At 43.2% G+C, this 144,179-nt stretch overlaps 4 protein-coding genes across 5 annotated transcripts; 3 read left to right on the top strand and 1 right to left on the bottom strand.

Annotated features, from left to right (window-relative positions):
• The first annotated feature begins 64,385 nt into the window (after window positions 1-64,385).
• dmxl2 (Dmx-like 2) lies at window positions 64,386-102,232 on the top strand. 2 transcript variants are annotated; one of them, XM_084540829.1, is made up of 54 exons: window positions 64,386-64,799; window positions 72,638-72,763; window positions 73,003-73,074; window positions 73,202-73,277; window positions 73,480-73,624; window positions 74,230-74,296; window positions 74,389-74,561; window positions 74,852-75,032; window positions 75,136-75,316; window positions 75,460-75,678; window positions 75,769-76,040; window positions 76,999-77,259; window positions 77,365-77,594; window positions 78,194-78,396; window positions 78,997-79,118; window positions 79,528-79,617; window positions 79,728-79,836; window positions 79,934-80,053; window positions 80,174-80,401; window positions 80,558-80,844; window positions 81,263-81,435; window positions 81,510-82,161; window positions 82,304-82,633; window positions 82,728-82,847; window positions 82,994-83,129; window positions 84,519-84,629; window positions 84,779-84,948; window positions 85,447-85,544; window positions 85,664-85,829; window positions 86,284-86,548; window positions 86,688-86,890; window positions 87,068-87,463; window positions 87,562-87,744; window positions 87,836-88,132; window positions 88,227-88,418; window positions 88,539-88,615; window positions 88,766-88,896; window positions 89,351-89,596; window positions 91,580-91,770; window positions 91,863-91,996; window positions 92,106-92,191; window positions 92,329-92,530; window positions 93,483-93,600; window positions 94,552-94,617; window positions 95,401-95,487; window positions 96,306-96,427; window positions 96,554-96,692; window positions 98,509-98,569; window positions 98,686-98,813; window positions 98,890-98,967; window positions 99,078-99,169; window positions 99,257-99,309; window positions 99,448-99,665; window positions 100,243-102,232. In XM_084540829.1, the coding sequence occupies exons 1-54, from the start codon at window positions 64,713-64,715 to the stop codon at window positions 100,450-100,452; spliced, it is 9,180 nt and encodes a 3,059-aa protein (XP_084396955.1). In that variant the 5' UTR covers window positions 64,386-64,712; the 3' UTR covers window positions 100,453-102,232. The 2 variants fall into 2 exon arrangements, with proteins under 2 accessions (XP_084396955.1, XP_084396954.1); XM_084540828.1 differs by having other exon boundaries at window positions 73,199-73,277.
• A 150-nt stretch (window positions 102,233-102,382) lies between these two features.
• Window positions 102,383-106,847, bottom strand: gldn (gliomedin). The gene is made up of 10 exons (XM_084540831.1): window positions 106,157-106,847; window positions 105,560-105,611; window positions 105,455-105,472; window positions 105,231-105,329; window positions 104,644-104,781; window positions 104,396-104,512; window positions 104,182-104,265; window positions 103,966-104,091; window positions 103,725-103,875; window positions 102,383-103,650 (listed from the first exon to the last, which is right to left on the bottom strand). The coding sequence occupies exons 1-10, from the start codon at window positions 106,679-106,681 to the stop codon at window positions 103,185-103,187; spliced, it is 1,776 nt and encodes a 591-aa protein (XP_084396957.1). The 5' UTR covers window positions 106,682-106,847; the 3' UTR covers window positions 102,383-103,184.
• Window positions 106,848-110,517: 3,670 nt separating this feature from the next.
• On the top strand, window positions 110,518-113,567 carry cyp19a1a (cytochrome P450, family 19, subfamily A, polypeptide 1a). Its single transcript, XM_084541733.1, has 9 exons — window positions 110,518-110,799; window positions 110,867-111,017; window positions 111,094-111,248; window positions 111,348-111,512; window positions 111,643-111,757; window positions 111,873-111,984; window positions 112,092-112,254; window positions 112,575-112,816; window positions 113,256-113,567. Exons 1-9 carry the CDS (start codon window positions 110,604-110,606, stop codon window positions 113,526-113,528), a joined length of 1,572 nt encoding a protein of 523 aa, XP_084397859.1. The 5' UTR covers window positions 110,518-110,603; the 3' UTR covers window positions 113,529-113,567.
• Window positions 113,568-120,231: 6,664 nt separating this feature from the next.
• Window positions 120,232-138,930, top strand: tnfaip8l3 (tumor necrosis factor, alpha-induced protein 8-like 3). The gene is made up of 2 exons (XM_084541852.1): window positions 120,232-120,639; window positions 137,506-138,930. Exons 1-2 carry the CDS (start codon window positions 120,594-120,596, stop codon window positions 138,066-138,068), a joined length of 609 nt encoding a protein of 202 aa, XP_084397978.1. The 5' UTR covers window positions 120,232-120,593; the 3' UTR covers window positions 138,069-138,930.
• Window positions 138,931-144,179: the final 5,249 nt, after the last annotated feature.

Below are 144,179 nucleotides of genomic sequence, written 5' to 3'. Positions count from 1 at the left end.
ACTGCGCAGATTCTGGCTCCAAACTGGCAAGATGGCACTGCCCGTATCCCCGGGAAACTAGAGTTAGTTTGGCCTATGCAAGGAAGTGGGGATGCATTGTCCATATTTATATACACTCTATGGTCTGTCCCCATAGTTGACCATGTCATATGTTTTCAGCAGAAATAAACATGTTTACAGCCTGGTGCAAAAAAAAAAAGATTTTCCCATTCATGACCACTGCATGGAGTGGGGTGGATGTTTAAATAACTCATATAAACTATATCAAGGCTTAAAATTATGCATAATAAGGGAAATGGTCACTTTAAGTCACAGACCTGTGAATCATGTCACAGAGGGTTCATCCATCCTATGCAGTCCACGGTCAAGTACCACCCACCCTTTACCTAAACCCAGTGGCTGCAGGCAAATCAAGTGATAACACATATATGCAAATACAGTGATTACTGTTTTTATGTTCCTCCTGATTTTATTGTAGATTTGTTTGGCTTACCACAATAATCGTCACAATTATTTGGTAAATAATAATAGAATCAACTATTGAATAATGACTAGCTGTTCCCTTGTGGTTTTAAAGAGTTTTTAACAGTGCAAAGATTATATAAATCAATCAAATTCGACAGTTTTCTTCTTCCCCATTTTGCAAACTGTAACAAATGTTTAGTTGCTTTAATTGAATTCTTAATGATAGTTAATGTTTTTCCATCATAGTTTAGACCAAAGAAAACATGCTGTCAGATGTGATGGCAACAAAAGACAGTTTTTATCATTTCGGTTCAACTTACTCGGTCTCAAAGATTTTTCCAATTGCTACTTGTTCCTTGAGCTGTGTGCAAGTAAACAAATAAAACAATGCTGCAGCTGATTATGGGAGCATTTATTGTAGGATGAATCCCTGTAAATCTGCTCCGTGTGTGCGTGAATAAATGCTTATGTGTGACTAGAAGTGACTCAGACCCTGTACAGCCAAGTGGAGGTACTCACCCGTTAATGGGAAACTTATCTCTCTCGAAACACACACTGACCTTCACTGACCTTCACCACCAGCTAATTGGCATGAGCAGGCTTTGGCTTTTAAGACTATCGTCAAGTTTCAAGTAGTGTGTCTGTGCTTTCAAGTTAAAAAGTAGAAAAAAAAACACCTGCACCTGCATCCTATGCCAATTATCTCACTTAACCCTTTCAAGACCTCTTTCCCCACCTCCTCTGTTCTGGAGCACCACTTACTGTGAAGCCTCCTTTGTCTTTTAGCCTCAGTCTGTCGCCACTGCTGGTTCTAGGCCATCCTAACTCCAGTCTGCCTTCATTCATTCTCCTTTTATTTTTTTTCTGGAGCGTGTTAAGGATGCTTCTGAGCTTGAGTGGATTTTATTTATTTTTTTTGCATGAGTGTGTGAGTGTTTTTGTGGACATTAGCACACAACATACATTTCCTATAAAGTCATAAAACGGAATTAAACAATATTCAAACATAGCCCTTTTGCATTACATTTTCACTGTTTTCATTCATGCGTTTACTTCTGACACACCTCAGGGGCCACCATTTACAGGGGGGGCATCGTCTGGGAATCGTTCCCAGTGTTCTCGATGAGGAAAACTAAGCTGTTTTGAAGGAGACCAAACAATAGAGTACCCTGCCTGAAGCAGTAGAAAATATTGGCTTCATGCAGCCACCAGTACAAGAAAATGCTGACCCCATGCAAACACAAAGTGTTTTCATCAAAAAACAGAACCACCAGAATTGTAAAAAAATAAAAATAATAATAAAAAAACTTACTTTGAGTGGAGGAAGATGGACTGCATAGCAACACCGAGTGAGGAAAGCAGTGTCATCCTCTTTTCTGAGGCCTATTTCCAGTAGTGGGAGAGAAATGTGGGACGAGTGGATTGCAATAAATTTCAGTGAGGCAACAACAAATCTGGTCCCGCACATGTAAAAATAACTAAATAAAGAAATGCATTTCTCACCGTCAAGGATGTGTACATACTGTATGTGAGAGCTAAGTTACAGTTGATGCTTTGTACGCTTCAGCAAAAAAAAGGCCAAGTTTGTCCGTGTCATCTTACCGCTTACCACGTGGTTGTATAAAACCCACCATGTTTAAAATCTCCAGCCGAAAGAACATGACTCACTCCAGCGGGATGACTCCATGCTAATTAATTGCTTTAACTGTTTTCCCTTCAGAACCAGCGAATGATCAAAGTCAACGCAGCAAAGCTCGCCCCACTGTGTGTCTCTCTAATGGGAGAAAGAAAACATTACACGTCGCTTCCTCGCGCTCTGAATTATTCACTCCCACCTCGGGCCATTGTCTATTGATGTTCCTACAGACTTCCCCAATCACCGACTGACAATCGTGACACTAGCCACAGCCAACCCCCCCCCAAATCATCACTATTTTATAATGTGGATGTGTCTGTTTTAATATTCATTCCTGGGAAAGCTCTCCCCCCGCCCCTCCCCCCTCCTCCTCCTCCAAACTAGGGTGTGCACTGATACGATTTGATATTCTCCCCCCAGATGTTGTAAAGCGTTGCAGGGTGATTAACATACTCTGGATGGAACTAAATGTAATAATCCTTTTATGAAGCCACATCAGCTAATACATCAGCACTTCAGTAATACTGCACATTAAAAGATACAGCTACAGGCGTAACATATGTTCCATTTACATATGCAAAAGGTAATTGAGAGACTGAGAAAATCTTAAACATTTTAATGATGTAAGTTACTCAGCCCGCTCTAATTGCCCGAAAGCACCACAAGCCCACTCTTGTGCTATTCAAGTATCCTTTTATTTGACTTCCACAAGCATCGCTAGATCATTCACTGATGTTCGAATAGTCAGGCCTAGTTATTAGTATTCTTTCCAGACCACCAACGGTGATTAGTTTCTTTTACGCCGCCTGTTCAAAGCATTTGCTTAATGTTCACCAAAAGGCCAATGTGTCTTTGCTATTTAGTACAAACGTAACATTTGGTCTGGCACCTCTTTCTCGTCCTCCTTCCCAGCCGGCCGAGCTGAACGGCCTACTAGTAGTAAATCTGAGCACACGCTGAAACAGCCTGGTTTTTGCAGCTCAGATGAAAAGCACAGATTGTAACTAAACGTGTGTGTGTGCGTGTGTGTTCTTGTAGCTGTCTTTCTGAGGACCAGCTCTAGTTTTTCACCATCGTAGTGAGGACATTTGTGCAAAGTGAGGATATTTTGGCCGGTCCTCACTTCTTTACAAGATCGTTTGAGGGTTAAGACTCGGTTTTAGGTTATGGTTAGGATGAGGGTATGGGTTAGGGTTAGGTACTAAGTTGAGATGGTTAGATTTGGGGTAAGGGCCTAGGAGTGCATTATGTCAGTGACCGTCCTCACAAAGATAGCCATACATATGTGTGTTTGTGTGTGTGTGTGTTTGTGAGTGTGTTAGTCACATGGTTAGCATCTTTATTACCTAGCTGCCTTGTGCTTTGCTGAGAGTGAGCAGCTGTGTTTCAGGATGTCTCTCCACAGGTGCAAAGCCCACACGCACTACGGACAGGAAATTACAGCTTCACCTGGGCCAGCACTCACCTGTGCTCCACGCTGACTCAGCCCCAACAGCCCCGTGGGAAAGAAAACCTCCAAACCTGTTCTCTCGCACACATCTTTCTGGTCGTCCTGCTCATTTTCCAGTTGTTGGCAACTTTTTCTATCTTTTATTCTCTTGAAGTTTTTTTCTGAGCGTTCCAATTTTCTCACTTTTCACAGAGTCAGCACATGCTGGTACAAACACAGGTGGTTTTGTGGAGGTAACCTTGGAGGTCGGTGACCAGCGTGGTGTCAGTGCCTCTCTGTGTGAGAGCAGAAGGATGCCAGCACCTTTTTTCTACCTTGGATTTTAGATTCACATTTGGTGGTCTCTCTTGTTCTCCCTTCATATTCTAAAACGGACAAGAACGAACAAGATGATGTTCCAGAGCCAAATAAAATAACACTGTTGCTTCGTTTGGATAGCACACCATTCCCATGTTTTTCCATAATAATATTCATCATTGTCACCGCTTAAGGCTTCCATAAGAAAGTGTCAGGCAACAGAATGTTGTCAGTGGGGGGCTTTGGATCCTATGGGTTGAGGGGAGGGGCCTCTGTGGATCATCCCACAGATACTTGATCAGTTTGGGATCTAGTGAATTTGGAGGCCAGGTCAACACCTTGTGCTGTTCTTCATGTTTTTTGAGTTGTTCCTAAACCGTTTTTGTGTGTGTGCCTGTGTCAGGCTACATCCTGTTAGGAATGGCTGCTAACATCAAGGAGTGTCATTGCTATGGCCTACAACCCAACGACCTACTCATATTCATTAAGCTGTCAACTAAACTGCATGGACTGTAACAGCTATGAACCTGTCTGAGAAGTATAGACCAATCACTTTTTTGCAGGTAAACAGACCATGTGATGTAGAACAAAGGTGGAACTCCTTGTTATACCCTGTTGGCAAACAAGCTAACACGTCCCGTTCCTCAAGCACATACCTTAAACAAAAACTTGTCAACTCAACTGGCTTTTTGTGAAACAATCCAGTTGTAGACATTGTTTCTCAAATCCAAATCTATTTGTGGGTCTCACGTTGCCTGCTATCTGACGGCTCTACCCGAAGCCTTGAAACACTGGCTGTTGTCCCCAGGCAAAGCTGTCTGACGATGAGTTACTAGGTTAGGTGGGTTGTAATTGCAGGTTTAAGGACTCTACTATATTAGTGTTTGTCTCAATTTCAAAATGGGCCTGTCTTCATAATTTCCATGAATGTTCCCATTGAATTATTCAACATTTGAATTTAAAGGTCCTGCAGTTGTAGAACTGTACTTTAACCCCTCTGTTTGTCCATGGATCGCTCTTTCCCCATCGCTCTCTGCTGAACCCTGCTGAGCTGCTGCTACAGTAAATACAGTCATGTCAGTCTTGGGATCTCTTGGGATTCGTAGCACTTTTGTTCAATTACTTTGAAGATTTTCCCTGTTCAGTCATCTACTTCAATTAGTATAATGCTGTTTGTTAGTTTGATCTACTCTGAGGTCAACATGCTCCTATTAAATATTTGTTAGTGCTAAATACTTGGAGAGTTGTAATTATAGTTGCTAGTGGTTCCGTGGAGCTGGCAAGAGGGGACTCTCATTTTTATGTTGCACTTTATAGCCAGTTTACAACAAGCTACTAAAACACAAGTAGGAAAACACCAGTGTTTACACATTCGAATACAAATTGTAGTGTCGATGATGAAGAGTATAATTTGTGAGCGTAGGGTTTTTGCAACCTAACTGACTGTATTACCCAATCCTTTTGCTTTCCATTAGACCTAGTTTGAACCTCATTCCATCATATTCTTCTTCTTATTGACGCAGGACAAAAGCTATAACAGACAGTATATAATTACCCAAAATATGTATGTGTAGTGCAGGTTACAGCACAGAAGTTGTTTTCTTTAAAACACGCAGTCTCTACTGTGTATTTTTAATGGATTGAGTTACAGTTCACGTCTTAGGACTGCCAAGGATGAGCTCTAACAGTCTGTCAGCGACCTTTCTTGGCTTTCCGTCTGATCAAAGCCTCTACTCAGCAGCACCCGCTGCTGCGGGTCCCAACCCTCTGTCCCTTTCACTTGATGCAGAGGAGAACAAAGGCGGGCTGGAGAAGGACAGACAGAGGAGAGGAGGAGAGAGAAGAAAGTGAGACAAGAGAGGGAGAGAACAGGGAGAGGCCATGCTGAGAGGTCGTGTTTGATGAGAACTCTGGATCTCCTACAGATAGACAATGAGAAAGGTCGGCGCAACTGAGCCAAAATAGAAACATGGAGGAGGAGGAGGTGCTCAGAGGACGAAACGACGAGGCAGAAATGTTTGGGAGGCCGAGGACGAGGAGGGGGAGGGATGACACGAAAGGGGGACCTCATTGCAGGAGTAGCAGCTCCAATTAAGATCGGTCACCAGATAAAGAGATGTGTGTGTGTGTGTGTGAGAGATGAGTCGATGAAAGTTTCCTGTATGTGAATATGTGCACTTGAACATGAGTATTTGTGTATTCATGCAACTGTTGCTGTCTGCTGCTGAGTTTACAGGCATCCATACATGCAAATTCCGAGCATTCATATGCATCATGTGTCTTTGTAAGTTTACATGCGTAGCGTTCTGTGTCAGTGCACATGTATGTTTTTTTGCTAAACCTCCATGTACATACACGATTTGTCTCTGTAAACAGATACAGCACATGTTCATGCACGTTTTCCCATGTGCTGATTAGCCTTGCACTAATTAAATTCACTGCCATCCAGCCTGTCCACACTGACCTTGGCTGTCATGGCGGTCACTGTGGGGTTAGTCCCGTCTCTGCCAGCCAGCGCAAGCGTGCTCCACGGCAGCAGACCAAGTGTGCATCGAGCTGCTGTGCATTTCACGTGCGTGTGGGAGGGTGAAGTATGATGTCTGCATGTGAGTGAGTGCAGATGGTGGGATGAAGAATGTCGGTGCTTTTCATCTGTTGCTAGTGGATACGGATGATCTTTCAGCCTCGTACAAGGGCGGCGGGGCAGAATGTCAGCACCCACACTGTGGCTCAATCTTTCCTTCTCCAGTGTCTCTGTCTATTGTTGTCATTGTCCTTGTCTGTCTTTGTCTGTGGCTCTTTTTCCCTTTCATGTTGTAAGATAAGTAAAATAAATTATTTACCCTCTGTTATAGATATCTGACCAGTTAATAACCTGTTGCGTTGAAGAATATGATGACTGAATGATCCGAGAGTGAGAGTAACATCTTTCATATTATATGTTGTGTACATGCATCACGTTCACTCTCTCCTCGGTAGAGTTAATGTGTGAATAGTTAAGCTTGACTGGGTGTCTGACCCTTATCCCGGTAAAATCTCACAATATCATAATGAGGCAAAAATATTCTCACAGCAGCAAATCTGCAAAAAGAAAATAATAATAATAAAAATGGTCCACCTGTTGAAACACTAGTTTGTGTTTGACAAGATTAAAGGAAAGTGGTGCAAAAATTACGAGGCTGCTCACTGGCTGCACTATGTTGTCCCATGATACAAAGTGCGCCTACATTTTATTTTCAAAAGCAAATTGTCAAAATCACAATATTTTGTGTGGATGCTGTATCAATCCCACAATCGATTAATACAGCATCCTCACACAGTAGTGTTTACAGTCGGAGCAGTGTAAACACTAAGGACCACGCCCAGGGATCACTTTGGGGGTTAGATGCCTGGGACCCGGGACCCCTCTGTCCCAAGCTGCACCTCTAACCACTACTCCACAGCTAACGTAAGGTACGGGCTCGTTCGGGATTTGAACCCGGGACCTCTCGCACCCAAAGCGAGAATCATACCCCTAGACCAACGAGCCACATTTGAAGCTAGTTATTTGAAGTTGCGAAGCGTACTTCTTCCTTCGTCTTGGCTGTCCCAGCTGTTGCTCGACCATTTCAGAAGACTTGCCGACTTGGTTTTGACCTTAAGGAGTACAGGTACAGGTATGTTGACCTTATCGCTTACGGAAAGAACTCAAAACAGGTCCAGCTAAAACCGATCTACAGTTCATGTTATAGACAAAAGGTTCAAAGCATGCAATGGATCTGGTCAACCCAGCGCATTTAGGCTCTTTGAATTATTTAAGGACTTATTGAAATATCTTTTTCCCATCCTGTCCAGCCATCATCGGCGTGACATGTCTCATTAGTGGCTCAGTGTGTCTCATGTCACCTCCCCTCTGCGGCGGCTTTCTCCGTCGACTTCAATTCCCCTTCTCCATTCCTCTCCCCGTCCTCCATGTACGTCTCGGCTGCTCTCAGAGGTCATATTCTCTATTTTTCAAGGCTCGTTGCTCACAGAGAGGGATCTGCTCTCACTGCCCACCAGTCTGGGACCTTGAAGACCTGTAAGGACAGTATAACTTTATTCCATCTTTGACTGAATGAATGAAAACTGTAGACAAGCGTCTGCCCTTCCAGGTCAGTGTTGTAGAGTGAAGCTGCTCTCAGTGATTTACTCAGGCTAAATAAAGGAGATCAATGAACAACTAACATTTTTCACTGCCCTTTTGTAAACCACAACTAAACATACTATATGTTCTAATATTTATCCAACCTCCCCCTCTGTGTGGTTTATCAAATATTAATGAATATTAAATATACATGCCACAACCATAGACACATACATTAATAACAAGGGAATGCAACAGCTTGCAAATATAATAATTTTCGCTTTACATACACTGTATGTTAGGTGAGTAACTTGATTTGCGTACAGTTGTGTCATGCAGAGCCCAAACAAAGAGCCCGGTTAATTTAATTAGCGCGGCAGCCTTGGTGGAAAAGAGCCGTGCGAGCCATAAGGTTGTGACTGCCGGCGAGCGGGGCAGCAGTCACAGTAAACACAGTCACCCCACAGGGAGACATATATCGTTATGTTCCTCCTGTGGACGTTTGGGAGCACAGAGCTGTCAGAAACGGGGCCGGGCTGTTACTTCCCTCCGTTTCATGTCCCATTGCCATTCTCGCTCTTTACAAGTACCTTTCCAGCAGATATACTCCTAGTCTTCTGACACCCTTTTGCTCACCCCTCCGTCTCTATTCTCTCGGGTGGTTACTCTTTTTGCGGAGAGCTGCTCAGCCGTTGTTGCTGTGCTTAAATGGGTAGGTAGGTTTGCAGGCTGCTGCAGTGAAACAATTAGATAGAAACAAATTGTTAGAAACAATAAATATGTTTGCATTTTGCTGCTTACTCACCAATTATATATATATATATATATATATATATATATTGTAAAAATCAGCCTATTTTGGCTTTTGTTTTGCTTTGGATGAGTTCTCAAAATTGTGTGGAGCCACTGAACACTAAGAACTCCAGCCCCTCACCAAGATAACCTAAATCTTTAATAGTATCCTAAATCAATAAAGACAGAAATATTAAAGGATTTGAGGAAGAAACAGCAACAACGTGATTTTTTGCAGTTTAAATGGTAATTTCACCTTACAATTACATATTTGGAGGCAGGGATGTCAGCCCAGACAACCATAGCAAGGTTAATGGGGACTGTTCATTAAAAGGATTTTTGGTTTAATGCCCATGGTTTAAAAAAATAAAAATAAAAAATCCAGTATCCCACTCTGCCTTGCAGCTCCACAGCGCCTCACGTGACTCATGCCTTAACCACAAGACTAATTTGAGGATATAGTCAATCGCTCATTATAACCCACAGATGTCCCTGATCAATCTACCGTTCACACTTGTACCAGACAGCGTTACAGATGACGTGGCCTGTGACGTCACTGTGTTGGCTCGTGTAACAAGTTGTGCAGAATTAGCAGAAGCAACAGGAAAGGATTTGAGGTTCTTAAAGTTTTGAGCGAGTGGAAAGCTCAGCGTGGACGAAAGGTCAAAATATGCGGGGGAAGAAAATGATTAGCCGCTGATCACCCATCAAACCTCTGCCTTTTCATCCAAACAGAACATCCCTCTATCTCTCTCTCTCTCTCACCTCGGGGTCTGCTCTCACCTCCCTCACTCAGCCGTGTTAGCCATTCACACTTGGCCTGTGAAATCACACTCCCTTCACAGGGGCTCTTCAACACGCCACGCTCTCTGTCTCTCTCTCTCTCTTACTTCCCTGCCCTCCCTCCCTCTCACTACCTCCCCCTCTGTCTCTCTGAATTCTAATTGACTGAACAATGAATCCATCACTATTTCGCTCGCCCGTAGCAAACAGATGGGGCGCTGCCACTCTCTCTACATTTTCATTGTCCCTATACATCTAACCCTGTCACTACTGTTGTATCTATCTATCTATCTATCTATCTATCTATCTATCTATGGCCCACCCTGTAACACTTTCACCTGTTCCGACGACTCACAAATCAACATGCTTTTCTTGATCTATCCCATCATTTTCACTGTCCGTAGCAGCCGTCTCTTTACTTCTTTACTCAAAAGCTGACCCCCGCCCATAGCTATAAAGGGGAACAAACAGTTGAACTAAATAATACATCTTCAACTAATTCTTAGTTTAAGTTGGCATCTACTGACAGCATGAGGCAGCTTATCCCTGGTTAATATAGTCTGGGTAACATATTTAGCATTTTAACGTTCACCAAGGGGAACAATTACTGCCTCTGAGGCAGCTATAAACAGTTTAATCACTTTTATTGTTTACTAGAATCTAGTTTGTTATATAAAAAGCACAGTTATGCTCTCAGTGTGCATTAGGTGACGGTGCTGTCATTTTTTTTTTTAACACTCCAGCTTTGCTCAAAGGCCCCCAAAAGAAATGAAATTCATCAAAACCACATTAAAATTACAATAGCCGTCAGTGAAAAGCCGTATTTTTGACTCGGATCCCGTTAAGTGTCAGGTCGGTGCGAGGAGTGAGAGGCAGCCTGGTTGTATATTCTTAAGTAAGAGGCAGCGAAGAGACAGAAACTAACATACACAGCGCGTATTTTATTCAAAAGCTGCTGCAGTGTAAAAAATGTGTACATCTGCTCATTTCTAGTTTTTCTAGCGAGCGGCAACCTTAGGGAGCTGAAAAATGACAAAAATGACGCAGACGTGCAGTTCACTGAATGACCGCCCGGCTCCAAAATCCCCAGAGGCCTCCAAGTTAAAGTGTCCAACTTTACAGCAGAAATAAAAATGTTTTCAGACTGGTACAGGGGTTTTGGTCTCTGTACCTAATATAGACATTCATGAAAACTGTAAAAGGGGTGAAGTTAATGTAACTTGCCAACTCAAATTATATCAAAGCTTAAAGTTATGCATAATTTACATTTTAAGGCTACTAATATTAAGGAGGGATTCTGGAAAAAGATCTTATCAACCTACCACTCACTTCACACTGCAGTCGAACCAGTGTAAGTCCGGGTCGGAATACATTTTTTTATATTATTGATGCAAATGAATTCTTTATTTCATAAGATCATTTAATAATTTCATAATGAATCATGCATATGGTATATTCCCGGTGAAATTAGGGGAATTAAAACACCAGTGATGATTAGCAATCATTAACAACTCCTAAAGTCATGAAGCTTTTAACGTGACACTTTTTGATTGACCTTTGACCTTTGGTACGTACACATATGTTCCTGTGCAACAAGAGATATTTGCCAATAATTCAGGTATGTTTCGCTCAAAACAGTTGGCATTGAGAATCTTTTGAAAACCTATATAATTAAAAAATCAAACAACAACAACAACAACAAAAATCTGTTAAACCCCTCAAACATTTTAAGGCTGATACTAAGGAAGCAGTCCGGAAAAAGGTCTAATCAACCTCCTACACACCTCATGCTGCAGTCAGACCAGTGCATAATAATTTTTTAAATATTACTAATGCGGTCGGTCTGCAAATTAATTGTGTATTTCGTCAAAATATTTGATCATTTCAAAGTGAATCATGCACACATATAGTATATTCCTGTGCAATGAGAGATGTTTATTTATTGCCCGTTCTACCTCGGCTATAACTTGTAAATATATAATCCCTGTAACTACTGTTTGGACATACAGTCTGTTTACATTCTCCACGGACATTTTGGATAGTTATAACATTTATGGCATGGTAACTTGTATATACTTTGTATTTTGTATCTTGTTCTATTTCTGTTTTTTTGCTCCTTAAAATGTCTGTACTTGCACGTTAAGCTGCTCACTTGTGCCTTAAATTGACCCCCGGGGACAAATAATGTTTTGTGAATCTGAATCTGAATCTGAATTTGCCAATAATTCAGGTGTGTTCACCTCTAAACAATTGGCAAACAAGCAAAAACACATTTCCAACGCCGGCGATGAGCAGCGAACGTCAGCAACTCCAGAAGTCATGAAGCTTTTGTCAACAAACTTGCGCTTCTGTATTGAGATGTTTTCTTAGTATGTTTGTGCTTTTCTATTTGAATTTGTTTCCTTGCGCTATCTCGGCCACCTTGGTGAATTATAAATAAAAATTATATGGGAAAAAAAAGTTTGTTATAAACATCGTCACAGTTAAACCACACAGACTAACTTTTTGATTGAACTTTGACCTCATGTGTACATATTTGCCAGCAATTCAGGTGCGTCCCCCCCCCTTGAAATAATTAATTGGCTTTAAAAAAAAGCTGTTTACATCCCAGCATTTGTTGAAAACCTATATAATAAAAAATCCGAAAACAAAAAGAACTTCTAACTGTTAAACCCCGACGAACATTTTAGGCTGATACTGAGGAAGCATTCTGGAAAAAGATCTAATCAACCTCCTACACACCTCACACTGCAGTCAGACCAGCGTAGTGTTGGGGGCTGAGGGGGTTGCCATGCAGCATAGTGCTGTGCCGCGCTGCGTTGTGCTGTGTTGTGTTGTGCTGTGCTATGCTGTGAGGGATAATGATCCGTGGCTGTGTAAGCCATTAGTGAGTAAGTGGTTATGTTGGAGCCCCTGTATCCCTGACGCCTGCTGTCACCTTGATAAATATGCAGCACACAGATGCCCTCACATAAAACAGCCCTCCGCTGCAGATAGAGGTGCCATTTAGTTTATTCTGTTCCTCAGAATTTATTAATTGTCGTGAATATTTTTAATTGAGAATATAGCTGAAAAGTGTGACACTGTTTGTTGGTATTCGGTTTGTGTGTGTGTGTGTGTGTGTGTGCCTGGCAATCAGTCTGACAGACTTTAGTATGTTGTGGTTACAGTTGGCAGCCCAGGGATTAGCATAGTCCTGCAAGCGCACGGCCCAGAAGGCAGAGAACCACGTGATGAAAGCACTGCAATGAGAAAAATGACAGCGCTGGCTCTGACATGCATATCCGCTGACAGCAAGAGGAGCCTGTGTGTGTGTTAGTTTCCCAGTGCGCCGAATTCACCCTTGACTCCCTTCAAAAGCTGATTTGTTTGGGTCACCTCAGCAAACCTCCGCAGACATTCGGGGAAGACTTCCTGCAAAGCCGTCTCTTTTAAGTCTGCTTATTTTCACCTCATTTCACACCAGTATGAGATGGGCTCCTATGAAAAGGCTCAATTCACGGTCCACTGAGTAGGAGCTTTTAAAAAGAATACATTAATAGATGCGCTCCCTGAATTCCCTCTAATGTCGGAAGAGTAGCCGGTCCTTGCAGCCGTATGCTGGCCTGCCCCCTTTCACAATGTTCCTATGAAAGGGCACTCAGTATAAAGCAAACGTATATATTTATTCATGGTGAGTGTTTGTTTTTACCCAGGGTGCCTCTGTCCCGAAAGGAGATTCAAAGCTGTGATTCTCACATGGAGCAGAGATGCTGCAGCTTTTTGTCCGCGTGAAAGGTTGGAGGAAAAGAGGCTTTTTCATGGTCTGAGTCCACTGTGAATCAAGCTTTACAGCGTGCTCAACTCTTTTGCAAGTGAATTAGATCCAGTGGCATTATACTGGGAGTTCCCTGGGGTCAAACAGACACAGATAATGGTGTTTTCTATTTTCTCGGCTTGTCTTCTCACTTTGCTTTCGTATATAATGTATAACTATTAGCATTTCTTGATTAATTCAAGATCTGATTTGTTTCATGTGTCAGGTATAGGCACAAATCTAAATGTCTAATGAATCTTTTGTCAGTTTTCTCAGTGAAGCGTGGTATAGGAGCTCTTGTTAAGTTTCAGTTCTTTCTTTTTCCCAATATTCCGTAAATTAGGCCTCGAGTGTCTGCTTGTGCACTGGTTTCGAGGCATACTTGTAAGAGGAACTGTAGAGAAAGCAGAGACTGCAACACAATAAAGTGTCTGAAAGAAAGGGCTTGGAACTTTTTCAATTGTGCTAGTAGGTTAATCTTCAACCCAGCACTGGTCTACACACTTGCTGGTTCCTAGGCACTGCTCACACTGGAAGCACTGGTCTGGCAGTGAGCCTCGCTGGCTTGCTGCGCCTCTCCCAGTTAGGACTGTCACTACTGTGGCCAAGGCACTGCCAAGGGACTGTTCTGAGAGAGTGGAGATACTGTTTTCAGGACTGAGCCAAAACTACCGTTTTGTCTCTGTGTGAGAGTGAGCAGGAAGACAGACCTCTTATTTATTACTAATCTTGGGATTAGGTAAAGCAGCTTTGGGCCTTCAACTCATCCTCTCTAATCAGCTTCAGTGCATTCAACAAATATGATCTATAACTGCTCTTTCGCTTTGCATCTGTGCAGGCAAACCGGCACTACTACAAAGCAAGAGTGGAGATGGGACAGGAATGTTGGACTGGTGGTGGGTTTACGTTCTGATTCCCTCTATCTCCAGAAGCAGCATGCCAATAGATTAACACTTAGAACCCAAGTGGAAATGGTTCTGATTGACCGTCCTGCTTTGGCATCTTCTTCATCACCTAAATTTGTATGATCACCAGTCTCTTTGTTCAGTTAAGCTCATAATCACTATCAATAGACCTGCAGTATTAAGAGCTAATCTGAACTTCCAAACAATAGCATTGGCAACGACGTATCCTCGCTCTGAGCCATGCCAAATCACTAAAACGTTCGTAATGAACTTTTACGTCCCCTTGGCAACACCAGCTGTTCTTACTTACATCCCAGTCATTTATATTTCATGTTTTATATATTCCTTCCAGATCACAGGAGTCATGGAGGTCGTGAATAATGCAACATCTTAGATCTGTGCTGGCCAATATAACTGATTGCCTACAGTGATATCACATTCCTTAATATCCCAGGACAAATTTGTGTGCGAGAGAGAAAGCGAGAAAAAGAGAGAGAGGGAGAGCTTGAGAGAGAGCTTTTCCTGGAGGCTTTGCTCAGCGCTGCCTGCATTCTTGGAAATAGGATTTTGATCTTTTGCTTTGAGAGTGATTATAGTTCACTTTGTTCACATAGGCTGGCACCCAAACTTTAACAAGCCACAGCTGCGAGGGTGCAGAGTGTGTAGGAGAAAGAGCACATGTATTTGCATGTGTGTGCCTCCCTGTGTTTTTCTCTGCATGTGTGTGTGCCTATGCGGCCACCTTAGCCAAAAATCCCTGGGGCTTGCAGATGGCAACCAAACTTGCCAGCTACATACACACATACATGCTAACGCACACACACACACGCATACACACATGCACCTCCGGAGCCAACCTGGAGTCAGGGCCTTGTATCCTGGAGGTGCTCGTGCCAGGTTAGAGCTCTCTTGGACATGTGTGGTATTCCGAGATGCCCAACTGTCTCTCTGATCCCCCGCAGAACCTTATCGAGCTGGAATGAGTCTCTTTCTGCTTCTTTATAGTGAAGGCCAAGAAGAGACAAAGACAAAGCAATCACAAGTTATGTCCAGAATGTAGCGTAGAGTTGGTTAGATATAGCGTATGAGGAATAACGTCATCTATCTATCTATCTATCTATCTATCTATCTATCTCTCTATCTATCTATCTATTCATTCATCATCCATCATCCATCCATCCACATATCTGCATATCCATCTAGCATCCATCCATCATCCACATATCCATCTATTCGTTCATCCATCATCCATCCACATATCTGCATATCCATCCATCCATCCATCCATCCATCCACATATCTGCATATCATCCATCATCCATCCATCCATCCATCCATACATCCGTCCATCGTCCATCCATCCATCCATCCATCCACATATCTGCATATCAATCCATCATCCATCCATCCATCCATCATCCATCCATCCATCCATCCACATATCTGCATATCCATCCACCCATTCATCCATCGTCCATCCATCCATCCATCCATCCATCCACATATCTGCATATCCATCCATCCATCCATCCATCCATCCATCCATCCATCCATCCACATATCTGCATATCCATCCATCCATCCATCCATCCATCCACATACCTGCATATCCATCCATCCATCCATCCACATATCTGCATATCCAGCCATCCATCCATCCATCCATCCATCCATCCATCCATCCACATATCTGCATATCCATCCATCCATCCATCCATCCCTTCCATCCTTCCATCCATCTATCCACATATCTGCATATCCATCCATTCATCCATCCATCCATCCATCCATCCACATATCTGCATATCCATCCATCCATTCATCCATCCATCAATCAATCCACCCATCTATCCACATATCTGCATATCCATCCATCCATCCATCCATCCATCAATCAATCCATCCATCCATCCACATATCTGCATATCCATCCATCCATCCATCCATCCATCTATTCATTCATCCACACATCCATCATCCATCCATCCACATATCTGTCTTTCATCCATCCATCCATCCATCCATCCATCTAATGTAGTTAATGTATAAATATTTAAAGTGAACTCTCCCACGCATGCAAGCAGGCCGCTGTTAATTTGAGTCAGTGAGTACTCTTTAAGATACAGCAAGGGTCAAGATTAAATATTTATCCTCAGAGGTGAGTTGGAGGGAAGACTAGCACAGAAGAAAAAGCACAACGGAAGGGGTGACAACTTGAATCTTGAATCTTAAAGGCGTGTGTGACAGAACCGACTCTTACCTGACCTCAGAACAACGAATCGGAAGAAAGAAAGGCAGAAAAAAAAAAGATGACTCTATTGTTTTGCAATGTACCTGCCTCTGTGTATGGAGGATGTGGCAGAGTGCATAAGATGACAGACGGGGATGTTGACTTATCTGGGTTGGTCTGTTATGCACATGTAAACAAGTGAACACAAAGAAAAACTATTGTAATTACCCAGTAGAACTCTAATGCACACAAATATATGCAACAAGAACAACCCAACCCCGATGATGTTACCCAGCTGCTATCATCAGCAGCATACAGTGATGCAAGTGTTTTTGGTCTCAGTCCAGTACGTTTTTAGCTCTGTTTTTAGAATATCAGTGCTCGGGTTCAACAGTATGCCATCGCTATGCTGGAGGACTGATTTGACCCTGGCTTCACACACTCTCCCTGCTATGACTATTCACAGAGGACAGATGGGAGCAAGGTTGGAAAAAATATGAGACACTGCCATCATTTCTGGTCAACGGTGCGATCTCGTCCCATTGTGGAAATTGTAGGCGGGTGTCTTTGATGCCTTCTCCATGTTGATTTTACATTATTACATTTACCAATCTTGCTTTGTCCCCACAACACTTCCCGTGTCCGCTTCTGCATGTTTGTAACAAAAAGCAAACAGATGAACTAGAAAGGAAGTACTGCATTTAAAGCTACCCCCCTGCCTAGCCAGTCATCCTTTATTCCTTTGGCTTTTAAAGCTGGCTGTATATAAAATATGCATGGTTTGGCATGGAGGGGAGCTAAGGTGGACCATTTTATGTGCCTATAGTCTGCGTTGCTGTCATGTGTATGTATGTGTGTGTAATATGGCGTGTACATAATGGAGTTCCCTTTACAGTCTCCCTCCTGCCCTCGTGGACAGTGCTTGGCTGTGTCTCCATTTACATGCACTGAAGATTATAGCAGATGAAAATGGGAAGTGTGGTTCCCATAGGAGGAGGACCTGCAGTAATCTGAGGTCAACCAAGATGCATAATACATGTAGGGATGTGCTGTGCATCCTATGGCTGCCATCTGTTTGTGGTAAAAGTGCAGTCACACAATAACTTACAAATAACTTAACCGACTTTTACATCCATTAAATTGCAGCTCTCAGATTTGATTGTACAAGACAGCTTCCTTCCATAGTTATTTTTGACTCAGTATTACAAACCAAGCTGGCTGATTTATGATGCATTACGTTCCGCCACTGAGCTATGACAAACCAATACCGTTAAATCCAGCTTAAGTCAACTTCATGCTCATAGTTATTCATTCTACTGATTTTTTTAACATGGTCTATGACTCATCTCTTTAAAATTAAACTCCCCCTAACCCCACACACAGAAATCCTCCCACTAAGTGTTTGCGATTAAAAGACAGGCTATTTGCAATGTCTGGAAAGTGGCTGACATTAATGGCACAGAAGAAGTAAATCACACAAAGGTGATGGAAATTACTTGCAACTGTCATATCAGATGAAGTTTGTTTTAGATAATTTACCATAAACGCTGAATAACTTAAAGTTTGGGAACAAGGCTTGCTTGCTTTCTCCCTAAGCACAGTTTGGTCTGGTAACGCGCCATTTGGATTTCATTAGGAGGTGTTCTTCAAGAGAAAATAACACCTTAGCACACCTACAACCATAACCTGTACAAAGATGGAACAGCTCCTCCAAAGTGAAGTGAAGCCAAAGGAAGTAGAGCTCCCCCTGGTGACTGGCTGCAGTATAGGTCATAAGCTCCACCTCCTCCATGTTAGTGGATGGGACTTGGGCCAAACTAAAACACTAAAATACACGTCAAATAATTATTTTATCAAGGATGGTTTCAGTCATTTTTTGTAGTTAATATAAGTGTCCATTTTTCAAATAAGTTTAATTTTAGTTTAGTTATTTAACGCTATAGAAACAGGATGTGACATCATGATGACTGCCAGTTGCCATGCCAACCGCTCCGTAGAACCATGAGAGTTGGAAAATAAATAAATAATAAGTACAGTGTATAATCAACATTTCTTTGTAATTTGTGAAGGTAGAGCAAAGCGCAGTTTTATTTAAATGAAAACAGAAGTGTGGGCGGGTCATCGGTAACGTAGCTCCACGTGACTCCACTCTGGCTCCAAACTCGCAAGATGGCACCGCCCATATCCCTGGGAAAATAGCGTCAGTCTGGTCAGTGCAAGGAAGTGGGGGACGCATTGTCCATATTTATATACAGTCTATGCCTACAACCGACGAGATGCATTTTGTTGTAAACAAAATGAACTCCACAGCGCTCAGATGACATGTATGACTATGATGCTGTCCATCACCACATAAAGCCCACCTTTGCCGGAGCACATTTAGGTCCCAACAACACGACTGCAGAGCAACTTTCCGGCGCAAAACCTTTGTGGACGGAAGAAGTCGTCATATTTGCAGCATATTAACAAATTTCCCAAAATGCAGAAATCTTCCTTTAAATTAGTTGGAAATGTGACTTGAATACAATGTGCCATTTAGATACTCTTCCTTTATGATGGTTCAAATTATTATCACTTTGAGCAAGACAAAGTTAAAACCATGCAAATAAAGAATGAGTCTAGAGAAGTGCTAATTTCCAGTGGTCAGTTGCTGAGATAATTATATGTGGGATGAACAAATTTCGAGTGTCCTTGTTCACTAATGATACCTGCTGATGCTAATTATTCTTTGTTCAGAAGAGACACCGTAGGAGGAGAGGGAGTGAGGGAACGCACGGGCTGACCCTCTTTATTATGCTACGCCATATACGCGTCCTCTTTTCAGACATAACTGAGAGAAGGTAGGCCTGCATCAGCGCATTCACCGACATAACCCTTCAACACGCATACGTGCAAGTGTGCTCACTGGAAGGTTTTAAGTAGTTTAGTTCTTGTTTCTGCATGTTATCTCTCTGAGATGCAAGCTGGAGTACGGTGCACGATATGAGCATCAGGGTAGGCAGCTTTAAAGAGTAATCTGTTAATCTGGAAAAGATGCTCAGATGTTCCGTTTACATGTGTCTGTACTGTTTGAGTTGTGCAATGTGTTTTTTTTTTTTTGGAATACATGTGAGACATGCTAAGCGCGGACGAATTCCTCCTCTGCATTATTTCAGTCGCACAGCTTGCAGCTTTGCACAGAGATGTTATCGCAAGCACACTTGTCATTTTATTGTTCCTTTACGTAATTACAATTATCCAAGCTTTTGTTTGTCAGTAATAGGCATATAGATAAATTGTACCCCCCCCCCCCCCCCCCCCCCCCGATTTAAAAGTCAGTTGGAGATACCCCCAGCTGTGATCAGCATCTGTAATTTTCTTCTGGCATTTTGCAAATAACACATCTCCCAGCACCGCTAATAATGCCATGCCTTTCTGATGGCAATTTGAGCTACTTTTCATCGAATCCTGACCTTTAAATCCTTGAACAAAGTAACATTAAAGATAGATACACTGAAAAAGAATGAGTTGAGTTTTAGAGCCTGATACGCGGCGTTTGGCATTCGGAGTTCAGCCTAGTGAAACATGTCTGACAGGCTTCCTGGCAGCTGGCTAATGGCGTCATCAGTGTCAATGTAAATGATCAGGCCATCTCAGGCAAAACCAGCTCTCTCTCTCTCTCTCTCTCTCTCTCTCTCTGCTCTGCACTGAATGATAACATCCCTCAGTAAGAGGCCCAGAGGACACACGTAACCCTGATTACATTTCTGCAACAGATACTTTATGGAACAACAGGGAACAAACAGAATCAGTCTCTTAACTCTGCCCTCGGACTTGCAGGTTTGTTTTCATGACCCGGCACTGGAGATGCTTTAAATCTTCAGTAACAGTGCGGTTAGCCACATATTTCTGCCAGACCCAAATACAAATATACAGGCACAAACACAACAAAAACACATGCACACACATACACAAAATCTCCCACACACCTACTTGCCAGCAGCTGTGTGTTCTGGCAGCGTAATCAAGCCAGTGGCAACGATTGAATCATGCCTCTTTAAGCTGGAACCCTGAGATATGGCTCTATCTGCTGGTCTTCGCAGCCACACTTAGCTCACAACCCCCATTTTAATGAACCATAAAGCCCCACAAACACGGCTTTACCACCACCACCTCCTCCTCCTCACCCCATCCTCATCCCCAGTCATCCAGAGAACTTGCTCGCTCTCTTTACATCATCCAAACCACTGCTGTCTTGCCTTCCTCCTCCATCTTTCTATTTCTATTACATTAAAGAGGGGACACACCAGTTTGGCCCCAAGGGCTCTCTTTGCAGAAGAAATAGTCCCTGGCTTCAAAATAAACAAAAAAATATCCAATTTCTGATCAAGAGACTGGAAGAGACAGCTCCTCGGTCAGTCCACTGCCCTATCCATGTCTGTATGTGTGCGAAAATAACCCCCGTAGAAGATGAGCCTAAAAATAAATAATAAATACACACAGACACACTTCTATTAGCAGATGACATTCCTCTATTTCTGTGTGATACGCTGCTTTGTAACCCAGCAGATTGCTTAGCTCAGAACTATCTTCTCACTCGCCTTCCGTCTAATCCCTTCACCTCACTTCTTTATCTTGATAAAGGTACCGTGGGTGTGTGTGAAGGAGGTGACGATCAAGCTCAAGTCTGCGGCTCTTTGTGGCGCTTTTGTGATCCGAGAGCAAGCTGGGACTGTTACGGGCACTTTCCTTGAAGTAGAGTGAGTTAACTAATGTATCTGCAGAGACAGCCGTGACACGGAGGGGCTTGTGGGCCCAGTGTCGGCGTGCAGAAAAGTGCCCGAGAGGTAACGGTAGGGGAGGTGACTCACGTCGAAGGGACAGGTAAACATTCCCTAGTGACTGCCTGTAGGGTTACAAACCGAAGAAAGAAGCACATATGCAGAGAGGAAGACGACAAAAACACATATGGAGAGGAGGACCTGAGGTTATTCTAAAGCGGGGACACAAACAAAGAGAAAGACAAGGAACGGCAACATTATTGCTTCGCCCACCCACACAAAGCAAATTCTCCGGTGACGAGATGCAAAACTCACAAGAATAATAGGGAATTTGATTGGCGGCTGCAATAATTCAACCAAGGGAATTCATCAGTGTATTCTGACGGCCGCGCGCGTGTGTGTGTGTTTCGGCGTGTATCTGAGAGACAGCTGTTTGTCTGGGAATGAAAAGGACGGTAGAAAAACCGTTGTTGCCTTCTTGGCAGCGTTAAACTGGAATAAAAATCTACTACTGGGAGAGTGACAGAAGAGCTCAAATCAAGACTGAAGCGCTGTCTCTCCGAGCGTGAGCGTGTGTTTTGTGTGTAGGTATGACAGACTGTCAGTGTTTGTGCGTGTCACTGAAAAGAACAGCAAGTCTGCGGAGACTGCGGTCTGAGGGAGGATGACTGTGTGCCTCCGTCTCTGTGTGTGTGTGTGTGTCTTGTACGCTTCTCACCATTATCACTTTCATTCCCCACTACTGCTCCTAGACATCACATTGATCCACCGGTGTTCCTCTCTCCCCTATCCATTTAGTTGTAAAGCAGACGATTGGGCCCCAAGAAAAAGGGCAAGCTTCTTTTTGTCTCAAAATTCAAGACAGTGGACAACCCATGTACATCCATTCTTTTTTTTTTTTGGCTTGATTTTGAATCTAACACTTCTTTTTCCACAGTTTTGTCCTAATCGTCCCCTCTTTATATGCCAGAGAAGAATGTAAAGCCGACAGGCGATAAATTGCGGTGATGTACTGCAAGACATTTCATGCAGAGGTGTTTGATTTATGCTTGAAAAAAAAAATCTCACAGGTCAAGAGGAATAAAATAAGAGAGAGGACGAGGGCGTAAAGGCCTTCTTCAGTGTTTCCATATGGATATTACACAGCAGCGCATGAAAAATGGATCCAGTAACGTAACAGCATACATGAAATCTGTTTCTCATGTCACCTTTTTGTCCCCTTGCACTGTGTCAAGCTTTTAGATTTGTCTAAGTGCACAAACCTGCACTGTACCTGCACTTGTTAATGTTTTAACATCCACAATGACATTGAGCTGCTGCTGCTTGTAATGATTAATTATCACCAACTCTGCAGATCCCTTCATTTTTGCTGTGGTATTTTTAGTATGCTCCCGGGTTTCCGGCAAGTAAACAGATTTAACAATAATTTAGTCCAGCTAAATTTGTATTTTTTTCTTTTCTTTTTCTATAACTTCGATAGAAATTAAAGTACATAGCGATGGCTGAATTCCACATAGCAGCTTTGGTTTTTAAGGGGGCCCTAGTGTTCTGCGTGCTATCTTGCACTGTCAAGGCTTACCGAGACGCTTGAATAGAACAGAAACGTCGTTAATGCTATTAGTGCCACTCATGTTTTCCCATTATTACGTCAAAATATCTGCTGTGAAAACACCCTTGTGTTTACAGCTTGTCCCACTCTCCCAGTGGTCCTCGACTGCTGCATGACCAAATAAAGTACAACTAAGTCACATCCAGTGTAGCGTTTTTTGTTTTTTTTTTCGGACTGGATCGCCGAGCACGTGGTGGAAGTGAGGACGCGAAGCTGCAGGAGTTATATTTGGCATTGCCATGGATAATCAATACTGAACATCTCATCTCATGTATCCTACACGCAGAGCATAACAAAGCATTATGCAAATATATCCTTTAAGCACGGTGAGCCTAAAGTGCACTATAAAAAGACTGACTGACTCACCTACATACTGTACAGCTTGTACTGAAAGCAGTGTGCTAGTAATTGCAGACCTGCAGGGCGACGCCGCTGACATTATCCTCAACGTGTTTGCGGCAATCATTCCTGCTTATTATTTGTTTTTATAATTAACATGAGTGGATCGCTCTTTAATGATAATCCCGTCGGCTGTCTGCGTGACATCCTGACAGAGGGTTGTAGATATATGTTGTAATTGTTTGTTTTGCCTGTATGTGTGTGATCACTGTTTGCAAAAAAAAAATTGCCAAGCGAGACATTTAATCACTGAAATTGAATCAAACGTTTGATAAAACACGTAAACGAGCAACGCGCTTTTAATGAAACAGGCTGTGATATTTAAAATCATAGTGCCAGCTCTCCTTTTTACAGATGGTTTGAAGTGTAGGTTCCCGGCACGTCTCCCGAAAAGCTGTAGGCAAACAGAGCCGGCAGCAGAAAAGTTAAATGGAAAAAAAAAAGATTAGTTTCCTCCTCTCATTTGGAATTTATCAAATCTGATTTCCTCCTCCGCTCGGTATTACTTTGAATACGCCTTTTCTCTCATCTCATCTCCAGCACTTCTTTACTTTTTTTATATATATCTCTCCTCACACTCACTCCCCTGCCTTAAACTATGTCAAAGAACGAGAGAAAAAGAGGGAAAGGTGAGGAAGTGCTGAAAGAAGCTGGGAAACATAAGAGGATAATTAGAGTGCCCATATGGCTCCCCCTAACTAATAGTCCAAATTATCCGTAATGGGGAAGGTTTGGGATCAGAGCGGAAAGAGGTGAAGTCTCACCGTGACAGCCAAGCCCGTCGCTGGAAAGGAGGCTAACAGCTTCTGATTGGAGGGGAATTGGTTGTAACGAACCAGGAGACGGCCATCTTTAACCAATCATGTGTCAGAGGTTAATTGGCCACATGTCACTGTATCCCAGACAGAAGTCATGCCAGTGGTGTCAGCTGCATAAGTCGCTCCTCTCTCGCTCACCTTCTTTTGCAGACACAAAGACTGACCATAGAAGATTTTCAAAAGTCCTCCCAGCATCTGAAAATAATAATAATAACGCAAAAATACAACAACTCTTTTTAACTGAATGTGGTAATTCACTTGGTCTCTTCCAGAATTCCTTAGTATGATGGTGCTATCTTTTATTTTTAAACGTAATATCAGATTTCTTTTCATGGTAGCACTAAACGGTTACAATAGGATGCAGTATGTTTGGCACAGTGTTGTGCATGAATGCATCCATAACAACGTTCACCCCCGTTCAGGAAAAAAAACAAGTTTTACGACAGCTGTCAGTCGACGTGCGATTTACGGCACACAGCATTGTTGGTGAACCTGAGAGAGAAGTCGCCTCCTGCACCGCAGAAGCAGCTAATCCACACAAACAGTTTCCTTGTATATACAGTCAATGGCTATTCAAAAAAAGCAGCACAGATCCTGCCAGAAAAAAATATTACAGGCTGGGGATAGATGGGCAGGTCAGTCAGAGATTCTATTGAGCAAGAATAGCTTGAGGGTGTTCATTAAAAAAACGAAAAATAAAAATGAACGCAAACTTTTCATTTTGGAGTCAGTGAACTTGAACTAGTTCACATCTATCTGTGTGAACTGAACTTTGAGCAAGTTCTTGTTTTTTTTTTTTTTTATCAATCTGTTTATTGAAACACTTCACATCATGTTACATGACCTTTACAAATAGATGCGTGATTTTTTCAAATAAACAATCGTACAAACAAATGAACAAGTAGAAAACATACAAAACATTATCCCACCCCCCCACCCCAGTTGGTCTTCTTTTTCAAACAGAGTATCTCATCAACCACCTTACATTTGTACAGTCATATTGATCTAAGAGCACAGCTGGACAGAAAAACAGAATGTGTTATTCACTCCTACACCGTAGATGTTGTAGCTACATTATCGAAATATGTGATAAGAGGCTGCCATGTAGTATAGAATTTCCCCATTGACCCTCGGAGTGAAAATTTTATTTTTTCTAATTTAAGGAATGACATTAGGTCAGTCTGCCAAGATTGTTCTGCTGGGGGTTTAGGCAACTTCCAGTGTAGAAGGATACGCCTGCGGACAATCAGAGAGGCAAATGCTAAAACATTTAACGTCTGCTTACTGAATTCTGAATAATTTGAGGGAACACCAAAAATAGCAATGAGCGGACAGGGAGTGATAGCTACACCTAGAACCTCTGACATGATCTTGAAAAAGCTCTTCCAGAGCCCTGTTAGCTTCGAGCATGACCAGAAAGTATGGGCTAAGTCAGCTTGGACAAAGGCACATCTATTGCAAGCTTCACTACTGCCAGGGAAAATCTTTGCTAGTTTTGCTTTGCTGAAATGCATTCTATGCAGTATTTTGAATTGTATTAAGTTAAGACGGGCACAGGATGAGGAGCTATTCACTTGTAATTTGGCTCTCTCCCACCAAGGATCCTGGAGTTGGATTCCTAGCTCTTTTTCCCACCCCTGTTTTGCCGTGATCTGTGGAGAGGGGTTAGCCTGGAGAATACCTGTGTACAGCTTTGATGTCATTTTTATCCAAGTTTCTGGTTTGTCAAAAATTTTAGGTAAATCTGCTGGTAAACGTGGAAATGTACTGCAATGTTCTTTAATAAAACTGCGAACCTGGAGGGAGCAAGTTCTTGTTTTGCGAGGACTTGCACAACACTGGTCTGACACCCTATTTCAGAGGCAGTGATAGCTGTGCTCCATTTATCAGGGAGCGTCCAGGCTCATATCACCCAGATGACAAACACAACATCTCTATTTACACCTCGTCGCAGCCACACACTTAAACCGAGTTTTATTTGCCCTGCAAGTTTTTCGTTACCTGATCTTGCAGCGGCTATCTCATTACAGTGACGTGTTTATGGGAAGGGTTGTTCCTCCCTGTCACTTGTACGGATCTCACAACCTTTCTTTTCTTTTTGTTTTTTATCTGAATGTTGCACAACGCTGTGCACAGGTTCAATTTAAATCACCATTATCGCATTAAATAAAAAGTATTTAATATCCCATCCAATTCTAAACCATAAAGTAAGAAAAAGAAGTTAAGGCGGTATAGAGTTTGAGAGCAGCAGCAGATTTTCTTTTCTTTTTTTTTCACTCAGCAAAGCCTTAAGCTAAAACTTGTTTGTCTCTCCCACAATGTAGTTCTAAAAGCTGAATTACATCATTTCTGCTGGCTCCAACCTCACCACGTTGCACCTGGAAGGTCAATAGGGATTGATTTTGACTGTATAATCCATGCATTATTGAAATGGCGATACCCACGTGGGGACTCGCAGCATTCATAGGATTTCACTGTGTGGGCTGCTTCACCTGGCGGAGGGCCAGCGTTCAACCACCGCAGACGGAGCCCACACATATGCAGGTCAACACAGATATTTGACTCTGCTCTCCTCTGGCTTCTCTTCTGAAACACACCTCAGCAAAGCACAGTGAACTCGCTACTGGGGTCGTGCTTACGCGTATGATATCTGGTCATGTATTACACACACACACACACACACACACACACACACACACAGTGGGGCTCACAATCATGTTTCATCCTGAAGCAGTAAAGAATAATCCAAGATTTAAATGCAACAGTTGTGTAATCTTAAAATCTGCATTTTTTTGTCTTTTAAGTTGAATAGTGCATGTGACTATTTTATTTGAAATGTTCACCAGTCTGGCTGTATGTAGGTTATGTGAAGATGGGTATAGAAATCCACAAAGTTTTGTTATGTACACCGATTAGGAATAACATTATGACCACTTTTGTGTCCTATGGGTTGAGGGGAGGGGCCTCTGTGGATCATCCCACAGATACTTGATCAGTTTGGGATCTAGTGAATTTGGAGGCCAGGTCAAAACCTTGTGGTGTTTTTCATGTTTTTTTTTGTTTTGTTTTTTAGTTGTTCCTAAAGCTTTTTTTGTGTGTGTGTGCCTGTGTCAGGCTGCATCCTGCTGGAGATGGCTGCTGCAATCAAGGAGTGTCATTGCTATAGGGTGGGGGTGCCTGGTCTGGTCTAGGTGGGTGCCACATGTCTAAGTAACATCCACACGAATGAATGCCAGGTCCAAAAGTTTCCCAGCAGAACATTGAATCATCACAAGATGGTCAATGTTACTTACTTCTCCTGTCCGTAGTCATAATGTTATGCCTGATCGGTGTAACTAAGTATTATTCCACTCATGAATTAATTACCTGCACAAAACACAACAAATCATCATGCATTTTGCAGATGGAATCTGAAAAAGACAACACGAACACAGCTTTAAGCGAGCAGCTACCATTTCAGAAGGCAATTCACTGTCAAGCCAAACAAGAAAAGGCTTTATTATTTTTGCAATACATTTAATTCTCCGAAGACACTGCCGTTGAGTATGCGCTCTAATTAGCCAACTCTCTTCTCTCCTCTGTAATTTGGTTGTTTGTGTCAAATACAGGCCTCTGTAACTCTGGGGACAAGAGGGATTGGGGCCTGTGGAAAGAGAGCTGTATCAAAGCAGAACAGTGGTGTTGATGCTGCAATGATTGCCAAACTAAGCCAGTCAGAGTCACAAGCATTAAACACCCCGTTTAATGTTTGTTTCAAATGTTTGGGATGGCTATTTCTCATGTAATTGTTGAAACAACTGAACAATTCCACACTTCACACTTTGCATGCAGTGTCAGTGTAATGTGTCAACGCAGGATGTCAGTTGCCCTTTACCCTAAATCAAGGAGGACAGTCAGGGTTCAGAGGTCATGACCCTTGATGGGTGTGAGATGCTTCTAACTTTAATGACTTTGGGTCCCATTGCAGAATTGCATTTAACGTTTACCATTTTAGAACCTATTTCGGAAAGGAAAAGGCAAGAATGAAAGGAAAGGCTTACAGGACAGTGGTGAGACCAGCGATGTTTAGAGGCTTTGAGGAAAAGACAAGAGAAAGAGTTGGAGGTAGCAGAACTGAAGATGGATGGATAGGATCGGGAATGAGTACATTAGAGGGACAGCTCTTGTGAGATGTTTCGGAGATGAAGTTGGAGAGACCAGGTTTAGATGGTTTGGACATGTTCAGAGGAGGAATTGTGAATATATTGGTCAGATGAAGCTGAGATTAGAACTGCTGGGCAGGAAGTTTAGAGGAAGACCAAAGAGGAGGTTTATGGATGTAGTGAAGGGGGACATGAAGGTAGCTGGTGTGAGAGAAGAGGATGCAGAGGATAGGGCGAGATGAAAGCAGGTGATTCGCTGTGGCGACGCCTGAAGTGAACAGCCGAAAGGAAAACAAGATTCTTCAAGTTGTTTTTAATTCTAACCACAACTATATTTCAAGGCCCCGGACACACCAAACCGACATAAGCTACTAGCAACAAAGGCTGACTGGCCTCACCTCACATCGCCCTGAGTCAGAATCAACAAGCTGCATTTGAACACACCGCAAAAACAGCCAACGGCCAACAAGAAAATGTAAAGGGTTTGTGTGAGAGGAACCCCCTAACACCAGAAGTAGTCTGTGTTCTTTCACACAAAAGGGGAATCGTTGTACGGAGCTGATCGTGCTGATCGTGCTTGATTCATCTAGATGATTGTGCTGTGGTGTATTTGAATGTTTGAATTAGATAATGTCTTTTTGGGCAGTGGTTCTCTCAGCTATCAGCCAATCAAAGTGATGTCTCTCATCAGCTCGCTCTGAGCCAACTCAACAAGCTTGATCAGCTGAAAAGCTGCCAAAACTCCCATACCCACAATCGGCCGACCTTTATCTTGACATCACGTAGCCCTCACTCGACAAACCTACAATCTTTACCCAAGCCTTCACCATATCATAACTTCTATGTGCAGATATTGTAGAAAGTGAGAAATAACTTGTTTAACCTCTCTATTCTTGTAGAAACTCGACCAACCTGGAGACACTGATACAGCATAGATTGGCACCCGAGGAATACCCTAAATCAAAAGTATTTTCCTCCCAAGTGCGCAAACATGCAGCAGTTAACTGTGCAAAAACATATTGAGCAACTGTTTGTGAAAGCAGATTTGAAAGTATCCAAAAACATTAAAGAAAGGCAACTGGACTTATAGAGTTTCTTGAAGACGTTTCGCCACTCATCCAAGTAGCTTCTTCACTTAACCCTATCCCTAACCGTAACCCTAGGGACTGGTGAGGAGTTGAGTTTTAAATAGGAACATATATATCCACATACATACGTATTTAAACCTCAACTCCCCACCAGGTTTGGATATACCATGACCTGGATGACTGAGAACCCTAACAGAAAGACTTGAGCCCTAGCCCTAGCCATTCCCCAGCATTCCACACCCCTTTTACCAATGGACACCAAGCTTTGACCTAAAGTTTCAAGTTTTACCTCAATGTCTTGTCTTATCTGTCATCAACATTATACAACATTATACTGCATCTGGGATGTATCTCTGTTATCCATATTTATTTCTCTTTTTTTGTGTGTTGCACAAAATGCAAATGCATGTTGCCTGCATGACATCTTTCCCTTGTGGGTAATGCAACTCACTTCCCATATGTTTATCAAGATGTTATAATACAAGGGAAATGGAGTGCATTCAGTTTTTTTTGCTAGTATTCTGCAGGGAACATCTGGTCCTGATACTAAGTGCTGTACATATGAGTCACCTTGCAGTCCTTGTGTGTGCGTGTGCTGCTGAATCTTTCTATTCAAATGACAACAAATACAAAATGGCAGCCTTTTTTTTATTTTTTTTTGATAGTATCATATACCAGACTGAGCCTCAACACCTTTTATTTCTTGATTACTTTCTATTACTGTCCACTTTTCTTTCCAGTAACAGTTTAGACTGATAATCAGGTTTATCTCCACAGAGCACAGCGCTCCTCACAGGACAAACATTCATGCACAGCTGTACCAGTGCGTGCCCAAACACACACCCATGCGCCACGTTTGGCAGTTTGCCATGTAGGCTAATTGTGTGGCATCTGACAAGGTCTCAAACCATTGAGTTTTAATCACGACGAAATTATGTTTTGCTCCAGCAAGTCGAGGTAAAGCCGCATTCCTCCACAGATGCAGTCATAGTGCTGATTTAGCAGATCTAGACGGATGGTTAATTAGGGGATGGACTGTGGCTGATTAAAATAAAGAGTTATTTGAATTTGAGGTATATTGCCACTGACACGGCAGTCTGTCCCTTAACCGTGCAATTAATGGTCCACCTTCACATAAATTGTAATAAATTTTAACATGTGGCTGAATAGGGCAATTTACTAAAATGGAAAAAAAAAATATGAAATACCGCAAAGTCAACAGGTTTTCCACTCAAGCACCTGCACGAACAAAGGCCTGTTATTTTTCTTGAACTTTACAAAATGCCACACAGGACTGCTTTTTTTTTTTCTTTTTTTTTTTACATATACCGAAGTTTATTAATTTCTGAACAATTTCAAGACAGTAAAGTTTCAACAGTAAAACAAGAAGCACAATTTGACAGTGCTAACATGTTGATGTCTATGATTGAAAAAACATACAACAGATTTAGACATAAAGATGATACCTAATGCAGATTACACTGACATTAATAACAGTACAAGGTGTTGACCTGGCCTCCAAATTCACTAGATCCCAAACTGATCAAGTATCTGTGGGATGATCCACAGAGGCCCCTCCCCTCAACCTATAGGACCCAAAGGCCCCCCACTAACAACATTCTGTTGCCAGACACCACAGGACACACTCAGAAGACCCATGTCCATTCTCTGATGAATCACAACTGTTTTGGAGGCACAAGGGAGAACTACACAATATTAGGAAGGTGGTCATAATGTTATACCTGATCGGTGTAACTCTCTCAGCATGTCCAAGGCTTATATTTTTAAGACATGTTCATGTAGTATCATTCTGTTTTGCAACTAAGAAGGTGCACACTCTCACACACTGGATGACTGACAGATGTATGGCTTCCATTTAAATTTCAACTCAGGTTTACTAGATGCTAGGGGTTGAACTGACTCGACTAGTCGATTTCACTGCTGACCCTTTTTGCAGGAAGTCAACTAGTTGCCGTGCATGTGACAATAACAACATGGACGCCTCGGAGAAGACAGGTGAGGGGCCCGGTGGGTCATTGCAGCAAACTAGCAGCGGTTCATCAGGTGAGTGGAAATACTTCACTAAAGATGAAGCCCATTCTACCGTGACATGCAGAATATGTGAGTCAGTCCTGAAATACAACAAACATACTACTGCATTACACACTCATCTGAAAAGGCATCAGCTAATGCTAGCAGAGGAACGGTCCAAATCCTCTCGACAGCAGTCAGTTAACAACTTCATCAAACGTCCTGCGGTAACAGAGAGGAGGAGACTGCACATCAACAGTTTATTGGTGAATATCATTGTCTAAAGTTATTAGACCTTTTGCTACATTATCCTAGCTTACAACATGCTGTGAAGTACTAGTATTAAACGCTATTGACGGTGCCAGTTTATATAGGCTTCATACAGTATATCTGCAGCGCACATTATTGATAAGCTTGTGTGTTTATGTTCAGTTCTATTGTGTTCTATTGTTTTAGTGGTCATGGTGCTGACATGGACTACGGCCGACAGTAGCCCGTGTTCAATCAGGCCCGTGTTTTTACAATATCTATTCAGGTCAAGAATATAGATTTCATTGTTGCAAATCATTACTTTCTGAAGTTGTTCAAACACTAGTACATGCACACTTCAGATTCAGAGTTGCTCCGGTTCTTGTTGTTTATACTAATGTTGTTTGCACCAACAGGTATAAAATTTTACAGTAAAGCTGAAACTACAGCTGACGGCTTATGTTGTTTGCTGGTTTTTTACCATACCTAAAGACGTGTTAACATTTTGCCAATGGTACCAGATTGAAAAAAGTCACAGGATCAAAATTCATCCTGAGGGTGACGTGGCACCTGATCCAGTAATAGCTGAGACATTTCACTCAAAACCCACAAATGTGAACGTTATTGTGGTGCTCGAGGAAAAGTCATGAAATCCCTTACGTCATGTGAATACAAGATGTTGTAGCAACACATCTCACAGATATGGGACACTTCTTAAAAGGTCAAAACAGAAACCCCACCTGGCGTTACTAGAGGTAATGTCTGGGGATAAACAAAGTCTTTATGATTAATAGGGGCCGTGAATGTCTTGTAATAAGAAACCCATCAAATGGATGAGATGTATCAGTTTTCATATTACCCGCATGTTAAAATAAATGGGGTTTAAACCTTCACAGCAATTATTTAGTCCAGCTCTTTTCCAGAACATCATTCATTCCACTGATTACACAACAGCCACATTTTCCAGATTAACAGCTGCATGTGATATCGGACACTCTCCACTTGATTAGTTCTTGTTAGGAGAGGTCACGGGTCAGTTTAGGGAAACCAATCCATCACAAATGACCCCAGTACATTTAATAAAGTAAGACCTTCTTCAGGATTTCTTAGTATCGTTGGCAGAGGTAATCCTCAACACACAATCAGTGCGTATTAACAGATATTGTTTTGAGGAATTGATTCCTCCGGGAATTTATTTCATCTTGCTCATTGATTGATCGCACAGTATATTGTAAAAAGCTGTTTCTAGCCCTGATGGAAACAGAGTGAACCCAGACGACGGGCGACATTCCTGCTGCAGAGAGAGAGAAAGGGGGGGGGGGGGGGGGGGGGACTGGTGGCCTTTCCTGGGCTCCAGTTGTCTAGACTGAACACATGAAAACCAGGTAAATGTCAGGAGTTTTTGAGGAACGTCAGAAGCTACATCTCACTCCTCTTTATTTCACTTTTTCCCCCCCTCCTCGCTCTCCTTTCATCGCCGTCCCCTCTCCCTGATGCATGTCTCTCCTAGATAATGTCAGTGCCTCTGGGGTGAGTAGCGCGGTGTGATCCTCCCCCCTTCTTCTGTGCCTCCACCCCTTCTTCCTCCTCTTCATTTCTCTCCTCATCCTCTCCTCTACACCTTGATCTGCTACCTCCTATTTTTTTTTTGTTAAGCCCAACGTACCCTTTTCTCCCTCCCTCTCTCTTTCCCTCTCTCTCTGTCTCTGTCAGAATTTAGAGGGGGATAAAAATCACTAAGCTCTGAATTATCTGGCTCTGCTAAAGGTCACAGTCCTAATCATCCCGGATGATTGTGAAAGGAACCAGCAGCAGTCATTAGCAGCACTCTGTCTGGAACCGAACCAAAAAAAGGATGACAAGAACATCGTTTTTTTTTTTTTCTTCAGATCAAACGGAGAGACGGCCAGGCAGTCTGGCGAAGAGACAAGATTTAAAACAACAACGTATAGTAGTTTTTTAATGGCCATCCATAGCAACAAATTCTAAACATGTAATGTACTTTAGGCTTACGGTGCAGCATGCTTTTTAAGAGGCGCTGGTGTAAAAATGTAATTAAACACATCTTCTTGAATGGTTTATTGTATTTGCAGGCAGAAAATGACAAGATCGCATAAACAGTGCTAAATCATGGTGACAAAACCCAGTGAGGGGAGAGATGTAATCAATAGCGAGTGTGTGCGGTAGACAAAAACCCAAAGGGCGTCTAAAAACATCTCAGCGCAAACAACAGACAGACAAAACAATATCAAGGCGAGGCGGCAAGCTAAGGCACGTCTGTGTGGACAACAGAGTCTAAATTATAACCAGCGTGATGAAAAATAGTGTAACAACAATGAAATATATATAACTATCAGGGGAAATAAAATAAAATAGTCACTAATGCTGGAAGGAAAAGGAATTGGAGATATGAGCGTTGTGATGCATTTAAGGACAAGCGCATGGGGGAGAAAGATTTAGGGAAAAATAAGTAGAAAGAGAGAGCTGTGTCACACCGACACAAGCTATTCAGGATAATCTGGAAAGACAATGCAGATTAGCTCTTTCAAAAGGACAAAGGGTTTTAAAATGTATTTATATTTCACATAATCTTGTTTTGGCTTCCCTGCTTAAGAGATCCTGCCAGTCAGAACTCGCATATCAAACACTGAATGGGTTGATGGAAATGTGATTTCCACAGAAGCTCGGATTTAGGTTCACGAGATGCACACTTAGATTCAGAATTGTTTTGGCTCAGATTTCCACAACCGTTGTTTTAGCCATATACTGGACTTTATGCCTCATCACTGGCCTCAATACTTATGAGTATTAACCACAATGTGAGCTAACCATACAGTGGCCGAGAGAGCTAAATGCACTGCAACTAACTTAACAAAACATGTGCAAATAGAGAAAACACAAATTAAGAAAATGAACACGTGCCGCAGATACAACAGAAACACAGCTCAAGAAATGCAAAGTGATGAACCTGGCTGGGGTGCACTTGTTGTTCAAAGCTTTTTGACTTTGGAAGTAGTTGACGTTTGCAGCTGCTTGGTTGTGTTGTGGTAGAGTTGGATATGAGCTGAAATGCACACCGATCAGCCACAACATTAACACCACTGACAGGAGAAGTGAACAACATTGATCATCTTGTGACGATTCAGTGTTCTGCTGGGAAACTTTTGGACTTGGCATTCATTCGTGTGGATGTTACTTAGACATGTAGCACCCACCTAGACCAGACCAGGCACCCCCCACCCCATAGCAATGACACTCCTTGGTGGCAGCAGCCATCCCCAGCAGGATGCAGCCTGACACAGGAACACACACAAAAACGGTTTAGGAACAACTCAAAAAATATGAAGAACAGCACAAGATGTTGACCTGGCCTCCAAATTCACTAGATCCCAAACCGATCAAGTATCTGCAGGAGGACCCACAGAGGCCCCTCCCCTCAAACCATAGGACCCAAAGCCCCCACTAACAACATTCTGTTGCCAGACAACAGGACACCATCAGAAGGGTCCATTTTCTGATGAGCCACAACTGTTTTGGAGGCACAAGGGAGACCTACACAATATTAGGAAGGTGGTCATAATGTTATGCCTGATCGTTGTATGTGTGTTGTTGTTGATGACAACTATCATTTTTGTCAGTTCCAATAATCTGCAAATTCAAACTCCTTTAAACAGTATATTATTTGTATTTTTTAAATGCTATGTGCAGTTGTGTCAGTTTATGTCAGCTGTTTTAGCTATTAACCAACACATAATCCAGTTATACTTATATAATGAAAATGGACTTAAAGTGCAGATTATCAGCTTTAATTCAAGGCTTTGAATGAAAGCAAGTGCACTCTTGCCGAGGCTGTGTGCAGCTTTCGTGGAGTCAGCTCTGTTTACACGGAGCTTCTTTTCCTTCTGCAGGGGAGCCAGCAGATACCCGTACACATTCGTACACATGTGCATGAGAACGCGTGTGCCAAAGTTGACACTCATTCCCACAGCGAATGTTTTGTGCATAGATGCCTTCTAGCCGGCAAGTCTGATCGAAAACATGTTGTGTTTGTGGTAGTTTGTGGCAGTGACATGCCATAAAACATCACCTATACCAGATGAATGACCAGTGAAGGAGACGGGTAATCAATGTGAGCACAATATTGATTTTAAAACGTAAAAAACGTTTGCAAAATTCCCATCTGACACCAAAAGACTGTCTTTTAAGGAATACAACACCTGATGCTCACTTGATCTACTGAGGAAGATATGTGAAATGACAGCTACACCCTATAAGCAGATCTTTAGTCAGTATTTTAAGCTAATATTGATGAAATTTTACAAATGCATTAAATTCTTGTCCAAAGGATGCACATGGCTCCCTTTGCCGGGACACACTGCCTATACAGTATACACACAACTGAGTTTGTTTACAAGGAAACTCCACAGGGCACCTCGACGTTTCAGCTCTTATTCACTGTAACCTACGCGGCAGCTCAGAGATTTCGGTGCCTGACGTGCCCACACACAGTGCAGCCCAAAGATAGAAGGTATCACAGAAAACATTTCAGAGAACCCAGCAGCTCTAAGCAAACCCGCAAAGTGTGGGTTCAGAGCTGACAGCGTTCCTGACAGCCCGGTGGCAGGGCATCCCACTTTCACCAGTCTATCAGCCAGTCAGCTTTCCAGCACCTCTTCCCCCTACTTCCTTTGTGATAGCTCTCTATCAACTGTCTGATGCTATCTACTGCTGCAGCTAGGTATCATTCCATCTGCCCCGCAGCGTTTCTTCTCCCTCCTCCACGAGCTCCTCCCCCTTCCCCCAACATCTCTCATGGTCTCTATCGCTCGTGTTGTATGTGGATCGATGAGTTACTGCTGTGCTGAATGTCAGGCTGTCTGACAGAGGACACACCGGCTGCTGGAGGGATGCCAGGGGACAAGGGCTGACTTCATGTCCCCTCGGCATCAGGATGATGATCGCGGCATTGTGTGTGTGTAGGTTTCCATATGTGTGCGTGCCCGATGAGAGGACACGATTGATTCTCACTAGTCACTCTTACTCTACAACAGCAGAGCAGGGCAGGTAAAGGTCAGAGCAGAGTCAGCTCCAGCACTGTGCAGCATCACAGATATTGTGTCTGTGGCAGCAAAGGCCACTCATGGCATAAATACAACAGAGACTCTGCAAATCATCTCACAAGCAGACGCTGGATCTCTCAAGGTGTCTGTGAAAAGTATTTACTAGTGCTCACATTTCCAACACAGAAATCGCCCAGAAAAAGCTTTCCCATTTATTTTCTTCATGCTTTAGTTCTGTTCCATCTACCCCTGCAACCGAAAAGTAACGACTGCGCTGTTTCCGCCCCAGACACACACACACACATACAGATTCCTTGATTATGTGAGTGCCATTTCCGGCCGAGACACACAGTGCTCAAAAGTGCTTGCTCTCTGATGGAGGAGAAATGTCATTCCGACAGTGTGTGATCCAAGCTGAAACTCCATTAACTGTTCCCAGAATAGACTCACTTCCTCTAACCCCGACTGTGTTTATGGAGCAGAATGCAAAAGGGTAAGTAAATCAATTTTTAAACTTAACTTTTCAAAATGGGTAGTATAATAGTATCAGAGTGCAAGTGGTGTAACGTATAAACACAACCCATATAGGGTTAAGAAGTGGCTAACATTAACATATGAAATGTATTTCTGCACAAACTACTGTACCTACAGTTTTGCTAATCTGTCTGCACTGTTTTAGTCTCTTTAAAGGGGAACTACTGTTTTTTACAACCTGGACCTTATTTCTGGCATAAAATACGATCATTTACTCACCCATATAACTTTTGTGTAATTTGCAGTCGTTCGGGAGATAATTAGATCCGTATATATCCATATAGAGGGAGTGACTGGGGCACCGAAATGCAGCCTCTAAATAACGTTCATTTCACCAATATTTTGTTATCGTACGCTAGTGCTATTCCGACGTTAAGTGTGGAGTTACCTGTTATCATCATTCGGGGTCTGTATATTGACCTACTAACCTCTGACCTGGATGATGTCATCTCTTTGCTACTGCTAGTTTTTTGCATCATGGCTGAATATTTTTCCGATTCTGAGGTTGTGGACGAATCATAGCAGTAGCAAATTACAGGTAAACAAGCCAACTCAACGGGGAATAGCACTAGCGTACGATGACAAAATATTGGTGAAAAGAACAAGTTTCGCGGCAGATAATGCATTACTTAGAGGCTGCGTTTCGGTGCCCCAGTCACTCCCACTATATGGATATATAGTATATAGTATATATTGCTACTGCTAGGACTCGTCCACAACCTCAGAATCGAAAAAATATTCAGCCATGATGCAAAAAACTAGCAGTAGCAAAGAGATGACATCATCCAGGTCAGAGGTTAGTAGGTCAATATACAGACCCCGAATGATGATAACAGGTAACTCCAGACTTAACGTCGGAATAGCACTAGCGTACGATAACAAAATATTGGTGAAATGAACGTTATTTAGAGGCTGCATTTCGGTGCCCAAGTCACTCCCCCTATATGGATATATACGGATCTAATTATCTCCCGACTGACTGCAAATTACACAAAAGTTATATGGGTGAGTAAATGATCGTATTTTATGCCAGAAATAAGGTCCAGGTTGTAAAAAACAGTAGTTCCCCTTTAAGCCTATTGTTTTGATTTTCCTTTTTCCTCAGTTTCGTTTGCAGCTGCGTCGTGCAGCTGTGTACAGTGAAGAAGCTCCAATAAATGCATCGTATTCATACAGATGACGAACGGCAACCCAGCTGCTCAACATAAAGCGGCAGGAGTTGACAGAGATCATTACAGAGATTCAAAATGGACGAGGTTAATTCTGTTTGAATGCAGTAGATGTTTGGCTTGGTTTCAGTTGCCTTCGTTTGATTTTTGTCTTGCTTTTTAATCTCAACCGCAGAACAAATGCAACATTACGTTCGAATTCCCAGTGTTTTCCACGTGTGCCAAAAGAGCAGCTTGTATTGCACCTGCTGAAAAAACAAAGCAGTGTTACCAGGGATAAATCGCAGTGACATTCCCGTGTCGCTCTTCTATTCTTCCTCTTTCTTTCCTCGTCCACTTCACCATCAACTGCGACATAACCACCTCACCCACTCTCTCTCTCTCTCTCTCTCTCTCTCTCTCTTTTTCTCTCTCTTTCTCACACTCCCCTTCTCCTCTCTAAGTCACCAAAGGTCAATCTCTTTAATCTCAACTGACACAATCGTTATTGGATTCTCTTCCACACTTCTAATGAATATGGATACACATACACACATAAGTGAGCTTGTATACATGTGCACACAAACACACACACAAATTGTCTCACCCTCCATTTCCGTCTCTTGACATCCCCTCCAGTACATGCAGCTGCATCTTGTTGCCATTACAGTACCCTTGTGACTCGCAGGCCATCAAACAGGAAAATGTGTCCTCACTGATTCTTCTGCAGCCAAAGTGTTTTATCAAGAGAAATAGCATTCTCAGTCAGATGTAAGGTCGTGATAGCTTTAATTTCACACATGTGTGGGCACAATGGATGTGAGCGTGCTGGTGTGCACCACTGGGAATATGAAATGTATTTGTTTCTTTCCTTTTGAGCAGAGCAGAGCAGAGCGTCGAGAGCTGCAGATCCCTCGTAGTCTTCAGTGAGTGATCATGGTCATAAAATCAGTCTCATGAGAAACTCCGAGGCCCATTTTTAATTGTTATTGCTTTGTGATTAAACAACATGATACGGACGTCTAATTCTGTGAGGAAAGACCGGAGCCTCGGTGATGTGCTCAAAACTTTAATATCATTTCTGTGACATATTCTTCAAAGTGAGGTCTGCTTGTGGAAATAATGATGGTTCTTCTTAAACAGTAGATGTAAAAGAGTTGTGATGTAATACCACCATTCTAGATGGTGACGTGATGAATGACTGGGTCTACAACCAAGAGTCTAGACTTTGCATCCCATCTCCAACCAACAGTGGTTGATGTGAACCATTTAGGACGACTCTGTGCTAACCTCACATCAGGAGCTTGTTGCCCAAAATAAACCGAAGAGGTCGCAAGTAAATAAGAGCAGCGAACACACTGTCTACAGTTCTTCTTAAAACAAGAATAGTGTTTACTGTATCTGTTTAGCATGTTAGGAAGTTCAGCGGTTGACACTGTCGCCTTGCGAAAGGAAAATTCTCTATTTGTTTGTTCTCTGTGGGTTTTCTCCTGCTTCCTCCCACAGTCCAAGTCCAACTTGCATCTTAGATTAACTGGTGCTTCCAAACTGATCGTAGGTTTGTGTGTTAGCTGTGTGATCAACATGTGTCCAAGATGTACACCGATCATCAACAACATTATGACCACCTTCCTGATATTGTGTAGGTCTCCCTTGTGCCTCCAAAACAGTTGTGACTCATCAGAGAATGGACATGGGCCTTCTGAGGGTGTCTGTGTCAGGCTGCATCCTGCTGGGGATGGCTGCTGCAATCAAGGAGTGTCATTGCTATGGGGATGGGGGTGTCTGGTCTAGGTGGGTGGTACATGTCTAAGTAACATCCACATGAATGCCAGGTCCAAAAGTTTCAAAGCAGAACATTGTATTGCCACAATATGGTCAATGTTATTTACTTCTCCTGTCAGTGGTTTTAATGTTGTGCCTTCGCCCAATGCCAGCAAGGATAGGTTCCCAAGACCCTCTGCAGGAAAAGCGGTTATACTGAAGATGAAGTCAGAATTCCACAAAACTCCTTCTTCTGTGTAGCTGTTTAGATCTAGACCCTAGAGCAACGCCACCTGGATCAATCACAGTGACTGGTTGCTTGTTGACTGCGTTAGAAGTCAATGTGACTGAACCAGTTCTGTCATTTAGGCACGAAGACTTGCTGGCATTCTTCTTACAATTTCTCATTTTTCCAGCTCTAAAGAAAACGCATTCTTGTCGTGAAGAGAAAACTTGTCTTTTGAGTATATGCACCAACACTACATGCACAAACTCGACGCAAATCTTGACGCAACACAAAACACGCGAGCTGGCAGTATTCCTCTCTGTCCAAGCCACGGTGGCGTGATGAAGCACAGGCCAATGACAACAGCGAGGCAGTTCGTTCATAATTTAACATCCTCTAGGAAGCAACCATCTGTCCGTAGTTAGCTGCTATCCAAATAATGGATGGAATATGAGATTCGGAATAAGGTGCTCCAAAATGGTTCCCCATTCGTACCAATTGATATTGCTGTCTGGGCACATAATGCATTCACATTAGCATCCTTTTCTGGATGAACCTGGCTGGGTCCCAGCAGGCGTGAATGATGCAAAAACAATGTCTTTATACGGCGCTTGCTGCAACCTGACAGTTGTAATAATAATATGATACTCTGGAAATCTTCCTCTTTTTTCTCACGTTGTTCAGTTTTTAATTTATTTTCGTTTCCACCTGCATTATACGATGTTCGGGTTATTTATTATTAGGTGAGAGTGGATGCGTTTTAAGTCCCTGCACACCATGCCACAGATGCTCAATATTCATGGGCGTAAATGGGGAACATCTTTTGTTAATGCATTCATTATGACACCTCTGCTGCAGAGCGCAGTTCATATTCTGTCATTGCTGCTAGCTATACATGAACATTTCTTTTAGCTTTGTCACTCACTGCTGGAGTTAATGGAACAAACAGTTTTGTTAGATACAATAATTACTCACTACTGTATTATTATTGATAGTATACTCACCGCTACTAAACCCTAGCCCTTCACAGGAACACACTGTTAATTGACTCTCACACCAGTGCACATGTAGCAGCAGGTACACCAGTAAAATTACAGGATAGCACCTCTTAATTTTTCCCTCCCTCTCTCTCTCTTTGTCAGTGGCTCTCTCTTTCTTCGGTGAGTCATGATGGTGCTTCCTAATGAGGTTTGCCTGTTTAGAAACCCCCCATTTACAACGCAAATTATACAGAGCTAAAATTAAACCTCTGCCTCTTCACCCTATTTTAAAGACATTCAGGCTGATTAATAATTATGTTCGGTGCTTGTGCCATGGAATCTGTTATGACGTAAAATGAGAGGCCCTGGTTAGTGTTTTACCGACAGTACAGTCGCCCTGTATCCGAGCTTTGGTTTGCACGTTTTACAAAGTAAACACGTTTACCTGCATTTTGACGGGAATGAACCCACATGTGACCACGTCTGTGTGCTCAAAAGGGGCTGGCCCCGGGAGTTCGTAAGGGTTTTACAGTATATTTCAAAAGGACGACCCCTGTTTTCCTCTTGAGCCTAAAGGAGCAAAGTTTGTGTTCAGGAGAGGCCAGTTCTTTTACGACGGTTTGTAGCTCTTCCTAACCTCCTAGCCTTCCTGCTAATAGCCCTTCCAGTTTCTCAGAGGAGTTATTTATTTTTACACAGATGCAGTATATTTGTGTTCATGTGCAACTTTTTGGTCAATTAATTTGAAATTGTAGTTTTTTGTACCTTATTTTCCACAGTATTTTCTACACTACAGTGCTCCTGTAGTTCACAGTGGTTTCAGTGGGTTCTGCCCTCTCCCCCATATTTACTTCCCAAAGACACAAACAAAATGTTCCCAATCAAGCCACAGCCTCGTCATTAGTTTGGAACTGGGTTGGTTTTGCGGCGTCCTTGAACAAATCACGATTCGTTGCAAAATTAGTTTTCAGCAGCAGCACAACATCTCAAACGGAGACGTGCAGTCGAATGGGAGAAATGTTGTCTACAAGGTGATACCCATGTTAAAGAAGGGCCAACATTAGCTGAACCATTTTAGAATTATATCCCATGTGACAAAAAAAGGGGCTTGACGGAAAGCTATTATCAATGTATTTGTTATGCATATCGCTAAAGATATGGTGCTCGTCTATATGTCATCTATAATGCCTAGGTTCATTGGTATGATAACAACCTTTAATCCCAGATATGGGTGATCAAGCCGCATGTATTTTTCAGAAGTTGCCTTGCCTCAGCTGTACAAATGAACATATGAGAAGATTGCTCGAGTGAAAATACTTTTTGAGCATTTAGACTGTGCACTTGGCCTGTCACCTGAGAGGGAGTGCACCTCAGCAGAACTGAGGATGATCTAAGCAAAAGAGAGAAGAGCCAGATAACTATTACAGTCGATGATAACAGAGAATAAAGGTGTCTGACACAACAGGAAAGCCTACAGTTGCGATACCGCTGTCTCAGAACAAGTCTCTTTACTTGCACCTTGAGAGATTTACCCAAAACAACTGAAACTCTGTCAGTGGAAAAACTGTTCAGAAGTTTTATCAGGTCTAGTTGTAATGAAACTTTTTTTTTTTTTCAAAATTGTCCAAAACTTTAAATGTCATGTAGTTATTTTACATTTAAATATTTTGAAATAAGTTTGATATGTGTGAATGCTAGATGCAATAACTTGCCAAGCTTATCTTTTGAGAAATGTTCATCTCATCGTGAGAAATGAAATGAGTTTGCGCAGATGTTTCACTCTGCATTCCCACGGCTTAATTCTAGCTGATTGAACGATTCTCGCTGCTCTCTCTCTCTGAGACTCCTCTCTGTGTTTAGCTTTAAATTCTGGTTACATCAGATCTTCAATTTCTGCTTGGGTCAAGTTGTTTTCATTATAGAAGAGGGAAGAGAGGTCAAGGAGCAATAGAAAACGTGTTGAAGAAACTAATTGGAGTGTGAGTGCGTTCTGCTCATTTACATGTGGAAGAGCATACTAAAAGGATTTTGAGCGTCAGTTCGGTTCATTTCTAACAGCACGGAGTGAACACAGAGCACCTGGACCACACACAGTGAGTGTTATTTGTCACATAACCATGGCTACAGTTACTTAACAAACCTCAAGACCTCATGTGGACAAAAATACAAACTGGGCTGATGATCATTTTCAGCATCTTCCCTCAAACGTCGTCTGCCTCATGAAATGGAAGAAATACTCTGTTTCTTTTTCAGTGTCTGGGAATAATGGGAGTGGGAGGATGCTGGTCTAGAACATAGACTGTATATAAATATGGACAAATATGGTCCCCACTTCCTCGCATTGGTCAAACTGCCGCTATTTTCCTGGGGATACGGGAGGTGCCATCTTGTGAGTTTGGAGCAAGAGTCTGCACAGTACGGTCCAAGAGTGGAGCCATGCGGAGCCACGTTATCGATGACCACCCCAACACTTCCAACAGACACACTGGCGTTTTCGTTAAATTAATACTGCACTCTGCTCTACCTCCACCAGTCACAAAGAAATGTTGGATTGTACACTGTACTTATTTTTAGGGGTACAGTCTATAGGGGGCACTACTGGTGACGTGTAAATATTTAAGTCCTATCTCCTACTCAGTTGGCAGACCCAGCTTTCCCCTAGTCACACATGACCTCCTGTCAGGTCTTTTGTCACCTGCTTTAGCCTGTAACTCCCTCTAGTGGTACAATGGAGCTCACCAAATTCAGTTGCTTCCAACCCGCCTGACTCTCATTCACTTGTCAGCCAAAGGATTCCTCCGCTGACACTTTGCCTCCTTTCAGGCCGTGTCCGACCTGCTTATACCTCAGCGGGATGACTTCGCCATGGCATGGACCCCTTTATGATCGCTTGTGGTCACCTAGTTTGTTTGTTTTTTTCCAATTCTCTTCGTGTAGTGGTTGGTATGGCAACTGGATGTCATCAAGATGTCACATCCTGTTTCTATAGCGTCAAATAACTAAAACTAAAATTAAACTTGGCAGAAAAATGGACACTTGACTGTGCATCAGTATTATATTAACTACCTAAAATGACAGAAACCATCTTTGAAAAAAATATATTTGACGATATTTTAGTGTTTTATTTAGCCCCAAGTCCCATCCACTAACATGGAGGAGACCAGCCACCAGGGGGAGCTCTACTTGCTTTTGTTTCGCTTTTGAGGAGCCGTTCAGTCGTCCATCTTTATACAGTGGTCTAGACCTAGAGACGGTCTCCACCTTAAGCTTGGTTTATACTCGTGAAGGACTTACGTGGAACCAATGCATCATTCTGCCATTCTGCAGCTGCGCCAACTCTGTTGAGTTTCACCGTGTACTTCAAACAAAGTTGTTTGGTATTGAGAGGAAATGGCTCTGTTTACATGTACATCTAGAAATTCTAATTCTAGGAATTTGGCTAAATGTTTGGATCAGGGTCCCATGACCTGGACCCGCTCTGTTTCTGGTATGTGGCATTAACTGACGCAAAAGTGGGTGTTTCCCAACTCATCAAACAATAGCTTGTAGTCATCTTTTAACCAGCAGGCTGAAACTCACATCTAACCCGCGGTGTATTTAACCATGTCTAATGCACATTATAGTAAATTATCTACAAGCCTCTGGTACTAGCAGCAGTTTTTACAATTACCAGATGGTTTAGCTTACGTAGAAAAACACAATAAAACTCCTTTGGCTACATTTGGCTGAGAACACAGTGTCTCTGTGTGTTTGAGAGTGTTTGACTATACTAAAACACTCAGGTATGTGAATGTGGTAGTGTTTGCATAGAAGTGGAGTACAGATAGAGAGTAGAAAAGAACAAATGGGAGATATTTTATGACTTATGTGGCCACTGTAATTACGTACGCGTTCATAAAACATTTAAACCAAAAGATCAGTAGGAGGCAAAAGAAAGATATGATATGATTTAGAAAATATAAAGTTAACTCTGGAATGCTGGACTTTTACATATAAATGAGCACCTGTTACCATCAAGCCATTAAAATGGGTCTGTGCAGTGCTGGTTAAAGTAAGGTGAAATTTATCTTTATTTGGCAGTATACCCAAGTTTGAAATGTAGAGTCTGTCATTCTCAGGCTGCTGCACCAGTAGCAATGCATTTTACATCACCCAGCGATGTTTGGTTTGCCAGAGGAGAAGAGAGGAGAAACCATGATGAGTGAAATGCTAAGACTATGGCAGAGACATGGAAGCATCCGAGAAAAGTTTCAAGTGCTCCACATGAAAACGAATGAGGAAGGAGGACAGTCTAAAGAAAAGCAATGAAAGGGGAAGACACGCACAGATTATCATGTGTGGCTTGACTGCAGACTATATACATACAATATGCACATATACACCGATCAGCCACAACATTAAAACTATTGACCAACTTGTGACAATTCAGTGTTCTGCTGGGAAACTTTTGGACCTGGCATTCATTTGTGTGGACATCACTTAGACATGTACCACCTAGACCAGACCAGACACCCCCAGCCCATAGCAATGACACTCCTTGATGGCTGCAGCCACCCCCAGCAGGATGCAGCCTGACACAGGAACACACACAAAAACGGTTTAGGAACAACTAAAAAAAAACAAAAAAAACATGAAGAACAGCACAAGGTGTTGACCTGGCCTTCAAATTAACTGGATCCCAAACTGATCAAGTATCTGTGGGATGATCCACAGAGGCCCCTCCCCTCAACCCATTGGACCCAAACGCCCCCACTAACAACATTCTGTTACCAGACAGCACAGGACACCCTCAGAAGGCCCATGTCTATTCCCTGATGAGTCTGAACTGTTTTGGAGGCACAAGGGAAGCCGGCATATTATTAGGATGGTGGTTTTATATATTATATTGTGGCTGATCAGTGTACAGTGTTTGTGTAGTTACCCTAACTGCCAGAAGGGGGTAATGAAGAGACAGGGGTTTCTCTCTGGAGCTGCCGGATAAAGGGTGCTAGGCCTGGGGGGCCTAATATGCAAAAACTGAATTTAAACACAAAATGCCATCTGTAATTCATATTTTGTGTGTGGGTGTATGTTAATGGAAAACATTTGAAATGGAGCACTGCAGCAAACAAAGTTGATTACATTTGCCAAAACTAAATATGAATGAAATAAGTCAAACGATGCAAATGATTCAAAAATTGCTCAGATTGTTTGCCCAAAGGCTACTTCCAAATATATATATATATTATCCACTCCTCTTTGCCATGTGTACTACACTCTGTTTTAGTCATTTACAGCAATTTGCATGTCGTAGTAAAAAGAATATGAGCTCCAAAATATAGTGAGGTCATGACGAGCCCTTTAAATTGGCTTTCTTTTTTTTTTTTTTACACAATCACAAATAGCCAGGGACTTCTCAAATCAAACAAGTTGTTCTTGTCTAACATCACAGAGTTACCGCACTGTGGGTTTGTTGTACTCACAGGTTTAGCAATGAGTTCTTTTTCCTTCCTTCTCCCCAAGACACCACATCAAAGACAATGGCACTGCAGAAACAATACATACCCTAATACGAGGGAAGGGGTCGTGAAGGGAGCTCCGTGCTGAAAATCCTCATTAGAAGCCTGAGTTGCTCTGGAGGCTGCTGCAGATGCCGCAGGGACACCTCTATGGCCCTTCTTTCCACTTTAGACTGTGCTCAACACACACACACACACAGTACTGAAGTACTGCAATTTGCCCATCTCACCTAGAGCTGTCAGTTTGATGTGCCAAACACAGATTCACTCCCCTTTATTTGGAAGAAAGCTACAGTCAGTGCTTTACGATGCAAATTCCACCTTGTCCTTTTATCTGGAACCTTGCTAACATGCCTGTCATGTCATGCTTTCCAGAAGGGCTGCTTTAAATGCTGCACTCTCACAGCCATGGTCAGGATCAATGGCTCTGCTGCTCTTAACCTGGAGTTAATATTTCATACGTGGAGGAACTCTAAGTCAAGTTGGGAGCTCCCAAAGCAGCCCATCCTCGGGCAGGTGGAGTCATGATAGAGAATTATTTAGATGTGAGTAGAAAGCAATGCCAATGTGAGGGGGGGAAGAACTGAAATAGTACCTCAGCTCTTTTGTGCAGTTTTATTGCCAAGCTATGGTCAGATGTTGCATCATGCGTCATAATTCTGCATTAAGTTCAGCCAGTGTCAGAGGAAGAACATTTAGCTTTTGGCCTGCTTGGCACACATATTCCGTGTGGGATGTTCAATCCCAAAGAAAGACGGGTTTATCAACAATCATTTCGCCTTTTTATTATTTATGATGAGAGAAAGAGCTTGCGCCGGCAGATGGTGGGAATTTTGTTACTTCGCCGTTCACTTAGAATAAAACATTGTGTTTTGATAAGGCCTGCAAGAACACAGAGATGTCCTCCGATGTCCTCCAGGTTCTCCCGTCTCACCGGGAACACAGGCGCATCTCCTTATCGTACACAATTAGTGCACAGTCCCGGTGTAAGCGCAGGTATATAAGCTCTCACACACTCACAGGCACAAACACACACAGCAAACACTGCTCCAACATCACATCAATAAGCACATCCAATAATGATTAACAACACCAAACAAAGCAAATTTCTCTGACTGCTATGATATTTTTTTGTGTTACTGTCTGTCTAATCCAAACAGATGTCACAGATTTTCATGCCCAATACTGTAGATGACAGATGTATCACAGTGTGGATGTCACCTCAGGAGAAATGTGAGCTACTATCCACAACTGAAATGAGAATTTGTCTCAGACATCAGGTCTCATCTGTTTTTTGTTTGTTTTTGTTTTTTCGGTTTGCATTTGAATACGACTCAACGCAATTTGCATTTTAGATGTCTTTCCATGTTGACAGGGATGAGATCAAAATCTTTTGTTTTTTTTCGATGGAACGTCTCCTTATCCTTGAGGCTGCAGCATCATCATCATGCTGTGTTTTTTTCACACAGAAGACGCAGCAGTCAGGCACAGAATATAGAGGATGTGTAGTGAATGACGTGACTGATGTAAGCATAACATCCTTGTTTTGTCTCATGATGCTCTGTTGGTGCTTTGATTTGCCGTGTCAGTGGGCATTAGTCTACACCAAGAAACAGCCATCACACTGTTCCCTGCCACTGTGATAAGTTCAAGATATCCTGCACTCACTTCATCCAAAGCAATGCAACGAAATGGGATGTGAAATAAATCTTTAATCCGCCATCACTTTTAGCTTCGTGGTTTGTCATGTCGCGCCACCGCGAGACGGATCGCGGACAGACTGATCAGATATTCATACTTTTTGTGTCCTTGAGTCTTTTTTGCAAATAGGAACTACTGCACAAACTCTGCTTACAGTGCGTGCAGGTGATTCCTCGTGAGGGCTGACAGGTGTCTGGCTCCGGCTTCGGCCTCATCTGTAATGTATTTGGCCTGTGGGGAGCTGAACTTTTTCTCAGACACAAACAATTTTAGTGGCTGGTGTTCAAATAACTAGTTGCAGCACCGATAGATCATTCTGATGGCAAGAACCTGAGTTTGTTCAAAAAAAATGTTTTTCATTTATTCAATCAATGGCTGTGCAGTCTGCAATGGTTTATAGAACTTCTTAAAAAAAAAACAAAAAAAAAAAAACAATTTGCAGTGTTTGGCCACTAATGGAAATTATTGTAGTATATTTGACTAAAGTACTGTTCCTTTAAAGAAATACTAATGAAGATTATTTAAAAGTACAATTACTAGTGCAAAATACTGTGTATGGTGTATAAGTTAAATAAACATAATTATGTTCTTAAAGTGTATGATGATAATATAATTTGTATGCTAGAACCAGAACACCTGTCAGTCTGCCAGGAGAAGTAAATAACATCGACCAGCTTGTGACAATATAATGTTCTGCTGGGAACTTTTGGACCTGGCATTCGTGTGGATGTTACTTAGACATGTAGCACCCACCTAGACCAGACCAGGCACCCCCACCCCATAGCAATGACACTCCTTAATGGCAGCAGCCATCCCTAGCAGGATGCAGCCTGACACAAAAATGGTTTAGTAAAAAAGCATAAGGTGTTGACCTGGTCTCCAAATTCACTAGATCCCAAACTGATCAAGTATCTGTGGGATGATCCACAGAGGCCCCTCCTCTCAACCCACAGGACCCAAAGGCTATTCTGTTGCCAGACACCACAGGACATGGGGGAAGAACTGAAATAGTCCATTGTCCGATGAGTCACAACTGTTTTGGAGGCACAAGGGAGACCTGCACAATATTATGTCATTTTAAAATCACAATAAGCTAACACAAAGGTGCATACACAACAGAAACTGAATGGTAGCAAAGAAAGCTGCCTGCGGTCGCTGACGTTTTCATCTGGAGAGACGGCTCCCCAATTTATTTTGTTGCTGTAATTGTCATTCTGCGAGTGTTTTAAATGAAGTCCACCTCAATCAGACTCTAGGTTCAAGCTCTTTGCTTGATCACGCTGAATGCAAAATACAAGTCCATGTTTTCTAAACCTTCTTAGCTGTATGAGTGCTCTGCATTCGAAAGAGTGGCCTTGCACACTGAGTGGGGCTGAAAGAGCCAGGTCATTAGTACCCAACTTGCTCTGTTTCGTCTGGTTTGCAAATTAAATGAAATAAAATAAAAAAATAAATCTGATTCAGAAACCAAAGAGTAAGTTTTAGATTTGATTGAGTGAAGTTTTTCAGTACTGAAAATAAATACAGCCGGCTCCTCCTCCCTCCAATTATTTGTTTAGAACCTGAGCTAAAGATGCTTTTGGTAAAGTTTTCCCTCAAAGTATAATTTAAATCCGTGAGTGCTCATTTAGTTCGAACCCAGTTATTTCACTCAGAAAGATATAGAAATCCTCTGCAAAAGTTTTTCAATAAAATTTTTACGATGAAAGATGAGTCCAATATGAAGCAATAACACTGGCACGTCCTCATTAAAAAGTACTTTGTCATATTTCAACTTCAAAGGCAACCTAGGACCAGGAGACTTTTATTAACCCATTAGCATGCTAATTACTCCAGACGAATAACAACGGAGTGAGGATGGGTGTTCAACCCCACCAGGTCATTTTAGTTGCAGGAAGCGTGCTTTGAATAGTTGAGCCGTGTTTCCGCGGCCCGTTTCTCATTTAGGAAAATTGCGGCAAACATTTTTCAACCCGCTGCTGAAAAATGACATCGCGTGCATAAATGAGGAAGCCGTATTCAGCAATCCTGGCTTAACTGTTTGCAAACAAGCATCACTCATGATCAATATCCTCAGCTATGAAAGGTGATCCCCCTGGGCTTTTTTCTCAGAAGTGCAATTGATTTTTATTTTGTAGTTTGTCTGGGTTTTATGAGCATAGTTGAGCGTTATGCGCTGTAAAAAGCCTCTCACAAATTCTTTGTGTTTGGCTCAGCGTATGTAATACATCGCTGGCAGTTCTGTTTGATTTGACCCGCAATAATTTAAAATAGCTAAAGGCTGTTTCTTCTCGTGTTGCGTATTAGAGAGGTTTTAAAAGCCTGGACTTGCTGCTTGAGAAGTGCTTATGAGCGGGCATGTGGGGTTTAAGGAAAGGGCGACAAGGATGGAGGGGGAGGAAGGAAACTGATGCTGCTAAGACCCTTGCTCTAGAGCTGGGTCAAGACGAGATGAAAAAAAACATGCTCTTGGTCATGTACAGTAACACACCTGAGGCCCATATGGAACCGTATGTGTGTGTGTTCGTATTAGCCGGGGACAGAAAGACAAAGAGGGGGAGTTTAATGGAGTGTCCCAGGGCGAGGCTCCGTTGTTACCCCCTCATCAAGCACGCTGGCAGTGCTTTAGCCCCGTAATGGCTACCCGCGTGCCCTGAGCCAGTGCACGCTCCACAGTTTCCCCTCACTCATTGCTCATTCTTATAGGCCAGGTGCAGCCACAGCCATGCTGGAGGGAGGGGTGGTGGTGGTGGTGGTGGTGGTGGTGGCGTGTGTGGGGTTGAGAGGATGCACTACATTAAGAGACGAGATGCAAGTGGGGCGTCGTGATTAGGGAGGGAAAGAGAGAGTGAGGGAGAACAGCCAGAGGAAGGGGTGACTTGTCAGGAGGGGAGGGGTTTATGGGGTGATTATGGAAGGAATCACATAACAGCACAATCTAATCACGGAAAGAAAAGGCTGCCAGTCTCTGAGAGGGCAATGCTTGTTCTCGTTAAGATGCCCGTCTGGATCAAGTCACGCACATCATGAGACGCACACGAGGAGGATACCGACACTCTTTCGTGTGTGCACTCATACTTTCGCTCAAGAACGTCTCTGACAGCTTCCATTTAGAGGAGAGGAGTGATATTTGACCAAGCGGAGAATAGTCTGGGGCGGCCGAATCCCTCTCTCATATATCACTCGCAGAAACCATTACAGACAATCATAACAGTGTCATTCAATGCACACAAGGAGGACGTAAAAACAAAGTTGAATGTGCTGAGAAACCTGCTCTTTCACACGCTGTCTTTAAGTGTCTTGCCAGTGGTTTCCATTTGTGGTTTTTATTCTCTCCGTCTCCGGCTGAGTTACAAAACTGAGCGAAGAGGACAGTGCACAAAGCTAAGACGTCTTTCAGCAACTGAAAGCTGTTATTATATCTATCTATGACATGGGTGGTTTTTAAAAATGATTTCACGTACAAGAATCTTTGGTCAACCCTAAAATGACATGGGCATTGCAGCTGAGCTTTTAGCTTGGTCTCTACTGCCCCCTAATGACAGTAAAGAAAATGTGAACAGCACATGTAAAGCTTTTTAAAGCAAGAACATACAGCCACTGATAATGAGTACTGCGGTCTGAAATGCAAAGCTGGTTAAGATGTGTTGCGGGCGTAGTACTACAATCTGTAAAGAAGTGAGAAGCAGTGTTTTAACGCTTAAATGTGATATTTCTGAATCAGCGAAATGGCAGAATCTGCAACAGTGTGCTTTGCAGAGTGACCTCATTTCATCAGCCACCGTCGGGGGAAATTATCTGACTAAGCCTGGTGTTTTCAACTTATCGCTCCCACCAATCAACGAGTGTCATGCAGGATGAGCAAGGTGATAAGGAAAGGATGTGTGACGCAGAGCTGATTTTAAGCTGGAGCACACAGCGACATGCAACACTGCTATCCTTTCACCTGCTTTCCTACTTATACCTTTTCTTACATTTTCTTACGTCACGGTGGTCAGACCTGACCAAAAATGTGAATATCTGCATTGCCTAATTAGGTCATTAAGCTTTGTTTGCCACAGCGTACTCCATGAACATCTCTTCTATGTAAATGAAGACATGCCTTCTCAAGAATATGCATTACAATGCTGGAAAAGATGTCTGCTGATTAGAATTTTGCTGCTGCAGCCCGCCAGAAGACTTCAGCAGTTAATTAACTGCATTTAACATTCATCCGTTTTCTGTAACCGCTTATCTTCTGGAGGGTCGTGGGGGGGCTGAAGCCTATCCCAGTTGTCATTGGGCTAGAGGCGGGGTCCACCCTGGACAGGTCACCAGTCTATCTCAGGGCTAACACAGAGAGACAGACAACCATTCACACTCACGTGCACACCTACGGCCAATTTAGAATCACCAGTGAACCCAGGACCTTCTTGCTGTGAGGCATCAGTGCTAACCACCACACCACTGTGCATTTAACAGTTGCAGCAATTTGAATTAATTAGAGAATGAAAAACTTTGTTGAAAAATAATGCACAAGATAAAAAAAAAGAAATGATCACAGTAATTTCAGCGATTCCTAGCTGTGCACTCTCATTTTCTCTCTGGTGCTCATTTTGAGTAGATACTGAATAGTCCAACCCCCCCGCCCCCTCCCCTCCCGTCCACCTTGCACGCCGTTTCCCCATATTTCGTTCTCTCTCTTGATGGGCTTCATTGTCTTCCGCGGCAGATAAGAAGTCTATTATGAGCTTCCTGTAAAATTTACAAGGGCTGCAGTGTGACCGCCATCGAACCGGCGGTTCTTTACACGCTCTTCTTTTCTCTCTGCACCCACCTATCAGTCTGAGGGTGATCTTTTGGCTGCTTCTCTCTTTAGAAACATCTTATCTTATCCTGATAGGTCGGATTAATGATCAGCCAGGGGACAAAGATACACACAGACAGACAGAACCATTCACCACTTTTAAGTCAGGGGCTATTCAAAAGCGTCATTTACTATTGCAGGCCTTTTTTCTCTCATATCTGATCTCCATTTGAAAAAAAAAAAAAAAAAAGCACACTTCCTGAGCCTAAAGTAGTTTATGTTAACTGCTGTCTTTCACACAGTGTGGGCTTTGGCGTAACATTGAAACAAGTAATTAAATGCATGCCTTTCCCCCTCCTAATTAAGCTGGATGTAAGGATTAGGAGCTACTTATTACTTAGTCATTTCTAAAATACGATCTTCTTCTTTATAGTAAAACAATGTGGTGACGCATTTTTTTTCTGCATTTATTGATTCTGAATTCTAAGTCTCACTTTTATTGTGGGGCTTTCCTAATCTCGTCTCCTGTCTGTTGTTTTACATTATCAGCCACCATATTAGTCTGTGTCATGATATAATCCCGATAATCTCGCTGTAGGTTGTTCAGCCAACGTAATAAGCTGAAGGGAGAGAGAGGGAGGAAGTGGCTGAGCTGGCAGAGGCAGTGGCAGCAGCAGTGGCACCGTGTGGCATAATCATTTCCTCCCGCTCAATAGGCTGCTACGTTCCTGGGGCTCGCCCGTCTGCCTACGCCAGACACATATGTAAATGCATATGTGCATGCAGGGAAATGCAGAGAAAGTGCAGATGTCTGTGCACTTTATGCACAAATTTAGCAGCAGGAATATATTCCACCGGCATCGATATGCACACAGATACAGTATCTTTTTACTATTAGCACAACTTATTTTGCTGGTATGTGCCAAACGCACCAACTGAGATGTGGAAACAACTGAGATCCTTTGTGTGATTTAGTCCTAGCCCTAACTCCCAACCAGCTGCTTCTGCATCATATTTATGTGCCCACATCAGTGCTGAAGCTCCCCTTGGTGGATTGTCACCAATCAACAGTGCACTCTTGTGGCTAATATGTTTTATTACACTGTGACCAAAGGCCTTTTCATTACACTTTGCAGCTACAAGCTATACTGTCTTCTATGACACAGCATACTCCACGGTATATATTAGGCTACTTTATGTAAGGTGGAAAACTGTGAAATCTTAATTACAGACATTTCTGTTTTGAATGTAGCGTCTGTTGTGTCTCAAAACAGGCTGCATGACATATTGCCGCCAGTAACAAAATGATTGCTGATGGAGCGTCCCAATAAATTCAGGCAACAACAAAAAGGTACATGACAAATTTAGGCCTAGAATATATTTACCCCCGGTCTGGTTTGACTGAAGGAGGGAGCACGTTTGCAGCAGTAGGGATGATGTAAGGCTTGTCACAACCCTGCCAATGGGGTTGTTTGTTCCTGGGTTTTGAAATACAGGGAGCGATCAGTCATCTGCACCTTAAATGGAAAACGGTCCCGGTGTGAAAAGAACCGTCAAATCGCCAGCAGATGTCCGGCAGTGACATGAGAAAATCAATTCGGTTCCAGTGTTCTCACCGCCGCACCTAAATCTGTCACTAACAGAAAGTCTAAACCTGTTGAAATTGTTAGAAACAAGCAAACAAAGACATGGGTCAGATATTAAAAGCCATTTTGGATTTTATTTGAATGACTGATACTAACACAATCAGCTTGATGTCTGGTCCCAGTTGGTTTTACATGACTTTTACTGGATTCACTCAGCATGTTCAGTGTAGAAAACCTTAGAAAATGCAGTATTTGGGAAAGACATGCAGGGGTCAATCATGACTAAAGTTCACTGCAGGGGGACTCAAGGGGATGTCAAGCCCGTAATATTGCAGATTCTATTAGTTAGTTCTGTAACATGCATTATGCCTATTAGGTTGATTCACATAATAGGCTCCGCAGCTACGACGACAGCCCAGACCCTACACAGGCCCTAGCGCCATAGCTGACGTGCAGCTCCCCAGAAATACACCTACGTGCCGCGACAATGCAGACCACAAGAGCTGTGATTGGTCCGCTTGATAGTAGCGTGTTTCCGCTTTAGTATTTCCGTCTGCTTCTCCATCTCCGCAATGTTCGAATTGATTGTTTTGGATCAATCAAGATGGAACACATCGAAGAAAGGTTAACTGAGGAGGTTCGGAGATACAAACACTTGTGGGACTCGTCTTCGGCAAAATTGCGGCAAAAGTTTCAGTTTCGTTGTTGAAAGTGAAGCAGGAAGTAGAAATAAAAATTAACCCGACTGGCAAAAAAGACAAACTCTGACTGACGTTTGGGTGGAGTTGATACAGAGCAAGCCAGACTGACGAGCGCACAAGTATAAATGGCTCACACCGGCATAGGCTACGTGCGTAGGTTATGATGTCTGTGTTGTGCAGCACCCTAAATGAGCCTGGGTCTGAAAAAAGTCTGAAATTTAAAGAGAAAGAACAGGGAAAGATTTTGGACAAAGGTCTCTAGTCCAGACTCAGGCCGGTATATTGCAGTTACTTGTCATGAACTTTAGACCTCTGAGTTAAGATAAAGTTCCTCATGTGAGGCACTTTTACAGACCTCCACAAAAAAAACAAAAAAAAAACAGTGGTGTTATTTATAAAGGAGAAGGCATGCTGCACTAACCATTCTTTTGAAGCCAGAATGAAAGCCTACAGGGAGATGTTTCCTCCATTCACCTCTGGTGTTTGGCTGCAAGTACTCCCTTGAGCTGTAGATATTCAGCTGAACCAATGTCCACCATCTGTGCAGGAACAGAGTGGCCAACATTTGTTTTTGTTTTTTTCTCCACAAGAGGTGATAGTCACAGTAGCAATACTTGCATAAAATTTGTTAGTTCAAAACAACTACATTAGAGGACATTTTATGGACTTCCGTTCACACAGAGTATCATGTGTGCACCTGCTCTAGCCTTTGACCCGGCTTTGCAAACGCAGTATCAATCATTCTCAACGTGACTTTGCATTGACAACAGTCTATAGCTCCCTGCCAAACACTGTAACTCATCTCATCAGGCTTTTATGCGAGCTACAATAGTGATGCAGAAATATGTCTAGAAAATATGGGCTAAAATAACACGCTAAGAACCAGTGATATATTACAGATTTGTCTTCATGTGATAGTAAAGTCATCTACAGTCCATGCATGTATAAAAAGACATGCATAATTTAAAACAAAACGATCATACGTGGCCTTTCCTCACTGTGCTCATTACTGTCTATCACACGCTTCCAGTAACCTGTTGCAACTCAGCCCAGATTATAAGATTTGGTTTGGTCGGTTTGTGTGTGTGTGTGTGTGTGTGTGTGTGTGTGTGTGTGCATGAGTGCTGGCGTGCCAAGCCCTTGATCTTCTCTTCACACTTCACAGTGACCTCACAAATCTGCTCCCGCCCATCCATCTGGTCTTCTGTCATACACACTTTCATGAATATGGGTTCTTCAGAACAGAAGAACTCATATTTATGTTCTCAAATTATACACTACAGCATTACACCGATCAGGCATAACATTATGACCACCTTCCTAATATTGTGTAGGTCTCCCTTGTGCCTCCAAAACAGTTGTGACTCATCATAGAATAGACATGGGCCTGCTGAGGGTGTCCTGTGGTGTCTGGGAACAGAATGTTGTTAGTGGGGTGGGGCTTTAGGTCCTGTGGATTGAGGGGAGGGGCCTCTGTGGATCATCCCACAGATACTTGATCTGTTTGGGATCTAGTGAATTTGGAGGCCAGGTCAACACCTTGTGCTGTTCTTCACGTTTTTTTTTGAGTGTGCCTGTGATGGTGATGGCTGCTGTCATCAAGCTGTGTCATAGCTATGGGGTGGGGGTGTTTGGTCTGGTCTGGGTGGGTGCTACATGTCTAAGTAACATCCACATGAATGCCAGGTCCAAAAACATTGAATTGTCACAAGATGGTCAATGTTATTCACTTCTCCTGTCAGTGGTTTTATTTTTGTGCCTATTCGGTGTATATCTCTCATATGCACAGGTACTTGGAAAATAGATACACGTCAGACACACAGTGAGCAAACACGTGCTAAAAATAGAACGGGTTTGCAGACAGTCTAAACACGAATGAAGCAGAGAAACCCAATAAAGCTCATTAATGTCGAGATGAAATAACAGGTAATCCTGTTACAGCACAAAGGGGCAGATGAAATGTGTGAGCACACACATACACGTGCGAGTTTGCGCAGCTGTCCTTGTTAGGATATTGCTTTGATTTTCCATTAATTGGGAACAGTCTAACCCAAACACTACCCCTAACATTAACCTGGACGTCAGCAATGACATTTTGTCTCATTAGGACTGGCCTTTGGTTTGGTTTTGACAAGATCTGTGCTTACACCAGAAAATGCACCAAAGAGGTAATAGAAAGACATAAATACACACAATGAAATTGCCTAAGTGAGCACAGGCGCGGACCTGAATAGGATTCGGAACCTCTGAACAGGAAAGGAAATAATTCATATACACATATATCTGCAGTTGCTGTGAATCATCCCTGAAGCAACTGCAGCTGTATGAGATCCATCATTTAGCCCAAGGCTGGCTGGACAGGGAAGTAGGAGAGACAGATGGACTAGTTTAACCACAGTAAGAGAGGCTGACCTTCTTCAGAGTGGAAGGAGGAGTGGAAAGTGACGCGATGCAGAGAGAGAGAAGGGAAAGAAGGGACGGCGTCAAAGACAGAAACTATGCTCTGGAATAGCCGTCATCAATCTTCAGTATCTCTACGGACGCAGAAATTTCTGAGAGCAACTGCGGCGTGTGCGAGACGCAGATAGAGGGGGAACAGAAAATGGAAGGCAAGAAATTAGACTTACAATATATTACAAATGCAGGTGTGTAAGGTTAAAAAAAAACATTCACACTAAAATTAAATAACGTGGAGAGCAGAATTACCGAGGCTGAGAGGGTGAGAAGTAATAACACTCAGTCACTGGAAGAAAGCACCTGCTGATAAGAGAACAAATAAACCCGTTATGGGAATCACAAATTGTGAGTGCTTGTAATTTTTCCCCCAGGAAAGAAAAAATATTAGCATCCATCCATCAAGACTCTCTGGCTGCCTTTAGTCAGAGCCGTTTTTGTCCTATTAGGTGGTGCTGTTACAGAACAAGACACTAAAGAGGGTGCACGCAGGGTTTTCAGCCTTTCTGCTATTTCTATATTAAATAATAAGGATATTTCTTGTCAGCCCTATCTGCAACACATGCAGTTCAGTTAGTGCTATAAGCAGAACAACAATTTGTTAAGTGATGTGAGGTATCCAAAAGCCAAAATGTAAGATACAGTATAGATAATAGACCTTGTTAAACAACTTCTGTGTGCATGGAGAACTTAATATCTACCCAGGAAACACGGGGGAAAGAAAGAGGTACTGTATGACTTGCAACAAAACTGGGACTCGATTGTGAACATGGTGGTCATGTGGAATGCTAAAAGCAGCTATCAGCATGCCCCTGACCCCTGTGTTATCTTCGTTTTCTAATGAGACGTGATGCCTTTTCAAACACCAATAACAAACATCATAAAAAAGGAGTCACATTGTGCAGCGGCTGCTCAGGAAAAGGTGGCATCAAAGAGTTATCAACTTGTAGATGACTAGGACAGTCAGCGGCGGAAAACAAAACCGTTTTCTATTAAAGCAACCCAATTTGAGATTTATTTTTTTAAATCTCAAAAAGTTAAATGTGTCTCCTTTTAACCATGTGACTCAAAATGTACACACGCAGAGACAGTGTTGCTTTTGTGTGCTTCCACGCACACAAAGCTAACAAGGTTAAAAAATGGCCAGAAAGGCATCCACCTCATGAGGAGTAGACCTTGACCTGACCACAGCTTTCTGGCTACTTTACACAAACTGCTGCACAAAGTAGTGAAGTGTCATTACAGGCTTTGAAAAGGGGACATTACTTCAAAGTTTAAGGGCAGTTTCTGCACCAAGTTTTATTGCTGCTGATTGGTACTTAGTCTAATTCAAGCAAGTGGTTGTTTGACGATAATGGGATGAATAAGGATTGTGCATCATTCAAGTGCTTCAAGTGCTTCATTCAAGGTTATTCCTTTGTTCATGCAATCTAGTTATAGTGTTGGATCATACACTGGCCAGTAAAAAAAAAAGCATTAAAATAAAACAATCTGATAGCTCCATGAAGTTTAAGGTGTTTGGTATTTATTTAAGATAATGATAAATAATGAGCGAGCTATTGACCGTGGTTTGTAGTGCGCTGTATCAACACATGTTTCTATTATTTTGGCAACCCTGTTTTAGTCAGTGGGTTGGGCTAAATAACAGAAACAGTTTGTGTTTCATTCAAAAACAGTCATATATGTGAATTTTTTTTTTTAACAAATAATTTAACATGAAGAGAGATTTAGTGCAGGACACATTAGAGACTTAGACGGTGTTTATACCTCTGCGGGACATAGACACCGTAACCTGCTTCACTTTCCACTTCCTGGTTCACTTTCAACAATGGCGACTGAAACTTTCACTGACATCTCGCAGAAATGTCTCCAAAATTTCGCCGAACATGAGTCATACAAATGTTTGTATCTCCGAACATCCATCTTTATCGATCCAAATCAATCAGTTTGAAAATTGCGGAGATGGAGAAGTAGCCAGAAATACTAAAGCGGAAATACGCTACTACCAAGCAGACCAATCACACCTCTTGTGGCCTGCATTGCTGCGGCGCGTAGTTGCATGTCTGGGGAGGTGCATGTCAGCTATGGCACTAGGGTCTGCATAGGGGTCTGCATTGTCGCCGTAGCCTCTGCGTCAACTTAATGCAGAAGTATAAACCGCCTATTGTATATTTCGTTTTACTGGTGTACCTAATGTTTTGGCAAGGGAGTGTATAGTGGATTAATCACAAGACATGTCACTCACTCGTGTTTGTTATGGCTTACATAATTCATTTGACATATTTTGATTATGATCATTTGGCCCCACGTGAGATTATGATTGATGGTTTATCAGTCGAGTAGCTGTTACAGCTGAGCACAGTCAGGAGAAGTAAAATGAAGCCAGAGTGTCAGAGACTGCACGCTGCCAGATCTGGGACCGGAGGCATGTACATCTGTTCATGAATAGCGTAAACGGATGAAAGCTTGAGTGGCCTGTTGTAAGCCTGATTCCAAATCCTTCTCTTGTTCTGTCTCCTTTAGGACTCTTAATAAGTGGATGAATGAAAATCATGCCCAGCTGTTTACGAGAGCCTTGTTCTTTGGAAAGCATCTTTGCTTTCCTGCCAGTGCCACAACATTTTAATTTCCTCTCTGAAGCAAATATGGAGGAACCAAAAGAACAACTGGTGAAATAACAGCACATGGTTTAGTAGATATGGTGTAGGTCTGCATGCATTTTACTTGTGCGTTACGTAGTATTTGTTTACTGGTCATGTTCGAGGTCATAAATAAAGAAACGATGAAGCTCAGAAGCTTGGATATGTTATGAAATATTAATGCAGAAAGTGGACAATTTGGAACATTCCAAAGGGTTCACATATTCTTTCCTTCTACTGTATCTTGTCTAGCATAACTCTTTTCATAACTATCATGTTTTCAAGGATGCAGGGTCATTTGCCAGAAATCTTTACTTAACAAAACACGCAGGAGTGATTATAGAAAAGGTTCCACTCTGACACAAAATGAATTTGTTAAAACATCATAAATCATTATATTTTTCGACTGAGACTGTGAAGAAGTTCCATTACATTTTTGTCCCAGGGAGCAGGATGTTTGCACCTCAGGGCTAGTCTGGAACCTCCCTCCAGCTAGCAGCCATCCATGAAATGAGAAAATCTATAACGCATTTAATTCTGTTCTCTGTAGATCAAGGCGCTGCTTCCCAGTGGCACCAATGGACTACAAACATTGCAACAACATTCTTCTAACCTTTTGCAATATTGAGACGTTCAGTAGCCATTACCCACGGCGTCCACTCTGTCCCTATTTCTTTCACTCCTGCTGTACTAGGTTTTGTGCATGAGCCTCCTTTCCTGCTCTAAATGTGCTCTTCTGTTCAGCTATGCTGCAGCAATGGTGTCTCCTTATACAGGCTTAACACTATGTCCACCTTCCTAATATTGTGTAGGTCTCCCTTGTGCCTCCAAAACAGTTGTGACTCATCAGAGAATGGACATGGGCCTTCTGAGGGTGTCCTGTGGGGTCTGGTAACAGTATGTCATTAGTAGGGGGCCTTTGAGGGGAGGGGCCTCTGTGGATCATCCCACAGATACTTCATCACTTTGGGATGTAGTTAATTTGGAGGCCAGGTCAGTTGTTCATGTTTTTTTGAGTTGTTCCTAAACTGTTTTTGTGTGTCAGGCTGCATCCTGTTGGGGATGGCTGCTTCCATCAAGGAGTGTCATTTCTATGGGGTGGGGGTGCCTGGTCTGGTCTAGGTGGTCGGTACATGTCTTAGTAACATCCACATGAATACCAGGTCCAAAAGTCTCCCAGCAGAACATTGTATTGTCACAAGATGGTAAATGTTATTCACTTCTGTCAGTGGTTTTAATGTTGTGGCTGATGTATCTGGCTCTGTTCTCACTCACGCCTGGTAGGCTACTTAGGAATCCCTGCTTCCTAATAATCTAGAGTGGAAGTGTGTCTTCCATCATCTCAAATACAACAGGCACACATGAATAAACTTTCCGGGAGTCTGCACAAAACTGTCAGTCGACTTCCCTCTGGGTTGATGAAAGAGGTCAGGAGTACAAAGTGCCATACAAACAGATATGTAGATTACGTAGATTAGATGACTTCAGGATGGAGGGATGCACTCACTGTATTAGTCACATTCTCTCTTTCTCCATCTGCCCTTTAAAACTGTCCAAAGATAAGCGAGCTGAAAGAGGCAGATTTTTGGCAAGATTTCGGTGACTTTCAGTTATTGGATGGCTTCTGTGATAATGCTACACAGACATCCGTGGATTTTGCTATTGCTTTAAAATAGCTTTCAAGGGGCTAAACGTTACACTGAAAGCCTGAAAAAAACCTTTTGAAAATCTTCAGCCGATCCATATTTTGTCAGACATACACATCAGTCATTGTGTTCAGTCTACGACTGCAGAGCAGCTGTAATGTCTGACACTTGCAGTTCAGAAATGCTAAATGGATATACACACATGCTACATGATGAGTGTGCCTCGCCATTGTTGCCGACACTGTTTATGCGCATGTGTCACATTCTCTCTGGGCTAGGGCCTTGTAATATTCAGTCCTGTTGTCCTGTGTGTCATGGTGGCTGGCAGGCAGGCCACGTCTGATGATGTCAGTGTGGCTTAAATAACTAGGCCAGTGCCATGATGGTCGGTTGTGTATCACTCCCGTGGAATCGCTCTCATCATTTCTCTGGAAACAATGAATGAGAGAGTGTTACAATGGAAACGCAAGAGGGCACAAAAGGAAGAGAGGATAAACAACATTATGGTAAATCTCATCAGTGAGATGAGTGAGAGTAGATAAGAAGTTGAGATACAGTTACAATGCAGAACAGGAAGATCCTGCTCAATCATCGTCTAGTTCACTACAAAATAAAATCCTGTCTTGAGGTCTATCTGTGAATTTTAAAATAACAAATGCAGCACACTTGTCTGCCAGTTTCTTTTAATCTTTTTTTCTTTTGCTATCTTTTTTGTTGTTGTTAAAAGTGCTGCCCACTGAATTAATATGCATCCTTATTCTGTGTCCCAGTACTTTCCAAGACCTGCAAACAGACAAAACAAGGGCCGAGTGTAAAATATGTGGTGTTGCCCTTCAAAGTACGTACGATTAATATCAGTTTTTACATGTAATATAAAAAGACATGCACACTGATATTGAAAAAAGAAGTTTACTGTCTCCAAATTGCTTCTAAGTGTCCAAATGTAAATAGTTTAAATCAGAGGTCTTCAACAGGGGGTCCGCGACCCCTAGGGGGTCCGCGGAGGTACTGCAGGGGGGTCGCGAAAATGTTTTGATTGATTAGACATTTTTTTATATTCACCTCCACAATTTTTTTTAAACACACATGAAGTTCTTTTTAAATGTTATACAGCTTGGGGATTATGGGGAAAAGAATCAAGGCTCTAACTATTATATAACATATATTTATGGGCGATTTCCTGATAGTAGTGATCATAAACGGCAACAGAGTCAACCATCTTGATGTAAATAAACGATCTATGCTGCTGTGCCATACTATAGGACCGGTTTAATATAAAACACAATTTTATACAATATATATATATAAGTAGGGGGTCCCCGCTCCATCTCTCCATCAGATTGGGGGTCCTTGGCCTGGAAAACGTTGAAGACCCCTGGTTTAAATTATCATTATGCAAGCAAATGAAGAAATCTCACAGGTTTTAGAATCTGGAAACTTATATGTTACTACACACATATGGCAACATTCACTATCTAAACAATTGTTGGTAATTTATTATGTGAATAATTAATAAACTAACTGTTTCGGCACTACATGACATCCTCTAACATAGAAAAAGAGTGACCTAATGAATGATTTCATTCATGGCTGAAATTTCAAAGGTGATTCACTGATGCATCATGCAAAGAAGTGATATATTAGCAAAATTCTTAAAGTCTTATTAATTTAGTTGGAAGCACATTCATTTGTTTTTGCTATCCTCTCTGTTGCATTGTCACACTGAGTTTTTGTTAACTTGTGTTTGGTCACTCACGAAACTATTTCCCAATCAGTTTGGATTTTACCACCTAGCCTACATTTATGATCAATGAACCCAAATCTACAAACCGGTAGATATAGAAAACGTGTACTAGAACAGCTTTACAGCGTGCCACATAGAAGTGCGGCTAATTAAGAAAATTAATTTTATATTATTTTAAAGTATATATACGTCAGAGTAAATCGGCGTATTAAATGGTCAAGAACATGCATAAAAATGATTAAGTAAAAATTCAGGAGTTTGCGCTTCCCATTCTAGGCGCCACACATCTATGTGTATTCAGTCGTGCCTGGAAAACGTCGTGAACGCGCATGTCAGGATCGCTGCAGAGATCCTGCTGCTGCTGCCTCGGCTCTCACGATTAATCGTGGGGATGGTGTTGACAGCGAGAGGCGACAGACGGCCGGTTTTGCGTGTTTAAATACATGTCCGGACCCGGTGAAATTGCATTTATACGTGTCCTACACACAGATTCTCCGCTGCCCCCGGCCGTTTGTTGGGGGGGGGGGGAAGACGACGCCGCTGCCAGGCCGAGGACGACGTTAACGTTACTGATGGAATTCCCAGCCGTTGCTAGATGGAGAAACCGAGAGGGTGGACTCGTTATAAATAATTAAAAAAGAAATAAAAAAAAAAATAAATAAACTCATCTGCTGCTACAACATTAGGAAGATGCATCTGCACCAGGTGCTGACGGGAGCTGTGAACCCTGGAGATTGCTGCTACTCGGTGGGAAGCGTGAATGACATTCCTTTCACGGTGAGGGTTTTATTTTGATACCATTTGCTTTGAGATGACACCCATTGAGGCTAACGCCTGACTAGCTAGCTAGCTGTGTAGTTAGCTCACTGGCGTTGTGTGTTGGCTGCAAACGGGCTGGCTAGCGAGCTAAAGCGCTGGCTAGCCGGGTAGTACGCTAGCCAGCCGAGGAGATCCACTTACAGTGAGTCGAGGCTACGCAGGACATCCTTATCACAAGCCTCCCACTTTTTTTTTTTTTTTTTTTTAAATATACATCGACAGCCCGCCGCTCATTGATAAACACCCCCCCCCAAAAAAAAAAACAGACGATCTGCGGCAGTGTCTGCATCTCTTATTCACGTCAACGTTTTCTATTATTTATCGCACCAAGAACCAGTTAACGCTAGCCACTCAAATGACCTTTAGCTGCATCTTGTAACGTTAGAATTACTGCAAGGGGAATCCCTTTGCGCAGCCACAACATTATCGGGAAATATTCTTGCAGCGGGACGCGTCAAGAGGGAGAAACGTTGCTGGTGCACACAGCACAGGTGACTTAGTGTGTATGAGGCTTGGCAAAAAAATAAATAAAAAAAATTGCGCATCACAACATAATGAAACGACGCCGTGTGTGTATGTGTGTGTGTGTGTATATGTGTGTGTTGTCTGGTTGCAGGTCGAGCTAAGCTTGCTACCATTTGGCGTTAAATCCTCCTCACGGATCATTAGCTCGCTGTCATCCTAGCATCAGCTGCGCCAGTCGTGACGTAGGGAGCCTTATATGGATACGTGAGCTAGAAGGACGTGTGACAGTGTGTTGTTGTTGAAAATGACATGCGTGCACGTACACCGATAAGCCACAACATTAAAACCACTGACAGGAAAAAGTAAATAACATTGACCATCTTGTGACAATGCGATGTTCTGCTGGGAAACTTTTGGACCTGGCGTTGGGTCCTGTAGCACCCACCTAGACCAGACCAGGCACCCCCACCCCATAGCAGTGACACTCCTTGATGGCAGCAGTCACCCCCAGCAGGATGCAGCCTGACACAGGCACACACACTCAAAAACAGTTTAGGAACAACTCAAAAAAACATGAAGTACAGCACAAGGGGTTCACCTCGCCTCTGAATTCACTAGATCCCAAACTGATCAAATATCTGTGGGATCATCCACAGAGCCCCCTCCCCTCAACCTATAGGAACTAAAGCCCCCCCCCCATTCTTGTGGCTAGATACCACAGGACACCCTCAGAGGACCCATGTCCATTCTCTGATGAGTCACAACTGTTTTGGAGGCACAAGGGAGACTTACACAACATTAGAAAGGTGGTCATAATGTTATGCCTGATCGGTGTATGCGTCCATATTCATTTGGATTTTAGTGAATGACATTATTTTTCTCTCCTCAGCCTTACCGCTCCTTTATAAGTTCATGTAGAGTTGTCTGACCTCAGTCATTTAGACTTTACACTCCTTCGCCAAAAACATTAGGTACACTTATAAAACAAATGCATTCTGATATAACAGTCCTGCACTAGATCTTAGCTTTGTGACTCTTATAATGCTCAGTTTTCGTTGAAACAGCGCAAGAAAGGCGGGGTACACTCTGGACAGGGCTAACACAAAAAATACAAACAACCGTTCACACCCGCTACCACACCTATGGCCAATTTAGAATCAGCAATTACCCTAACAAACCCAGGGAGCATGTCTTTGGACTGTGGGAGGAAGCCGGAGCAGCCACGTAACTCCACACAGAAAGGCCGACGGTTTTGAACCCTCTTGCTGTCAGTGCTAACGAGTACACCCCTGTTCTGCCCTAAACACAGAACAAATGCTTATTATAATTACTTTCATAAAGCTGTGATTTAGTGCAGGACTGTTGTATCACAATTTATTATTGTACCTAATGAACTGTAAAGTAAGTGTAGTGTTTTTAAGCCTCAATGCTCAAGCCTTGAACAAAATACTGTGTCTGCTGCTGTATGTTTTGACCTCTTTGGGCTATAAATATTCAATGTGTCCGTCTGAGGTCCGGCAACTTCACTGAATTTCTCCCCGTGCTTCAAGTTCACGAGGAAAAGAAGTCAATATTCCGTTTAGTGCAGCAGCAACCTTTAATACCGCAGCACACAACGCTGTATAACTCCTGCAGATGTTGTGGCAGTTTTGCTCAGGACGGATCGGTCGAAGTAAGAATAGAGAGTAGAGTGTAATAGAAAGCAAAACATTCATTCTGACTCAGCTCATATTTTGAGAGCAGGAGATAAGTGGTTATGACTGTATTTGCTGCTGGATGATCTTTTGTGACATCCAATAAGGAAAACCCCAAAGGCCATTACCATGTTGTTTTTTAACAGAGTGGTTTAACACTTGACCGAATATTGTCTGTATACTGTTCATCTGTTCATAGAAGAGACATTAACTTCAATAGTATTTACCTATAAATCATTGGATTTATGCTCCTTACTGGTTCATATGAAAAATAATTTGGTAATTCTGTCAGTTCTAGCTCATAATAAATAATTGAGCAGCTATGTAGCACACTGCCCTTCCCTCATGATGAGAACGCTGTATTCCAGTATAATGGCTGCCATATCTGGGTTTGGTCTGTGCCTGTTGTCTATTAGTGAGGTGGTGTTTTATTGTTGTCCTTGTGCTTTTATATCTTTATTATAATTTTTTGGGTCACACACTCAACTTCTCGCTTTCCGATGCCTCCTTTATGAAGTTCGCTATTCGCTGTTAAAACTGTATATGTTAAAACTATTGCCCTTGTTTTGCATCGAGATCGGGGCAATGTAAAGCGGCGGCTGTTGTACCTAGGGTCATATCAGCTCAACAACATAGGACGGAGGTGGTTGTGAAGCTAAACCCCTCCACGGTACCTAAGGGCCCCAGTGTCTGTGCTTGGTGTTTTCTTTCTGTGTCTGAAAGGGTATTTGAAGAACGCTAGGCATCATGTCCAATGCAGTTACATTCACACTGACCCCTAGGGCTCCTAGTCTTGACCCTGACAATACACACACACACAAACACGCATACAGAACCTAACCTACAGCAGTCATGAATGCATCAGCTGCAGCATGGCTTCAACAGTGTTTCATGCTCATCTCCGTGTATTGATATATTGAAAGAAATTGGAAGATATGTATATTTAAATGGCGCTAGACAGTGAACTACATGTATGCTGTAGTTGTACCAAACCCATTGGTAGATTTAGTTTTGTGTTGAGTATCCCTAGTCAGAATAGGTGCACCTATAAGAAGGAATTGAAAGCACACTGTAAAAGCTTGCTGGTTTACACAGATTTTCAGTGTTTAAGTAATCTATGTATATATCAATTCCTTTTTTCCTATTTTTGATTGTCAGAATGTTCGGTTGTTGTCAGCCAATGGACACGTCCAAATGTGTCACAGCTGTGATTTATGTCTGCTTTTAATTCATGTCTTTTACAGTCCTTCTTAGCCTGTGGTTAATGGTGTACCTACAAACAGCCCAGTGAGTTTGATATGCAGAGCTGCAGATGTGCGATCTGCTAAAAATAGAATGCATGTGTAAACTACAAGCCACAGAGAGGGAGAGTACGTAGCCCCACCAAAGATTCATGTTCATATTCCTCCATATTCCTCTGGATCTTGATCTACTTCAAAATACAGATATCGCCACAAAATGAGGGACAGAGATTCAGATTGGCCAAAGGTTCATGGGTTTTTTCTGAGATTGTGTAAATCCTGTCCAGGAGTGTTTCTTGTTTGTATTGTGCAAGTAAAAAAAAAAAATCCCCAAAATGTTTGAAACTCGTGACCACTGACTTTGCCCACTTAAACTAATTTATTCATTTCATTTTCCTCAAGCAACACCTGAAGAAAAAACATCAGATTTTGTTGAATCACTGCAAGTAGGTTTTTGCAGGTTTTATTGTTGTAATTGCCTAATGCATTTAATTTAAGTTTGACCACTAGTTATGGATCATTGGTATAGCTTATCAAAACACAAACCTTCAGCAAAGCTCCTCAGTTATATACCAGAAGTCAAAATAATGAAAAATACGGAAGTAGTTGCAACCTATTGTTTACTAAACCAATGGGGTGGGGTAAAGACAAATACCTTATATGCTAAAGAGTTGTAGGCCAGTATATAATGTGCTTTGATAGCAAGTAAGTAAATCTGGGTTTCTCTAAACAAAGCCAGAACAACTGGCTACATTAATTGCATTGGATATGCTACGACCAACTCACAGAACGAAGAAAGATTGAAGCCAGGCCTGGTTTGGTCGTTAATGCTCACTGTTTCATTGCTGTCATCTTGCAGAGAATAACAAGGCCCTTATGATTTGACTGTAGAGAGGACGGTCAAAGTGCATGTCTTTGCTGTAGGCTTTGTCAGGGATAATACAGACTGACAGCAGAAACACTAGGTTACTACAGATCTGAGTTCATCAATTCATGTATTTGAATATTTGTACCAAATGCTTTTAACTTGAGTGTAAAGCCTACTAGCAAGCACAAATATTCATATGTTCCACCTGGGAGCAACTGTGGCTGTGGGACGTGCTTGCATGAGTGCTTTAGGTTTTTTAGAAGGAGTGGCATTTGATGGAATGAACGCAGAAGTGATCGGTTACTCTCTTCCTCTTATCTACTTTCATTTCCACAACACATTACTACATTCATTCTTTTTCTCCAAAATGCATTTACCCTGAAAAGTAGCTCTCACGTCTGCCACGTGGTGGTTGCCACTTTGCAAATACCATTTGAAATGGTCTTAACTAGCAAGCTGTGCAACGGCTTCTGTAGCCTTTCGGTAGACTGCAGGTTCCTCAAACATCTTTAGAAAGAGTGATACAGGGGTTTCCCAGAATTTTGCTAAACAACCAAGCCCAGACTGGTGATTCATTCAGAGCTGTTTGTGTTACATGAGGCTCTATTATTCATATCCTTGTCTCACATACGGGTAGCTCTGCTTAACTTCATAATACAATGCTGGGATGACTGTAAAGCCTTGAAGAGCCTCAATTAAATGATAACAAGCGAGAAGATGGCAGGCAAAAAGGAATTTCGGCAAAACAAAAACAAGCAACATTTCATTATTTCTCAGCTCACCTTAGATGCAGCTGCTTTGTGAGAGGTATTATTTATCCAACACATTCTTGATGTAAGCAGCTTATATTTCTGACAGGGAGGACACCTTGCTGCTTCAGGGTCTCCCTCATTAAGTCAGTGGATTTGTAAGCTGCAGATGCTATGCTGTGGACCTAAATACAGAATCGGTGGCTTGTCATTGCCGACTTTTACTGAATCAAAAAATATGCTAGCAGCAAACTAAACATTAAAGTTAGTAGAATGAGTTTGCAGCAAACATCTGTGCTTTTTGAAGAGCTGCCTTATATTGATATACATTTATTCTTGACTGTTTGTCTGATTTACTTTAAAAGTCAAGCAAACGTCTCTCCAAAGCTGTTTTGCCTTTTCTCGTAAATGCTATCGTGCAGACCGAGCACTGAAAATTTAGTGATAAAATGTAGAATTGTTCGGACTTTGAGGTGGTGAAGACATGAGATGGGATTCTCTAGCAATGATTGTTGGATTGGTCACTCCCTAGAAACGCTCCTCACTTCCTCAATAAACTGACTCAAAATGTCTTGTCATTGAAGACACAATTTACATTTCATTCTGTTTGTGCAGTTAAATCTTCCATCTGTATATTGAGATGTGCCAAATTGTTGGTTGTAATATTCATTCCAAACGGTATACCGAACCTTGGTCAGTAGTTTGGCAGTTTCTCTACTCACTATGTAATCTGTCATAAAACAGCAGGAAACCCTTGTTGGTTTTGTTATAGATAAGGGTCCAAAATGTTATTCATGCAATTTATTTGCTTACTTTGCTGAACTGTAAATGTGCAGAACTGTCGATGTTGTGTACTTGCAGTTTGCTAGGATGCCACGTCCTATTTTGTATGCCATCTCTTAGCACCTCCATGTCTGTTGTCTATGTGGAAGCATGAATGCGTGTGCACGTAGGTTGGTGGATAATGACGGAAACGCACGGCACAAACAAACCCAAACCAAAGGAACAAAGCTATGTTGATAGGTCGTCCGGTTTAGGGTTGTTATACTCGAGCTCACTTGCTCAAGGTCTTGCCGGGTCCATATTACCTTGCTGGCAATGAGAATTTAATGGGACACACATTCTCTTATGTGTGTGTGTGTGTGTGTGTGTGTGTGTGCGTGTTTGAGTGGATGAGAGAGTGTGAGGTGCAGAGTAGGCCTAGACAGTGCGTGACGGTGACCGCTTTTAATTCCAGCTGTAATGCGCAGAGGGAAGTGCTGCAGTAATAGTAAAGCGCACACTCCACCTCCCGTCGTTCTTTCTACCGGTCACTCTCATATTATGTCATAGTAGCTTAAGTGAAGTCCTCCCCCGCGACCCTCCAGAGGACAAGCAGTTGCAGAAAATGAAAGAATGAATGACCAAAGTAAAGTCTTATGACAGTCTTCAGTTTAACGTCATCCATAGCTGTCCCTGTGTTATACTACCGGCTATAATGCCGTCCTGTTGTGTGACCCAGTGGTTCTCAGCCTCTCCTCCTGTTCTCTTGAATAATGAAAGACACAAGCCGTCATGCTGACTGTACTGTTGCTTTGTGGCCAGCTTTCCTGTCTCCCAGGTGCTGCTGCCATCGCTGCCATTCTCCTCATGTATGCCAGCTGCCAGCAATCGCCAGCCTATCAATTTACCTTCCAGCCCACGTTCCAGATCTTAACACAAGTCTGCCCATTGAGCGTGGGAAAGCATGTATTGTGTAGGCATATTTATTGCACAAGAATACATGATTTTTGTGGTGTTAGCAGTATCTTATGCCGTTTTAGTTCCATTATCTAGTCTCTTTTTACCAGCACGGTGTGTCAGAGCTCTGGCAGTTTACGAGAACTGTCATGTTGCAATAGCTCACCCTTCTAATGCAATATATATATTTGTGCTGTTGTAGTCTTTTTTTGTTTTTGTCGTATCACAACAATCGGCACAAAAGGTGTTTGTTAATTTCCTGACTTGTTATTTGCTTTGTGCGTCTGTGTGGCTCTCGGTGCAAAGCCCAAGGTGCAGACAGGTAGAAGTTCATTCAAAGTGAGCAGCGTCATGTGACTGGTTAGTATTATCACGGAAAGGGTGTCTGACACTGTGCAACGTCTGTTTGTGGTCGGACTTCAATAGGACAGAACCATCAGCTGTGTTTACCTATTAGTAAATCACAGGCAAATGATGCCACATTACTGCAATGTAACTCCATACAGTGCTACTTGTTTTGATTGCTTGGTACTAAATTTATGTGTCAGATTACACTGTCCTCTGTCTCCGCTTTTTTATTTCTCTTGACGTGTTCAGTAAGAACCCACGCCAACAGCAGATTTGAGTTGTTCCGTTTGTGCTCCATTTGTTGAGCGGTTGTCTTCATACTTCTAACAGACCATTGATGTGACTGAGTGTTTATTTATTAACAGCTTCCTCCTCGTATATTCAACTTCTGTCAGCCTTTTTGCGCATTGTGCTGCTGCACACGCATAAAAGAACCACAGTGGCAGATGAGCTTGGCAACACCCACACAGCCAGCGTGCGGTAGACCTGCTACTTTGCACTTGCCTTTGCCCTCGCATTGTTAAAGTATGGCCCGGAGTGCTATGATAGTCGGATTGTATTTATGTTGTAATTCAAATTTAAATGTATTCACATAATTCATGAAACCATATTTTAGCGATGCCTGCCATCTTAAACATGAATACTTTGGTGTATTTATCTTCTGTTGTTGTTCGATCTGAACTTGTTCCTCCTGTACCCTCTTCTTTTCCAGGCCTATGGCTCTGGATGTGATGTGGTAATCTTGGCTAGTGACTTCGACTGTGTTCAGATTATCCCGGGAGCTCAGAATGGAAACATACAGGTGGGCTGCGTGGAGTGCTCCCACCAGCTTGGCAGGGTAAGTGTTGACTGCACAGTCGGACGCACTCCCACACACAGTTTTAGCTTTTCCGTGTAGTCAGAAGACATTATCAATTATGCTGAGCATAAAGAGGCACATTTAGCCACGTTCGCTCGCCTTGCTATCCTGCTCTCCTGCACCACTCCCAACCTACCCCTCTCCTGTGGGAATGACTGTGCAGATGCACTGACGGGGTGAGTAATGTTGTGATGATGAACTCAGTTCTTTATTTTTAGATTGCTGCCTCCTATGGGAACACAGTCTGCGTCTTTGAACCTCTTTCTACCAACCCAAATAAACGCCACAAGGTGAGTTTGGATGTCTGTACATTAAACATGTGACATTATTTACATTTATTATATCTAGTGGGTTTAATCACTCTTGTGTGCCAGTAACATTGCATGGTGTGTGTCGCTCTCCTACCACTAACAGCAGCTTAACTATCAGTGGCAAAAGACAGGACAGTTCTTCCTTGATGCCATCACCTACAACCTGGCCTGGGACCCACAAGGTACACTTACGCTTTGTGTGTTTAACAGATGTCTGGAAAAAAATAATTAATCCACTACACACAGCTCCTACTCCTAGCCCTCTTTGGTTTGTCTGGAACAACGTGTGCGTTATGTAAGAGTCACAGTGTGCATGTGGCACTGCGATCTGTAGTAGTCTGCGTGGGACATGAGGTGTGTAACGCAGTGCTATTGTGTCCCCAGGGAACCGTATCCTAGCAGCAACTGAGCGGCTCCAGCTGTGGGCTCCTCCGCCGACAGATGCCCTAATAGAGGAGGAGGATGGGCAGATGACTGATGACAAACCCCACCCTGTCCTCAATGACTGGACCTGTGTCTGGCAGTGCAAGTACGTGTATGCCTTTGAACATACCTGCAAATCCGTCCGGCGCGACCGTCATGTAAAAATGGCTTGCTGCTTCAAAACTATGTACACTAAGGCTGAAGTCGTGAAAGTGCAAACATGAAAATACGTTGAGAGCTAACAAACGAGAAAATCGAGTGTTGAGCAGACCAGATTTTCTTCATTCTCTTCTCTGTCTTCTTGTAAATGTCAAGCCAGTAAAAGCATTCTTTAGCCAGGTGAACAATACTATACTAAGATTGTGGAGTTGTAATTTTTGCGAATAAAAACCTAGTTATTACTTAAAACCAGTTATTTATTATTCAGATGCATCTGACCTCGCATGAAAGGTTGTGTATGCACTGTTGCAGCCTACCCTGTGCTTTAAGCTTTGTAAATAGACTTAGATAAATAGACTCAGGTACCACATAGAAAGCCACTAGAATAGGTTAGTGCCCTAACATTACCCTGAATAGCTCATGCACATTGCTAACACACATGTACACTGACAGCTGACAGGAAACCCACGTGTCTTGTCTTCCGTGTGAAGCGTTTTCCATGAGGAAGTGAATGTAGCTGATATTGTTGTTTATCTTTTGTGTTTTTCCAAGGACCGCTGCATCTGTTCACGTTGCCAAGTGGTCTCCTGATGGGGAGTACTTTGCAACAGTTGGGAAGGTATTGGATTCAAGTTAACGCATCCCAAATCACCAGATGTTGAGCTGTTTTGTATATATATAGTATATGTTAACACACATGTCTCTACACAGGATGACTGTTTACTCAAGGTGTGGTATCCCACCACGGGCTGGCGTTCTGCAGTCGTGGTCCACGACCCGTCTGATAAAAAGTCTGGTACTGTTCACTTCTCCTTCGTTTACCTGGCCCATCCTCGCTCGGTCACTGGCGTGTCCTGGAGGAAGACCAGCAAGTACATGCCCAAGTAAGAAAACTACACTCATCAATCCTGTCTCTTATGTATTTCTGTAGCGTGGTAAAATTTAAAGATTTGAAGTTGCAAAATAGATGTTTGATGCACTGTCAGTAAATGGCTGGGTGTTTGTGTAGAGTAAAGCACACTCATAGTGGTCAAGCTGTTTAACCTTTTATCACAGTCATGCATGTGTTAGCGTAGGTTCTGATCCGTCTGAATTGCATGTTATGCTGTAGACGTATTGCAACAAACAAAAAAGAATTACTGAGTGACAGTTGCTTTCCCTGGATGTTTTATAGGGGTTCGGTGTGCAATGTGCTGCTGACATCCTGTGAGGACGGTGTGTGTAGGTTATGGTCAGAGACTCTGTTACCTGAAGACAGTCTGCTCGGGGGGCAGATCTCTGAGAACACGCACTCCTTCAGCTCCAGTCTGCCAGGCCTGGCAGGCAATAAGGACAAGATTCAGCATGCTTTGGAGGTACGCTTAGTCAGATGCGACCATTCTGAACGTTAAGTATGCAAGATGAAGGAAAAAAGTAAAACTGTCCTCTTGGTTTTCGTCTTGTGCTTGGCTCAATTAGTCAATCCACCACTTAAAACATCTACGTCGGGGCCGGCGACGGTCCTCTGCACTGGTGGCGCACAGTGAGCTTCTGCCCTCTCAACTTGGCACACAGGACGCACACACTCACCGCCACATCGCTCATCACGCCAATGCCCTGTGTCACTTCCATATCTCAGCCAGTATTAACCCCAACACAGGTGAAACAATGAATCACACGGTTCAACACATTTAGAGCAGCCACAAACTTGACCTGCTCTTGAGTGATGTGTTATTTACCCTTTTTCTCATCATTTTTATCCATATATGTGTCTTTCCCCTTGTCGCCGTCTCCCTCCCTCAGACATCCCGCCAGTGCTAGCTGACTCTGCAGTTTTCAACCCAGATGATGGCACTGGTGGTGGAGGCTTCATGGTTCACTGGCTCAACAATAAGGACCTCAGCTTCACTTCCTCCATGGACCTTTTTATGCTGCAGCTGCGTAAGTTCTCTGAACAGCAGCTTGACCAGCCGACTGATGACCCCCTGGACCCTGAAGGATCTCCTATGAAATTTGACTTTGGTATGATCCACATCAACAAACATGTCCATAAACAAAGTTGATTACGAGCAGCACCATTTTGTAACGGCATATTGTTTTCTGGCTGTCTAGACTTGGACGAAATGTCTGACAAAGCATCCTCTGAGCACGGAGAAGAGGGGGAGTCGGGGGAGCAGGGAAGCACCAAGGCATCCTCCCCCGGGTCCAGCTCCAGTATGCCTCTGCCCTCCATGCTGCTAGAGAGGAAGATGGAGACTTTGATCACAGAGTGGAACAAGAGCCCAGACATGCTGTTCACCATCCATCCTTCTGATGGATCTTTCCTGGTTTGGCACGTTAAGTACTTGGATGAATTCAACCAGGGCATCTTCAGACAGGTTCAGGTGAGCAGAAAGGAAAAAGCAAGGAAGATTAGTCTTAATTTCTAACTCTTCTGCTTTCCATTTATTACTGTGCTCACTCCCTCACGCATAGACACAGACAAAGTGGCAGCTGTGTATCTGTGGTTAAACTTTGTCTAATGTAAGGTGACTCAGCCCTCCCTCGGCCTTATGTCATAATTTTAGGAGTGTTGTAGCAGTACTCAGTTCCTCATCAAGTAAGTTTTTTTTTTTATCTGCCACATTTAACTAGAAGTAAGAAGCAACTACGTAAATGCTATGTATATTTTGTGCATGTTTCCTGAAGATAATATTCAGGAGTGATTGCTATTGTCAGAATTTTGCAAATCTACATAATTTTGCAGAAGAGAAGAAGCCACTAGAATTGTGAAATGTCCTCAAAAAAGTCCCGTTGTCTTTGCTGTAGATATACCATGGGTGACTGAGAATCTCTACGCTTTGCCGAACATTCACATGTACACACTTTTGGCAGTTTCACTTTTAAGCTGCTAAGCCAACTGCCATAAATATGCTGTAAGCGCTGTAACATAAGAAGGCTGCGGAGGACAAAGCACCATAGTGTACAGAGCTGTGGACAGCTCTACAAATAACTTCATTTGGCATTTCACGTATTACTTTTTATGATTACTTTGCATGAACTGCAATGATACAGCCATGTGTGTGAACACTCTATGTCTTTATGAGGATAATAAGAAAACACACAAACACTTTTTTTAAGTGAGTTTTATTATGCTATGCACACATATATGCTGTGCACAAAGCTGGTCTATATACCTACATGAATGAAATCCCATAAGCTACAGTATGTACAGTATGTGCTGTAACTGTCTTGTTGATGTTGTTGCTATGGATGAACTTGACGTCATACGGTATAAATTAATTAAGTCTCAATAGGTCCGAACAGTTTTTTTAAAAAAAATTTCTCCAACTCTTCCACCAGGTGTCCTTCTCCTCCCGTATTCCTGTTGCTTTCCCTACCGGTGATGCCAACTCGCTGAGTAAAAACATCTTGATGTACGCCTGCACTTTGACTGAGGGTGAGAGCAACGGGACAGGCGAGCAGGGGAGGATGGTCTCCCACTCCGCTTCTGCCTCGGCTGGCCTGGGCTCAACCGCTTTATCCCCCTCTCCCAACCCTCGCCCTGGCATTAGTCCTGCTGTCATGATGGTCTCAAAGCATGTTGATGGATCCCTTAACCAGGTACACGGTTGACATTCACCGTTTCTTTTTTTTTTTTTTTTACTTCTGTCAGGGAACAATGCTTGCATTAATGTACTTCCTCTAAACCCCCCCCTCTCTCTGCAGTGGGCAGTGACATTTGCCGAGCGCTCTGCCTTCTCCAACGTACTGACGGTATCTCACAAGTTCCGATACTGCGGCCACCGCTTCCATCTGAATGACCAGTCCTGTCACACGGTGCTGCCGCTGCTGCTGACCTCCTCTCACCACAATGCCCTGCTCACACCTCCTTCAGCGCCTGGCAGTCTGGAAGGAGAGCAGCCTCCTACCCTTCCCCTTCCAAAGGGACTTCCCAGGTATAGAACAGAGAGCGGCGAAGGGAGGGGACAAATTGCATAAGAGGCTGTTGCACTATCAAGCTCGCTGGGAGATTGATAGGCTGTTAATTGTAAATGAGATCTAGCACTCAGCAAAGCTCAACTATATACTATGCAATGCGAGCAACAACCACTCAAAGGCCAGTCACACTCATTTGCACAGAGTTGTTTACTACTCTGTTGCTTCCAGCACCAGTACAGCACTGCTGTGCTAATCAATTTTGCCAGTCTGGGTGCCTAAAAAAAATCTATTCTGTACTCACTGAAGCAATCTGTACAATAATAATTGAACTACCTGCTTGTTTATAGTACGGTAGCTATGTCAGAGCAAAACTTTCTTGTTATAGCTGAATATGTGCTGTAAATTGCAATTACAGTTTCACAAGAGGCTCCCTAGTCCGTTGTAACGTCATGTATAAATGCAGACATAACATCAAGAAAGAATAATCAAGGAGCATGACTGTTAAATGTTTGATGCTGCTCATTGTAACATGCTCTCACAAGCTTTCACAAGTGATGAACTTCATGTATTTTGCATGTAGCCTGAGTTCTGATAACGTGTTGTGATAATTTAACAGGAAGCAGCTTCGCAACGCAGCTACACGGACCTTCCACGATCCCAACGCCATTTATAGTGAGCTGATCTTGTGGAGAGTGGACCACATTGGACCTCTGTCCTGCACCGGAGGAGTCTCCGAACTGGCTCGTATCAACTCTCTGCACACCTCTGCCTTCAGCAATGTCGCTTGGCTACCTACGCTAGTGCCCAGCTCTGTACTCGGTAAACACACCATACGTTCTTTAAGTGCATGTCAGTTCAAATGGATGAGTGTCTGTGTAGAAACATCCTTTGCTACGAGTAAGCAGTTCATGTCAAAGGGGAAGTTTTATTCTTGCTGAACCGTCAGTCCTTTTACTTTTACTCATGTTTAGTTCCCATTTTTCAAAACAAAACTATGACAAAAAAAGTACATTTTTACACACCCCGTAATTGCTTGTCAAGACAAACATATTTTTAATTGTGCATGAAAAACAACACTATACGTTTTCCTATTAAGAGCCGTCTTGGATCTAGTTATTCTAGATCATTGGTCTCTGCTACAAGAGTCAATCAAAGTAGTTGGATTGGTTTTATTAAGATAAGATAAGATAAGATAAGATAGGACTTTATTTATCCCCGTGGGGAAATTAGGGTGCTACAGCGACAGGGAACAAAAACTATACCACTCCTATAGTACATGCTTCATTTATGATTATCCTTCAGCTTTGCATGTGAAGTATTTGATATGTTGTGTGTAAATCTATAGTGCAGAGCAAATGACATTCACACATTATTTGAAGCTGTTAATCATCCTACAACCTTTTGTGTTATGTCCCCCAGGAACTTACTGTAACAGCGCCAGCGCATGCTTTGTGGCCTCCGATGGTAAAAACCTGCGTCTCTATCAAGCGGTGGTGGACGCCAGAAAATTACTGGACGAGCTTTCAGACCCTGAAACATCTGTGAGTGGAAACACACAGATAAAAATGTGTCTTCATATCCCTTTCATTAAAGATCCATCATAAAGTCTGTCGGGGGGGAATATCACAAATCTGATACGACCACATTATTTACTCTTTATTACACTTCTGTTATAGAACTGCCTTTAAAACTGTGTGCGGTTTTTAATAATTTCCTTTTAATGCTGCCTTCATTTAATAATGTCACTAGAACACAAAACATCAGTACGCAGTCCATGTCAGGCACACAGATCTTCAATTTATTAAATTGATATGACTGCATTCTTCAGTCATATTTATCTGTCCTTGCTTCATAAGAACCTCCATCTCACATTAACCACACTGATGTTTTTCAATAAATGCAATAAATGGACTGTTTACCTTTTTTTTTTTTTTTTTCATCTCTGTTTAGAAACTGGTGGGTGAAGTGTTCAACATTGTCAGCCAGCAGTCTACTGCCAGACCTGGTTGTATCATAGAGCTGGACGTCATTACAAACCAGGTTGGTAGCTGCTTTCTGTTTTTCCCTCTCAAATTCTGAGCCTGAAATCCTGAAACCTCAAGATCAATGGACATAGTGAATAATTTGATGCTGTGTCCGTGTGCATCCAGTGTGGCGCCAACACGCAGTTGCTGCATGTCTTCCAAGAGGACTTCATACTAGGTTACAAGCCTCAGAAAGAACCAGAAGCATACACCCCAGCCTTTCCATCTGGTGAAGGTATAGCACACTGCTAAATTTGTTTAGGTCTGTTTTCTCCTTTTTTTCAAACCTCATGACCTTGCATGAAGATATTAATGACTTTTATTCTATCCAGATTACCAACCTCCTCCATTTTCTGAAAAGTTCTTCCTGGTGGTGATAGAAAAGGATCTCAACAGGAACTCTGTCCTGCAAATGTGGCACCTGCACCTCAAGTCTGTTCAAGCCTGTGTTGGTAAGTCTTTAAAAATGTCTTATCTTAAGCATGTGGAAGCCTTTCCTTTTTTAATCTACATCAAAATGACCTCTACCGAGGAGTAGTCCAGCTGTAATGTTTCCTTGTCTCTTTGTCCAGATGAGCCAAGCCCAGATTATAGCTATCAGAGCCAGCTAATGGTTCCCAATCAACTTGTGAATGCCGAGTCATCTCCGGAGACCTCTCCCATCAGACCTCTGCCACGGTCAGCTTCTACAGCCAACTTGCAGTCGGCGAGCAAACTTATCCTGAGCTCGAAGCTGGTGTACAGCAGGCGACTTGACCTGCCACACGGGGTGGAAGTTACCAGGGCTACCCCTTCTGCAGGTTGGGATACACAGTACATACGACACAGACCAATTAGACCAGATGAAATCCCAAAAATGTCTATATATATTTTAGGGTGTGCTGATAATTAGTTTTCTTTGAGTCAGGTCAGAAAAAAATATGCTTTCCAATAACTTGCTTGAATATTTCTTCCAGGTCACCTGAGTTCCTCCTCCATCTACCCCGTGTGCCTGGCTCCATACCTGATTGTTACCACCTGCTCTGACTCGCGTGTGCGGTTCTGGCGCTGCGCTGTGGAGGGCGATGATGGGTGTAATGGGGATGACAAGGACAACCGGGTGTACCGCTGGGAGCCCTGGGCCCTGATGAACGAGGAGGACGACAACAACAGTTCTGTGTGTGTGTCGGGACGGCCTGTAGCTGTGTCCTGCTCCTACACCGGCAGGCTGGCTGTGGCTTTTAAACAGCCGCGACAAGGACAGGTAGGGGATTTGGTTTTACTTCAGATGTGGAAATGAATCTACCTGTGGGAATTATCTTGAAGTCAAAAACTGCAATAAAAATAGAAATTCTTTGTGAATACATATCGCCGGGTCGACTGGAAATATCTACATATAAATACATAGCCCTGTCGCAGAGAATGGTGTTAGAGGAACTAGATTAGATATTCATTGCAGTTCATTAAGAAACAGTGCCAACGCCCAATATACACTGGGTGATAAAACATGGTTGGATGTCTTGCACTGAAAGTGAGTTGAGGTTTATGAACTGCAGTCTATGTCGGAACAGATATCATATTCTTGTGAACCCACATCAGTGTCTATGTCTTGTATTTACAGTATGCCACGTGTCTGCAGCATCTCGGTAATACATTTAAGAAAGTTCTCCTCTTTTCCTCAGCTGCACAGTTCTGGAGAGGACTTCTCTATGCATGTCTCCATCTATGAGTGCGAGTCTACTGGTGGCTCAGAGTGGGTTTTAGAGCAAACGGTCCACCTGGATGACTTTACCAAACCCACAGCAACTCTGGATCCAAGAGTCAGTGTGGACTCAAACCTCTTTGTCTACAGCAGGTATTAGTGTACTCCTTATGCATCATGTGTTTATTTAATTGCACGGATGTCTCATAGTGATTTCTCCATTACAGGTCTGATTTGTACATGAGCAGAGACCATAGCTCCCCCAACATTAAGCACTATGTACACCTGGACTGGCTGTCAAAGGAGGACGGATCTCACATCCTCACCGTGGGGGTTGGCTCCAATATTCTCATGTACGGCCGCATCTCTGGCATGGTCAATGAACAGACTAGCAGCAAGGAGGGAGTGGCTGTCATCACCCTTCCTCTAGGGGGCAGTATCAAACAGGGCATCCGCTCACGCTGGATCTTGCTTCGGTCCGTGTACCTCCTGTCATCCGTGGATGGCACACCGTCCCTGCCGGTCTCTCTGTCTTGGGTAAGGGACGGCATCCTGGTGGTGGGCATGGACTGTGAAATGCACGTGTATGCCCAGTGGCACCAGGACAAGAAGCCGGGCGACGGAGATGAGGGCAACCTATCATCTGCAGACATTGCCGGAGGTCAAATCACTGGTTCCTCCTCGGTGTTTGAAGGGAGAGCCAGGTCTAAGAGTGTGTTTGAGGGGAGTGCTGCGGTGGATGAGGCCCTTTGTGCCCCAGTGGGACTTCAGGAAGGTGGGCTGTTTGAGGCAGCTCACTCCCTGTCCCCAACTCTACCCCAGTACCATCCTACCCAGCTGCTAGAACTCATGGACTTGGGCAAGGTTCGCCGTGCCAAGGTGAGTCTGTTTATGTCTCATTCAGTGATGACAAGAAAATAATCTAAAAATAACTAAACAATAATGTACACTAGGCTTTTATCGGGGGTTCTGATTTATATTACTGTATGCACTGTATAAATACGAACCTTTTCTTTATCAGGCCATCCTTGCACACCTGGTAAAGTGTATCGCCGGGGAAGTTGCTGTGGTGAGGGATGTAGAGGCAGGTGAGGGCGGATCCAGGCGTCACCTTTCTCGGACAATCAGTGTGACCGGAAGCACAGCTAAAGACACCATTGTGGCTGGCCGTGATGGAGGCAGGGACTACACAGAGATCAACTCCATCCCTCCCTTGCCCCTCTACTCCCTCATGTTGGCCGACCTAGACACCTCGTATAAGGGAGTGGAAGAGTCTGCTAAGGGACCTAAGATGGCTGATGGTGAGGGAGCCCAGAAATCCTCAGAGGACCAGTATGCTGACCTCTTCCAGGTAGGCAGAGTTGAGAGAACTTGAACAGATCTTGTTGTTAAAGGTGTCGTGTCATTTCCTCACACCTTTAACTGCTTTTTGTTTGTGGTAACAGGTGGCAGCAGTTACCACAGATGACTTTGTGAACTTTGCCACCGATAAACCAGAGAAAAAGTCACGCGTCATCAACCTCTCTCAGTATGGACCTACCTACTTTGGACCAGAGCATGCCCAGGTATTGTGTTTATTTTAGAAAGGAATCCTTTTTTAAAATGGGAAATTGTACTTTTGCTCAGTTTATTTCTTCTGCTGTGCTGAATTAGGTAGTTAATAAAGTTGTAATATTTGTTTCCCTATACTCTATTGTTCATGTTTTCCCAGGTGTTGTCCAGTCACCTCATGCACTCCAGCCTTCCTGGACTGACCAGGCTGGAGCAGATGTTCTTGGTGGCCTTGGCAGATACGGTTGCAACCACCAGTGCTGAGGTCACAAGTTCCACTGATCAACAGTACACAGGTGAGAACGTATACATATGTCTGAGAAGGTTCTCAGTCATCTAGGTCATGGTATAAGCAAAACAAAAAAAAACATGTATTTATTTATTTTGCAAATTGGTTTTGTCGCTACACTGATCAGCCACAACATTAAAACCACCTTCCTAATATTGTGTAGGTCTCTTTAGTGCCTCCAAAACGGCTGTGACTCATCAGAGAATGGACATGGGCCTTCTGAGGGTGTCCTGTGGTGTCTGGAAACAGAATGTTGTTAGTGGGGGGTCTTATGGGTTGAGGGGAGGGGCCTCTGTGGATCATCCCACAGCTACTTGATCAGTTTGGGATCTAGTGAATTTGGAGGCCAGGTCAACACCTTGTGCTGTTTTTTGAGTTGTTCCTAAACCGTATTTGTGTGTGTGTGCCTGTGTCAGGCCGCATCCTGCTGGGGATGGCTGCTGCCATCAAGGAGTGTCATTGCTATGGGGTGGGGGTGCCTGGTCTGGTCTGGTCTGGGTGTGTGCTACATGTCTAAGTAACATCCACACAAATGCCAGGTCCAAAAGTTTCCCAGCAGAACATTGAATATTATTATTCACTTCACCAGTTAGTGCTTTTAATGTTGTGGCTGATCGGTGTATGTGTTTATACTTTAAAATATATTGTGGTTTGCTGACATCTTCAGGAGTCTTCAAGTCTTAGTATTAAACATTAAGAGGGTCAAACTAAACTCTTGTGTTTAGAGTTGTTATCTTGATTGATTCGAGATTAATTATTAATCCTCCCCCTGTTCTTGAGGGAAAAGGACAAGACACTGACCAGAGTGATTCCTCTGTGGACAAGTGACAAGAGAATGTTTCCTTTGTGGATGACTGCAGTATTGCCATATGTACTATTTTTTTTATGCAGTATGTATGACAGAGAATGATGCACACATACCTACAAAGTGGCTTTCTCTTGTTATTTGTTGGGCTGACCTGCCTCTTTGCTTACAGTCCATCAACTGCTACCCTTGGTAAGAAATAATATTGCATTAAAGTTGCCCAAAGGTTATAAACATATAAGCCAAGCATATTTTTTCTTGACTGTGTGTTCTTGGATGTAGTTAATCTCCAGCAATCAAATCTTTACTAACATAAACATCAGCGAATATACGACTCCTCTGCACTTTTTCATTATCTTTGTCTTTTTTCTTCAATTTTCCATCGTATTTATTTAGTCTTTTGAGGGGAAGACATTAGCAGGTTGTTCCTGGGCTAAGTAAGCACAGAGAGGGTAAGAGGATTCAAGGACAAGGAGACGTATTCTCTGACAGGATCGTATGAAGTGTTACTGGAGTTTAAAATGGCTAGGCTCTCTCGCTGCCATTTTAATGAGAGCGCCAAACCTGACGGCTCCCTGGTGTTTTTTGTAGGTGGCGAGGCTCTCGATGAGTGCGGACTGAGGTATCTGCTCGCCATGCGTCTTCACACCTGCCTGCTCACCTCTCTGCCCCCACTTTACCGCATGCAGCTGCTCCACCAGGGTAAAACACGCCGTTTATAGTACCGCTGCTGTGACACATACATAAAAAAATTTGCACGACATTAATAGGGTGCCGCTTTAAGTTAATTTAATTTTCTCATTCAATTCGATCCTGCACTCTCTTTCTCACTATATCTGTCTATGTGGTAGGCCTTTCCACATGCCATTTTGCATGGGCCTTCCACTCGGAGGCGGAAGAGGAGCTGCTGAACATGATCCCAGCGATGCAGAGAGGCGACCCGCAGTGGTCTGAGCTCAGAGCTGTTGGAGTGGGTTGGTGGATACGTAACATCAATACTCTGCGCAAAATGGTGGAGAAGGTACCGGGACAGATTTATATATGATACAAGAACCCTAATCAGTTAATTTAACACTTTTGTTTTGTGGCATTTTGTGTTTCGTCAGTTGGTTAACAGTTAATAGCATTAAAACAGTTATGTAAGTTCAACTAGAACAGGAAATAGTTGTTCCTCGATAGGATAATATAGATAACTGTGATATTTTAGAGAAGTTCTGGAAAGTTCTACAATGGAGGAAGTGTAGTCAACAAAATTAGGCATACATAAATTGAAGGATTATCTTAATCCTTTAAAATAATCTTTTAAAATAATCCTTTAATCTTGTGCCATACATTGTACTCTTTACAACATGTCCATTTATGATGACTGTTAAGCAGCTAATATTATTCTATAGGTCACTGTAAACCAAAGCAAGCAGGTCTTTAGCAGCTAATTATATGAGACATTTCTACTAGAAATCTTATAATTTGCCATTGAATCATGAAAACGTTGTTAACTTTAGTGTTTGTGTGTATTCAGTTGGGTAAAGCTGCGTTCCAAAGGCACAATGATCCCTTAGATGCTGCTCTGTTCTACTTGGCCATGAAGAAGAAAGCTGTCCTGTGGGGACTGTTCAGGTAGGGGGTGACTTTCTCACTTTAAATTTCCTGACATCGTACTTTCAGTGAAGTTTCTGTCTCTGAGATACTGAGCTGTGTGTGTGTGTGTGTTTGTGTGTTACCTTTCTTACTCTCAGGTCTCAGCATGATGAGAAGATGACTCAGTTCTTCAAAAACAACTTCACTGAAGACCGCTGGCGAAAGGCAGCTCTTAAAAATGCTTTCTCGCTGCTGGGGAAACAGCGCTTTGAACAGTCCGCCGCCTTCTTCCTGTTGGCTGGTTCCCTCAAAGACGCCATAGAGGTGCGACCAACACACAGACACATGCACACTTTTAACAACACACAAGATACACAGACATAGCTTGTTACTGTTGAGTCTTAACCAAAACTCCATTTCCCTCTCCACTACAGTGACAATGTAGATTGTGAACGGTGCAGATATCTTTTGAGGTCGTTAGTTATTCTGCAGGTTTTAAATGACTAAAGAGAAGCCCAGAATTACACTGATAAGAAGCATAACAATCCCACATAGTTTTCCTTGGCCTGGGCTTTCCACACCACACAGTCAAAATACACAGATAGCTAAAAAATAAATAAATAAAAAAGAAAGAAAGATGGAAGTGTGTGATTCTTATGTTTCAGCTTCTTGTAGTGAAAATTACTACACTGAAATAGAAGCATTTTTTCTGCTTATTTTCTTATATTTCTTTTTTTTAATGACAGTGTTAACCTTTGTGCTGTTTGATGATGTGTAGGTTCTGATGGAGAAAATGGAGGATCTTCAGCTAGCCATGATAGTAGCGAGGCTGTATGAGGCCGACTTTGAGAATTCGTCCACCTGCCAAGGTCTCCTGCATGAGAAGGTCCTGGGCTGCAACAGAGACGGGAGTGGTTACCACTGTTCCAGGCTGCACCCTGACCCTTTCCTCCGCAGCATAGCCTACTGGATCATGAAGGATTACACACGAGCCCTGGACACGCTGTTGGAGCGAATTCCCAAAGAAGATGACGAGAATCCCGGTCAGTTGGTTGCAGACATTTCAGTCGGTGTTACATAGCTAGACCTACTGAAACCTGTTTGCTCTGCTCATTATTTGCATTGTGTGCTATGCTCAAAGTAATTTTCTTTCTCTCCCTTCTCTTGATTCTTGTGTGTTAGATGTGATGGTGAAATCTTGCAACCCGGTGGTATTTAGTTTCTACAACTACCTAAGGACACATCCTTTGATTATTCGTCGCCACTTTGCAAATCCAGAAGGCGCAGCAGCAACTGTGGGCCTCACTGCCGAGAAGAGCAGTGCAGATGAGATCAACCTCATAGAGCGCAAACTGTTCTTCACTACTGCCAATGCACACTTCAAGGTGGGCTCAGTAATGTGGCTGCTCACTCTGATCCAGATTTCTCATACAGTTGGAAATTTTTTATCTACCTCTGCTGTGACAGCTGTTTTGTGCTCTGTTAACTTCAAATGCAAACATGCAAACACGTCACGTAGAAGTGTTTAAACATCTATTTTATCATTTCTAAATTTTCTGTAGGTGGGCTGCCCAGTTTTGGCTCTCGAAGTGCTCTCCAAGATTCCCAAAGTTAGCAAGAAATCAGGCTCCTCGCCTCTCAGCAAAGCTTCCTCCAAGGCCAACTTAAATGCAAACCAGCCTTTGGAAAATGGCACCCAGGGAGGTCTGGACTGGGGCTCCCCAGCAGCACCTGCCCAAGCTCGGGGAGGAAATGATAGTGCTGGTGGGTTGGATTGGAGCCAGCCTTTGGTCAAGGTGGAGGAAGATGATCTGAAGCTGGACTGGGGAGAAGACAAGGGAGATGATGAGGATGATGAGGATGACGAAGATGACGGTCTGACCATGAAGAAACCAGAGCCGGAGACCAACGAAGGCTCAGAAAACAGTAGCCACAAACTGAAGAGAGAGGATTCACAGGTGAAGACAAATCCTTGTCTATTGCAGGAATGTTCCTGTAAAGTTAGAGAGTCTGCGGGCGCAGGTTTTTCCCTTTAACTCACTCTCAGATATTTCAGGTTGACTCTGAAGTGGACGTGATTGCGGAGCAGCTGAAGTTCCGTGCCTGTCTGAAGATCCTGATGACAGAGCTGCGTACACTGGCCACAGGGTTTGAGGTGGACGGCGGGAAGCTTCGCTTTCAGCTCTACAATTGGCTGGAGAAGGAGATAGCAGCTATGCATAAGATTTGCAACTACAAGGTATGCTTTCATAATATTTGATGTAGCTGCAGCAAATTTTGTGTTTCCTGGTTAACCATGGCTATACACTATAAATACTCTTAACACCAAGGTGGAGAGGAAGGAGGACGATTCAGAAGTTGAGCGCTGGGGAGAACGCACAGCATCAGTAGACATATCAGATGATGCACTGGAACATATAGAGGCCGGGGCCTATGAGCGCCACCAGATGGAGCGACGCCGTCTTCAGGCCAAGCAGCAGCACTCTGAGAGGCGCAAGGCGTGGCTGAGGAAGAACCAGGCCCTGCTGAGGGTGTTTCTGTCCTACTGCAGCCTTCATGGAGCCAAGGGAGGCGGCGTCACATCTGTTCGCATGGAGCTTCTGTTCCTTCTGCAGGAGAGCCAGCAGGTACACAAAGACAGTGTATTACGTACGTGTGCTGGATTGATTCAAAACGGTCAGCAGTAAAAACCAAATAACATCGTCCTTTCTTACTCCGCAGGAGACCACAGTAAAGCAGCTCCAGTCTCCTCTTCCTCTGCCTACCACGCTCCCGCTGCTGTCGGCTTGCATCGCCCCCACCAAGACAGTCATAGCCAATCCCGTTCTTCACCTCAGCAACCACATACACGACATCCTTCACACCATCACCCTCATGGAGGCCCCGCCGCATCCTGACATCATGGACGATCGGGTCAGAACTCAAATGAGAATTACGGACATTATACAGACCTAGCATGGAGCCTGCAAACTTTCTCACAGTCATCAGTTTCATAGTGATGTTCAATAATTAAATGTTTTCTTTTGTCCTCAGGTGAACGCTCTGCACACACTAGCAGCGTCTCTGTCTGCTTGTGTCTATCAAGCACTGTGCGACAGCCACAGCTACAGGTAAGTGTGAATCTTTAGCGCAGTGACGCACGTCGCTGCAAGATTTAGTTTTCCTTTTGAAAGTGTCAAGTACACCACTTGTAGTACTTTTGAATACATGTTTTCTATGGTTGTAATTCATGGTTTGCCTTTCTGATGCTGGCCTTGCAGCAGCCAAACAGAGGCCAACCAGTTTACCGGGATGGTGTACCAGGGGCTGTTGCTCAGTGAGAGGAAACGACTCCGTACAGAAAGCATTGAAGAACATATAACCCCCAACTCCGCTCCTGCACAGTGGCCAGGTAACAAAGCCTCCCTGCTTGACAATCTGCTAACAAAATAACACATCCTCTATCTGGGTCTTAAGTGAAATGTTCTGTATCATACTCTCAAATTCAATATAATAAATCATATTCCAGAATACAGGAGATTGGGGAAGAGGCATATGTGAAAACATCAAACACATGATTAAGAGAGAATATGAAGAGCAGAGGGAGAGAGCGCAGAGTGAAGCAGGCAGTCTGTGTTTAGGCAGAGAGGCAGATGGTGTTCTATAATAGGAGCTCAGTGGCCTCTGGGAAGGAAATGGAAAGACATGAGTCTGATCACGCCATCATGCAAATGTTTCATAAATGGGCTTTTTTTAATTGTTCAGAAATTCTTTTTTATTATTTTTTCCGTTCGACTGTGGAGATTATTATTTTTTTTAAACCTATTACACAATTTCCATTTTGCATGTGTGTACTCCCTGTGCAGGTGTGTCGTCCCTGATTTCTCTGTTGACGTCTGCGAGGGAGGAGGACCAGCCGAGGCTCAACGTGCTGCTGTGTGAAGCAGTCGTGGCCGTTTATCTTGCGTTGCTTATCCACGGCCTGGGCACTCACAGCGGCAATGAACTCTTCCGCCTGGCAGCCCATCCCCTCAATAACCGCATGTGGGCCGCTGTCTTTGGAGGAGGGGCCAAGGTCATTATTAAGCCAAAGAGGCCTGAGCTCCCACCAGGTAAAATTATAACATTTTGTAGTTAAGTACTTTAATAATTTCACTGTTGGTTATTTTATATATGCTTTCATTCTGCTCTTCTGGTTGTCTTCTACTCCCCCATCTGTTGGCTTTCTACATCCTGACTTATCTCTAATCACACGCACCTAAGACAATGCTTCCATTCCTCTGGGTCTTTCTATATAATAACATGAATATTCACATGAGTCCTGTCCTGTTGATGCTCCTAAGATGCTGCTGCTGCTGCCACTGGTTTGTAGTGTCTTGTGTGAGTGTGCCCTCTGCCCTGTGTCCCAGTGCCCGCTGATTTTGAGGCAGCCGGGCCAGAGGAGCCTCAAGAGACAGGAACACCTGAGCAGAGCAACCTCACCCCAACCCCCCTTCCCACCCCCACTGAAACCCAGCGCCCCAAACGACCCCCTCCTCCTGTTTCAAGGGGAGAGGGGTTGGGCACTGTGGCACCTGCAACTAAGGCCAGCTGTGAGTAACTGTGCTGGTGGATTGCAGTGCTGGTTTGCAGGATTGCAGTGCATGGTAATTGTACAGGTTTGCATTGTTGCAAATGCTTGACTTGACTTACCCCCTGTCTCTCTTCATGCAGCTACTACTGAATGCCCATTACAAACAACAAAGCCCACTAGTGCTATGGAGACATGGTTATTTGTGTTCAGCGTTATGATAAGCCAACAGCTGCGTGCGTTTGTGAGAGCGTGAATGTGTGTGTGTGTGTGTGTACTGTATTTGCATGTACATGTTGTAACATCATCTGTGCTCATCTTGTTATGTCACTGAAGCAACAGCTGGGCCTAGCAAGGAGTGTTCAGAGACCAAGGCTGAGCAGCCCTCTCAGGCTAAATCTGAATCTGAGACTAAACCAGGTACACACTGAGTGGTTCTTAGAGCTCAAACTGAGTTCTTACCTTGTGTTTGGTCCTCTTTGTAGAACTAAATAGAAATAGAAATAATGTGAAAGAACCAGAGTGTACACGAGTACTTAGTAACATGCAACTACTGCATCTTTGACTAGCTCTTTTGTGTTGTGCTTCAGGTGTTTCAATTTGTAGAAATCAAGCCTGACCTGTCCTGAGTAGCTCTGCTGTATAAGTCTGATTCATACATATTTATTAGGCTAGAGTATTTTGTTCTCACATTGTGTCCGTCAAGGAGGAAGATAGCAGCTGGCATTTAGATATTCCACATTTCCAAAGAGTCTGAGGTAACTCTCCGCACGGCCAAGAGCCTCTGGAAGAGCTCTTTAGAGGAGAGTCAATCTTAAATGTCAGCCGGCTGTTAGGAATCACATGTTAAAACTCTGCCCTTTTGAGGGGCTGCTGCAAACGAACACAGCACAAACACACAGCTATACAGAAATGTTACACGTTGATGTCATATCACGTTCTAATTAACATTCTTTTTAAGTTAAAGTCGCCATACTCATCATGTTTGCCATGATGCCATGATGTGTTTTCTGTGTATGTCGTCTCACGCGCTGCATCACGTACTGACTGATTCAACTGTGTATTAATGGACTGCGTGGTATCTGTGTGTCTAACTGCACTGTCTACTCTGGTTTGTGTCTTGTCTTGTTTTGTCTGGTACGATGCCAGAGATAGTCACGCAGGATAATGGTGCAGGTTTGTGCACAACCCAGTGTTGTCTTGTCCTGTGCCTCCATCCTAAATGTTTGTGTTTGTGTGTGCCGTGTCTCTGTTTTCCGAACGTAGCATTGCTAAGTGTTTGTGTTCGAACTCGAGGATTCGAGGATTATAGCCGCTGCTTACTATTCAGTAGTTGATGTGGAGCATTCTGTGCCCTGAGTTGGGTGTGAATGCACTTCTTTCCCTCCTGTTCTATTTTTAGATTAAAAAGATGTCTCAGTGCATCTTCATCCTTTGTTCAAATCTACAGCACTTTTGAGTTTGCCGCTTTCAGAGTTCACTGTGTTTGAAAGATGCCACCTGTTCGTTCCTCTCCTCCCTGTAGCGACTCCCCCTCAACCCCCAGCAGAGGATGTTGACCGATACAGGCGTAGATTCAACATGAGGATGCTGGTTCCTGGACGCCCCGTAAAGGAGACGCCCGCTACCCCACCTCCTGTTCCCACAGAGCGACCCGCTTACAGGGAGAAATTCATCCCTCCAGAGCTGAGCATGTGGGACTACTTTGTGGCCAAAGTAAGGCAAAGAAGAGTTCAGACTATAAAAAAAGATTATGCATCATATCCAATCTTTTTCATTGTTTTTTTCTCTTCCATTGTTCCTCTCAGCCCTTCCTGCCGTTGTCCGACAGCAGCGCTCTGTATGACTCGGATGAAAGCGGTGCTGAGGACGATGAGGATGATGATGACGCCTTCCTTTCTGACACACAGATGACGGAGCACTCTGACCCCAACTCGTACAGGTAGGGCCCTGCCTTTTTTCCCTTTTTTTCTTTTTTCTTTTAATCACAACCAGTTTTGGAGCCTGTGCGCCAGATTTTAATCTTATTCCTTCTGCCTTTCTTTGCATAGCTGGGTTCTGATCCGCCTGGTCATGGTGACACTGGCTCATAACAACGTCAAGAACTTCATCCCTCTCACTGGCCTCGACTTCACAGGTAAACACTCACCTCATCACTGATTCTAAGCAGCTCATCGAGTCTAATACACAGGAAGATTTAGTCTCGGTTTATGTGAAGGAATGCCATAATTTATACAAACTATTCAAGCGTATGATTTTGTGTTTGTGTCACAGACCTGCCAGTCACGTCCCCCCTTACCAACGCCGTGTTGAAGACTCTGGAGAACTGGGAACAGCTTCTGCTCGAGCGAATGAACAAATTCGACGGCCCGCCTCCCAACTACATCAACACTTACCCTACTGACCTCAGCGCAGGCGGTGGCCCTGCCATACTGCGACACAAGGCCATGCTGGAGCCAGACAACACGCCCTTCAAGTGAGTGTTCAATCATGTAAAGCATAACAAATTATAGACATACTTTCACACACTAGGGGTGGGAGAGAGAAAGATATTTATTTAACATCACCTACACTTTATTTTTAAAGAACACTGAGTAGATAATGTCAATACAAATATCAACATGGTTACTTTAGGAAGGACAAAGTCACGCATATTCCTAAAGAATTAATTCATTTTAGATTAAAAAAATAAAAAAAAGAGAAAGACTTAGAATAAATAGACAGTATCTGTTGTTAAAATCTGTCTATGCTACATTCACGCATGAACAGATGTTTGGGTTTTTCTTGGTGTGACGAACAGTACAACACGCAGCCTTGAGCAGCCAAATACCAAGATATGTTTGAATTCAAAAACGTACTGTAAACTTTCACTTTCAACAATGGCGACTGAAACTTTCACCAAAATCTTGCCGTAGTCGAGTCCTACAAACGTTTGTATCTCCGAACCTCCTCAGTTAACCTTTCCTCAATGTATTCCATCTTTATTGATCCAAAACTTGCAGAGATGGAGAAGCATCCGGAAATACTAAAGCGGAAATATTCTGCTACCAAGGGGACCAATCACAGCTCTTCCGGTCTGCGTCGCCGCGGCACATAGTTACATTTCTGGGGAGGTGCACGTCAGCTACTGCGTTAGGGTCTGTGTAGGGTCTGCACTGTCGCCATAGCTACAGCATCAAGCAGAGACCTAAACCACCTATTAGAGGACATGCTTACTCTAAAAGATGTCCTAGCTGGAACATGGGAACGCCTTGTCAATAGCAGAGGAAGAAATAGAAATACACAGGAAAGGAAACTGTAATAAAATAATCAAGCCTTCGTTTGCGTTTTCACTAGCAATAATGCTCATGACCACACACATCTCAAGTTTCAGTAATCCATGCAGAGTTTCTTTTTTCAACAGCTAATTTCTTTCTTCTTTTTTCCAGGACAAAGAACCACCAGTCCTTTCCAGTCCGACGTCTTTGGCATTTCCTGGTCAAACAGGAAGTACTTCAAGAGACTTTGATCCGTTACATCTTCACGAAGAAGAGGAAGCAGTGCGAGGTCAGCCGACAGCATTCGTTAATAACATTCATTGTCACTGTTCATGATTATGTTAGTTCACATTCATACCAAATGTTTTAGTATTTTTATTTTTTATTTTTTTGTGTCCTATCCTCAACACAATTATTTCATTGGCCTGAACAAAGACAGTATTGTTAATTTTTTAAAAGTGGATCTGTGAAATTATCCTTTTGACTGGCTGATCATACTTACACTAAACTATACTGCCAGGATCAAAAGATTAAGAGACTCTCAAAAGTAGATGAAAGCAGTTATGTTATTATGATTTAAAGTGAAGTAGTGACATTTTTTAAAACAGTTTAGTCTGTACACCATATCTACAGTAGGTCCCTTGTTTCAATGAATAACAGTCCAACATATATATATATATATATATATATATATATATATATATATATTTTAATAACCAGATGTTAGCCATCATACATCACAGAGAAGTTCTCAGTGACCATTTATCTGTGTTGTTGATATTTTTGTTATTGTCATTATCTTAGCTTTGACCTTACACTCATTTAATCAAGTACAGGACAGTTCTGTGATGTCTAGAAATATTCATTATTATTCAATCAGTTCCATGACAGACTGCTTACTATAGCTGCCAGTACGAAATTAGAAAAAGAAAAAAAAAAACTCCCAAGGATTATTGTCCCATGTGCTCGGTTTCTTTGCCAATGGGAGTGTCCAGATTGCTTAAAATTAAACTGTAATAGCCAGATCCACTTTTCATATCTCCATTCATCCTGCTACCTGCCTGTAGCTCCATGCTAATAAGGTGGACAAGTTTAGACTTATTTAATTCAAGATCCTGTCAGCCTTTCTTCATTTTCTTTTCATTCCATGTTTTATTTTTTTCTGTGTTTGTGCATGTGTTTTGTGTTGTGCTGTGTTGGTGTCTTCTGTGTCTATATTGCCTCTGTGTGTGTTGTGTAGTCTGTAGAGAACCATATGGACCGTGTAAGCACACACTGCATAGCAGGAGCTAGCAGTCCCTATAAGGTAGTATCATTTACTGCACCGGGCCAGGCCCTGGCTCTGTCTGTCCGTCTGTCTGGGAGAGTCATTGCGAAGCCAAGCTCGAAGGAACAAGTGCATTGAACATTAAAAATATATCGTGCACGCGTTGCACAGGGTATTGATTTGCATGTTATGGTTGGAGCTTGCACCAAAGTGGGTGAAGTGCTGACTGTCTCCTCTCAAGCTTGGCCTCACAGTGGCTGCTCTGGCAATTTTTCTGGCATAAAAGCTACTCAAGGCTTAGATCTAACGTCTAATCTTTTCCTCTCACTGGGACACGTATCCACTCACGTAACCTCACTTCCGATCCCTGCCAATAACACGTCTCCCTGTGTTTCTCACTCCTTTTTTCCTCTCTAGCTGGACTGATTCTGCTGGACCCAAAAGCAAGAGTTTAAAAGAGTTGGCACATACTGTAGACTTACTAACTTGCATGCTCACTGTCAGGGCTGTGTGAGGCTTGCTAACTGTGCAGGGTGTTGTCACCGCGGTAACACAAATCAGCAGTCAGACACGGTCTTCTATGGTCGCTCCTCTCCTCTTTTAAATGTGGCTGTACATACTACCTTTACCTGAAATGATTTTTGGAGCGACTTAATGGCCCAAATCAAGTGCTTAGATGGCACAGTCTTATTCTTCCCTATTCCTCATAATAGGGAGTTAATTCACTGTGTTTATCATTTTCACGCACTGGCCCTGGAGCCCTCTGCTATAGCTCTACTGTCTCTTCAGCTTGAATGTATTGGGTTTTGTTGACTTTTTCAGGTGGAGGCAGATCTGGGCTACCCAGGAGGAAAGGCTAAAATCATTCACAAGGAGTCTGATATAATCATGGCATTTGCTATCAATAAGGTCAGTTGTGTGTATATGATTAAAAAGAAATACTGGGAAATAGTTTATAGTCCATAATTTCCTATCGTTTCTTGGAAATAAATATGTGATTAGTTAAGTTAAGGGTTAATTGAGACCGCAGTTTGTATCAAATTACAGTTTCCAAAAACCTCCTAAATTATCAGATATGCTGATCAGGCATAACATTATGACCACTGACAGGAGAAGTGAATAACATTGACCATCTTGTGACTCTTCAGTATTCTGCTGGGAAACTTTTGGACCTGACATTTAGATTAGATTTAGATTTAGATAAACTTTATTCATCCACACGGGAATGTTACTTGTACCACCCACCTAGACCAGACGAGGCCCCCCCCCAACCCCATATCAATGACACTCCTTGATGACAGCAGCCATCCCCAGCAGGATGCAGCGTGACACAGGCACACACACAAAAATGGTTTAGGAACAACTCAAAAAAAAACCATGAAGAACAGCACAAGGTGTTGACCTGGCCTCTGAATTCCCTAGACCTAAACTGATCAAGTATCTGTGGGATGATCCACAGAGGCCGCTCCCCTCAACTCATAGGACCCAAAGGCCCCCACTAACAACATTCTGTTACCAAACACCACAGGACACCCTCAGAAGGCCCATGTCCATTCTCTGATGAGTCACAACTGTTTTGGAGGCACAAGGGAGACCTGGTCATAATGTTATGCCTGATTGGTGTACATATCAGTTTATTTCTAGGACATTAGAGGAGACTGTTCCGAAGGACAAGGTTAACATAGTCGTACCTTCTCCCTCTCCTCCCTGCTTCCTTCCTTTCACAGGCTAACTCCAATGAGATAGTGTTGGCCTCCACTCATGATGTCCAGGAGGTGGACGTGTCTACCCTAGTAGCTGTCCAGCCCTACACCTGGATAGGCGATGACTTCGATAAGGAGTCCCGCAGGTCGGATTTACAGCAGATCGGATGATGTTTCTAACATTTAAAAAAAGTCTCTAATCCAAACTCTGCTCTCACTAAGCCCAAAGATCATCTTGAAGTGACGAGCAATCATTACGTTTTGTTTTACAGCTCTGACGACATAGACCATCGTTCCTCTCATACCAACATCGCCCAGGCTAGCTCTGTCCCCTTTGCACCGCCCCAGATGGCGGTCTCTGCATCAATGCCGTGGCTCGGTAGTGGTCAGACCAGCATGGGAGCCAGTGTGGTAAGATTATTCACAACAAGCACACGCACAATCATGCACAAACACAGAAAAAAATATTTGATAGTGAATATGCACTTCTCAGTAATAGCCAGTTGGGGGAAACCAAGTTGTTTCTTAGTCCATAGATGGCACAGAGCATTGGTATGACTCTGCAGTCTTTTTGTTGCATTTTATATTTATTAGTCTCTAATGTACACTTGACACAAATTTCAATTCAGTTTTATTTCTAAAATGCCAGATCTGTAAGTTCAGATGTGTTAAATAAATGTAACCAGTAATTCTCCCTGAACCCTGCAGCGGTGATTAAAAAGACAATTTAGTGCCTGAATTGTTTTCTGCAGTCTTTAATCCCAGCACATTTCCAGGCTGTTTTTAATTGTTATCAGCGTCGAAGCCAAGCAGAGCCTTGTCGACTAAACATCTAGCCTGCTGAGTCTGTAGACGCTGATACAGAGGAGGGGGGGCGGGGGGGTTACGTTTGCATGGCAGAGATGGCTCCATGTAAACACAGATAGCAGCAGCTCTCACAGCCGGCTACCCAAGGTACAGATTTGCGTCACTGCAACACGCAGCCAGGGTTCTCCATGTCCCAGCCGTGTTGATAAATGTTCAGCGCGATACAGTAAGGGAGACAACACAGGTTCTGAAGATTATAAAAGAAAGGGACTTCTCTAGTGTGCAGCGGATTCTGTTACTTTTCACCTTTTATAACAGATTTAATTGCATCCTCACTTTCTGATGCACAGTCTGTCACAACGGCACCGTCGTCTTGTGTCGACAACTCGGAAGTGGAAGTGGGGAGCATTGTCCAGATGTTATTTATGATTGGTCAAGGGGAATGATTGATAAATAATAACAGAAAAGCAAATTAGCATATTTGAATTGTCTGTAATCAATAAAAATAATAAGTAACTCGTAAAAGTTTCAGTTCAGTGTGTAATTCTGCATCATATTCCCACTGTCATATGAGAGCAGTAGGGGTGCACGATAATTATCTGGAAATAATGACGTCATTCCGATAAGTCCGATATCATAACGAATGGCCCCGATAATATATAATATTTTTTTTTCAGTACTGCGGTGTGAGTGGTTGTTTTAATCAATCTCTCCAACTCCCACGAGACCTGAACGGCCTGAAGTGAATGCTGCGTTCAAGTGGCATCGGTATAATCGGAAAAACAACATTCTGGCTGAAAAAAATCATTAAAATATGTCGGAAAACAACTCGTCAACTTGGTCATGATTTTGGTAGTAGCTGCCATTACCCTGGATGTTACACATAAACCACAGAAACATAAAAGTTTGTAAAAACACCTCTCAAACCGTGAACAGGGAACTTCCGTCACCACTTGAATGCAGCACAACGTGCATATGTTTGTAAACAAACAACATGGTGGCGGCGGTGGTGTGGGACTTTTTCAAAGTTTCCGAGGATGACACTTCTCTGGCTGTTTTTAATAAATGTTTAAAGAAAGTGCCACGAGGTGGAAAAATCAGCACCAGCTTTAATACCTCGAACACATCATTTGAAACATAACCATCGATTCGATGGAGTTTTGAAGGCATATGAGGACGCCAGCGCGGTTAAAGAAGGTAGCAAGCTAGCCAGAAAGATATGTCAGGTATGTTATCGGTATCGGTCTTTGGAAGCGGAAAGTTATCGGTTATTGGTTTTTATAGAAAGTTATCGTGCATCCCTAGTGAGCAGTGCTAAGTGAAGTGAAGATAAATGTAGAGCCGATATAAAAAGTATAATTTATGTTTTATACACCATTATTTGCAAGATTAATGCATGTTTTTAATGTATGTTTTTCAGATTATGAAGAGGAATCTAAATAATGTGAAGAGAATGACGTCCCATCCCATATATCAGTATTGTAAGTGCCTGCATTAAGACCTGCACCCACCGGGCCATCAGCAGTATATATTTTCTCCTTTTCTCTCGCTGCCTCCATCTCTCTCCCTGACTTTGCCCTATTTCTGTGAACCTCAGACATGACTGGGGCTCAGGACGGCAGCGTAAGGATGTTTGAGTGGAACCGACCTCAGCAACTCATTTGCTTCCGACAAGCAGGAAATGCTAGAGTCACCCGGCTCTATTTCAACTCCCAGGGCAATAAGGTACACACAGACACTAACAGATGTTATCTGTCTTAGTGTGATGGTCGGTTCTGATTGCTCTGGATTTTTCTTGTAGTGTGGAGTCGCCGACGGAGAGGGCTTCCTCAGTCTCTGGCAGGTCAACCAGACATCCTCTAACCCCAAACCTTACCTGGTGAGACGACTTCCTCCTCGTTCACCTCCCAGCATAAACAAGACATGAGTAAAATAGAAACCGTTAAAATTAATATGTGCTGTTTGTGTTATTCCTCTTTCTGCTGCTAGAGCTGGCAGTGTCACACTAAGACCTGCGGTGATTTCGCCTTCATCACGTCCTCCAGCCTCATCGCTACAGCCGGACAGTCCAATGATAACAGGTCAGCATTTACACAACTACTTAATCAACTTTTTTATGTTTCTTTTTTTTTTTCAGCTGCTTAATGTTATTATTGGTTTATCCATAGAAATGTTTGCCTGTGGGATACTCTGATTTCACCGAGCAATACCATGGTCCACGGTAAGAACTCCCAAATTATTCAAATGAGCCATTATGACCGATTCCCTTTCTTGTCACAATTTCTTTCATTTTGCCTCGATTTTCCCGAAAGTTGCCTTTGTGATCCAGTTTCACATTTCTCCCCGCCCACACATTCAGCGTTCCCCTGCCATGAGAACGGGGCCACTGTGCTGCAGTATGCTCCCAAACAGCAGCTGCTGATTACTGGAGGCAGAAAGGGCTTCGTGTGCGTGTTTGACATCCGCCAGAGGCAGCTGCTCCACACTTTCCAGGCCCATGACTCAGCCATAAAGGCCCTCGCACTGGATGCCTTCGAGGACTTCTTCGTCACCGGGTCTGCTGAGGGCAACATGAAGGTGACGCACGCTCCCTCGCTCACCTCCGCAGTAATCGTCCTGGGACAGTTGTGGTTGTTGTTGAGGCTATGTAAACCAAATTTATTCAGAATTTAGTTTTATTTCATAACATAACTTGCCATTATGGAGTGAATTTATTATTGGTGTATCTGCAGACTATATTCTTAGATAATTGATCAAATGAGAGACAAACGAACCCATATCCAAACCAAAAATTGAGAAATATCACGATTTTCTTTTTAAAAAAACGGAAACTTTTCATCATTTTTGCTGGAGAATGACTCCGCTCTAACAACAAGGCTCCTGGCCAAGAAAAACTTCCTCTTTACGTCTTCTCTACAATCAGCTCTGCTTGACTATCAGTTGGTAGGAACTGAATGCTCTTTAACAAAGAACAGAAATAGACTTGTTTTGTGCAAAGTTTTTTTGTTGTTTTTTTTACACTACACACTTTTTGGCACTCGACAGTCGCGGTATCAACCTCCACATTATAAACCTCCCGTGTAAGTACGCGGAAAAGCAAGAAAACAAGCTTAACACCTGTTCTCTTTTCTCTCGCTTTCTCCTCCACCCCCAGGTGTGGAAGTTAGCCGGCCACGGGCTCATGCACTCTTTCAGCAACGAGCATGCCAAGCAGTCCATCTTCCGCAACATCGGCGCCGGCGTCATGCAGGTGGAGACGCGGCCCGGAAATCGCATCTTCACCTGCGGGGCGGACGGCACCCTGAAGATGAGGGTCCTCCCCGACCGCTACAACATCCCCAGCAGCTTGGTCGACGCCCTGTAACGCCTACTTCCACTCCTGAGGTGTCCGATGAGGAAAGAGACGGGACGGGAAGAAGAAGAAGAAGAATAATAAGAAAAAAAAACACAAAAGCTTATGTAACACTCGTTAGGCGTAAATAGTGTAACTGAAGGGGGAAGAGTTTGTCAAAAGATCACCACGCTTTTGGCGTCTTTCAGAGTGTGCAGTGTTCATGGGTTTACCGTCGATGTAAATCATATCCAGAATGACAAACGGAGCTGCAAACCTTTTTTTCTCCCCCCCTACAAAGGCTGAAAGCAGAGTTACAAGCAAAAGGTATCATACTTGATTTTAAAGCTAGATTTATTGTAATTTTATTGAAGAATCTCTACTCTTAGAGTGTGTCAATAGGGAAGCTATGCATGTCCTGTTCTCGTTACGCGGTGCAATCACAGGTCTATTGATAGTGCTCTGTAAAAGTGCTCAAGCAAAAATTTTAAAAGTGTGTAACTGTCGTCATTTTGTGCCCACAGCTGAAAATCTCTTAGCATCTACTGTAACCAGCACTGTGGTTTGTTATTAAGTCAGTGGTTTCCAGTGTGAATCAAGTTGTTGGAATCTGCATTTTGTTTAAATGGATTTGCCCCCTCTCTCTCCCCCCCCGTCCCTTGCCTTTTTGCCCGGCTTTTCTCAGCCCCCCCCCCCCCCCACACCTGTTTCACTGGCTGCCCGTCACCCACTCTAGCCTCGCGCGGGTTTCGGGTGCGACCCGGCCCGGTTTGGTCCTCGAGTGCGTGGCCACTCTGCTGTGTCTGCCATCTGTACGCCTGCCCGTACGCCTGCCCGCCCACCTGCCCTCAAATGCCTGTTTGTGCGGCAGACTCACTGCTAGAACATTCCTGTTTGGAAGATGATGTGTTTTACTCCTGTGACTGTGATTTCAATGTTTCCATCTGTCTGGTCCAAAGCTAAGCACCCACCCAGAGCAGAAACACAAAGATTCACTTCTGGTTTTTGCACAAGAAAATCTTGAATTTGTGTGTTTGTTTTTTTTTTTTTTTTTTAATTAAGTTGATTTTATTATTTAAATTATTTATAGCTTTGTGTTCGTTCGTTTGGTTGACCATTCCTTTGTAAAACTATTTAACTTATTGCCTTTTATTTTAGGAATGTGAGGGGTTTTACTGTATCTGACTGGGAGATGTGCAACACGGTCTACTGTATGTAAGTGTGAGTTACCTCGCTAGTTGTTTTTACTGTTTTCATCCATAAGGAATAGATATTTGCACTCAAATCCTGGAGACACTAAAAAGTTTATTTCGAATAGGTAGGTTATCGAAGAAGAAATTGTTATATACAAATGAATGTCTGGCTTTATTTGGCCTAGTAGTAAAACGTTTGAAATAGTTTTAATATATATAAATTATATAAATATAAATATAAATATATATATATGAACTACCACAACAGCTTGTACAAACATGAAAGCATTTCTTTATTTTTGGTTTGTATCATACCAGTTGGATTAGTTGTAACTTTTGTTAAGTGTATGTATGGTATTTATTAAAGAGATTTGTGTTTCTCTCCCTCTTTCTGCCCACTATGTGTACTGTATGTATCTTAAGTGTTTTACCAATGGTCCTGCTGGTGTCTGGTGCGTATGTGTGTGTGTGTGCGTGCGCGCGCATGTACTAATGCAAAAGAGAAGCTAATATCATGGGTAGACGCTTGAGCGTGAGGCTGTGTGTGTGTGAGAGAGAAAGAGAGAACAGGTCGTGGTCAGTTTTACCTTTGTAAAGTGAATAAATCCATTTTTATTTCATCGGGCTCATTCGACGCTGTTTTATTATGTTTTTTTTATTTGATTTTTATTCTTTTTGTCCAAAGACACACATGACCAGGGGCTCATGCTGCTTCATTACAAAGACAGACGGGCTGAGAGTATATACAGAAAAACGGAGGCATAAACTGTACACTTGTATAGAAATGGTTTAAAGATGATTTTCATGCAGACGCACTAAATAGAGCAACAACAAAACAAACGGACACACAAATTGCGATACAGGTTTAGTTTGTATGAATTGTCAACTGATACAAAATTATACACCGATAAGGCATATCATTATGACCACCTTCCTGACATTTTGTAGGTCTCCTTTGGGTCCTATGGGTTGAGGGGAGGGGCCTCTGTGGATCAGGCTTGTTCCACTGCATCCCTGCATCCCACAGATACTTGATCAGTTTGGGATTGAGGGAATTTGCGGGCCAGGTCAAAGGTTTTTGTGCGTGTGCCTGTGTCAGGCTGCATCCTGCTGGGGATGTCTGCTGCCATCAAGGACTGTCATTGCTATGGGGTGGGGGTGCCTGGTCTGGTCTAGGTGGGTGCTACATGTCTAAGTAACATCCACATGAATGAATGCCAGGTCCAAACGTTTCCCAGCAGAACATTGTATTGTCACAAGATGGAATGTTATTCACTTCTCCTGTCAGTGGTCATAATGTTGTGGCTGATCTGTGTACGTCCTGTTAGTAACTCCAAAACCTCATATTGCAAACTGGATATAAAAACAGCAGTATATCATAATAATTATTAACCAAAAACAAATTTACTTTAGTGAAACAGTGACTTAATCTGACTTGAACGTGTCAAGAAAGTAAAGAATCACATGTTTGTGTCTTGAAAACCTAAATATGACCAGTTTCCAAAGGTGGATTGAATGGCTAGCAGTCAGCAGGCCTTTTCTTCTCAGTATGTAATGCAATCGTCATGTTTTTCACTCGTCAGAGATGAAATGGACCACCGAGAGCCTGACAGAGCTGTTGTCCCACATGTACAGGTGTCTGTCCTTCGGGCTGTAGGACAGCATAGCCAGCACTCCACCAGGAGACCTCAGGTCAAACGTCATATTGACGGGCTTCGCCTTCAGCAGATCAAAAGCAAAGGTGACTCTGGTGTCTTCGGTGTCCGTGACGTAAAGGACTCCACAGGCGATGAAGGCGTTGCCGGCCTTGCTGCAGGGGTACGTGGTGTTTATGTAGGAGGTGACGGAGAAGGTCTTCTGGTCCAGCTGAGCCACCGTGATGCTCTCGTCCACACTGGACGCAAAGATCAGCCATAAGCCGTTCTCATCTGCTGCCAGCTTGAAGTAGGTCTTGGATTTGCGGAGCATGTAGGAGAGGTTGTGGTACAAAGCGTTGTCTATAGTGAGAGTCTGAAGCCTCTTGGTGTGGAAGTCAAACCTGTGAGCGAACAAGCGTCAAGCTGTTAACTGCAGAACAACTCTAAGCAATAGCATCGAGTGCTGCAAACTTACTTGGCAATGTTGGAGGTACCGGCAACGTGATAATACAAGGAACCATTATGAACGATGTGGCCACAGCCTTGGTAGAACTTTTTAACATCCACATTGTCACTCTTGTTGTTCTGGATGGAGACAATGCTTTTATACTCCTTTATCACACGACCTGGGGAAGAGCAAATGTTCACCACCAAAATAAATAAATAAATGGAATATCGACGCTGACTTTCCTTTGCACTTTTCTGTACCAACGTACCAGAAAAGTGTTCTGCCACCCATATCCGCTCGTCGCTGAGATTGGCAGTGTCTTTCATCCACGCGCCAAATGTGCTCTCCATCTTGGCCACACTTCTGGGGTTGATCAGAGACTTGATGAGGCACTCTGAGGGAAAACAAAACGACAAGCTGCTCAGAGGTTTACTGTCACGCGTCAGATATTTTATTTTCTAGATGCACGTATCTGAAAACGTACCTTTCTTCTTAGCAGGCTTCTCGTGTAGCTCCGCAGCCTCCGTCGCAGGCGAGGTTTCGTCATTTGGAATTCCATGTAACAGGCCTGTCAGAAACAGTTTCAGAGTATTTTATTTCACAAAGTGAGCGACGAAACAATTACACCACGAGGCAGTTTCACTCCATCTCCCAACTTTTTGTGCAAAGTCTTGTCCACTTTTTGATGCTCCTCTCACCCAGAGTATGTGCAGCTTGAAGGTGGGCTCTGTGGTGCCTTGTTCTCGGGGGTCCCTGAGGTCCAGGTGGTCCAGGAGGGCCTATGGGTCCAGGAGGTCCTGGTGGACCAGGAGGACCTGTTTAAACCAGAGAGGAAAACTCACAAAGCTGCTGAATACAAACTCATCCTGAGGACATTATCAGTGTGGGCATTTAAAATTTTAATTTAGTTGAGAAATGGTTCAAGTGAACAAAGGTTACTGCTCACCTTCAATAATGACGTCGTTGGATTGCTGGCTTGTTTCTCCAGGTGCCCCCGGCTCTCCGGGCTCTCCGGGCTCTCCAGGCTCTCCGGGCTCTCCAGGCTCTCCCTTTTCTCCTGGTTCTCCTTTCTCACCTGGTGGCCCTGTGGAAGACATCACACAAACAATAGTTAAAAGATTGTGTTCACGACCTCAAGACTAGACTTTGCCCCATTGTTAAAACAATTAATTATTCCATTGACTTGCTAGCCTGAGTCATGCCATCCACTGTGGAGGAGAACAGAGTCAAGTGGGAGAGAACTGGAAGAGAGTTTTCCAGTTCATTCAGCTGAGGCCCAAAACCACAGAGATGAATAATATTAGTGAAGGAACATCGGTTACCATTCATGAATTAGAAGCTCCACAATGAACAAAATGTGCATGTGTGTGTGCATGGACTTCTTGGTATTTAGTTACTTATACCTCAAGGTTATACTCATCCCTTTCTCACATTGAACCACAAGTTCTCTTAAATGACCAGCGATGGCTAACCTTAAACCCTAAGGCTTCGGACGTTGAGTGAAAACAGAATAGAGCCTCACTTTTTCCTAACCTTTTTTTCCTCTTTTCCCATCAGCCCCAGGCTCTCCATTCAGTCCTGGGACGCCATCAGTCCCATTGTGGCCGGGCAAACCGTCTGCACCGGGCAAACCTACAATGACACAAAAAAAAAAAAACCTTCACCATAAGCTGAATGGAAAAACCAAGGATATGGGTCAATAAACCACAAAGGAGGCACGTACAGTATGACTAAATGTTAAATTTGGATTCACTTACCCGGTGGTCCTGGAGGTCCTGCAAATAGAAGGTTTTGAGGACGTTAATGAATAAAAAGTGATGTTTTTTTTTTATGGTTCTTAAGGTTGAATGATTGGGACGTACCAGCTATGCAGACTCCCTTGGTGCTGTTGCAAATGTCGATCAAAAGTTTGATCTGAGAAGAAATATGACAGTTTAGTAAAGATCCTTCATTTAGATTAAAGTAGCAATACAGAACCATAACAATACTTTATTGTAACTAGATTGTTACCTAAAAAAAGAAAAGGGTTAAAGCAAAATCATTAATGCATCACTGTTTAATATAAATTATATTTCAGGATTTTTTTTTTTTATTTTTTTTTTTTTATACCTGTAGAATAATCATAGTTGTCAAATAACTATGAATTTCTCAAATGTAGTATTAGCTTGCATTCACAGTATTAACATAAAAAGGCCCCATAATTAGTTTTTAGACAGCAACCATCTACAACCCAGAGAGTCTGGATCATGTGGCATGAGCTTAATATTTGTTTTGTATTTGCAGTTAATCACATTACCACAAACTAGACCTGGGAGCTTGAGGGCCCCTGTTGGCCACGGGGCCCCTGTGCTGCTGTAAATTTCATCCAGATGGTGAACCAGCATTAGTCAGCAAAGACAAAATAATGCAACATACTACAGACTGTATGTTCTTTTCCTGCACTCTGACACAGGCCTTACCGGGACCATGGAGTAAGTCATCATCATCATCATGTCGTCCTGAACTTGTGCCTTGTGGTAGCGCTGGCTGTGTCTGTGCTTGTGCTTCGTCTTCTTCTCTGCTTCCTCTCCGACCTCCTGGCTGGCCTCCTGCTGAGGCTGATGGAGCTCCCTCTCCTCCTCCTGGTGCAGCTCATGCTGTAGCACCTTCTCTATCTCCTCGCTCCTCTTGTTCCTCGAGTACTGGTACTGTGGCTGTGTCCCGGCGCTCGCCCGCAGCCCTGCCGCTCCTCTCGGCACCTCCTGGAGGAACTCCACCACGGAGCTCTGCTCCACCTCCGTCAGCCTCGCCTCCGTCCGTTCCAGCCAGACGTGTTGCCGGTTCTGCTGGACCAAGAGAACCAGCAGGCCCACAGAGTTCATCAGTGCCACAGCACACGTCCCGTACAGCACCATCCGCTGAGGGAGGGTCATGCTGGGTGTCGGGATCCACATGGTTACCACTTCACCTCCTTTCTTCTGAGGGTCGCCTGCCAACCTCAGCATTCACAGGGGAGTAAAAGTCCAGCGCAGCAGTGAATATGTGAATATGGACAAAAAGCCACACAGGACAGAGAATGTCCAGGTGTTATGACCACCAAAAATCAAAGTCTGTCTAATCCAACAAGAAGGAAGTTCTCAAAAATTCAAACTCTCATCCAGATTATTGGAAAGCCCCAAACAGAGTCCAGTCAGCTTCTGTGTCCTGCGCTCCGTCCGGGTGGTCTATCTGGAGGCAGACTGGTAAATACAGTGGTTGTTGTGTTGTTCGCCAAGTGGAGAAGGGGTTGTGGGTATGCATGTGTGTACCAGTAATGTAGGAGTGGGCATTACACAATCTTCTGGGCTTGTCTGGGAAGAAACCCCCGCCTGTTCAGTCACCTGATTTATATTCATCACAACCCATTCTACTGCAGCGCCGTGGGCAGACTGACATCACATCACATCACTAACACACACACACACACACACACACACACACACGCACGCACGCATGTATGTATAATGTACGCACAAAAGCACATGAAAGCATGCAATCCACCAGACATAGTGACTGGTCAGTGACTCCATTATTATTCTTATTATTCTTATTATTATTATTATCATTATTATTATTATTATTAAATTATTTTATTTTATTTTACATCAAATTATATTAGCATCATTGTAGTTCCACTGAGATGCTTCATCTCCTGTATCCTCTTCCTGAATTTATGCCCCCGGCTGTCATCCCTGTCTCTTCCTCACAGCTTCATTTCTCCGACGGCAACACTGACCCATTTCCATTGCTTTGATTTGGGCCAAAAAAAAAAAGGGACAGAGCTCTAGAAAACTGACAGTTCAGTAAAAAAAATAACTAAATACTAGATCTTGACTGTGAAAGGTTAGGTTAGCACTGCTGGTTTTGATTAAGTGTGTGTTTAGCGTTTTGATGAGTTCGTTCATTGGCCTCCCCGGTGACATGGAGCAGCTCTGGATTCGTGTAGCCGACCTACATGCTTTTGCAGCCATGCAACGGGCTTTACAACGTTGTGCGCAGACACGTACAGAGACTCCACGCTCCGTTACTGTAGGACGATGTAGAGAGAGAAAGCAGCCATGCACCATTGCTAGCAGGTCCAGGTCCTGATCTCCATCTGCTACATGCACGCTCCTGCTCGAGGCTGTAGGTCACTGACGGACAGTTGTTGGACAGCTTGAATTGCTCCAGCACATGTTTTCCGTGTTCGTGTGCAGAACACTGAGGCCCGTTCCTTTGTTGTCTCTCATTCACTGTTCTCTGAGGTCATCCAGTTGATAAAGAGAATAAAAAGCAGAGGGAAGCAAACATTTCCTAAATGGTTCTCAGATTTAAAAACACTCCAAAGAAAGACTCAAGGATCCCACAGATGACTTTATAATGCAGCAAGGCAGTGTTTGCAAAGCCTGATCAAAGAATTCAGATGAAGGGAGGATTTGTTAATTATTTGTTGACATTCCCACAAAATCTTCTCCACCTGTGGTCTTCTATCAACCTTTTTTCTGATCCCTTTTTGCATTTTTAGGGGGTGCAGCTGCTGGGAAAGGTGCCACATTTCTCTTCTTAGTACAAGTATAAGAGGGTCACGTTTGATATGCTTCTCCAAGCCAAGGACAGCCAGATGACCTGGCCTTTCCTTGTCCTTCTACTCACTTCTTCTTCTTCTTCTTCTTCTTCTTCTTCTTCTTTTGTGCAAGTTTAAAATAAACCTTTGAACATTTGAACTCCTAAAAACTCATATTTTCAAGTTAAGTGTGTTACATAAGTATAGTATTATGTAAGTGTAGGGAACAAGCAGTAAAGCACTCTGTCTTTTCCAGCACATTACTCTCAGTGTTTTGCGAGAGGGGTGGCTGAAGGGTGAGTTCATTGTGTAGTTATTATCATATCTGGTTGTCAACGCTCTTTAAATTTGGATTCTGTGACAAATTCCCCATCATTTTTTTTTTTGAGTAAATTGTAAATATGTCATACAGGAGAAATGCACAATCCAAACATAATATTTATTTATTTTTCTCATATTTAAATGTATATCTCTCCCATTTCATAAGAAAACAGATACTGCTTCAGATATGAGACAAAGTGAAACGGTAAGAGAGGAGTCCAGACGTCATCCTTTTCGCTCGCTCCTGAATAACCCCAAACGCATTTGGTGGAAACAAAGATGTGGCTGACCACAACGCAGAGCCCAGAGACAAGGTTACATTAACTTCTGTTTTCGACAGAAACATGGTGGAGGGGGTGGGGGGGTTGCATGCTTAATCGCGCAGAACAATCTGGCCCCTGCCACCGTACACGGGATTGTTATCAAGGCAGGCCCTCAGCACACAGTCGGCCATTTGAACCGTGCACATTCTTGGAGTCGAGTGTGGGCGGCGAGTGAATTCACAGAGTCCTTTATGCCGAGGCAAAGCCAGACAACATGGCGCTTGTCACAGATTGCAAAATAAAATAATAATTATAAAAAAAGAATATAGAAAATAAATTTAAAAAAAACAACTTGGATTTAAAAGTAGATAGAAAACGCAGTTCGCAGTTTGATGTACAGTGCAGTTTTACACTGTAAAAAAAAGTAAAATTAAAAGGTAGAATTTTTGATGGGTACTCTTTGTTAAGATGAGACTGAACTGAAGCTCCAGCTCTCAAATGAATCCAAAAATCACAACGCAACACAACCATAACACCATGCACAGTGTAATATCTATAATTTTTCTATACATATCCTTTATTTCCTGATGTGAAATATGGCACATTATGCCCGTTTCACACAAATGTATATGATTTCTATTGCTTTTCGTTTTCTAATCTTTTTTTGTAGTCATTTAATGTTTTTATTACGTCTTTTTAACTCCACTGTGGACTGTCTTTAAACTGTCTATGCCGTGAATTTCTCCACTGTGGAATAAAGAAAGGATTATCTTTTCTTATCTTAAATAAGTAGTTGTGTAGTAGGTGCAACAGACAAATAAATCCGAGCAAAGACCCAAACGGTGCTCCTGTTAACTTCAGTATTTCACTCAGTTCTTCTATTCAGGTCTTTCGTTCTTTTGTGCACCTCATGACTAAGATACTGTTGCATTTGTATGCAGTATATTTCAAAAGGCCTGGAAACAGCCTCCGTGAACAAATACCTTTAAAATCCCTCTCATGCATACATGTGAATGATATATTATTGGCTGCATTTCATTCCAGTCCTCCCCCATAGCTCAGAAGACGTATAACTTCCTGGCTTCTGCGGTAGCTAAAGCCGTGAGTGGGTGGGACGCAACAGCTGCTACAAAACTTATGTTTCGATAATAATATAGAGGTCTTCAACCTTCATCTAAAGATCTGATTAAATGCCTCAGAGCTCTGCTTCTCCATCTACTGGGCACTCTGTTGGAGGAATGTGGGAGTAAAAACACTGTGGTATCAAACAGCCAAGCGCAGACTATTCTATTTTAAAAAATAAACCGTTTAATCCCAGCTTTAGCTCTTCTTTCTTGCCTTTATAGAAAAACAAAATGAAATAAAAGATGAGTATTTCTACAGACAGCAACTACAGTGACCCTGACACTCCCTCACTCTCACAGTCCAGCTGTTCTTGTGTAGGACGTCCGACCAAATCTTTTTGATGTTCAAAGCAGGCGCGATACTTCTCATCACCACCAAAATACAAGCTCACGCCAACATGCACCCACTGAACCAAATCCTGTACTCTCAAGGTTACACGCACAAGTCCGCCCCTTCAAGGTCACCAGTGTGTTGTTTACCATTTTTTCCTCCTCTGTTGTGGCTTTAACATTACCCTGACCTGGCTCCTAACCAGCTCGGACCGCCTATAAAGAGAAAGCCCCGGGGCAGACTATCCTCATTTGGACCCGGCAGGTTAGCAGGTTGTTTAAAAAGAAAGAGAAAAGAAATCTTCTTATGGATCTGATCTCTGCTTGTGAGCAGGCGATGACTCCTGTAGCTTTGGACGCCATGGTAGCAGACCTGGTCTCCATGTCGCCAAACGCCACCGCAGACGATTCGCCGGGCATCTCCACGGCAACGAGGACTCTAATACTTCTTGTGTGTCTGCTGCTGGTCGCCTGGAGTCACACAGACAAGAAAGCCGTACCAGGTAGGATGCACGGTCATGTGTTAGGTTTGAAATACATTTATTGACATGTTGGCGTTTACCACGACAGGTCCATCTTTCTGTCTGGGTTTGGGGCCTCTTCTGTCATACGTGAGATTCATCTGGACTGGTATAGGCACAGCAAGCAACTACTACAACGACAAGTATGGAGACGTTGTCAGAGTCTGGATCAATGGAGAGGAGACCCTCATACTTAGCAGGTTGGTAGTATGACTTAATGCAAAGGTTGCCAAACAAGTCAGTTATACATTCAGTGTTCTTTTTTTTTATCATCAGGGCTTCAGCAGTGCACCACGTACTGAAGAATGGACAATATACTTCACGTTTTGGGAGCAAACAGGGGCTGAGCTGCATCGGCATGAACGAGAGAGGGATTATATTTAACAACAACGTCACAATGTGGAAAAAGATACGCACCTACTTCTCCAAAGGTAACGTTTAAAACCTTCTAACAGCCTTGCAGACTTTACCGGTTGAGACAGTTGAGGACAGCGGGTCTAAAACAAAACAAAACAATGTTTCTGTTGCAGCCCTGACGGGTCCAAGTTTGCAGAAGACGGTGGAAGTCTGCGCCTCCTCCACGCAGACGCACCTAGACGACCTGGACAGTTTGGCTCACGTGGACGTCCTCCGTTTGCTGCGCTGCACCGTGGTCGACATCTCCAACAGACTCTTTCTGGGTGTGCCTGTCAATGGTGAGTGTGCATGCATAACATGAACGTCGTCATGCGAGTTGCACTGAATAAATTGGTTTCTTTTGTCACAAATGATGAATGAAACACACGGGGAACTGTATTAATACATCTGTGTTAACGCCGTGTCCAGAAAAGGATCTGCTGTTGAAAATCCAGAAGTATTTTGACACGTGGCAGACAGTACTGATCAAACCTGACATCTACTTCAAGTTTGACTGGATTCACCAGAGGCACAAGACAGCAGCGTGAGTCAATCAGTCATTTTGTTATTTCCTAACACACTTCTTCCTCCAAAAAAATTCCACCTGCATGGTATTTTGTCTCTATTTTTTATACTCAAATGTTATTGATACCTTCCAGCCGTGAGTTACAAGACGCCATAGAAAGCCTCGTGGAACAGAAGAGGAGAGACATGGAGCGGGCAGAAAAACTGGACGACATCAACTTCACAGCAGAGCTCATATTTGCACAGGTCAGCTTTCTTCTTTACTTTCATCTCTCTCAAACCAAAGCCTCCGCGTTCTCATCTTGTCTTGCATTCTTTAAGCCCCCTGTCGTATTTGCGCATGTTTTTTTCAGAACCACGGCGAGCTGTCCGCTGAGAACGTGAGGCAGTGCGTGCTGGAGATGGTGATCGCAGCGCCAGACACTCTGTCCATCAGCCTCTTCTTCATGCTGCTGCTCCTCAAACAAAATCCACACGTGGAGCTGCAGCTGCTGCAGGAGATAGACACGGTTGTAGGTATGTGAGGGGCTGGAAAAGCTGTTTACTGAGATTTAAATATCTGCATTTGTCACCTGATCTACTCCATATCAAAGGTGTAATGTGCACAGTGCTTTAGTATACCAAATCTTCTCATAATGAGAGGGGTTGTGTGGTACAGCTGAACTGTGATCCATTCTTTACAATGCAATGCATCCTCCAAAACAACAAAAACTGAACATTAAAACCCTCACAAACACAGTGTTTATTGCACAGATGTTGCATCAGATTGTATTTGCTTCGTGTACCTAAGAAACTTGCACGCACTGATGCATCCATTGCCGTTGTCTTCGCTGCAGGTGAGAGACAACCTCAGAACGGGGACCTCCAGAAACTGCCGGTCCTGGAGAGCTTCATCAACGAATGCTTGCGCTTCCACCCGGTCGTGGACTTCACAATGCGCCGGGCCCTGTCCGACGACGTCATAGACGGCTACAGGGTGCCAAAGGGCACGAATATCATCCTGAACACGGGCCGCATGCACCGCACAGAGTTCTTCCTCAAAGCCAACGATTTCAGCCTGGAAAACTTCAAAAGCCACGTGAGTAGTGCTTTCTTGCTTTACTCAGTGGTTTAGAGTGGTCAAGATTTAGTTTAGTGTTAAACCTTTATTCAAACAGGAAGAGTTCTGTTGCAGCAAACTATAAAAACACATGGTTACGGATAGAAGATGCAAAAATTGGAGCCAAAATTAAAAGAACTGAAACTCAATATTTTAACTGCGTATGTTAAAACACCTTGATGAATGTGCCTTTGAGTTTTTCCATTCAGGCTTCATAATCTCATGCCAGCTTCTGGGTTATTTGTCTATATTACCACTGCCAATTAAATCTTATTAAACCACACATGGTTATGATAAACGCGACAGGTTGTGTTTTAATAATCCAGGTTGTTTTTTTATTGTTGTTATAATCAAATACTTGAGTCTTTAACTATTTCTCTCCTCTGCCCTCCCCTTCCTCCTCCTCCTCCTCATCCAGCCTCCCCGCCGTTACTTCCAGCCATTCGGCTCGGGCCCTCGTGCCTGTGTTGGCAAGCACATCGCCATGGTGATGATGAAATCCATCCTGGTCACGTTGCTCTCTCAGTACTCCGTTTGCCCGCACGAGGGCTTGACCCTCGACTGCCTCCCACAGACCAACAACCTCTCCCAGCAGCCCGTGGAGCATCAGCAGGAGGCTGAACATCTCCACATGACATTCTTACCCAGACAAAGGGGCAGCTGGCAAACAGTCACAGACTCTGACCTTTAATTGCACGAATACTTTAAAACAAAATATATTCACACATATATATATTTACCTCCATTACTTCGTTTGTATTATTTCTCAACTGTACAAAGCTACGTTTTATATTTTGATATGCATTCAAATTGTGTTTTTGTTCTGTTTGTGTGAAATGTAAGTTTAGATATGCAAGTAGTGAAGTAAATGTAAATTATTGTGCCAAAACTGTGTCTTGTTGTCTCTCTTTTTGAGTGTTTCCTTATTTTAAACAAATTAAAAATATTTATGGACGATAGGGAATGTTTTTTAAATTTTAGTAAAATTATATCTGTTTATCAGAGCACATGGTTTCATGAAAATAGATGTGTACTTAATATTTGAATTTCAGTCTTATCGACTCCAGAGAGTTACTCTACAGGGCACATTTGCTGACCTTTGTCTTAAAGAGAGACAAAATTACAGGAATGTTAAATTATTATTATAAATAAAAACAACTGAAATGTAAATGGGCATTAATAAAAGTTCTGGTAAGTAATCTAATAAAATAAATAGTATATCACAGAGAACTAAGAAAAACAGTAATAACAAAAATGGTTGAGCCAGTAAAGCTCTCATTTTGTACTTGCATATTTTGGCCAGGAGATGGCGCTACAACGCCTCAACTGCTGCACAGCCTAAATAAAGCAACCAATCTGTTCATTGTGTTGAGTTGTAGCTGCCTCTGGGCAAATGTGCCAATACATTTCACACACAGCTGCTTCAATTTATATTCTCTCCGCTCTCCAAACACCAGGAGCACTCGATGGAGTGTGCTAAACAGTCACAGGAGCTCGACTCGCCGGTGTGTTTGGCTGATTATGCGCTTCAAAGATAAAATAAACTGAGGTGGTAGAGGTATTAAAGATCAAATTAGCTAAGAAGGTGCAGTTCTGCCAGAGTTGTCGACCGTCAGCTGTCTGTCAGTGATGCAAGAGAGTGAAACGTCCAAAATGGAAGAGTCTCAGTCTGAATTCTATTGACGCGCAACCACCTGGGACCTCCTTGTGCTGATTACAGCGAGGCCAGGGAAGTCTTTCAGGAAAAGAAAACACACGCAAGCACTTTGTATAAACCGTTTCACCACCTCAGCAACAAGTTCACTCGCTGTATGTGGACTGTGAGTGTCAGTGTCTGCTATGGTCTTTCTGTCTGTGTTTTAAGTGTGCATGTGCATATAAATGGCTCTCTGTGTGCTTGCATCACAGGCTGTTCCTTGCAGGTGTCGTGGGATATAACAAATGCATCATCATAGTCTCATCAACCTCAGTCTCCTGCACTCATTCAGGGTGAAAAACATCTGACGTACGCCGCAGCAGCTCTGATTGCGCTCGCTGCGAACGTCTTCACAATAATCTCCATCGCTGCCGTAGATCCCTGTGATATTAACTGGGGACAAGGGAGCATTAAAGCGTTAGAAATCCATGTAAAGGTTAATACTGGAACATGTCAAGCTGAATATCCAACGGAGCCGCAACCTGGTGCTCTTCTTCTGTCAATCAGGTCAAGTCGCAATTCAGCAACCCTCAAGACGACACTTTGTTCATTATATATATTGAAGACTCCTCTGGAGTGAATATCCGAGCCTTTGCAGATGGTGATGAGGCCGAGAGGTGGAGATTTGAGTTGGAAACGAACAGAGGATATGAGTGTGCTTTTAAGTGCTGTCTTCCAACAGCATCTGACAAATGTGTTGGCACTTACTGCAGTAGCTTCAGGGGCAAAAGAGGCTTTAATTATCAAGTTCTCACATAAGAGGCTAATGGTGTCACTGTCTATCTCCATCAATATCTATCTATCTATCTATCTATCTATCTATCTATCTATCTATCTATCTATCTGGGATCTATCCTAAGGAGCTGTACTCTGCATGTTAGGTTTGCTAAGCGTGCAAATTCCTTGGCAATCTCAGCTGGATATATTTCCTACTGGACTATCAAAGCAGTGAACTGATCCACCAACTGACCAAAACCGCACTCCCTAAAGCCGCAGGATAATACATTTATCTCCAAGAAGCTCCCCGTGTCTTTACACTAAATATTAAAAGTATAATCAGAGCAAAAAAAGAGAAAATAATGGGAGAAAATGTGGCTGCACACTATGGCACCCCAAACATCTGCAAAATACATCTGCGGTAACGTTCACTTCGAGTGTGTGTGTGTGTGGGCGTGTGTGTGTGTGTGCTCTTCAGTTTAGGAATTACTTTTTTTAAAGTGGAACCGAGAAATACTTGTGGTCTCAGACTGTATCAGCCTCGCGTGCTTTTGGCACAAACACTCGTCGTGCCAGTGTGTTTTAAAGTGAGAGCTTTCACACTTCTTCTTCACTGTTTGCAGGTCAGGTTAGGAAATACATGAATGACTGTAAATCTGTGACAAAGAACAACATTTTACTTTGACCACCTGTAGCCTACAGCTTTTACGTTACAGCAGCAGCTTGCCTCGCTGGATTTGATCTGAAATATTCACTCCCTTCGCTCTTTTCTCTTTAGGAAGTCCGTGGCTCTTCGTTTTGTGGTTTTTCTTAGTCACATGACGTATATTTTCCGTCTCTGTCCATTTATTTCCACCGCGCCGTGACAGATTTGTACGGGCAGGGTACCAGACGGCTTTTAAAATAACTCACGACACAAGAGCCTAGCAGGGAAAAGTTTAGACTGACCAGCCCTCGTGCTCTGATTGACAACCTCATTACATACTTTTCATCACCCACACACAAACAAACACAGAAAACCACACACACATTATGTCGTGCTAAAATTCTCAAATGCCAGTGGCCATATTGTCTCTCTGTTTCAGTCCCCTGCTGGATTAGTGCTTCATTAAAAAGAGAGCATTGGTTGCCATGGAAACATCTACCAGAAAGGGTAAACTGGCAACGTGCTCATCTCTCGTCTCTCCACATTGTCGGTGCGCTGTCAACGCGGATTGTGCCTCCTACAGTTTGCGATGACACTATGGGAGACGTGTGCTCGTGAGAATCCGCTCGTCCTCTCAGCCTGCCTCGGACAAAGTCCATATTCTGGGGAGTTTTTTTGTTTTTGTTTTATTGAACACAAACAACTGAAACACCTACAGGACCGGGACACAACCTAGGAGGTTACGTACTGTGTGTGTGTGTGTGTGTGTGTGCATAGTGAAATGTATGGGAGAAAAATGGGAGATTGGGGGAAAAGAAATAAATGCATGAAAGAGAGACACAAATGCTTGTTATTTTGTGATGGATATAGTGGTAATAGTACAATAACAGTTTAATAATTACATAGTAATTATCCTGTCATGGATATGAATCATGGATGTGGGTAACGCACACACGAATACAAGCAAAGAAAGCAAAGAAACAAAACAGTATTATATATTAAGGATGAAAATTATCGTTGAGGGAAATAAATGAAATGAGGAAATAATGACCGTCGGGAGACCCAGAGTGATGCAAATGGGACTTCGGGGGCTTTGATAGTAACAAGGGACACTGGAAAAATCTGTAGTTCACTTCCCCTTGAGACAGGAGTGGATTACTCTCATGAGGCCGACCCGTCTGAAGGATCCCCGTCTGGAAGGACCTCTGCCAGTAGAGCCACTGAATCAAAGGCGGAGTCTCACTTCGTGGCCTTTTCCATGCGGCCCTACTCTGCAAAGTCAGCTCATTTGTTTCCCACTGAACATCGGAGAGTGGTGGCGCTCATCATTTCAGGAAGCTCTTCTTCTTATTATTAATGCTATTATATACAGTAGGCTACCTGCTCTCCTTGCTTAAAAAAAAAATAAAAAATACACCGGACGTTTCAGGTTTTTTGTGAGGCAGGAAGGCTGTAACATTTCTCTTCTGTCCATCTGACTGTTTGGAGCATGTAAGCTCTGGGATTTAAATCATCTCTCAAACATTGTCCCTCGCAAAGATGTTCACCCAGCTCACAGACGATGGGTCATCGTCTGTGATAGAAACATTACGAGTACATTCACTCATGAGCAGTACTATTTATTTATGTCGTGTACATGCAAGTGCCCGGCCCACACACGCCCTCATAAGACTTTACACCTTCACTTGGCAAACACACAACAGTTGGTACGCTTCCAATCCACTGCATATTAGTACTGTTTTCTTTTCTGCACGATATCTATTTAAACTGTTGCACTTTATAGTTATTGGATTTATTTATTTTTTTATTTTTTTATTAGATCAACCCAAAAAATGCAACTCTGGTTTCCTCCTTGGGTCCAGACCCATGATGGTTAGATGAACGGGTGTCTCTAAGTTGCCTGTAGGCATGATAGTAATTGTGAATGTTTGTCTTCTCGTGCACGTTTCGGCCTTTTGACCTTCGTAATGGAGTGACAGGCTCATTCATCTTGTTCAATAATGATTGCTTGCAGTACTTTTCCTAACAATGGAGTATTACGGTAGAAGATATAGACATTCTTTTGTCAGCGTTCATTGTCTTCTGTTGACGTAGGGAGATTGTTTTGGGTTGTTTTGCTTCCCTGCAGACCTGCAGAGACACAATTGATGTGACAGTAGCGTCTAGCTTATAACAGCGAACTAAACGACCCCACATTACTAGGGGCACGTTTATGGAGATGCTGATCGTTGGTGAACTCATCAAAGCTGAATCCTTGAAGCCAAAAGCTCACATACCACGGCCAGAGAGGAGAGGATGAACTGTATTCAGACTTAGGATTCGGATTCTGGCTTCTCATAAAAAAGACGAAGCGCACCTCCAAGCAAACAAAGACTGTGGACTTGCTTTTGTGCTTTCCTGTCTCAGGTCAGTAATACCGCTTCTTTCCATTCATGCCAATCACAATACCTGCACACGCACACTCTCTCCGTTTCACGTCAGATCAGAAGTGCACAGCTTTGTTGGCAGGATCAAAGTAGCTCAGCTTGTTATTGGTAGGGTCTTTTTAGTCCCTGCAATACTGCAGAGGGGAGTCGACGTCACGCACACACATAAATGCACACAGTGGCAAAGATTAGCCGGCCTCGGGCGGAGGGAAGGCAGGCTAATGCCATCTGGTGCCCAGTGTTCCCGCTGAGCAGCAGTGAGCGCCACACCTGGGAGGATGGCATCGCCCGCAACTGTTGTCGGACCACCAACTGCACGCCCACCTGCCCCTGCGCCCTGCACCGCTTCTTCCCATCCTGCAAATAGGGAATTCACGTTGATTCAAACTAAAAACCCGAGATTATTTTGCACATTGTCATGTTGAATGTCCTGGAGATGTGTAGCGATCAAGGTAGATGGCGCTGTCATACAGTGTTTCTTAAAAATGCCTTCTATGCGTTTTCTGTGAAAAAAAAACAGGAATTTTAACAAGTGAGAGATTCAGTGAAAGTCACAACACAACAAAGGGGACTTCCTTCTGAGTGGTTCTTGAATAAATTATGAGTCAACAAACTATTACTGTTCAATCTGAATACCAAAACCTGCTATTGAAAATCAAATGCAGATGTGCCTGAGATGCCTGCAGACACGACAGCATGTTGCACGAAACGCTGTAAACTCAACAGCAAACTAGCGTCACACAACCAACAAGTTCAGCTGCATATTTAGCCGACAAAGAAGAGCATAATTAAATTTAAAATGTGTGTGCGACTTGTCGTTTTTGGCCTCTCAGTGAATATAAATCCAATATTCAGTCTCTTCTTTTTTTTCCCTTTAGAGAAATATCGATTGCCAAATCCTGCCCAGTGTTCATCAGCGAGTCACTGGCTTCGTCTGTCTGCCTTTTGATGCACAAAGTTTGCATAGAGTGGGTTTAACTGAACAGCTTCTTGTTTTAGGTGGTAACGTTGGAGAGAGAGGAGAGAGACTGAGTCGCGACAGGAGAGCCAAAACAATAAGTAGAAAGATGCTAAAACGCTACGAAGAGCAGATTTATATTCAGTACTACATTTCTGCCAATTCGCCTCATTTACTAGATTGGGTTCCAGCTTTCAGATCTTCCATTTTTCAGATTAAAATCTGCACGGGGACACATAAACTGTCTCTCATTCTCATAAAAATCAAGTTGTGCGTCAGCTCAATTCATTTTTTAAAGCAGCGTGTTCTGAAAACACTCTCCAGTGAGGCGCTCAAGGACACTCTTATGTTCTGAATTATTATGAAGTTCATAAGCTGAGATCAGAAAATCATAAACAGAAGATAAAAGTGGGCACCGATGAACAGAATGATTTATTTGTTGAAGTAGAAGTCGTCTGAGATGGAAGGAACACATTTTTCCTCCAAGTATGAATCATCACCTGATCAATACAACTCAATATTGGCGTCGTAAACGATCCAGAACTTGTCTGGCCTGTTTAATGGTCACCTGGCCCCAACTCCTGGTACCACCACAGATAGTAAATGCCTGCCAGTAACAAGGGGGGGGGGGGGTCATGGGATTTTTACTGCTGGAGATGAATTTCAAGTCACCATGAATGAGTCTCTCCCATTGCTCGGCTAAAACACAGGCAGCACTCTTACCCAGAGACAGAGAGAGGGAGGGAGAGAGGAAGAGAGAAAGAGGAAGAGACGGCACTTACAGAATACAGAGAGAGGTGGAGAAAGAGTTTGAGGGGAGAGAGAGCGTGAAGAGGCTGAGTGTGACAGCACCAAATGAGAGGAGAAGGAGGAGGAGGAGGAGGAGGAGGAGGGACCGAGTGGCAGGGAAAAAGGGAGGGAGAAACTGAGAGGGGGACGGACTGAGAGTGAGAGAGGGGAGTGAGCATCGGAGGCAGGGAAAGTAGATGAGAGGTAGAAGTAAAGAAGAAAACTGAGGGAGTCATCAGGAGAGGAAGAAAGAGGAGAGCAAAAGGAAAAGAGCGCAAAAAAAAAAAAAAAAAAGAGAGGCGACAGCTCAGCAAATCAGCTCAGTGGCATTCCTCTCACAGCTGCAGTGATCCAGACCGAGGAGGGAGAAGTTTAGCTCACAGGGAGAAAATACATACGAGAAATAAAGATTTTTTTTTTCTCCCTGGGTTAAGAAATCAGAAGATTCCCTGAAGAGGACAGGGAATAAGATAAGAAGAGGAACCAGAGCGCTTCTGCAGCCTCCGAGTGTCCTGCAGGGGAAGATGGATTCAGACTCTGGTGAGCAGAGTGACGGAGAGCTCTCTCCAGGTAAGATTATAACTTGTCACCAATTTCTGACATGTTAAGCAAACATATTCCTGTTTCAGGTTCTGGAGCCTCGTCACATATTTACATGTCTATGCCCTGTAGCATTTCTCTAACAAATGCAGAGCAGCTTGATTACAAATCTGAATACTTCTTTAATTTATGACGTATCACTCAGTTTTCAATTTGAAGTCACACACTATCCGTGGGTCGGTAGCTTGTGAAAGTCATGTTGCTGGGTGACCTCTGATGCTGGTGACTGGCAGAGCCCCTCTCAGTGTTTGTGTGTGTGTGTGAATGAAAGCCGGCTCGGTCGCCACCAGGAGCAGGCAAGCTCCAACACGTGCAGCCAGTTTGTTCATCAACACATCCAGCTACGCAGAAAAGCTCCCCCAACGATACCGTCGACCGCTTTGCCGCGATGCATCCCACACTCGGCGAGCGTGAAGATCTTAGTTAGTTTACTGGAAGCATTGTGTGGCCTGTTCATAAATCAGTTACAGGGCAAAGATTTATTGCAACAATGAGAGTTATACATTAAACACGCCAGATACGGACCCTCCCTAGAGCTTATCCTCTTATTGTGGTGTTCCCCAGCATTCCTCGCTTGTGGGCGATTTATTCAACTTTGGTTCTGCAACAAACTTCAAAGATTATGAATCAAATGTGTCTCCGGGGGGGGGAGTTCATAACACGGCATAGTTTTCTGAAACTGAGGAATAGCTGCACTGTTTGTCATGAAGAACTTTCTTCTTAACCTGCTTTGTGTTCTGCCTGTACAGACTTGGGTTGCTCATTAAAAAGACCAATAGAAAAGTGTGTCTTCCCTTATGAATTATTTCCACCAGGCAGATTTAACAACTGTCCTCTGGCGCTATTAATAGCAGCGTTAACAGAGCTACTATAGCTGCATCATATCATTTTAAGTCTTCGATTAATAACGTTGATGAAAGTGGGCTGTTCGCCTGTTTATGTGACAACGCGGAGCTTTGTATGTTAATGATGCTCCGTTGAACCCGGACCATCTGTCTGTCCATCTGGACCTCTGTCTGTCTGTCTGTCTTCTGATCCGTTTGCAAACCCGGGACGAATCCTAATTTCAGAGCCAGACAGCTTCACACGGTACACCTCATTAGCAGGCGGCGTACCTGTACCGTCGGCGGTTCAGGGTTAAAACATCAACCAGGACTTTAAATGGAACGCACGCTTCATGCATCGTAAGCAACCTAAACCGCAGAGACAGAGGCTTCATTCATGTTATCTTCATTTGAAGTCATCTGAACTGTTTTCAAGGGACCAGAGGTCAAATCATGGCAACCTTTTTTTTTTTTAAAAGATACTGGGATCTGGAAGAGCCTCCATCAGTGGAAGGAGAATGAAAGCTTTTAGACTTTTAATGTTGAATAGGAAGCAAAAACAGAACAATATTTTTCCCCCTCTCGAGAGAAAGCAGGAGTCTTACGCTCAAAATGCATCGTGATTTGTTGCTGTGCTGCACTTCGGTCTACTGCAGCATTGCCAGATGGTAAATTAAGAAATATCGTACCATTGCTTTATCGTATGTACAAAAACTAAAACAAATTAGATACTGCATTTAATATCAAAGCTATTCTATGTGCATGGAACTGAAATAACCTAAGGAATAAACACGGAGGCTCGGCCATTTGAATGAAACAACTGCTTTTTTCATTGTCAGTCAAATGGCAAACTATCCTTTTATATCGTATATTCCCTGAAACTATCACATAACTACGATAGTTATCATATATTTGGCAACACTGATCTACCGTCAGTGAAACGGGAAATTCGCTTCATAAGGTCAAATGTCCCAACGACACTTGAGGAAAAAAAACGTATTTTGAAAACAGTTCTATTTTGAAAGCCTTCATCGTACACAAGCATGACCCTTATTGCCGTGTTCGAGGATGGGGGAGGCGCGATTGATCTTGGTTTCACGTGTGCATATCCTGGTGCTAAACTTCACCAGTGTAAATATTGAGGTGTTTTGTTCCAGCCGCTTTCACCCTTCAGGATTCTCCTCTGCCCTTGAGTCCTCAGCGGCCGTCGTTGTTGTTAGAGAGCGTGCGAATGACATTTTCAAATCAAGAGAAACTAGTGGAAGTGTCTTTTCCTGCAGGTCTTACCCAGAATGACTTGCTTTTTAGCTGCAGATAACACGGCCTGAAGTGGAATTTATTATGTTGCATTATGTTTGGTCACCCGTGGATTCATTTAAAAACTGAAAATTATGGTTCGTAACTTTGAGTATTTGGAGTTTTCCTGTTCTGATATGAACAAGAGAACTTGAAGTGACTGCTTTGGAGCCAGCCTCAACAGGCCGATAGGATCTGCTTCCCTTTCAGCCCTGGAGGTTGCCTTTTAACTGGAATTAAAAGTAGCAGCACAAGGACAAAATTACAGAAGTGTTGGTATTTATAGAGAGTTACATGGTCAAAAACTTGAAAATTACTGATCCCAAGTGGGAACCGCTGTGAAAGCCTTGCCCAATCTGGTGCAACAAAACACAAGAGCAGGCATTGTTTGACTGTAGAGCGACCAGCAGTATAATTTTATCAGATATTTTGGAGCCATCTTTGCCTTGACTTCATGTTGACAAAAAATTGTGACTCATCCACAACACGGAAAATCGAGATAATATTTTTCGCCGTATCTCCCGGGCCCAAACGTGAGGGCTGCGAGTTGGCTGCCACGCTCAGATGAAACGCTCGTCTTGCCGTAACACATACCCTGCACCTCGTGGAAGTACAGTACACTCAAAAAGAGTAAGCAGCTGCTGCTCGATGCCACCACAGCCAACACTGCAGACAGCATTAAAAAAATAAAAAATAAACAGCTTCTCTCTGGCGCATACATTTAGGCTCTGAGTCTAGCTTCTCTCTGAGGGAGGACACTGCTTGCTGTTATTGCTCCCCACTCCCTCCTGAGTTCAGGTCTGTGGACAGCAACAAGACCCCAGACGTTTATGCTTTTATATACTGCATATTTACCATTCATCTATTCCATGTGAGATGAATAACTGGAGGAAACTCAATGAAGTTATATAATAAAGCAGCACGCTTCCACACTGAGATTTCCTCCTAAAAAGTCATGAATACAACGCTACCATTTTTGTGCATGTATGCACAAAAGAAGAAAGAAGTTTAAAGAAATGTTATTACATTTTTATGAGCGATTGTCATGCAAATAAGAAAATGGAACATTGTTAAAGAAAGCAGCATTTTTTCTTCCTTGTGTTTATGTTAGAGCACAACATGCAGCTCTGCAGTAACTACTCTGAAAGATAAACCCTTTAGACCTTGCACCATAAAACACACAAACACAAAGGCATTATGTTTTTTTTTGTTTGTTTTTTTACCCATAATCATCCAGTCATGTAATGAGCATGCCTCTGACCATAATACCCACAAATGGATTCCTGTCCTTTCTTCCCGTGGTGGACTGGAGATGACCACATCTCACTATGAGTCAAAGCAAGGCCGTTTGTCAACATACCTGTTCTCCTGCATGACTTTAGGAGTCCAGATAGCCGCGCAATAGCTGCACGGCAGAAACCAGACGCTGCATTTTACCAAACGCCGATACTTCAGTGTTCCTTAGAATCCCCCACTGTCCCGAATTGAATTACGTTTTAGTGCTTATATTAGTCTGACATTATGTTGGAGGAAAGTGAATAATCAGCCCACGTTCTTCTTTTGGCTGATTCATCACGATGACGCGACTCACTCTAACACCATAACTCAACCGGCCCGTCTGTGGGACTATTTCCAGCCGCTTGTGTTTACTTGAAAGCGGACCTGCTGAGAAGAGAAGATGCCGTTCGGCTGTTATGGTAACAGCTGTGTGCTTAATAGGGCCATGAGGGTCATCGCCATGCTTCCATGACAAACACGAAACCGCAGATGTTGTTTAATGACACAAAGTGAAATTTAATCTCCGGCCAGGTAGGCATTTACATACGAACTAATGCTGCGGCCCCATCGCCCATGCTAATCGCCGCTAATTCACACTTTCGCAAACACTTCACAGATCTAAACAAAAAAAAAAAAAAACAAGACTGCTGCATTAGACCGGGCCAAAAGCACTCAGCAATTAGAGGAGAGGCTTCTGCTCCATGATTGCCATGTTGGCAGACCGGCCACATGCTTTACACATGAGAGACAAGCAGAGCAGGCCAGGCCTGCATACGCTGCAACACTCCCCATACACCGACGAATACGAACAGACACGCTGAAGAAATGCCTACGTTCTTCTCACTCATTCCCTCGGTATTACGCGCTCCGAACACATGCACCCCTGATGTTTTTTTTCCTTTGCCTTTAATCTGGCCCGCAGATGGAGAGTGCTCACTGCACTACACCCAGCCCTCTCTACGCACACACACACACACAGATACACACACTCAAGACACCAGGAGCTGGTTTCTGGAAAATTGTAACACGAACTGAGAAAGAAAAAAACAAAAAACAGGAGTGAAACTCTAAGTGGAAAAGAAGACTCAGGAGAAAGTGTTTTCCCTTTTAGCTGCACCAAAAGAAAAATATTAAAACTTCCAGGTTTGCGTGTGCATATTCCCTTGCGTGCACATGCATGCATGCGTGCGATCGCTCAAGAATAGTGCAGCATTTCATAGTGTTTGTGGGACGTTTGGAAAGAGAATAGTCTCCCCACGGCTGAGCCTCCAGTGAAACATGGAATTAGACCGCAGAGGCACTTCGACAAGCAATCTGGTCAAAGGCCTCATAGACACACACACATGCAGAGAAGGAGGAGAGGGCTGTGGTTTTCACTGGAGGGCCATTCGAAGCAAAGCAAACAGTCTCTAGTGGCGCCTGATGTGAGGCGAGCTCTTTGATTGAGCGCTGTGTGGACTAAAGTTTGCCTGGACGGGTGTCGGCGGGGCTCGTAGACTCACGCTCTCTAAATCTTCTGCATGGGGATATGTGATGCCGACACTTGTATTGGCGTTGTTTTATTTCCTTTCTTGTGCTGGCTTAAAAGCTCTCTTTAGGTCCAGTTTTGCGTTTCAGCTTTGGCTCCACACACAAGCTTTCCCCATTAGTGCCAATAAAAAGTCTGACTAGTTTGTGGGAAGCCACTGGATTCTGGGTTTGTCTTACTTACCTTCCCCCAATATGACCATACCATGCAGATGGTATCTAGCTAAAAGGAGATTTATTCTCTCCTGCTTATGACTGCAGCTAAAAGATATCAGAAAACAAGGTGGAGTGGGAGGCAATTACACACTCGGATTTTCACACTTAACTCCAGCACTGTGCTGATTATAGCACCATAAGGCTGTGGTAGAAAAAAATACCTTTGTTCAGCATAAAATTTCATAACAGTTAGTTTAGCAAAGTATCAAATTAAGCTGTTTTTAGCACGCCTTTAAAACTATTTCAGGCAGCAACGCAGACAGAAGTAGCATGTGGAAATTATGCTGCGGGCTCAGATGTTTCACGGGCAATGAGGGCAACGGAGAGAAACTGAAACATGCTCCTAAAAGGCTAAGATCTGAGTGAACTTATCGCAAGGGTTTTAATGCTGGCTGTGAAGCAGCCGGAGGAGAAGAATGCAGTTGCTAAAACTCGGAAAACAAATCCACAAACGCATGTGTTTATATGAGAGTGTGCGAACCACAGTTATTTCCTGGTCATTAGTTAGTGGTGAGATTGCAGCCAAGAGAGCAGAAGCACTTTGGCTTTACACTAAAGCGCGTCGTGCACAGTCAGAGCCTTCGAGGCCAAAGCTCAAAGTACGTCCAATTTTATCGCTCCAATCAAGGCAGGAGCAACCTTTTAATTGAGGAGTGCAGACGGATGAAACACTGCCCCATTTCCTGGTTAACCTTTACTCCCCTGGCATTTATAGCTCCGTGTTATTTTCTCTTTTGGGATCTGTGTCCTCTGAAAGCTAAAACATGCCCTGCAGTCCTGAAGAGTAGAATTTGAATATGCCCTGTCATATGGAAATAAAACATTGACATTTGTCCGCTGGGAGCTGCAGCTGTTAAATGCTTATTGCTGTATTGCCAAAATCCCGAAGTCGCATGCAGACCAGCTGCTGACTTCTGTGCAGATTTTCTCTCATAAATCCTCTTGAAAAGTGACGAAACATTAAACTAAATTTCATCTTTCTTGAAGTGGTAAGGTTTCCACATTTCACTGGAAAGTGTTGTGAAAAACACAAATTACATAGATAATGATTTGTTTCATGACAGGCACTGAGTTTTGGATGTTAGGGGGTATTGCTAGGGGCATGGGGGCAGGGTTGATATGAGCTCCTCTGTGCCTCTCTTTTTACGTAAACCCAGTCAGAGTGGGTGAACTAGTAAACAAACCAGGAGGCCAAAGTTCAGGGGAAAAGTTGGCACGGCCCGGCGAGGCTGCGCATGCGTCTCTGCGTGCACATCTCTTTGTAACCGATGCCACTGCATGCTGGGACTTGGCCGAAAGTCTGTGAGAGGAGCAGCTCACCCAGGGCCGGAAAACACTTACTTCCTTGCCACTCACGCTCAAGCTCGTAGGACATGGTGAGGAATGGAGAGAGAGAGAGAGAGAGAGAGAGGAAGCTTCACAAGACAAAGGCGCAGCAGCCGGTTCTTGATACAGCTGCGGATGATGTAAAAGGGAACGAGGGCGAGAAGATGTTCTTTGGTGTCGTGTGGGCCTGTGTCTGACGTAAAGTCCCTCTGACAGGAGCTAAACAATCAAAATGTGGACACTTTCACCCCCACTTCCCTCATCGTTATTTTCTTTCTCCATCACTCCTCCACGCTCCCTCTGAATGAACTGACATCTGCAGACGTGTGGAAGGCCTGTCATCGTATATTTGTTGTTTATTCTGAATCAAACCCATTCTCTTTCGGGCCATTCCTTCTCCCCTTTTTCTTACTTTTCCCCCCCAACTCACTTCCGTTAATCTGGACTGAAGAGTGTGAAATGAAAACGTACATGCCGCCAGTTCTGCCGATCCCTTCCCAGCTTTCCCTCGCCCTCTCCTTCTATAAATAGCGTACAGTTTCTGTATTTCAGATGGAACACGTTAGGGGAACTTCGTGTCTGGCTTCCAGGCCAGATAAAGGAAGGATAGCCCGAATAAATTATCCTCCTCTGTATTTTATTAGGCCCTCGGTCTCACAGTCTGTCATTATAGTTCACACACCCACCCACACATTTATAACCATGCTTTCTATAAATAGATTTTATGAATAAAATGATTCCTTGAGATGCTACAGCGACCAGATTTTACCTTGGCTCATTTCCAACTGATTGCATTGGAGCTGTCTCACATTTACTCCAATTTTCGTCGCTAAAGTTTGACTGTAGTTGGCGGTACTGTGCGTGTTCACCATTCACTTTTGCCCTCAACCAACATGCACATAACGTAATTTGTCAGCTGATTATCTCTTAGGGGTCTTTTCCCAGAGAAGCTCCCAGAGGAGGGAGGCTGAGAGGGGAGACAGCCTGCAGCCAGTTCCCATGCCCAGCTAACTGGTCAACTGTGGCCTGGCTTCTTACAACAGCTAAACAATGGCACAGAGAAGTAAACCACAGCTGGTAAAGACATTAGCTTTACAGCAGAGGAGAGGTCATAGGGCAGGAATCTCACAGGACCCCACGGTCCTCCACATTATGTCCCAACAGGATGTCCTGGATACACTTTTGGTCCTCTGAGGACCAGTTGTTGCTCCTCTGGTCTTCATAAGGAGGGACTGTGTTGAAAGAAAAGGGTAAAGCAAAAAGGGTGAGGTTGAAATCGCTGCTATCTCTCTCCCTCTTTGCCCCCCCTTCAGTTTCTTGTGACAGCCGATCAAGCCAGCGGCACATTAATCAATCAGACGTCTCCTGCCGCTGCCTCATTTCGCCTCATCTCTCTGATTCAGTTCTACAGGGACCCAGCCATTAAAACTAAGAGAGAGATAGGGAGACAAAGAAAGAGATGAGGGACGAGGCATTAAATAAGGTTGTGTGGCAGCCAGAGGCAATCTGTTCTCTGTGTCTCTCCTGACTCAGAGAGGCTCCTAAGTGCTTTTCCCTGGACTGTTCGTCACAGCAGAGACACTTAGACCAGTCCCCCGGATAAACACACTCACATTCAAACAGTGTGTATCAGACCTCTTCATTAAAGCTACATTAACCTGGATCAATTATTTTTATTGAGAAACGTCATCACAGGTTTGTCTGAGTGAGTTTCATCCATTATGCATGCGACAGTAATGCCAAGTCAAACCACTTCAGACCGAGGCACGGAGATCATCCAGAAGAGCTCGGGCCAAGTAACCGTATTCAGCCTTCATCTAGAGTGCATGTTACGGCTCAGTTGAAACCTTTACGTTCCATTAAATCCATTAGTCTTTTAACTTAAAACGATAACTTGACAAGTCCACCAGGTTCATTCTAGGTTTAGAGCTTCAAAAATATTGGATATGACCTGCGCTGCATGTCAGCAGCACCTGTGCAGCAGAACCGGCAGCGTTGTCTGCCTCAGCTCCCTGCTTGTGCTGCCATTGGAGCTGGAAAATATCAACAGACAAATATGCAAACATGCTTAAACAAATAGCGTTCCGCGTGCTGCTTCTCCAGAAATTCCATCCATGCGTCTTCCACATAAAATGATTTGCAAATAAATTTTCCAGCCAAAGTAAAAACTTTGTTTGAATTCATTGAGCACTCATGTTTCAGTTAATACCATCAATACAAGGTCCTGCTGATCCCAAACTGATCAAGTATCTGTGGGATGATCCACAGAGGCCCCTCCCCTCAACCCATATGACCCAAATGCCCCCACTGACAACATCCTGTTGATCAGACACCACAGGACACCCTCAGAAGGCCCACGTCCATTCTCTGATGAGTCACAACTGTTTTGGAGGCACAAGGGAGACCTGCACAATATTAGGAAGGTGGCCATAATGTTATGCCTGATCAATGTATGACAAAACGTACAGGGCCTGAAACAACAACCTGATGGTGCACCCCTGGCAAAAACCCAGTTTACAGTTAAATAAATTCTGAGTGAATTTGTACAAACGCTTATTTAAAGCAGAAAAAAAAAGACAATATACAATGAAAACTTGCAGTGAACATAGTAAAATGACTTTTTTTTACTAACATCTGTTTGACTGCTTTAATAATTCTTCTTTCTCTTTACGATGTCTTTTCACGATGTGCCTTATACCATGTATGTTTCCAAACTGGAGCAGGTAAAAACTGGATTCAAGCAGAGACGGGCAACACCTGCAGAAAACATTAACAGCACAAAAGAAACAAACAGCCATTTGTCTTGTCAGTTTTTTTTATTTTTTTTATTTTACACAAAGCTAGCAGCATGACTCAATTAATAAGCCTTAGAAATCTGGGGGGAGGATAAAACTGTAGTTCCTGCTACTACACTTCCAGTAAAGCATGACCTAGCTGTAACGTGTACGTTTTAGCCGCAGCCAGACACACCGAATGATCCACCTCTACAAAAGGCGATGAACTTTAAGCCGTGTGACCCCACTTTGCACAAATGAAAGTCATTAAGGCATTAAAACTGAGTTATATATTAACCCCGAAGGTCTGAATGCTCCGCTACATCGTAAGCAGCTGTTAATGGCACGGTGAATGACCTCTTTCAGCACCGGCCTGCCCTTTGGAAGCTGGCTCAGAGTCAGACTTTACATGTCATGAATAACGCTCATCGTTGCGCTGCGCCGTTTTCAGCAGAAATCAGATCTCTCTCAAGCTCTCTCATCGGCGGCCGCTTCCATCTAGATACAAACACGCGCTTGCGCTTCTGCAGACAGACAGAGTGTACGTGCAGGGGCGGCATGTTTGAGTCATCATCCCAGTCGCATTGTGGGAGTCATAAATATGCCTGTAAGGAGACTTTTGAGGTCCGGAGTGAGTGGAGAAGAGACATGAAATGACAAAATCTATACCGCTGCTTGAATACTTCTTCAGCTCTGTTTGTTTCTGAATGCGTGCACAATGCGTGATGTGCATCTAAGGACTCTATGTACTATATGTCTGTGTGCTTATGTGACAGAAATGGTGAAACACACAGTACATCAACAAGTCAGCCGCCTTTAGAGTCACACTGGAAAAATATAACTCCAGTTCCACTATTTGAGGCACCAGCTGGCACAGAACACTCTACTCCCTGCTCCAGTCCGCCGGCCTCTCAGACTTGCTTAACACTAACCCTGCAGGCTATTAAAACCCCCTTTACTACTCCTGAATGACCCGCTCCATTGTCTTCCTCGAGCCTTGTAAATGCAGCCAGAGAGAGAGCCCGCAGTAGCTCCTTATTGGAGACTGAAAGCAAACCAAAAGGCCAACGTGAAAAGAAGTGGAAGTCAAGCTGTCCACCCTTGTTTACTTCTCCGGCGCTGGGAGGATTTTCCCTGACATTTTCTTGGTATTGATACGTTGCCGATGCTCCGTTTGTACTCTCTGAAATGGCGTTGCTGACGGATGATAGGCTTTATTGCTTGGAGGCCTCTCCTGGACATCTTCCCGCCGCATGAGGGCACAATCTTGTCAACAGATCTTGTCTGTTGTTTCGGCGAAACGTGAATGCAACGCCCGCAGAAGTCCGGCTTTTTACAGTGCGCATGAGGCAAAGGAGATTAGCATCGAGTTTCCGCCTATAAAAGGGAAATATCTGAAAAGGAAAATGCCTGGAAAATTGTTATTGCTGTGGGTGCGTTTACAGGGTGCGCTTGTTTCAAGAGAGGCATGCATATACAATACATCGCTGCCCAAAAATGGAAAAAACAGTCGCAGCTGGAAAGTAAAGGTAAATGAGGGAAATTCGGCGATCGCTATAAATAGGCAATAGGGAAGCTTTGCAAATGTGACTAATAAGCACGCTCCTACCCTTTCTGCATTTTAAAAGGAGGCTGTCAGTCAGCCTTTACCGCCGTCTGAACTAAAGGAAGGAGCAACAGGTACTACGTAGTTTGAGAGTATTTCTTTTTCTTTTTAACGGTCACGTGTTAATCGTATCCTAACATCCAAAACCCAAAGAAGAATGAATGTGTATGAACACCTGCGTCTGTTGTGTAAGCATAAAATCATGTGTGTTATCTATCAGTGTCCACCTGACGAGGAAAAAGAAAGAAAAAAAAAACCTCTTGCACCTGTGTGACCTGGTTTTGTTCATAATAAACCCGGGCATGTTGTCATTAGCAACCTCAAACAGGGAATCACTTATCAGGTATTACGTTTCTGTATGTGTGCGTGAGCTTCTGAGCGCTAGTTTTATTATTCGTATAAAGGAGGCAAACATATGTTGAGGACCCGCCTCCAATCCACATAACGTAAATCGTTTCATTTTAGCATGGATTCGGTTAGATTAGGAACATATCTGCTATGGGACATGAGACTATGGCCATGTGTGTGTTTCAGATACCTGGTGCTGCCAGGATCTTGAGCAGAAGTAAATGACTCATAGCTCTGCAGAATTCATCCAAATAACTGTAAGGAAAGGACAGTTACAGCCAGATAGGTTTTATCATAGGGTTATTTCAGGGTCATTATCATTATTTTCTTTTATCCCTCCGATGCTTTGATCGTCACTGTAAAAAGGTTGTCTGATAACTGCATTAAATCCACCCTGAATTTGTTTGCTGTCCAAACATGACTCCCAACACATATTCACACACCCGCACAGTTTGCCCCAGTCAGACGTGCGTGTGCTTTGCAGTCTTCCGGCCGATAAGCGCCTACAGCGTTGACTCAGTTAAAGGCCAGTCGGCCCTCGTCAGTGTTAGCCGCCGGCCCTGCTGATGGCTCATTCTTCTGGTTGCGCTGGAACGGGACCAGCGCGAGCCTTGGGACCCCGTCTCACTGCCTGGCTGCCTAGCACGCTTCAGGAAATGTCCAGCTTACGGAGTCAGTTCATGTTTTGTCAAGCTTTGTCGAAGATCAAGTTACTTAACATTCAAAGAGAGCCTATTCACTTTTTTTTTTTTGGAATACGATGGAGTCCTCTTCACATCTTCACTCCCTAAATACGCACGTGTTTTAATAATAACTTGGTATTTCACTTAACTCAGGGTGATAAGACCACCTTAGCCGACTTGTGACTTCCAGTAATATCCGTGGACTCCATCTCCTCAAGCTCCATCATTCAGATTTAGTACCGAAAGTAAGAACATCTGCAGCTCAGGTGCATATTTGGCCGTAAAATCTTTTAAAATTTTATATTTATGTCCACTCTGTTATTATTAAAGCATGCTTTTCTGTTCTCTAGCAATTCTCACTTCTCAATTCTCTCTCCTACTTATGAAACATAAGCCTACTGTCATCAGCCAGTTAGCTTAGCTTAGCACAAAGCCCTCTAAACTAAACTCACAAGCTAAGAAAGAAAATCAAAACTGAAAATTCGCTCTTAAAGTTTGTTTTTTTGACAGCCATATACATGCGCCACTTCCTTCATGACGAGCGTCTCAGACTGAAATGGAAATAAATTTGACCAGATGGACATTTTTTGCAGCGCACCACCTTCAGCAGGGCAGCCTTGGCGGGTCTCCATGTCCCACACTGGATGTATGTTCTGATGCAGCGCACCAGAAACTGTTGACTCAGCCCTCTAAAAACACCAGGCGGAACAAAGAGAGACTGTCTAGTCAACAGCCGCGGCCAGGGAGCAGCAAGCACCTTGCTAATCCTGATTTTAAAAGTAAACTTTACCAACTCCCAAAACACTCTTATGTAACCGCTGCGATGGGCCGGCGTCCACAGAGAACTCGCTCCCCTGGTTAACTTTATTTTGCGAAAACTTTACACACGAGGACAAGCGGTGCAGAAAAAACTACCGTGCAGGTACGAGAAGAACTGTGGGAGAAGGAGAAAGACAAGTAACGGGGCAGACAGTTTTTCCAGCCATCTCTTTCCTGACAGCCTGGCCTCTTGTCTAACTCATCCTGACACCCCGGTTCAAGCTTGTCACTCATCACAGCCTCCGGGGGACGGGCTGTATGTGAGTGTGTGAGAAAAGCCTGGACTTCTCAAAGTCTTCATCTCTAATCATCTACCCTCACTTACTCTACGTGCTAAAATCTCCAGCCAGACTCTGAATCACCCACCTCCTTAACCGGCGCTCTGACTCACGCCTCGAGCGGCCTCATGCTCATTCTTCACAGTGTTTTTCACCTCACACTCCTTCATTTTTGCTTACATTCCTCATCACTCTGGGATGTGCAAACAGACTTGAGACAGGGGTCAAGCCAAGTGAGTCGATAGCCACCTGCTGGTCCTGAGAAACAGACTCCAGGCTGTGTGTCGGGGGGTGGCGAAGAATAATTAATCTGCTTATAGCTCTGCTCTAAAAACAGAAAATCACTTCCATGCGTGCGGCACACTCGTCAGTTATGAGTTGAGTAAATATTTGCGGTAATAATTAACGGCTGAAATTCATTTGGAAAGCAAGTGGTCGCGCGTATTGGCAGGATCCGAATCCGAATCGCCTGCACGACCATTGGTCTGACAAGGCCCGCTTTATGGAGCAAGCTGTCACCTTTATCAGTGTGCCAGGGTTTCAGAAATCCATCCAGTTGGGTTTCTGAATATCAGAGGCTAAATGGAACAAAGAGCTGCTTCAGAGAAACAGGAAATGACAGTGACAAAGAGAGCCTGTTGATGAGAGACACACATCGCTCTAATGAAAACCAGTAATATATCCTGGTCTTGCCATTCAAATATTATGGAAACTACTGCGTTGATGTTGTGACAATTATGCGCGTGTTATCTATTTATCACCGCCAGCCATACAGTTGACATTTGGTGTTTTTAAGAGCGGTGGCCACAGAGATGAGACGCTGCCTCATTTCCCCTAGACTGATATTGAATGAATTATGTGATTTACTTCAAGTTGTAAGATGTTTTAATTCTGCATACACCGATCAGGCATAACATTATGACCTAATGTCCTAATATTGTGTAGGTCTCCCTTGTGCCTCTAAAACAGTTGTGACTCATCAGAGAATGGACATGGGCCTTCTGAGGGTGTCCTGTGGTCCTCCTGAGGGGCCTTTGGGTCCTATGGGTTGAGGAGAGGGGCCTCTGTGGGATGAGGTCAACACCTTGTGCTGTTCTTCATGTTTTTTTGAGTTGTTCCTAAAGCGTTTTTATGTGTGTGCCTGTGTCAGACTGCATCCTGCTGGGGATGGCTGCTGTCATTAAGGAGTGCCATTGCTATGGGGTGGGGCCGCCTGGTCTGGTCTAGGTGGGTGGTACATGTCTAAGTGACATCCACACAAATTAATGATTTATTTCTCCTATCAGTGGTTTTAATGTTGTGGCTGATCGGTGTAATGGCTGGGATGCGGTGAGAAAAGCTAGACATGCAAAGTGTGGCATTTACAGTGGAAGATAGTCTAATGTCTCGACTGAAGAGTTTACTGCTGAGCAAATATGTGGGGCCGTGGTTCCATAAACACACTGTGAACACACAGTTCCATCACAATTAAGAAGGAAAACATATTTCCATAAAGCCTTTAACATCCTAACCGGACGTCGCTACAGCCTCGCCGTCAATAGATAATACACAAGATATGTGCATGTGTGACATTTGATCTTCAAAACAAAAGCAACTCACAGAATATACTCATGAAGAAAACACACAACAAATTAATTAGATATACAACTAGACCATGCTAAAGGTCTAAAAGAAGCGCTCAACAGCGACTTACAGTATGCTGATAAAAAGCCATGTACTTCCCATAGGAATTGGTGGAGACCAAAACAGAGTCAAAAGCAGAGGGACTGTTGGAGTTAAATTTACAAATATAATGTTGCTCCAGTGTCCCTCAGTGAGTTCTTACCTGAGTTTCCCAACACTTTGATCCTATCAGCTTTAGATGGTGATAATCTGACATCAAATAAAACTGGAGACCACCAATCTTCTCACAGAGGGACCGGCTGAGGAGGGTTTTCCTGTTTATTCAAGTCAAGATGTCAGATTTTCTCCCATATATAGTGGCCTCAGAGTTTGCAAATACACTCTAAGCTCTTCTGTCTTGAGAGTAGATATTAAATTAACTGATATAAATAGTTGCTGCATTAAACTTTCAGGAGTTAAATGATACGGGCAACTTCTGCATCTCTGACATCCTCAAACTCACCCACCACGCTATTGTCTACATACAATAGGTTTCACCCCCACTCTCACGGGCACGGATAAAAGAGTCCTGAAAAAGAATCGTACGTGTGTGGAAGAACAGAGATATTTGCCTTATTAGCTGTAAATGTCATTGCGGGCTAATTATACCTCCACAAAATGTCATTTAGCTTCAGACCAACACGTGAAATGTCACCTCAGTGCGTTCACATGAAATGCCATGGATTGGATTTCTTTTAGTCGTTGCGCAGCATTCAAACACATGTTATACGTGCGTGTATGTGTGTGTGTTTGGCTAACACGAAAACCGCGTGATGCGACGACGGTGTTAATTCTAAACGGTCACATATCCGTCTGTTCTTAATAAATTGTAATGACAGCCAAGCAGGTGTTCCTCTGTGAATTCGGGCTCATCTGCTGCTCTGCGCTAAGCCCACTGGGCAATCACGCCACCATCCGCCGTTCCTCTCCTCAAACTCCCTCCTCTGTGGAGGAGGAAGAGGTTGACGATGTTCCCGGTGAACGAGAGGGAAACGTGGAGCCTCTTTCCTCGGCTTTGATCATAATAGAGAGTTATCTGGTGTGTAATTTCAAGCTGGGTGGCACCTAAATAAAACCCCTCTCCGTCCACCCACTCCTCACATTCACACAGACACATGTTAGGCTGCTGCTGCTGCTGAGGCGGCTGTACGAGGACATCGAGAGCCTTTGATGTTCTGCTTACTGTGATATATTTGCAGTGGGAAACAACATAAAACGGCGATCAATCTGGACTTGTGGAGAGGCTCTGTGCAAAGATTTTCTTATCAGCGTACAGCCGCTTGATGTTATCCAGAGTCGATCGTCATTCCTCCCCGTAGCCAGCCCACTAAACTACTGCCAACTTCCAGGAGGGCAGCCGCCCTTCTGTTCTCTGTATCAAGTTTGTCATTTTTAAATATCCTTAAGTGCCCTAAAAATAAAGGCTTTTTGTTTAAGAAAAGCTGGAGGTAGTCTCATATCGCACAGAATATCATAAGTTTGAAACGGATTGGATTTGGCTTTTCCTCCATTTCATCTAGAAGGAGTTTGTGCTCTTTCAAATTCACTGAGATCAAATAAAATTGCCCAGTTTTCTCGTTACACAACACAAAGTTTTGTAACAAGTGAAGATTAAAAAGTCTTCCTCTCAATAATTAGAAGACTATGATGATGATCAGGCTTCCTCGTGAAGGGACAAAGTAATGTCAGCGGAAACTGGAGACAGGAAGTGACCCATATTTTTTATTTCAACGGGTCAACTGAGTTGAAAAAGCCTGTTTGTCCAGATGGAATTCAGCTGTTGCATGCAAACCTACCACACTCTGAGGGCGGTAGTTAAAGGCCATAATAACAACATTACAGAGATGCAGTGTTTAACCGGCTCCAGCTTTATTTGAATATTCAGTACACTGAATTTATAGAAACAAACATACCTGAGTTGATTTGTTCGGTGTCTCTTAAAGGGACAGCGCACCAATAATCGTATTTAAGGTTTAACCAAGTCACAAAAATTAAAATATGATTCACTTAATATTAAAAACTCAATATTTTGGATTGTTCTTCCACTCAACACCAGGATGGACAACTACTACGTTTGTTTGGCTCATCATTATGGCCTACTTTGTTTGCTCTACCGTCCTTTTGTAAAGAATGTGACAAAAAGATGTCGTCTGACCTCTAGGACTAACTTCACATCTTTCATCTTTTCTCTGCCTTTAGGACAGGAGAGCTTCAACTCTCGCTCCCTTGCTATGCAAGCCCAGAAGAAGATCCTGAGCAAGATGGCGACCATGGTGGTGGCCAACATGCTGACGGATGACACCAGCAGCGAGATCCTGGACGAGCTCTACAAGGCGAGCCGGGAGTTCACCAAAAGCAAGAAGGAGGCCCACAAGATCATCAAGGATGTCATCAAGATTGCCCTGAAGATCGGCATCCTATACCGCAACCACCAGTTCAGCCCCGACGAGCTGGACACGGTGGAGCGCTTCAAGAAGAAGATGAACCAGGCGGCCATGACGGCGGTGTCGTTCTACGAGGTGGAGTACACCTTCGACAGGAATATTCTGTCAGAGCTGCTGTTGGAGTGCAGGGACCTCCTTCACACCCTGGTCGAGCAGCACCTGACCGCACGCTCACACGCACGCATCGATCACGTTTTCAACCATTTCGCCCATGGGGAGTTCCTGGCCGAACTCTACGGGGACGGAGAGGAGTACAGACTCTCTCTGAGGAAGATCTGCAATGGCATCAACAAACTGCTGGACGAAGGAACGCTTTAACCTCCTGCACTTGACCTCCTTTTCTCCCACTGCTCCTTGTCTTGCTGGTCCCTCCTGCCTCCTCTATTTCCTTTTCACTTGCTCACCCCTGACCGCTGCATCCTTTACCTTCTCGTTGGTCTCGTCTTCCTGTTTCTCCTGCATCCATTTCCACGGAGGTTGCTGTAACATCCTGCTGCTGTGGTTCAATGAGGGAGTTTTCTTAGACTGTCTTTCCACTCAGTGGATCATTGCTGCACACAACCTGTTTCACATTGTATGCCTTGTACATCCCCCTTTTGTGTGCAAAAGTGTACTGTACCAATTGCCAAAAAAACATACAGTAAGTACATTTGGATATGGAAGATAATCAGTAGTAATCAGTCTTTGTCTCTCTTTGTGTGTGTCTGTGCGTGTGTGTTTTTTTTATGGGATCCGCCTGAATAATGTTGCGTAGTGTTTGTACATAAGACCAACTATGACATGGTGTGTGTATTATGTATCTGTGTCAGTCTTCTCTACAAGGGTGTAACACTTGACTTTTATTAAAGATTTCTTTAAATCATCATTCTGCTGTTCTTCCAACAACGATACCTGCAGCACCTCACTGAGCGACGCCTCACATTTACCAAAATAACAATTACGCTGTCTTATTGTTCACGTGGAAATGGTTACAATGCCAGACAACTCATAGATGCAGTGGATCTGGAAAATAAGTCCCAAATGGCGCATGGAGCTCCTACTTTCCTGTCCATTTAACCCACGTTTCCAAAGCATATTTTCAAACCAACAGGAAAATCTGTGATTTGTCATTTCAGGTTCATTAGATGCCCTCTGCTCTGTTCTGTTCCCTCGTCCAGGAAAACATATTACTGGTGGCTTGGTGTGTCTCCAGCTGGATAATTCTGGCAGCCGACAGAGAAGAGGGCCGGTTTCATGTCTCTGTTTCCCTGCAGGAACATAAAACAGACAGACCACCCACCCACTTTGCACTTATAGTTACTCTCAGGCAGCGGCACACGTCGAGTCATTTATGCAGCTATAGTTTACTTAAATCACAAAATCTTGAATCAGGCAGTCCGAACGTGATCGAGAGAGGGAGAGATTCGTAATGTTTCTAATTTCCCCACTTGAGATCGTAAAGGCCTCAGTGTTTTTTAAAGTCTGTCAAAACACAAGTGAGCTGAGGGCTAGTGATCAGTCATTCGCAAATATGTTTTGGACAGAGAGTAATTTCTTTTATTAGACTGTGTCAACATTATAAAAGTTTACTTAAACATGAAGGGGAAAAAAAAAATCCCTGGCTCTGCAAAAAGTAAAAAAAAAAAAAATCTCCCTGCCGGCTTTTCTAAATGTCACCAAATGAATGATGTCAACGCTTGTGATCTCCTGACTGAATTTAATGCAGAGTTGTTTTAGTTTGCTGATGTGATGTTCTCCTTTTTTCCTTTAATATGAACTTGGTTTCTCATCTTTAAAACCCAACTGCTTATAAACCCACATCCTTTAAATGATGTGCACCACCACAGTCTCCAAGCCCAGGTAAAACGTTTCTGGTTTGATTTTAAAGATGCATTAAGAGTCATTGGGCAACTTTTCTTAGAACAGTAAACAAACAATGATGGGTGAAATCAGTTGAAGATGAATACGAGCAAAAGTCAAAACCAAGTTTTCTTCCTTTAGGCTCTTCAACTTAATACACGCACAACCCCAAAAAGACCAAATAAATACATCTTTTTTAACATCAGGGTCTGGTGGACCGAAACGCCCCGTGGCTTAATAAACATCCAAAGCTGCTGCCACCGCCCCCACCCTAAAGGATCAGAGGATGAGGGAGAAGTCAGCAGCAGCATCACAACAGCATCAGCCGGTGGAAGAACTGCTGGGAGGTCACATGTTCGAGCGCCACTGCAGGACATGTGACCTTTTAAAAGTGTGTTTGAGAAACACGGGGGAACTACTGGCTCGTTTGCTGACACTGCCTAAAGGTGGGAACATTTTCAAACTCCGGGAAAAAAAAAAAAAAACAGAAAGGCAATTACAAGCGAGGATTTGGCAGAGTCGCGTACTGTATGCACGGTGGCATTCACCCTCAGTTAGGTCGCATTAAAACCATTTGCTTCAGACTCTTCTCTGCTCACTGCTGCAGGATGAGAGGATAGCGTAGACCTCTAGTGGCGAAGAAATTCCTCGCACACGTTCGTATTTTGCTGAAGGTGGTGACCTCGAGTGTGTCAAAAACATTAAACAAATGAGGGGTTAGTTGCTCGTATCAGGGTTCATCCGAGGGAGTTTCATAAATGCCGTTTAATTGAGACAAAGAAAGCACTTCAAACAGGACCTATTTGCAGAGGCCTGCTGACCACAGTAAGCAATCTGAAAGAAGAACTTTACCCGTCTAACACAATAGGTTATTTATCCCAAATAACCACAGGGCTGTTTTTTTGGGGGGGGGGGACTCAGCATACTGTTTGAAGAAGGCTGTAAATAGATGACACATCAAAAGCACCCGCTCCTTCAGCTTCCACTGAAATGGACAGTCTTTGAAGTCCCAACAGTTTTCCCCTGGGTCTGATGTAGAGAAGATTTGTGTCCTTCTATTTTCTCTGCCTTGTTTTCCAGAGAAACCCTGTGTTTAGGCCTTCTCGAAAGAGAGTCAGAGGGGACACAAACTGCAGAAAAACACTGATAAATACAACGTCAGTGGTGCTCCACGGCGCCTCTGCAACCAAACACGTGCTCAGTTCACATATACAACCTGCTACAAACATTCTCATACGATGCTTCAGCCGTCAGCTTTGCAGAAATATCAAACGGTTTTTCAGCGCTGGATGAACCCAAAAGGACACACTGATTATAAACATCATGTACACCCATCAGGCATAACATTATGACCGAAGTAAACAACACTGACCATCTTCAAACCAGACACTAGGTCTCTTCAGGTTATATGACTGGTCAAATAAATAAATAAAACAATTCCTACCATGTCATTCTTGGATCACAGATTTATAGCAAGCTCAAGCACATATATATATTATTTTATAATTTTGAACAAGAGCCACAGCTCATGTATGGTAATGAGTGTTGATCCACAGTGACAGAGGTAACACAGTTCAAGAGAGGCTTGAAAGTCTGTCTTGGTGATCAACATATCAACAGTCATAACTCTTATAAGCTCTACACTTAAAGCATGCCTGGTTCTTAAGGGGTAATGAAAGTGTACACAATTCACTACACACCAATCAGGCATAACATTCTGACCATTCACTGACAGGTGAAGTAAATAACACTGACCATCTTGTGACAATCCAATGTTCTGCTGGGAAACTTTTGGACCTGGCATTCATGTGGATGTTACTTCGACACCAGACCTGACCAGACCAGACCAGGCACCCCCACCCCATAGCAATGACACTCCTTGATGGGAGCAGCCATCTCCAGCAGGATGCGGCCTGACACAGGTACACACACACAAAAACTGTTTAGGAACAACTCAAAAAAAACATGAAGAACAGCACAAGGTGTTGACCTGGCCTCCAAATTCACTAGATCCCAAACTGATCAAGTATCTGTGGGATGATCCACAGAGGCCCCTCCCCTCAACCCATAGGACCCAAAGGGCCCCACGAACAACATTATGTTCCCAGACACCACAGGACACCCTCAGAAGGCCCATGTCCATTCTCTGATGAGTCACAACTGTTTTGGAACATTGAATTGTCACAAGATGGTCAGTGTTATTCACTTCTCCTGTCAGTGGTCTTAATATTGTGGCTGATCAGTGTATAATACCCGGTTGGTTGAAAGAATCCCGATTCCGTTGACTGAAAAATAAATTAGCAGCAACACATCTAAACCTCTGGCAGAGTTGCATTGTGGGTAATGTAGTGAGTAAAAAAAAAAAAGAATAAAGAAACTCATTCTAACAGATCAAATCTGTTTTAAATTTTCTTTTGTGAGTTCAAGATGAAGTTTAAATTCCTAGATCAACGAGGTATTATTTTATTCAACCATAAGGGAGTTTGACTTTTAGCACTGGGCGGCAGTTTTAGGATCATAAAGTCAAACATAACAGCAATGTGTGATTATTGAACATTTCATTCCAATACCACAAGATTTCAGCAATAAAAGTACCAGCAACAAGGCCTGGATTGTAGTGGTTATGTTCAACCAACAGCAACAAATAATTTGGTTGTGGTTCAGGCCAGAGGTCTGACAAAAATCATACTTCATAAAGAAACAAGAACAGGCCTTTTTCCTCAGTCTTTTTATTTCCAAAGTTAGAAGCAGAATTCAAGGGCCTGGCTCACTCTTTATTAACCATGAAAATCTGTTCCAACTTACAGAGATACACAAAACAGTGTGGACAGCGAAGGACATACGCTCTTCCAGTCTTTTCTCTTCACATTTTTTGGACTACCAAATTAGTGTACATTGTGATTTCAGTCGGGGGAGACTTCAATCTGAGTGAACAGTACAGGTTTTGTTTAATGATTTTGGGGGAGAGGGTAAAGGTTAGTACAGGGAACCTGCTGGTGGTGATGATGACAAAAGGAGAACGCTAGAGATCTGGATATGATGAGGAGTGGAATCTGATGAGCTCGACCTGGATGGGCAGTGGATGTGAAGACCGGAGGTGAATGCGGTGGAGGATGGTCGCAGCAAATTCAAACTAAAATTACAACAGTCAGCAGCAGCAGAGGAGGAAGACGTGTTTAAAGTATGACAACAATGACATGACTGTCTGATTAAGATTGTGGAAGAGTCTGAATGGGACCTGGCATTCATTCATGTGGATGTTACTTAGACATGTAGCACCCACCTAGACCAGACCAGACCAGGCACTCCCACCCCATAGCAATGACACTCCTTGAAGGCTGCCATCAAGGAGTGTCATTGCTATGGGGCACACACACAAAAACGCTTTAGGAACAACTAAAAAAAAAACATGAACAGCACAAGGTGTTGACCTGGCCTTCAAATTCACAAGATCCCAAACAGATCAAGTATCTGTGGGATGATCCACAGAGGCCCCTCCCTTCAAACCATAGGACCAAAAGGCCCCCAGTACCAACATCTTGTTGCCAGACACCACAATAGATTTATTACAAAAGACAACCAACTGTCCCTCAAATCGTGCTACATTCAGTTAACACATGATGGCAGCATCTTCACTATTATGCTGTGTGCCTCAGATGATTTGGTAGTGATCTCCACTCCTACTACGGCCTACAACGACTGATAGATATGTGTTTGTTGTTAAAAGATAAAGTAGATATTTAACAGTCTACCTTATAGGTGAGACAGTAAAACTGAGTTAAAAAAAACTACAATGCATTTATTATTTGTCGGCAAGATGGATGCAACATGTCAGAGAATGGTGACTGCATTTACAGCTTCCACACACAAGATGCCAGTAGTGCACTACACTGCACATGCAACAGACCGAGCTAAGACAGAGACGGAATATATCAGTGAGATCAAACTAAAGCATCAAAGATACACGGTGACCATATGCAAATAAATCTGATATGAAGAAAATTAACTCCGGTGCATATTCTCAGAATCAGCTTATTGGTGCTTTCGGAGCATTACATGATATTCAGCGTCCTTTGGTATTCTGACTAGGCCGAATATCTGGCCAGGCATTCTTCTCTTGGCAGAGCTCCTGTTCCTCAGACTGCTGAGGCAGGCAGAGGACGGGAAGTACAGTCATCCCAGGGAAGGTGGCAAACATCCCATCTCTTCTCTGCACCGTGATGCACAGTGATGTGGCAGAATTAATTCTACCATTTTAAAGCATCTGCACTGTTGAATCATGCTCGAATGCGACGATGACGAGAACACAGCACAAACAGTTGCACAAATGTGAATTGACGAATTGGTGTCATGATCATTTTCTAGGCCACATGTCGTTGTATTGGACTTTATTTCTGTTATTTTTTCCACACTGAAGACTTTAACATTCATCATGCTGCTGTTTGCTCATTTAATGTGCCTCGGATGCTTTAATTAAGTTAAGGTTTCATTATGCATTCTCTTATTAATAACGTGAACATAGTGCTTACTTTTTGATGAATTAGCAGCACCTGTGCTTCATCTTTGCTGTGACAAGCTCATTAAGATCCC

Source organism: Chelon labrosus (assembly GCF_963514085.1).
Source record: "Chelon labrosus genome assembly, chromosome: 3".
NCBI lineage: Eukaryota > Metazoa > Chordata > Actinopteri > Mugiliformes > Mugilidae > Chelon > Chelon labrosus.
Note: the sequence above shows the minus strand (reverse complement) of the source record. Positions and strands in the feature narration are given on the sequence as shown.

Bases quoted from the DNA above. Each gene is read 5' to 3' on its own strand.
- gldn (XM_084540831.1), bottom strand. From the start codon at position 106,681: ATGCTGAGGTTGGCAGGCGACCCTCAGAAGAAAGGAGGTGAAGTGGTA. The intron at 104,782-105,230 runs GTTAGGAAAAAG...TGTCTTCCACAG, and splicing joins TGGGAAAAGAGGAAAAAAAG to GGCCACCAGGTGAGAAAGGA. The intron at 103,876-103,965 runs GTACGTTGGTAC...GCTCTTCCCCAG, and splicing joins GGTGGCAGAACACTTTTCTG to GTCGTGTGATAAAGGAGTAT.
- cyp19a1a (XM_084541733.1), top strand. From the start codon at position 110,604: ATGGATCTGATCTCTGCTTGTGAGCAGGCGATGACTCCTGTAGCTTTG. The intron at 110,800-110,866 runs GTAGGATGCACG...TTACCACGACAG, and splicing joins AGACAAGAAAGCCGTACCAG to GTCCATCTTTCTGTCTGGGT. The intron at 112,255-112,574 runs GTATGTGAGGGG...TCTTCGCTGCAG, and splicing joins GGAGATAGACACGGTTGTAG to GTGAGAGACAACCTCAGAAC.
- tnfaip8l3 (XM_084541852.1), top strand. From the start codon at position 120,594: ATGGATTCAGACTCTGGTGAGCAGAGTGACGGAGAGCTCTCTCCAG. The intron at 120,640-137,505 runs GTAAGATTATAA...CTCTGCCTTTAG, and splicing joins TGACGGAGAGCTCTCTCCAG to GACAGGAGAGCTTCAACTCT.
- dmxl2 (XM_084540828.1), top strand. From the start codon at position 64,713: ATGCATCTGCACCAGGTGCTGACGGGAGCTGTGAACCCTGGAGATTGC. The intron at 73,625-74,229 runs GTACGTGTATGC...TGTTTTTCCAAG, and splicing joins ACCTGTGTCTGGCAGTGCAA to GACCGCTGCATCTGTTCACG. The intron at 80,054-80,173 runs GTAAGTCTTTAA...CTCTTTGTCCAG, and splicing joins GTCTGTTCAAGCCTGTGTTG to ATGAGCCAAGCCCAGATTAT.